The 144,179-nt window shown below is 46.1% G+C and overlaps 3 protein-coding genes across 3 annotated transcripts; all 3 read left to right on the top strand.

The window, feature by feature from the left end:
* Window positions 1-6,936: 6,936 nt before the first annotated feature.
* LOC115385023 (stonustoxin subunit alpha-like) lies at window positions 6,937-10,335 on the top strand. The gene is made up of 2 exons (XM_030087103.1): window positions 6,937-8,759; window positions 10,152-10,335. The coding sequence occupies exons 1-2, from the start codon at window positions 6,937-6,939 to the stop codon at window positions 10,333-10,335; spliced, it is 2,007 nt and encodes a 668-aa protein (XP_029942963.1).
* A 27,030-nt stretch (window positions 10,336-37,365) lies between these two features.
* On the top strand, window positions 37,366-83,079 carry LOC115385022 (uncharacterized). Its single transcript, XM_030087102.1, has 4 exons — window positions 37,366-37,576; window positions 37,998-38,273; window positions 48,129-48,188; window positions 82,961-83,079. The coding sequence occupies exons 1-4, from the start codon at window positions 37,369-37,371 to the stop codon at window positions 83,077-83,079; spliced, it is 663 nt and encodes a 220-aa protein (XP_029942962.1). The 5' UTR covers window positions 37,366-37,368.
* Window positions 83,080-89,085: 6,006 nt separating this feature from the next.
* On the top strand, window positions 89,086-102,167 carry LOC115385021 (uncharacterized). Its single transcript, XM_030087101.1, has 3 exons — window positions 89,086-89,174; window positions 100,661-101,692; window positions 101,984-102,167. Exons 1-3 carry the CDS (start codon window positions 89,086-89,088, stop codon window positions 102,165-102,167), a joined length of 1,305 nt encoding a protein of 434 aa, XP_029942961.1.
* The last annotated feature ends 42,012 nt before the right edge of the window (window positions 102,168-144,179 follow it).

Genomic DNA, 144,179 nt, shown 5'->3' with positions numbered 1-144,179 from the left:
CAGAAGCGCAGGATTTTTTCAGCTTTGGCTTGATCAGCATTTTTCACATAACGTTGGAGATGGTTAAAGGTTGCTTGTTCTGTTTGGGACAGCACCACATTTGTTGTTTCAAACAGCTGCATCACTCTTTTGCCTGTGGCTTTCTTTAATGCATACAGACTCAACACACTTTCCTTATCTGGTAGTTTCAACTTTACAAGCGACATGGGGGTGGAGAAGCAATCAGCTATATACTTTGGCTCTTGGAGAATGGCTTTGTGAGCCATTGTTTCTATGGCAGACTTCATGCTGTTCTTTGGAGGTAGAAAATGGGAACCCATCCGTGTGAAAAGGTCAAGCAAGTCCTCTTGATCACTTTCCTCCATTGTGCCCTGGAGAGCCTTCTCAACAGCTGATCTCTCGGTGGGAAGTAGGTAGTTGAGAAACGATGACATCAAGATGTCTGTATCAACAGAGTCAATTCCATTGATGCATGCTAAAATGAAAGCCGCCGATAGCTTCACTGGCATGACACCATGGTCAACAAATCCTTTCACCCAAATGCGTCCAACTGCTTGCCATTCAGCCTCAGAGAAATCTGGCCTGAGCCTTGGAACTCGTTCTGTTTCCCCTTCACACTCTTCAAGAAATTGCTCCCAGAAGGCTGTGTACACCTCCCTGGACACTCCGGCATCATCGATAGCTTTTTCATTAACAAAGTCCATCTTTAAAGTCATATTCATGATGTCGCTGTCCATAAATACAGCCAAAAGATCATCAACAACCTTAACCCTGCAAATTGAAGCACGTCGTGTGGTCTGTGGATTTCCGTTGCTGGCTAATGTTGATGATGAAAACTGGCTGCTTGAATCTGAGGGCAAATCGAAATTCAGCTCACTGTCCTGCTAGAAGAACAAAAGACACACATAAATCAACAAAGTGGTCAATGAATAAAGCCGAGGCAAAGTATTCTAGCTTTTGGCAAGTTTGTGCCCAGATTAAAATAGTTTGAGTCCTATGTTTCTCGTGAAACAACTCTCAACTCAAGCATCTTTTCATAAGCCCCTGTTACAAACTTCAATCCTCTTCAAAATGCTTTCTATTCAAAATTTGTGATCTCGTACCCCAATACAAGTTAACATATGACAACAGAGTTGCTTGAAGTGGTGTGTCTTACCTGGGCAGTTTGCACTGCCTCCTCATGTATGGACTGCTGCTCATCCAGTGTAGGCAGGCCATCATGTGAAGGCAATAGGAGTTGTATATCCTGGATCGGTGCTGCACTCACCTCAGCGCTCTGAAGAATACAATAAATGACAGCAGACACATTAACCCTAAAATCTATGATGTCATTGCAGACTATTATTTGTAAAAATCTTTCTAAATGGATCCTCTACATCAGTGTAACTTCTAGTCCAAACCAGGCACACTTCAGATATAGCATGTAAAAAAGTCCCCTTAGGTAATGAGAAAAGAAAGAGGCAAATGTCTTAAATTTCAGAGACACAACAGTACAATAAAGTCATAAGTTCAGAGTTACAATTGCTGTACAATCCCAGGAATTAGGTCAAAAGGACTCAACTACAAGTTGTGCATGATACACAACTAAACACTGGAAATGAAAGTTCAAGAAAAATATTTTCATACAGAAATTTTAAATAAAGCATTACCTGTGTGACATCCTCATCCTCCTCAACATAATTCCATTTTATAACCACCACCTCGTCTCCACCACGGTCATCCTCTGGATCCCATAGCAGTGTATCTGCCTCATCAAATGAGTCCAGTAAACTATCCTCACTTGTCTTTGCATCCTGCCTTTGGCCAATGTGACTGTTTTGAATCTCTGTTGGGGTCGACCGAAAGGGATGTGATGGACCTGGACCTTGTTCTGTCTCAGTCTCGGATATTGCCCTTCTCTTTTTTGATCTTGGTTGCATCTGAAAACAAATCAAAGACAGAAGGTTTTAATGTTGTCAGCAGTAACAGCAGAACAATGCTCCACATTTAATATTAAATGCTGTGTAAAAATACATATCAAAACACAAAGTCTATTAAAGGGATGGCTGAACATGCTGGCAAATTGGCATATTGCAAATATGAGTAGGTCTATTCCCTTTATTTATCAGTGCCTGTTGTTTTGAGAGCCATGAAGCAGAGACGCACGCTGCTCAGTGAACACAATGGAGATGAACGAATGCTGCATTCCTCAAAACCAACCCAATACACCATCCAACAACTCCAAAACATTGTTAAGGGACAAGTTGTGACCTGCACATTCACCATACTATGAAATAATAATGAACATTATGGGACAGTTGTTTTAATAACAAATGCATAGCAGGAACTACATTCCAGCCATACTGTTGTGCGGAGTGATTTCAAACAGCGCATGTTCACTGAGCAGCACGCACCTGTCTCACAGCTCTAAAAAAAGAGGCGCTGAATTTAAATGGAATGTACCTACTCATATGACTATAAGAATTACAGTAATAGGTGAATTTGCCAAAATGTTGAACTATCCCTTAAGAATAAAGAACAACTTGGCCATCATTTTTATATTGTCTTGCATCTTGTCTCAGTCTCCATGATGCACTGGTAGCAAACATGTGTACAGGTGATATATTGCGAGAAAGGTGTGTAACACAGTCAAAGTGTTAAAACACACACACACACACACACACACACACACACACACACACACACACACACACACACACACACACACACACACACTCTCTCTCTCTCTCTCTGTCTCTCCAGGGTTGCAGGTATTTGTAGAAAGAAAGTTGTAATAAAGTTATTGACTGAAGAGTAATCTTTGAGCAAATTCTGTAAATCTCTCCTTATAAGTATCATTATTTTATTTGTCACAAATATATTTCCACAAACCTGGGTGCTTCTGTCTCTTTGAGATGAATGTGAACCATCCTGCAGATCTCTGATGGAATCATCTGAGTCAATGTGAGATCCATCTTCAAGCAGCTCATTTTCTTCAGATGAGGAGTGATCTGTCGAAGCTCCTTCTTTTGTGCAAATGTAAAATCTGAGTAGCTTCAGTTTGGTTTGTTCATACATTTGGCCAACAGTGGTATCCAAGGGAATCTTGTTTCTTTTAAAATCGCAGATGTCAAATGTGAAGTCATCAGCTGGCCCTTTTGTGGACTGCCCATCAGGAAAAAATAGGTCCTTCCCTACATCCATGACCTGAGCAACAGTTGTTGTTTTTTCCAATGTAGCATGTCTTGTGCCTCCACCATGGCTGGTCCGAACTTGATTGTATCCTTTACTGCCAAAATGAAGCCATCCAATTTCAACCTTCCTTGAAGTCTTCTCTCCTGCAGTATTTCTTTGTCTGGCCATGGTATTTTGGGGTTCATCTGGGGTACCACTCAGCATTCCTCTTGTCTTTGATTTCATTTTCCGTGCCCCTATTTTAGCTTTTAATCTCTGCAAAAGAATCTCTTTTTTGGTGCTGCACTGTGTCTGTTCACAGAAAGATAGGACAGCTACTCGGTCACCATATGATGTTATATATTTCGTCATTTGCTCATCAGTCATGATGCGCAGCACTGCCTTGTCAACCTGCAAACAGGACACAGAGGGGAGGGGAAGAGAGAGAGAGAGAGAGAGAGAGAGAGAGAGAGAGAGAGAGAGAGAGAGAGAGAGAGAGAGAGAGAGAGAGAGAATAGTGTTAGTGCAGTGTTTCAGTGGTAACCAGCCACTGGACATAGCTGGTCTTATGGTATGTACAAATTGTACATAGAGATGCCAGATAGAAAGCTGGCCTACTTCCCAGAAATTATGTCTATTTCTATGGGAGATGGGTACTGACAGGTTAATGGACATTGTTACTGCCTCCGTGAAGCAGCTGCCCCAGATGCTTAAAATCATCTGGCGGGTCAGACATTATCATTTTGGCCCGCGGGCCGCCAGTTGCCGACCACTGGTTTACAGTATGCGCAACCAGCCATGGCGTCCAAAGTTACCATGGCAACCAGTTTTGTTCTTTATTCATTCATTCATCAGTTTCATTATACCAGGTCATCTCTGTTATTAGGCTATCAACTTTAGCGCATCTCAAAGCGGCCCCTATTCGGGCCGCTGAACCTCGATAGCATATCATTTACGCTAATGTAGCGTGGCACAATACGAAGTTGTACTCCATTACACATTTAATTTTAATTTCTGTTATTTTGATGCTGTAAAGAGCAAAAACATGTGTTTTAACACCACAGTTCACATTCAGTGACATCCGTGGGTGTTCCCGTTCTCGGGGTGTAATCACGCGAGAGTATCCCTATCCATGAACACACTGTGTAGCGAACGCGCCCTCTCCTGGTCAGAGTTAGGTACTGCCCCACAAAACAACAGTTCTCAGTTGACTAATGGTTCGAAATGCCACACTAACTTTGTTAGCTTCAAATGCTCTGTGTTGTGGCAGTAACGTATTTTTTTAATTAATGAATTTTATGCCCACCTTGTCTTTCTTCATCTGCGCAATGTCCTCTTTTGGGACCTCTCTTGAGAGCAAGAACCGCTCCAAATCGTCCTCCATCGTCCGCAACTCAAAAAACTCTCCCACGGGTTATTTGGTGCGCGCCATTGTTGTGTCTGTTTTGTTTGCTTGCTTGCTTCCTTCTTTTTCTTCTTCACCTTCACCTTCACTTTCTACTCCTTCTCCTCCTCCTTCTCCTGTCGTCGCCGTCTCCGTCTTCTTCTTCTGTTGTTTTATGGCAGTTGGCACGCAACTTTTAGGCGCATTACCGCCACCTTCTAGAATGGAGTGTGGGGCAGGATGGCCTGTTTTACTTCCGGTTCATTGACGCTACTTAAAAAAAAAACAATCTTTGCGAGATCTCGCAAAAATAAATGCGAGATCTCGCAATTATTTTGCGAGATCTCGCAATTGTTTTGCGAGATCTCGCAATTGTTTTGCGAGATCTCGCAATTGTTTTGCGAGATCTCGCAATTTTTTTGCGAGATCTCGCAATTGTTTTGCGAGATCTCGCAAAAGTTCATCCTTTTTTTTTTTTTTCACCCACCAAAATTTTTTTCCCTCCATGTCCCTTTAGGGGCTCCGTAGTTTTGCATGAGAGTTTATGATGCTTTTTGTTGTTTTGTATTTTATTTTATTTATTTATGTATTTTATTTATTTGTTGTTTTTTTTGTTTTGTTTTGTTTTTTTTGACGATATCTGCATGATTTTATTAGGTGGGGGCTCTTCATAAGCCTTTGGCTTGCCCGCTCCTCCCTGCACTGTTTCTTTTTTCTGCACTGGTTAATGTGATATATTTCATTGTATGTGCTAAATAAACTAAACTAAACTAAACTAAACTAAACTAAACTAAACTAAACTGTAAAAAACATGTTTCTTAAATCTTCATCCTGACTGATGACTCTTTGGTTGGGGCATCAAGGAGCTTCCACCTCAGGCTAAGATTGTGTACAAATTTGCAGGTTCTGTATTTTGTTTTATGAGTAACTTTCAACTGGATGAAGGTGTGAATACTGCCTCTGACCGGAAAATTGTTATAGAGTAACTCCTCAATTTCTATTGCAACAAACAATTTAAACATTTCATCAACACTGGGTTGCATTAGCTGCAGATACCTAGAACCTTAGTCTGGATAAGGTGTGAATAGGAAATAGCTGAATGAACTGAGAATAGTTTGAAGATCTATTTTCATATATTTTGCAAATTAATTTCAGGCATTTTTCACAGTTTCTAGTATAAGATACAATTTCAGCTTCATCCTCGAACTCCCCCGTTCTGAGATTGCAGCGAAATGTAGTGTGTGACGGGTCAACCAAACAAGCCACCCATGACTCTGAAATATAAATAACTGCTTTTTTTTTAACAACATTATTTTAGAAATCATAGGATTATTACTGCAACAACACATCACCAGCAGGGTAAATCCCAGCTCACGTTCCCTATTAGTGGAGAACAATCCAACGCTTGGTGAATTCTGCTTCACAATGACAGGAAGAGCCGACATCCAAGGATCAAAAAGCGACGTCGCTATGAACGCTTGGCCGCCACGAGCCGGTTCTCCCTGTGGGAACTTTTCTGACACCTCCTGCTTAAAACCCAAACAGTCAGAAGGATCAGGACTGCAGATGGAAATTAGCATTTGCTAAATCTGGTACAAAGCATCTTTTCTATTGAAAGGTTAATGTATTTGTACATGGTCCCTGTCAAATAAATCAATAAACTAAACTAATAATACTTCAGGCTGCACGGTGGCGCAGTGATTAGCTCTCTGCCTCACAGCAAGAAGGTCCTGGGTTGAAATACCGGGTGGGGCTCGGGGCCTTTATGTGTGAAGTTTGCATGTTCTCCCCGTGTGTGCGTGGGTTCCCTCTGGGTCCTCTGGCTTCCTATCACCAAACACATGCATATCAGGTTAATTGATCACTCTAAATTGACCCCAGGTGTGAATGGTTGTATGCCTCTATGTGTGCCCTGCGACAGACTGGCGACCTGTCCAGGGACACCGCAACCTCGCCCACAGCAGCTGGGATCGACTCCAGCCACTTTTTCCTGAAAAGGAAAAGTGGTAGAAAATGGATGGAAGGATAATAATACTTCATTCATAGTATAAGTCACTTCTTTTGTTCCATAAGAAAAATAATATTGTGTGTTGAACAGTGGAATAATGCTCCATTGATGACATAATATCCTTTTGAATTCAATAGATCAGATGCATTTTGGTGTTTACAAGAGTTCAACTGAGCTCAGACTGCAACAACTCCTTCATGCATTGTGCAGCTGATAACCACTGAAATATTTGAAACATTTGCAAACAAGGGAAACATGTCCAAAACATATACTGTACCTGATGCCACTGATGAAACTGGGCAATTAAAAAAGATAACTCATTTAATTACTCACTGTTAGTTACTGAGCATAATGTTAGTCTTTAATGCCATCTGTTCATGTTTTGACAGGAATGACACTATGGGACCATGATGACCTCGAGAAATATATAAGAGAAAGACCAAAACCCAACAGTGACTTTGAGATAGTTGCATCTGAATCAATCGAAGATAAATCATCAGCCCTGAATGTTCAAGCATCCCTAAAAGCAAGTTTCTTGGGTGGACTGATCGAGGTTGAGGGATCGGCCAAATATCTGAATGATCAACGGACATCCAGCAATCAGGCCAGAGTAACACTGAAGTACAAAACAACAACAAAGTTCCAGGAGTTGTCAATGAATCATCTTGGAAGAGGCAATGTGAAGCATCCTCATGTTTTTGAGAAAGGCATAGCAACACATGTAGTCACAGGGATACTCTACGGGGCTCAAGCCTTCTTTGTGTTTGACCGTGAGGTGTCTCAAAAAGAAAATCATCAAGATATTCAGGGAAACTTGAAGGTGGTCATCAAGAAAATCCCCCTCCTTGCCATAGAGGGTGAGGGGTCCCTGAAAATGGAAGACAAGGACAAAGCAAATGTTGACAGATTCTCCTGCAAATTCCACGGAGACTTTTGTCTTCAGAACACTCCGACATCCTTTCAGGATGCGATTGAAGTCTACCGAAGCCTGCCGAAATTACTGGGAGCCAATGGAGAAAATGCTGTTCCAGTGAAGGTCTGGCTCTTGCCCCTGACCAGTTTAGATTCTGCTGCCGCTAAACTTGTGCGTCAGATAAGTATAAGATTGGTTCAGGAAGCACAGAGTCTCCTGGAGGACTTCAGTGAGCTTGAAATGAGATGCAATGATTCAATGAGAAGTGCCACTGCACAGCAGTTCCCTCAGATCCGCAAAAACCTGAAAAGTTTTAAAGAAATGTGCTCTGAGTTCAGACTTGAATTTCAACGAACCTTAGCGAGGAAACTTCCTCGAATCAGAGGAGGAGGAGAAGAGGAGTCTGATCTTGCCGCCATCCTGAAGAAGAGACATTCGTCTCCATTCAACAGCAAAAACCTGACTGAGTGGATGGACTGCAAAGAGAAAGAGATAAGCATCTTGAAATCTTTCACCAATATGATGAAAAACACCAAGGTGATCTCATCTCAGAGTGGTTTTCATGAAGAAGTTTTCAGTGTGGAACATGCGCTATGCTTTGTTTTCACCTCACTGGGAGGTGCCGAGCCGTACCTTTCAGCTTTATCAAACTATCTGACAGGAGCAGCCAAACCTGAGGATATAAATCCACACACTCATGACATCGAGAGGGACCAGTGGTACCTTTCAAACCAAGTGGCTGATCACATGAGGACAAAGGCAAAGCTCTTCAGTGACTTTGCTGATGCCAACAGAGAGAACAAGAAGGTGAAGTTCCTGACAGTGGGCTTAACAAATGACACACACAAAGGTTCCAGCATTTACCTTTATGAAGACGGCTTCACTGTGACTGAAAACTTTGAGCCGCCTTCAAAACCTGAAACTGTGACTGCAGCTGACATAAACCACGACAGTGTGACGCTGAAGATCTCTCCTCCCAGATTTGGAGCAGAAAACATCACGTCCTACTCTGTTGAATACTGCGTCAGTGGAGAGGAAGAATGGCAACAAAAGACTGAGTCAAAAGCTGAAGAAGTCACAGTGAGAGGTCTGAGACCGAACACTGAGTATGTGTTCAGATGCAGAGCGGCCACCTCAGTGGGTGTTGGACCCGCCACCATCGTCAGTGAGTCCATTAAAACCTTACCTTGCAGTCCTCCTGGAGAACCTCAAGTGGAGTCAAACTCATGTGAGATATCTGTCAAGTGGGAGAAACCGGCGGAGCTCGGACAGGATGTTGTGATACTGAGGAACATCGTGGAGTACGCCAAAAAATCCAGAGGTGAAGAAGAGAAAGATCTCCAGTGGAAACAGATGATGGCTACAGGTGAGAAGGCAGTCATTTCAGAGCTTCAATCAGAGACCGAATACGCAGTCAGGGTCAGATGTGACTGTGGTGTTGATGGCAGCAGCAAAGAAAGCATCACTGTTCATGTTTCCACAACCAAACTTAAGTTGGCACAACCTGATGAAAACAAACCTGCTAAAAGATCATGTGAGTTTCTTTTCGGAGAGTCAAGCCCCAAACGTCTTAGTGAAGCTGTCAAAGACAAAAGTAGGCTGCTGAAATCAGGCCCAGGGCCTCTACCTGTTTACATCATTCCTCTGGAGAAGAACAGAATTGATGTAGATGGTTGCAAACATTTCAGTTATGGAAAATCTTCAACCAAACACAACTGTACCATCATGGTCCTCGGAGCCACTGGTGCTGGGAAGTCAACCCTCATCAATGGGATGATCAACTATATCCTCGGTGTTCAGTTTCAGGACTCATATCGATTCAAGTTAGTTGATGAAGACGCGTCCAAATCACAAGCTCACAGCCAGACCTCTGAGGTTACTGTGTACAAACTCAACCACGAGGAGGGTTTTACAGTCCCCTTCTCCCTGACCATTGTGGACACTCCAGGGTTTGGGGACACGAGAGGCATAGACAGAGACAGGGAGATAGTCGAGCAGCTGCGGAACCTCTTCTCTTCTGATTTTGGAGTCACTGAAATCGACGCCGTTTGCTTTGTAGCTCAGGCCTCCTTGGCACGTCTCACAGCCTCTCAGAAATATGTGTTTGATTCAGTGCTGTCAATCTTTGGCAAAGATGTGGCAGAAAACATCAGGATCCTGGTGACATTTGCAGATGGTCAACGTCCACCAGTCCTGGAGGCGATCAATGCTTCAGGTGTCCCATGTCCCAAATCCAAAGACGGGCTGCCGATTCACTTCAAATTCAATAATTCAGCTTTGTTTGCAGACAACAGGTCCTCAACGGCCAACAACACAGGTGGTGGTGAAGATAGTGGTTTTGACAAGATGTTCTGGGACATGGGGGCAACAAGCATGAAGAGATTCTTTAATGCTCTGAGCGTCATAAACACCAAAAGCTTGACACTGACTCAGGAGGTGCTCAGAGAGCGGCAGCAGCTTGAAGTTTCAATTGGAAATCTGCAGACTCAGGTTAAACTGGGGTTAGCAAAGATGGAGGAGATAAATGAAACAAAGAAACAGCTCAAATACCACGAGGCAGAAATCAACAGAAACAAGAACTTTCTGTTCTACGTTAGTGTTCAGGGGATCATTCATGGCCTAAAGGCTGATTACAGCCAGATGCAGACTGAGGTGGTGAAACTGATCTCCCGGTCTGCCAACTGTCTGAACAGGCTGAAAGAGATCGAGCTGAAGCCCAACCCTCTGTCCACTCCAGAGTACATTGACATGCTGATTGAGGGAGAGAAAAGTGAAGGAAAACCTGGCTTTAAAAAACGAATTAACGCTCTGATGGCCATGAAGGAAAAAGCAGAGTTCATGACCAAGGTATCGAAAGGAGAGAAACTCCTGAAGTAACAACAGTCTGTGGACGTGGCGTCTCCACCTGAAGCACAACCATAAACCTAAAGCGCTCAGTGAGATGACGACTGAAAGTGAAGCCACAGCTCTCACTGGCAGATTGCTTGAATATGGAAATGAAAACCAACATGACTGACATGATTTTCACTATTACTGTATATGTCCCCATTTGAAAAATGACCCTGTATATCTGTAACTAACTTGGGAACTGATGGACAAGAGATGTAATGTTGTACCTCCTTCTGTGCTTAAATATTTTTTGTCATTGGTAATTAACTCAAAAACATATGAAGGAAGATGTCATGAAAATAGCTGTGCCTCATTCATGAGATTTTTTTTCTTGTTAACAATAACTGACATTAAAATGTTTTTATGTGTTGTTCCTAACCGCTTTGTTTTCAATACATCTGTATATAAAAGCTATGAATGTGTCTTGATTTGTCGTCTGTTTATTAAATTAAATGCTTCTCCTGATCGATCTGACTAATAAACTAGAATGTGGCGCTCAGAGAGGCAGACCTCCGCCACAGCTCAAATCACTCACCAACAATAAGAACACCTGATATCAGCGATCGCCAAACCGTCCAATCCGGCCTGCGAGAGGATTCCAACACGCACGCACACACACGCACGCATGCACGTACACACGCATTACCCGGGCCCTGGAGTGGACGCACACACCCCAAACTGACGGTTCTCCCCCCCGGTCTGCAGGTGCATGCCTCCGTCGCCCCCCGCCCCACCCCACGGCGCGCGCATGAAAGACTCCCTATCTCTCAATGATAAAGAATCCTTTAAAAAATTCCTGGATCCAGACAGTGATCTGGATCATCACCAAAATTTAATGGATTCAGAGTTAGCCCAAGACCCACCTTTCCACAAAGTTTCATTGCGATCTGTCCATTACTTTTTCCGGAATCTTGCTAACAAACCAACCAATCAACAAACCAACCAACAAACCGACGTGATTCCATAACCTCCTGGCGGAGGTCACCATGACGGCAGTTCAGTCCAAAGTGTTGCTTGACTCTATTCTCTGTGGGACGCTTCAAGCTTTATCCACAAAATAGCACCAAAGTATTGGTTCGAGTGATAGTTTTCATGCACCAGACGTTTATACAACAAATTCTGATGATCAACACTTAACTGTTTCTATGACACCAGCAGACAAAGTTGTAGACACATCAGCTATGTAAAGGAGACAGGTTGAATTTGGAGTCAAGTCATCCTTGTTTTACCTCATAATTGTGAGAGAAGCATGAACTTTAAACACTGTGTACATGCTTCCTGAAGGGGAGTTTAATATTAGAGCTTTGATCAAGTGTATGAGTTTAGTAAAGATTTTGTCTTATTGCCGGTTATGGCGTCTGCCTGAGCAGAAGCAGGTCTCTGAGCTCCGATCCCTTGTGCTATACTTTGCACTTCCATTTTGCCTGTTCGACCTTCGACTAACTGTTTTTACTCAACTACGGCTGCTTGTTAAGTTTGTTAACAGAAAGGCCAAATACAAGAAATCAAAATAGAAACTTCCAACAACGTGACGAAAACGACGACGAAGCCAGCATGAAACTCTCCTCGGCAGATGGCGAGCTGCACTCGGCGGACACCGAAGCGGAGCAACAGGATGGCGCCGGCATTTTAACTGCTATTCATTTAATGAAAGCAGACATCTCTGTGCAACTCAAGGAGCTCGCTTCTTCCAAGCAAGAGATAAAAGATTCAACTAACGTCTTCTCCGAGAGACTGCCTGCAGCGGAGTCCCGCATCGGCGAAGCTGAGGATGACATCACAGCGCTAACAGGCAAAGACCAACAGCTGGAAAAGAAAGTTCAAGAGCTCACGCTAAAACTTGATGACCTCGAGAATAGAAGCCGACGATCGAACCCACGGCTGATTGGCTTGCCCGAGAAAAGTGAAGGAGGAGATGCGGCTGCATTTCTTCAGGCCTGGCTACCCGAGGTCCTCGGACCAGACAAGCTTCCGAGCCCGGTCGTTGTTGAACGTGCCCACTGCCTGCCCGGCCGCCAGGACCCGGGCGGACCCCCGCGCTCTCATCATGAAGTTTCTTAACTATCAAGGTAAAGTGAGAGTAATGAGAGCAGCTCGACAGAAAGGAAAAGTGATGTACCGGGAGCGCCAGATCATGTTCTTTCCAGATCTATCTGTGGAGGTACAGAAACAACGACGGCAGTTCAACGATGTGAAGCGGAAACTCCACGAGTTGAAATTGGACTTTGGACTTGTATCCCAGCGAAGATGAGGATCATGCACACAGGGAGCCGACACCTGTTCCACACACCGGAGGACGTGGAAGCTTTCATTCAGCGGCTTCACCAGGAAAACGATGGGTAAAAAACGGCCAGCGTTACTACTGCAGCATATGTGCTCGATCGCCACAACATATTTAGGTTTAACATATTTATACCACGCAAGTGTGGCGAATGAATATTCCCATAAGATTTAATTGTTGGGCTTATTATAAACGGGTTTCACATTAGCACAGCTGACACGAAGGGAGATGGGTGATAATCACCGTTAGTCACAGGGAGGGAGTGATGGACCGAGTTTCGGTGGATTGTTTTTGGCTAAAAAAAAATTTTTTTTCCTCTTTTTTTCCTCTTTTTTCGTCATTGCTCCTTTTAAAGGATCAATGACGTCAACCAAGTCATCACAAGAGGGGAGGGTTTTCTGTGTAGTCAGAACTGAGGGTGAGGGAAGGATACTTGTTCTGTGTTGTTATGAAGGTTCTGTTATATGTTGCTATATGGGTTTTATTGTTCTTAGTGTACGTGGAGGTGCATGTTCTCACAGACAGGCAAAGTACTTTTATCAGGACCATTCCATAAGTTCTCCGTTTATATATGAGTCAGAATTTAGACCTTCAGATAATCTCCTGGAACGTCAGAGGTTTGCGTAAATTAGTTAAAGTCAAGCAAGTAATGAATAGGATTAAACAGTTTCATCCAAATATTGTCTTCCTACAAGAAACACACTTGCTTTCAAATGAAACTGGTCGTTTAAAGAGTAGATGGCCAGGCCAGGTAATCACCTGCGCTTGCTCATCACATGCCAGGGGTACTGCAGTGCTGATTCACAAGTCAGTTCCTTTACGTATTCAAAAGACTATTCTGGATCCTGCAGGAAGATTTATTATTATACAAGCTTCACTTATGAATCAGGACTTCATTCTTGTGAATTTATATGGCCCAAATGATGACGATCCGAATTTCTACAACAATTTATTTCTATTGACTTCTTCTCTTAGTGGAGCCATAATGATTGGTGGTGATTTTAACTGCACGCCTGATCCAAAACTTGATCGCTCTTCTGGTAAAGATCCGACTCATGCAAGGAGCTGTAAAATTATCCACCAATTTATGCAGGATCTTAATCTCATAGATATTTGGAGAGTAGAAAACCCCACAAAGAAAGAATATTCCTGTTTTTCAGCTACACATAATACTTACAGTGGCATAGATTACTTTATCGTATCCAAATCACTCGCTCAAAATATTAGTAATTTTGCATACAAGAGTATTATCATTTCAGATCATGCACTACTACAGTTCAACTATTCTGTTACGGCTACGGTCAAAAGGAAAACTCTATGGCGCCTAAAACCACATTGGTTACACAATCCCAAATTCCTTGATTATGTTGGACAAAGTATTGATGATTATTTTTTATTGAACACTACAGAAACGACTGCTTCAATAAGATGGGAAGCTTTCAAAGCCTTTATTAGGGGACATATGATGGGATACACACGAAATAAATCTAATAAAAATTATCTGGAGATGCTGCAGCTAGAAAGAGATATAAAGGAACTTGAAATTGAAGTAACTGGTGGTAATAGCAAGGAAGAACAACAGAAAATAACAATCCTGAAAGCAAAGTACAATGACTTATCCAGCAATAAAGCCCTGGCAGGTTTGACAAGATTAAAACAGACCTATTATGATCAAGGAGAGAAGGCAGGGAAGCTACTTTCATGGCGATTAAAAACACAACAAAATGACAGAACTATCACTGAGATGGACACTTCTGAGGGGGGCAAAACATTTGATCCTCAAATTAGTAATACACTTTTTGAAACTTAATATGCACAGTTATATTCAGCAGAGGGCTCAGCTACTGATAATTCTTTTTCAAATTTTTTTAATCAGTTAGCTCTCCCATCTCAAAGTGAGGAGGCTAAAGCTGATTTAGATTCCCCCATAACAGCAGCTGAAATATCTGAAGCAACTGACAAATTAAAAGGGGGTAAGGCCTCTGGTCCAGACGGGCTGCCAACTGACGTCTATAAAATGTTTAAGAACAAGTTGTTAACACCTCTATTAGATATGTTTGTAGAAAGCTTTGACTCTGGTAAACTTCCACCCTCTTTGTGTAATGCACTCGTTATTTTGATACTAAAACCTGGAAAACCAGCGACGAAATGTGAATCTTATCGACCAATTTCTTTAATTAATTCTGACGCTAAAATTCTCGCTAAAATACTCGCACGAAGGCTGGAGAAATACTTGCCTTTTCTCTCTGATCCAGACCAAAATGGGTTTGTTAAGGGGCGTCAAGCCTTTCACTGTGTTCGCAGGGTCCTTAATATTATATACGCCAAGACAGAACATCCAGACACAGCAATATTGTCATTAGACGGAGAAAAAGCATTTGATCGAGTTGAACATCCATATCTCCATGAGGTACTCACGCGATTTGGCTTTAATCATAATTTTTGCAACTGGATCAAAGTTTTATACAACAATTCTGTTGCATCTGTGTTAACAAATGATATCATATCCAAACCTTTCAATCTTTCAAGAGGTACACGCCAAGGCTGTCCCCTCTCACCCCTTCTGTTTGTGTTAGCAGTCGAGCCCTTGGCTATTGCCATTAGGAGCAACCGCAATATTTCCGGAATTACAATAAATGAAATTGAGAACAAAATAGGCATGTTCGCGGATGACATTGTTATTTTTATATTCCACCTACAAAAATCATTTCATTACTTGCTTGACACTTTTGGCTCTTTTGGTAAAATCTCTGGTTACAAAATTAATGAATCAAAATCTACTAAGAATAAATCCCCCAATTCAAACAACATTCAAAATAGTTAGGGACAATTTTACCTATCTCAGTATAAAAATCACTCCTAAAATCAACGATTTAGTGGAGTCAAATTATCATCCAGTCATAAAATCAGTTTCAGAATCCATTAACAGATGGTCGACATTACCTAGTTCCATGATAGGGCGGATCAATATACTTAAAGGTCCCATATTATGCTAAGTTTCAGCAAGTTCCAGTGGGTCTCAGAGGTCCAACACCAGTCTATTTGATGTTTTTTGCCTAAAAATCCATTTTTTTCCTGGACTTCAGCCAGCCTGAAGTCCCCTCTCCTGGGCTCTGCTGAGAACAGGCCGTTTCTGGTCTGCAGCTTTACATTCTAATGAGCTGCTCTGACCACGCCTCCTCCACACCATATATGGGAGAGGGCGTGGCTCTGCTCTGGTATCACGCTGTAATGTTGACACACGCAGAGCCGGCATGTCTGCTATGAACTCTGTGGTTCAGCCAGACCAATTTGATCCAGAGTCTGACCCAGAAGGAGAGGCCCCTGAAGGCCCCTGAGGACGTTTCTGAACGGTAAGTTCTCGATATTATGTGTCCCTGATATTTTTCTTTTTACTTTTTTTGTGTGTGTTGTTGCACAGTAACTTATGCAGCTAGGTCACGTTAGCTCCTGCTAACGGTTACATCTCCGCTGTCGTCTCGTTACTTGGAGCTCTTTTGTTTAATGAGCACGATTGTGAAAAGCTGATAGTTATCTCTCATGACTGTATTCTTGCAGATTACAGAGAAAAGGTGTCGTCAGAGGACTGTTACAAGCCTCCGCTGTCTGATGACAAAGAAGGCCAGAAAAAAATCTTGTTTTGTGATGTTTTGAGCAGAGTCGTTTGTCATAACAGCTCCCTGCCGTTTCTTTTTCACATCATTATGTACTAATTTAGCGTAAATATGACTGTATCAATAATCTTTTAGTCAGTTTTCATAATTGGAGTCGGTGCACAGTGTTCTGGAAGCTACACTCTTCTCCATGTCCACATTAGTCACATGCTATAAATTAGATATTTCTTGCACCTGAAGTGGCTTTAGGCTAAGGTTATTTCTGATCCACCTCTGTTTGTTCACTCATTTTTTGTTGAAATTTTCACTTTTCTCATTGGACAGGTGCAGCTGTGGAAACTGAGCTACCATGCCCACAGAAGCTGAGAATATCTGCTGTTTGGAGATACCACAGGTAGCTTCATCTATACCCAAACTGAAAATAATGTGTCTTGATTAGGCTCCATGTTACATTTACAGTATAAAATACAGTACATACATTTACCTTCTGTAACTCCCTGTAGGTCACCAGACGGCTGCAGGAGGTGGAGGAGCAGCCGTCCTGTATGGTGGACCATCCTGGGTTGGAGCCTGTTTGCCTCAGTGTGTACTCTCTGCAGAAAGCCTGCCAAATGTATGGTGCTGACTGTGGTCCTTCACGGCTGAGAGGAATACACCAGTATGTTATGCTTTGTATCTAAATCAAAGATGTAGTCTTACTTTGCTTCAGTGAGCATAATCTTACAATTGTAACAAAACGTGATGAATGTGAATTGATTTTGCTTTTTTTAAAACTGCATATTTCTTCCAAAAGCCGTTGATCTGTGCATCATTCATGTAATCACAGAGTCACTTCTGCAGACAAGCTTTTATTGACATCACACACTTTACATATAACCATAAGACGGGGCCAGCCACTGGCGGTGACCTCCTCTGTCAGGCCGCTGAACTGTGCAGTCAGGTCCTCTGGAACGGGGATGGCCAGGACTGCCTCTGTGTATGGAGCCGGATCCTTGAAGATTTCTTCAAAAATGAGGTCCATCATCTCAGCAACATACCCTGTTTCAGAAAAGACAAGCACAAAGAAACTGTTGTTTTTGTTTTGGTTTTTTAATTTTACAATGACAGAGTTCTTTCCTAAATACGTCCTGGTGTTTGACACAGTAGCCTGGACACAGTGCTGGGAACGTCTGGTGGAACCCTCTGTCAACATGGCTTTCAACTCCCACCTCCGGGAGAGCTTCTCTCATGTCCCGAGGGAGGCTGGGGACATTGAGTCCGAGTGGACCATGTTCTCCACCTCCATTGTCGAAGCAGCTGCTCGGAGCTGTGGTCGTAAGGTCTCCGGTGCCTGTCGTGGCGGCAACCCCCGAACCCATATCTACATTGCCCCTATACTTAAGTCAGGCTGTGGCTTTCTTTTTCTTTTGATATTCTAAATTCTCTCTGTATTTCAGATTGATCGCAGCCTTCTTTTTCTCTTTCAACATTATATTGAGTGCATATTTAATTTTGTTTAGTCTCTTTACTTTAAATCTATAATTTACATTTTCTTTGTATTTCTTTCGAAGTCTTTCAAGCACCATCTCTTTACATGTGTCATATTTGGTTGTAATATATTTTTGTTTTTTCTTCTGAATGTACTTTGACAACCTACATGGCACATTTTTGCTTTTTAGTTTCAGACGATCAACTGAGGCATCTATCTGTCTAGATCTAATGTTGTAACCCACAAGCTCACTAACTTGGCAGCATCCATAACAGTTGTGGGTCACAGGGTTTTTTACACAAGTAGCTACTTCATAATGAATGTTGTTAATATTTTCCAGATAAATGCCATTTGTGGACAAAGGCCTGGTAGTACAACCAAATTTAAGCCAACGCCCACTCAAAAATGTATAAATGTCAACGCCTAATGGTGCGTTCACACCGGACGCGTCGCGACGCCTCGAAGCTGACGCTTGTGACGCTTCAAACACGACGCTTGACACCGGGTGGTCACAAAGCTCGCAACGCTCTTGATGCACGTCAGTTAATTGGCGCGCTGGAGGCTGATTTCTGTTTCCAGCTATGGCGGATCGCATCAGGAGAGCGGCTCGGCTTTATTTGTTAAATAAAGCTAGACCGCGTCGTCGTCGGAAAAGTGGCTATTGGCTGGTCTGCTCCTCTCTGCTCTGCCTGCAGCAGGGGGCGCTGCTGAGACTGACCGCTTGTGAGCGCTTTGGGACGGGGGAGGGGCTCACGCAGCACCCGCTGCTCATTGACGACAGCAACGAGACGTCCTGTCACGTCTCCAGAGCACCGGAGAAGGTCGCTAGATTTGTCGCTAGTTGCTTTTGATAAAAAAACGTCGCCAAGAGGCTTTGGAAAGTCGCCAGATTTAGCGAGAAAGTCGTCAAGTTAGCAACACTGGCTGGCCCGCATCGGTGCTCGGATCACTCGTAGTGACGTAGCAGCGGAGGGATCGTCTCTGATTGGTTGACGCCCGGCGGCAGCACGTCGAAAGTTCAGTTTTCCCAACTCTCAAAAAGTGACGCTCACGACGCTCCTGACTCCGGGGACGAGCGTCGTGGGCGTCGACGCTCGAAACGCTGGAAAAGCGACGCTCATGACGCTCCTGATGCGCCGCCCCGCCGCCCGCCGCTCCACGACGCTCGTCCACCATAGACTTTGCATAGAAAAGCGACGCTCACGACGCTTGCGACGCGTCCGGTGTGAACGCACCATAAAAGATCTGCTGCTGCTTGGATCTCGACTTCAGCGGCCCACATGTTTACTTTACGCATATTTGTGCTGTTAATATATTCGACCACTGATGAGTGGCCATCACGCAAAATACTTTGGTATTGTAAAAAAATATTTTCCAGATGTTTAACGACCGCAAGTCTAATTTTCCTATGAGATTTTTGTGTTCCGCTAATGGCCTGTGAAATCGATTGAAAGAAACAATTACCGTCGGGAACAATTTTATCTTTTGTACATGGCACACCTAATGGTCCCATAGAACCAGTTTTTGGTTCTGCTACATGTCTCTCATAGTCAGTATTTAGATTTCTACACAATGTCCTACAGACACTTTCCCAAAGTGGGCTGAAATTATGGGTTTCAGTGACGGCACTGGAAAACACCACATCAAAATCAACATCAGATTCATGGTCATGCTTTGCTTTTTTGAGTGTGTGTGCGCTTCCGGAAACAGATGTCAATTCACTCAGAGCTGACCTTTTACATCCTGTCTTTTGGACAGAAGCAGGATGAGTCTGAGGTGACAGGACGTCTCGTTCTGCAGCTGCTGTCGTCCATGAGCAGCGGGTGCTGCGTGAGCCCCTCCCCCGTCCCAAAGCGCTCACAGCGGTCAGTCTCAGCAGCGCCCCCTGCTGCAGGCAGAGCAGAGAGGAGCAGAGCAGCCAATAGCGGCTTTTCCGACGACAACGTGGTCTAGCTTTATTTAACATATAAAGCCGAGCCGCTCTCCTGATGCGATCCGCCATAGCTGGAAACAGAAATCAGCCTCCAGCGCGCCAATTAACTGACGTGCATCAAGAGCGTCGCGAGCTTTGTGACCAGCCGGTGTCAAGCGTCGTGTTTAAAGCGTCACAAGCTTCAGCTTCGAGGCGTCCCGAGCGTCGACGACGCCCGCGACGCGTCCGGTGTGAATGCACCATAAGAGAAAGTTATCCAGCAAGTTCTTTTCAAGCTGGTTGTTCATGAATGAGACACGTTACTGTCTCTGAAAAGTTATATCCAGCAAGTTCTTTGCAGGCTGTTCATGTACTGCACTCATGTATAAAAGTAAATCAATTGACGTTTAAAGTAGTGGTTTTTGAAGTTTGATTCAGGGAATCCTTCAGAGATTCAGATGATGACATGTGTATTGGGTTTAATTCTAAACAAAAAGGGATCTGTGGTCTAATTAGTGAAAGTGGACGATCTCTGAAAAAGTTGAAAAACCACTCATTTTAAAGTGTGTTTTAAAATTGTTGAAACGCATATATTCTAACTTATGTGTCTATTTTCAGCTTTTGCTGAGAGACTGCTGTCCTGTGCAGCTAGAAAGCTACAAGTGTTCCTGCACAGCAGGTGCTGCTGCGAGTGATGCCATGTGCAATCATGTGGCCGCCCGACTGTACCAGACTGCACATTACTGCCAACAGAACATGACTGCTGTTCCTCCGACACACAGCTGCACAGAAACCGAACAGAAATGGCACAAACCAATAACCATGGTAATTATTTGCTGTGCCACTATCTTTTGATTTCATTCGTGTACAGTAGTAGACAGTTCAACTGTTTTTCCCCTCTCCTTTTTTTTCCTTTTTCTTATTTTGCAGGGTGTCAAACCTGGTCCGGTCAATGACATGGTGATTCGCTCAGCCAGACCCCAGGAAAGGAGAGTGGGAGAGGGCATCAGGTTACTATTGTTATTTTGTAATCATGCTATCAAGGGGTTTTCTACTAACAATATTAATACTACTGCTGTGTACCATTAATAATCTTTTTTTTTTTTTGCTGTTGTTAGTTGTTGTTCATTCAAATGTTTCTTCTTCATAGGAGCAACTTGTACAGGGGCGTCACCTCACCTCTCCCTGAGATTTCCACACTCCGGGTCGATGAGGTTTGCCATGATCTTCCCAGTGATACGGCTCCATTGATAACAACTATGGCAATATCTACTGATGTACCTCTGGTTGACTCTCTGTTTGGGAAAGTGCAAGAAGGAAGTGTGTTGTCCTATCACATGCCAGCAACCATCTCAAGCAGAGGCCTCTTTTGTCTTCACTGAGCATCAGAAATTGCACATGAGCACTTTGCAAACATCCCTCCATCAAGCACACACCATCGAGAATTCTACAAAACAGCAGAGTTCCTGCCATGAGTGGCATGAACTCAGGCGACCTCGTGTCACTTCCACCAAATTCAGAGAGATCTGTCATTACAGAGGAGAGACATCTGCCAAAAATCTAGCCAAAAGGCTCCTGGGACCTTCTCATCAGACTGAAGATATGAAGCGGGGGCTGGACAAGGAACCTGTGGCAGTGGAGGAGTACTGCAGACTTATGGAAGTTAACCACTATCCATGTGGTTTCCTCATCCATCCCGATGCACCGTGGGTGGGCTGTTCACCTGATGGGATTGTGTTTGACCCACAGGGGGAGCCAATGTTTGGACTTGTTGAGGTTAAATGCCCAAATGTAGCAAGCTATGTGGATTGCCCATACATAAAGATCAGTGAGGGCACTGAAGCTCTAAGAAAATCCCACCCCTACTACTGGCAGATCCAGGGCCAGATGTTGATTTCTGGACTTGACTGGTGTGATTTTGTGGTCTATGCACAGGAAGACATGTTCATTAAGAGGATTCCCAGAGATGAGGAGGTCACAGAAACAATTAAAGAGAAGGTTGACAGTTTCTTTTTCAACTTTTACCTCCCTGCTTTCCTGGAAGAACAGAGCAAATAAATTCAGCTCTGAGGTTTAATTCTGCCCTGCCCACCAACTCCAATGTCTTTCATTTTTAATGTATATTATATCCAAGACACAACACTGTAAATAATCTGTTCTGCCAAACCTTAAGGAGAACTGATGCTTTTTCCATATGTGTTAGTACGTTGTCAAGCTCAGTTTTGCATGTTTTTAAGAGTGGTTTGAATCTTAAAATTTACTTTGATATATGGAATAAAGCAAAGCACTGTATAATATCTATATATGTACAAAAATGTGTGTGTATAGGCCTATTAAAGTGTGCAGGGTATAAAAATCCTTTTTTCCCATGTGTTTGTTTATCTCAGTTAAATGTCAGAGTCAAAATAGTACAGATAAATAATTAACATGTGAGTGTCATGTTTGGTTAACTCAGATAATTGTTACAGATAGGTGAGGGGAACCAAAAACATGCTACAAGTCGGGCTGGTCAAAGGAAATGTATTTTAATGATGCAATATTGAATAAGATGGAATTTTGAGAGTACAGATCATTGTAATTAATCAGAATCAGCCTTATTGGCTATTCTCTGTCAGTTACCTCTCCAGCAACTTTAAATACAAGGAGTTTAAGAGCTCGAAGTAATAAAGAGAACAAAGACACTCAGCACACGAGTTGTACTGCTGAGAGAATACAGCCAATACAGGTAAGTGCAATATGAACAAAATATACAAAAAATGTACAATGAGTTGGAAAGTGCAGCTGATAGAGTGCAAGATCCATGTTTGTAAGACACAAGTTAACACTACAGTATGTACAAAATCAGATCATTTTCTAGTCTCATTGCTCACTAACAGCTAACAAACATTGTGACAGGTATTAATGAATTCATCCAGCAATTACTGGAATAAAGAGAAAACTTCCAAATGTCAACAATGTAATTCGTTAACAACTAATAATACATAAAGATTTTAGTGCTTTCCTGTCATCTAACATCAGCGATGGGTAGTAACTACTCTGACGATGGCCTCTTTGCCCAAGCCTTTACAAGAGGCCCATTTTCATACTTGGTCAGGAGACAAGCAACAGTGTGGAGCTGATTGATGTTGCCAAACAGCTGAAGAGAAATCTCAGTGTCAAAAAGCTTGTGTTCCTTCAACCTGCGGACAAAGCGTTCCACATGCACCCTGAGGTGTGCAATTTCTTGTGTTTCCCGGACCTCAGCAGCAGACATCTGAGATCTGCCAAAGAGAAAGGGTGGCCTGGAGATCTTACACGGCACAAATTCATCAACAAGAAAACCTCTGTCAACCATGATGGCCATTCCGGGTTTCAACAGGGGGATGATTCCAGACTCTCGCATGATCTGCTTGTCACCGATTGATCCTGCATACAGTGGAGAGATGAATGTGGTCGGCCCATGCGGAGCAATACTGATCAGCCCTTTGAGAGTGCAGTGTGACCTGTATGCAGAGAACCCTTCACTCTGGAGGAAATGTTGGACACTGGCACCTCAGCTCTGTGCAGTCCAGGATAGCAATAGTGTCTGCATAGTCTGGCTTAAACTCTGCTGGCATGTGCTCCTTTATTTTCTCTGAAGGAATCCATATCCTGATTGCTCCTAGGACAGTGTAGAGGAAGTAGCTCCAGGTTGTGATGATCCGGCTCACGGTGGACTGGTGAACTCCATAACGGTCAGCTAGGTCACGCTGTTTGGAACCCAGGGCCAGGAAGTTGAGAAAGAGGAAGAGCTCATCTACAGGTTGCAGTGATTGTGCCTGTGTAAGAGAAATTCAATGTTACATTAAGTTTCTCTCAATTATTGGAATCAGAATCGTCTGTATTGACCAAACATGAGGACTCATACAAGGAATGTTTCTCTGGCAGTTGTCAGTTCAAAAGTTTGTGCGCAGGGTGCCAGGAGGAGTTTACAAATTCTAATTTCTATAATTAACCTTGTAAGTAGTACTTACTGCTGCTGGATTGTGCTCTGGGAAGGTTCCTTGGTGTGCATGTCTCACATGGACCAGGGACGGCAATGCAGGCTCGAGCAAGGCCCAGAACCACATGAGACAGGAACAGGGTGCAAAACTTAGGACACATTTTGTAATGTTAGTGAAAATGTGGTTCCCCTTAAGGACTATTCTTACTTCTCACTCCCTTTTGCCAACCACACACACACACACACACACACACACACACACACACACATGAATTTACTGACTTTTATGTATATAAATTTTCCAGTGTTAGATTAACTCTGAAAGTGTTAAAGGGTGGACTATATATATATATATATATATATATATATATATATATATATATATATATATATATATATATATATACCCTTTTGTGGTGTTAAAAAAATCAACACCAGCCAGTGTTAATTTTCTAATGCTGACACTCTGTAGAGTTCTGTTAACACTCCTCTCTGTTCACCAGTGTTCATATTTAACTCTATACAGTGTTAATTCTTAGAATGGACACTTTAAAGTTTATATTTTAACACTTACATTTAACACTACAAAAAGTGTTTATTTGAGTCCACTCTTTAACACTTTCAGAGTTAATTCAACACTGGAAAATTTACTTTATATATATGTATATACATATATATATATATACGTTCATAATAATGACATTCCAAGTAACGTTACACGGATCATCACTACTATAATGTTGTAGCAACTGCAGGTTTAACATACGTATTGAGACTAGCTGGAGGACACATTATTTACCTTGTGAAAAACCGGATGTCTCTGTCTGAGTGGGCAAAACGATGGATGCCAAACTGCTGCCTCAATGTCATCCTCTCCATCTCTTCCCTCAAATGCTTGATCTCCTCTCTGAGTGATCTATTTCCCTCCAGAGCAAGATCAACCACTGCAGGATCTGGGGGAGAGGCGTCGTCATGGTGACCGGCAGAGTTTACGCTCGCTGCTGCTGCTTCCTCCGGTGCTTCCTCGGGCTCCGAGTCCACTGCCGCGACCGCCGGTCGCTCTGTTCTCTGCCAAAGCCCCGGTCTTTGTGGGGGTAACGAAAAAGAGTTCCATTCAAACAGCGAGGGCACGACTCCTTTCTTCAAGAGCCGCCGCCCTGCTGTGTCACGGAAATCATCCGGAGTGAAATGCCGGCTGCAAACCCGGGTACGGTCGGTGATTGTAAAGTTGTCTCAGCGAATAGCAACTTTCCACTTTCTTCTCGTCTCGGCATCAGCAGGCACAGAGTGAAAACTAAGAACAGAACTATATCGACTGGATGCCTAGCACAGCGGAACAGAACAATGCTCCGCAGTGGTACTATTCTCCGCTCGCTGCAGATTGATTTTTTCGCGCTTCGCCATTTTAAACGAGTGACCGGAAGTGGTTACGCTGGCTGAGAATCCAGAGGAAGTATGTCAGTCTAGCCCGGGCATATAGCCCATTCGAGCACCACACACTGTTGACGTGCAGCAGCAGGGAGGAAACCCTGCCACGCCCCTGAGTATTACACTGGTCTGGTGTGGTGCTCACTACATGGCCTGGAGCTTGGAGTCGCTTGCTCCCTGCTTTGTGCTGGCCCGGTTTGTGTACGTGGCAGGCGCCGTCCGGACGTCCCCCTGGTGGTCGGAGCAACAGGAGAAGGAGGAACTACACCCCACACCGGACGGCGTTGGGATTGCCTTGGGAATCCAGCCTCCATCCACGCGGTGTGGAGAAGCCCTGCCCCCGGAGCGGCACCCAGGAACTGATGTTGGGAGTGCGTGGACCTCCCACGCAGTATTTTAAAGACACTTTCAGAACGGTTTCAACCATTGTATTGTTGTAACCCTTTATTCTTCTTTTAACACGATTTATAGTTTTAGCTGAATTTATGTTTTAGACCAAAAAAACTGCACCCTGTATTCCGCTACTTGGTTGGCTCTTTGTTTGGTCACACCTTGCTCTCACTCAATTTCTCCAATTTCACAACTTCACTGGCCACTAACATCTATTGACACCCCAGCAATCCCCCCTGTTAAACAAAGGCTGTCCAAAAGCTGTGGAAAAAAACACCCAGTTATCTAAACCCACTGCTATGAAACAGAAAGCACCAACATGAGCAGCAAAACATGAACGTACAAGACACATCTAATGTCCTCACTCTGTACTGTTCCATCAGAAAACTGAAACAACCAACTCAAAACACAAAAGGGCTAAAGACCAGACATTAGCTACTAATTGAAAGCACTACTGCATTCTCAGAAGATGAATCTCAACATGTCTGCAGCAAAAGTAGCTGAACTGGGCTTTAACACAGCACAGAGAATTAATATGACACTGTAATTAATGGTATGTTAACATTTCCTCATGCAACATCTCTTAAACTATATTATACCCATCATGATGTCATAACTGACTGATAGAACTGATTGTGAGATAGTGGAACAAAGCACTGGCAATTAATTTTAACACCAAAATTGATAGAAAATGTAGTCAATGTTACATTTAGCCACACTACTTTTTAAGCAAACATTACAAGGTACAAGATATATTTCATCTGTCAGAGCACTAAAATTAAAATGAAACACATCCAGGCACAAAAGAGATGCCATCACAGCATCATCTTACAAGACTAGGACACTTCCAGCATAGTGAAAATCTTAAAAGAAAAAAACCTCAAACACTGTCACTGGTCTGAAACCAGGCTGTAAAACGGTTATCACCAATATGAGCAGATAAACATGTATACACAACACATTGAATGTCCTCACAATTAAGTTTTTTAATCAGAGAAAAAAATTCTACTGTCAGTGCTGACTCAGAAACTGAAACAACTATTTTAAAACAACAATGGTAAGATCAGACAATGGATACTGAATGAAAGCACTAAAACATTTAATCATGCAGCATGCTTTATATAAACCATATTGTACTGATCATGATGTCCTAAATGACTGATAAAACTGATTCTAACATGATGGAACAAACCAGTTCATTAATTTAAACATCAAAAAATCCTGTCAAAGTGCACACAGCACCATTTTAAAACACTAAAACACTGATAGCAAAGCTCCTGTTGAACCACACTATTTTACAGAAAACACAGTGAGGTAGAAGAGATATCACAGCACCATTTTACTACCACCTGTCACCTGGATCCACTTCCCACATCCCTGATCAAATCCCATGTTTCCACACTGAGCCCCCTAATCACAACTATCATCAGCCCCTGCAACACGGTCACCTGCCACAGTCATTGAAAACTGCAATAATTAAACCACTTCTCAAAAAACCCTCCCTTGACCCTGAAAAAACATCTAATTACTGGCCCATTTCCAATCTTCCCTTCCTGTCAAAAATCATTGAAAAGGTAGCCTCTTCTCAAATTCACACACACCTCCAGTCCTCCCATCTGTACAACAAATTCCAATCCGGCTTCCGTTCAGCTCACAGCACTGAGACAGCTCTGGTCAGGGTCACCAACGATTTGCTGGTGGCCTATGACCAGGGCTCTCCATCACTCCTGTTACTCCTGGACCTCTCAGCCGCCTTCGACACTGTTGACCACTCCATCCTCCTCCACAGACTCCAGCATTTCATTGGTCTTTCAGATACAGTGCTCCAGTGGTTCCGGTCCTAGCTGACTGGTAGGGCTGAGTATGTGGCCCTTGGGGAAGCCAGGTCGAGGTCCCACGCTGTCACCTGTGGGGTTCCCCAGGGGTCAGTGCTGGGGCCCAGCCTGTTCTCCATCTACATGCTCCCTTTGGGCCACATCATCAGCAGGCATGGAGTCTCCTACCATTGCTATGCTGATGATACTCAGCTCTATGTCAGGCTGGACCGGACCTCCTCCCTCTCTATCCAATCACTCACCGCCTGCCTGGAGGAGACTAAAACATGGATGAATGACTATTTTCTCCAGCTCAACAGCTCCAAAACTGAATTTCTATTAATTGGAACTCCACATCAACTCAAGTCCTCCCCTTTCACAGTCCTATCATCTGCCGGCCACAAAATCAACCCAACAACTGCCGTTACCAACCTGGGTGTCCGCTTTGACCCCACCTCTCCTTTGACCTCCATATCCAACACATCTGTAAGACCTCATTTTTTCACCTCTGGAACATCTCCAAACTACGCCCCTTCCTCTCCCTCCCCGTTGCTGAGAAGCTGGTCCATGCTTTTGTCTCCTCCAGGCTGGACTACTGCAATGCACTCCTCATGGGGATCTCTGGAAGAAGCCTTCAACGGCTTCAGTCGATCCAGAACTGTGCTGCCAGGATCCTGATGAGGGTGCCAAAAAGACACCATATCACTCCCATTCTCCATAACCTTCACTGGCTCCCGGTTAGGTTCAGGCTGGAATACAAACTCTGCCTCCTGACCCATCAGTGTGTCTATGGTAGTGCACCAGTGTACCTAAAAGAACTTCTCTCCCCACACGACCCGACCAGACGCCTCCGCTCCGCCAACATCAATCTGCTGAAGGTCCCCAAAACCAAACTGTGTTCCATGGGGGACAGGGCTTTTCAGGCTGCAGCACCCCGACTGTGGAATGCCCTACCTGTCCACCTGAGGGCGCCACAGTCGGTGGACTCATTTAAATCTCACCTGAAAACGTTTTTGTTTGTGAAAGCTTATGAATGATTTTACTGTTGTATTTTATGATGTGCCAAAGTATGATGTGCCAAAGTATGAGTTTTTTTTTTTTATTTAGCCTGTATCTGTTACTTTTAATCGTCACTGTTGTTTTTTTTTAAATTACACTGTAGCACTTTGAGATTTGTTTTACAAATGTAAAGTGCATGATAAATAAAATTCATTATTATTATTATTATTACTAAGACAACTGTTCTACATAGATGCAAATTAAAACATCCCAAAGCGCTTACAGCAGCTTTAACTTGACCAAAGCAAATACAAAGAGGTGCAAAGTTATTCTACGTCTGGTTTAAAAATGGTTTCCTCACATCAGCATCAAGTATATGTTTTCTGCTGGTACCTTCAGCATTCCCATTCATTCAGAGCACAAACCGAACAGCACAGCACAAACTACAGTCAGCTAAAGCCAGCAGAGTTTATTGACACTACCTCTGGGAAAAGCTCCAGTTTAACCACACTATGAGGCAAAACAGCTATTTTATCTGTCACAGCAACATTTCAGCATTCAGTATCCAATAAACAATAACAGCGGTACTTAAAAAATAAAGCAACATGATAGTTAAATAGTTGCAAACCACTAAATAGCATCAATTGTCTAATAGCTAGCTATCTCGCTAACGGCTAGCTAGCCTTTGAAAAGCGACCTCATTTTTCCACTTCAGCCTTCATGATGCATTTCTCCTGGTACCCTGAGCATTGAGATTCAGCTGGAGCATAATATTTAATAGGATAGTGCAGAATCACCCTATGCTAAGCTAGCAGGAGGACAAGACGGCCACAAGCTTACCTCTGTAATCCTCTGTACCGAGGGCGTTGGCGAGGGTGTGGTCCGCGGTTTTATACTGAGGAGGAGCCAATCAATGAGCAGCGGGTCCTCTGTGCTGTCACTGATTGGAGTTGCTGGGCTGTTGCTGGGCTGTTGCTGGGCTGTTGCTGGGCGTTCGTCAGGAGAGGCGTTTCTTCCAGAAGCTTCTGTCTGCAGGGTGTGTGTGTCAGTAGTGATGTCGAGATGAAGCTCCGTGAAGCATTGAGGGTTTCCAATTGGTTCATTCATGGGTCAAAGCTTCATGGTGCTTAATTTGCTCCACTGCGCCATCAAGTGGACAAATAAAAGTAAAACAGGCAGAGTGCCTATAATGACACACTGGCTTTGCTACGTGAAGCTTTGAATTGTGTTTAAATGATAATGCCAATAAACATGTAATATACTTAATATGGTGTCTGTTTCTCCTGCAGCAGAGATAGAGAGGGAAGTGGAAACAAATGGGGAGAGATCTGAGATCTGTAGTTTGACTGCTTGATTGAGGTCAGGTTCTGGTTTTCTGTAATGTGTTTAAATACTTTTAATTGTAATAAAGGCGACTAAATAAAATGTGTTTGTGCTTGTTTTTGTTTTGTGACTGTGCTTCTGGTAACATTGCAAAACTGAAGCAGGGACAGTATTTTATTTGATATTATTCAAAAATATGATTTTTTTCCCACAGAGCTGGGATTTAGGTGGTTTCTTTCTTTGGGACAATATTTCTCCAGCTCCTTGGAACACCTCACCTTTCATAAAATCATACATATTAGGACTGATGTCAGTATTTAGCTGGTACCCAATATATTACGAGTTTTCACAAACCTTATCATGATTTGTCAACTCAAAATACTCCCACATGAGTGAGGACTTCCTCTTTCTTCCTTGCTTCATCTGTGAGAGTATTTATGAAACACACACACACACACACACACACACACACACACACACACACACACACACACACACACATATACATATATATGTAAATATATGCACCAACACATGAATTAGCTAATCATTACCCAACATCGGTGTATAGTTTACAGCTCATTTTATTAATAATAAATTAAACTTTTCTACATATTTCACGTACACATGTTGCCTTTCAGAATAGGTAACAGAAACTAACACATGCTTTGCAGGCCCTGCTGTAGAACTGTGGCTCCCAATGGCTTCTTTACATACACATGTCAAAGTAGTGTCTAGTTCACATGTGACTGATGAAGGTGGCAGAAGGTGCAGACACCAAATACAGGAGTGAGATTTACAAATGGTAAAACTGACACACACAAACATCCATCATTTTACACGACCCCTAAATAAAGGGGTGAAGGGTCACTGCTCATCTGTTGGAAGGTGCAGGACTTGGTAGTGACTTCTAGTACAAAAGAAAAAAATCCGCACACTTGAGGTCTGTGCAAAAAAGGCTTTACTGAAGCTTGGAGCTTTTGGTCGTTGAGACCTTTATCAGGCACAGAGCCTGATGAAGAACAATATATATAATGTCTCATATCAAAGCACTGCAGTTGAGAAATAATTTAAACTGCTGCTTTTCCTACACTTCTCCTACTCCTCCAGCTACTGCTGTTTCACACCGAATAATACTAACTAATACTACTTACTGGATAGTACTAACTGCAGCTTGCACAACTCGCACAACTCGCTCTCACTCCTCTCTCCACAAACACCAACAACACCCATAGTGTGGCTCGAGATTCAAAACGTTTTCATGGGACAGTGATACATTGAACGAAACAATCACGTGATCTGCACAAACCGAGGCCTCGGTTGTCATCGGTCACGTGACTTTTTCGGAAGCGACCCAAGCCTCGAAGCGACGCTTCATCTGACACGCCCACTTTTACTCGAGACACGCCTCAATGCCTCAGTTCATTTGTCCCATCACTATGTGTCAGTACCTGATCAGTCCCAGAACCTGGTTTGTACTGCGCATGTGCAGAAAGTACCTCACTTCTGCTACGAGCCCACAGCAATTCACACAAAGAGGTTATACAGCAGGGGTGGGGAGTCCTGGTCCTGGAGGGCCGCAGCCCTGCATGTTGTCCACGTGTCCCTGCTTCAACACAGCTGATTGCAATGAGGCTGGTTATCTGGCTTTCTGCTGGACTTGGCTATGAATCATCATGAGATTCAGCTGTGTTGAAGCAGGGAGACATGGAAAGCATGCAGGGCTGCGGCCCTCCAGGACCAGGGTTCCCCACCCCTGGTATACAGGGTGTTAACTTAGAATGATCATAGAAAATAACACAAAATGGTGACAACAACTTATTCATATCACAGTGTAAACACAAAGAGTCATAGAAAAAGAGTATTCCAACCACATGTGAACAGAAGAGTATGAAATCAACTCGTAACAAGGACACATTTGTATGTGGTCTCTGTGGCGCAAGTGGTTAGTGTGTTTGGCTGCCAACTGAAAGGTTGGTGGTTAGAATCCACCCAGGGATGATGATTTTTGCTTTTTCTAATCTGATTTGTAACTTGTCATGTTTTGGGGGGTTTTTCTTACCTTTCATGCTGCTGGAACTGTGAAGTTCTCGTTGGAGATTAATGAAGTATCTATCTATCTCTATCTATTAATAATATGAATAATATCTTCAAAATGAATTGGTTATATGGCCTCATGAGAGACAATGTGAAAATGTGGAATTCATTTTTTACTTAATTGTAATTATAAAATTGACAAACATACATTATCAAACTTCCATAAACAGGCGTTGCTCTCCTCGGGGCTGATCTACAAATGCGGCTTCTCGCCAACCAGCTGCTACATATAGAACCACCAACATATACAGCACAGAAACAAAACAATATTTTACAAATCTTGGTTTGATCAAGGAGCAATATGCGTCAATCAGTGAATCGATGAACAAGGACAAATCTTACCATACAACCAATTTATGAACAAATATCATCTCACAATCTCACAAACGGAATATATTACAATTTCCAACGCAATACCAATAGAAATGCTGCAGCTCCTGAAAGGTTCCCAATTCCACCTCTTACTCAGAAAAATGATGTCAAATTATTCATCCATAACATAGACAGAACAACCAAAGTCTACTCAAATAAATTTATCAGGAATGTAATTCAACCCTCAAATCAACTGGCAGCCAACTTTTACTGGAGTTCACTGTACGGGGAGAGAAACTGGAGAGGAGCGTGGCTGTTTGGCGAGAAGCTGCTCATTCACAAAAAGGTCCACTCAAAAGTCTGACTGGGCGTTCTAAACCTACACAAAGTCTGACTGGACGTTCTAAACCTACACAAAGTCTGACTGGACGTTCTAAACCAAATTCCAAATGGCAATATTTGTAAATATTTGGATGAAATTTTGACGTACGCTCACCAGAATAAAACGGGGCGGGTCAGGTAAGCCAACCCAGTCTCACGGCAATTCATGCTATGAGTCACGTTAATTAATCCATTGCATCGTGTCCGGGAGCACGATTTGCACTTTTTTTTCGTGTCCCACGTTACTCTTTTTAAACTAATACATTTCAATGAGAGTCGCCTGGCCACGCCCCCCTCGCGATTAAACGAGGCATAAACTATTGTTTCTTTTATCCAGACACTCAAATAATATCCAGCATTACTGTTATTGTCCTGTCCACGCTGAAGGTAACTTTAAAGATGTGTGCACCCACATAGCTGAACAGGAACATGCTGGAAACATCGCGACAGTATCCATTTAAATATAAAAGGGGAGAAAAAAATGATCCACTCTCTGTATGGTGGAAATACATATTGGCGATCTACGTGGTTACATTCTCAGTTCAAATGTGTTCAATAGTGAGCAAAGCGACATAACAAAGCGACTTTGACCGGGGAGGAACGGACATGCAGCGCAGGAGGCTCCTACGACTGGTTACCGGCTGCCGACAGCTCAGCCGCGGGCAGCCGGTTCAGCTGCTCCCCTGCTCCACTCGTCGCGGGCGGCGGGCGGCTGGGCTGTGCAGCCGCGCACCGGGCTCCCCGGTTGGGAGACTGGAGGACAAATTGTGTGATGATGGTGACTGACAGGTTAGAAGAGGACAATGTGCCCGGAGCTTTATGTCGCCGTTCTGTGTGCACAGGCTAGCTTAGCTACAAGCACGCAAGCTCTGTTTGCTCACGTGACCGAACCGCAATGCATCATGGGAATCGTAGTGAAAAACAAGACGGGGGTCCGATATGCACAATAACCCGCCGCGTGCCTCTCATATGCACGTCTGTTCGGCAGGTTTATGCACCAGATCATCCGTGCTTCCACATCTTCCCGGGACGCTGCGCCAAAATCATCTTATAGACCGTCAGTGGATAAAAACCATTCATCCAGAGAGCGGGACAGTCGGTATCGCGAGAACACAAGATCTCGCGGGAATAGCAACATTAGCAGTCACACAGTTGCTGGCAAATAACAGAAATAAATCCAGATCGATATGTATGCAAGTCTATTTGATGACGTCACATATTTTGTAGTTCCGTATGGGGTTTGAACGTAGGGTTACGTTTATGAGCTTATGAACACCAATAAACCGTATGAGCAGCTGAACATGTGCTACTGGTAAAGTGTAATGCGTGTCTTATGAATTGAGAGTGAAGAAACACATCGATCTGGATTTATTTCTGTGATTTGCCAGCAACCGTGACTGCTAATGTTGCTATTCCCGCGAGATCTTGTGTTCTCGCGATACCGACTGTCCCGCTCTCTGGATCATTAGCTGTGTTCACGATGGCAAAGCCAGAGGTAGACGGAGCTAGAAGAAGTAGACGGCGCAGCCGTGGGGCGGAGTTATCGGTCTGCCTCCAACTCGGACAACCCTGTGTTCTCCATGTTGGTGTTTCTCATGACTCCCACCGTGGGGGGTGTTTACAGGCCCGGCGTCCGGGGTGGCAATGCCCCCCCGCCTGTGCCTCCTTGCCCCCCCTGGCTGTCAGAGGGGTAATTTTGTTTTTCTTATTAAAAACAAAAGAATTCATAATTTCTTTTGTGTGTCACATTGTGTTAATTCATATTCAGTTAACTGAAATGAATACAATTTAAAAAAACAAAATAATTTTAAGTTACGTTTTGGCTTCTGTCATGTGAAGCGTGCTGCTGCTGCGGACCAGGCGTCAAGGGGGGGGCAGACTGCCTCGCCCCCTCAGTCCCAAAAATTAATAAATAAAGTTTTCAGTCTATTATATGCTTTAAAAAACAACAGCAAACTCCACTGGCTTGGTCAAATCAATATGAAGTGTTGTGCTTTTCAAAATTGAAAAAAAAAAGGAAAAAAGTGGAGACTCCAGCTCTACTAAAGGTGAGGGCTGGTTATTTTATCATTTGTTTTTCTACTATTTGTGCTTTTTAGCAGTGTGATTAATGATCATACGTTGTTGGACACAGTAGAACAGGCCTCTGATCTGTGGATGCTGTTTTTGTCTTGCTCCGTTAATTTTTCGCCACCTTTGCGCCCCCCCCATTTGTAGCCGCCGCCGCCGCCGCCCCCCCCCCCCCCCCCCCCCCCCCCCCCCCCCCCCTCCCCCCTCTATACTGGACTGGAGCCGACTGGGTGTTTATTTATGCAAATAAAGCGTGTTGTCATCAAACTGATGAGGAGTGGGCTGGGGTCCAATCCCCTGCCTGTATGAACCAGAGAGGTAGGCCAGGTAGCTGCGGTGAGTTGCTCTCCAGCAGCTCACGCGGCTACCTCTGTGACCGATCTCGTTTGGGTCTCGCGAGTTTTCGATGCCCTACGTAGGTCCTACGTATCAGTGACGCCGGGCCAAACCTGGGCGGGGCGGCTCAAAAGTCTTAAAGGTCTGCCTCTGGCTTTCTCATGTCGAACGCACCTGATGGTTTTTGTCCACTGACGGTCTATAAGATGATTTTGGCGCAGCGTCCCGGGCAGATGTGGAAGCACGGATGATCTGGTGCATAAACCTGCCGAACAGATGTGCATGAGAGGGGCACGCGGCGGGTTATTGTGCATATCGGACCCCCGTCTTGTTTTTCACTACGATTCCCATGATGCATTGCGGTTCGGTCACGTGAGCAAACAGAGCTTGCGTGCTTGTAGCTAAGCTAGCCGGTGCACACAGAACGGCGACATAAAGCTCCGGGCACATTGTCCTCTTCTAACCTGTCAGTCACCAGAATCACACAATTTGTCCTCCAGTCTCCCAACCGGGGAGCCCGGTGCGCGGCTGCACAGCCCAGTCGCCCGCCGCCCGCGACGAGTGGAGCAGGGGAGCAGCTGAACCGGCTGCCCGCGGCTGAGCTGTCGGCAGCCGGTAACCAGTCGTAGGAGCCTCCTGCGCTGCATGTCCGTTCTTCCCCGGTCAAAGTCGCTTTGTTATGTCGCTTTGCTCACTATTGAACACATTTGAACTGAGAATGGAACCACGTAGATCGCCAATATGTATTTCCACCATACAGAGAGTGGATCATTTTTTTCTCCCCTTTTATATTTGAATGGATACTGTCGCGATGTTTCCAGCATGTTCCTGTTCAGCTATGTGGGTGCACACATCTTTAAAGTTACCTTCAGCGTGGACAGGGCAATAACAGTAATGCTGGATATTATTTGAGTGTCCGGATAAAAGAAACAATAGTTTATGCCTCGTTTAATCGCGAGGGGGGCGTGGCCAGGCGACTCTCATTGAAATGTATTAGTTTAAAAAGAGTAACGTGGGACACGAAAAAACTGTGCAAGTCGTGCTCCCGGACACGATGCAATAGATTAATTTACGTGACTCATAGCATGAATTGCCGTGAGACTGGGTTGGGTAAGCAGCCGGCAAGGGCCTTTTGACGCCGCTTGCGGCTTTAATTCTTCTTCTCCTTCTTCTTCTTCTTTTTCTTCTTCTTCTTCATCTTCTTCTTTTCTTCTTCTTTCTTCTTCTTTTTTCTTCTTCTTCTTCTTTATTCTTCTTCTTTCTTCTTATTCTTCTTCTTTTTCGTCATCTTCTTTTTCTTCTTCTTCTTCTTCTTTTCTTCTTCTTCTTCTTCTTTATTCTTCTTCTTTTTTCTTCTTCTTCTTCTTCTTCTTCTTCTCCTTCTTCTTCTTTTTCTTCATCTTCTTTTTTCTTCTTCTTCTTTTTCTTCTTCTTCTTCTTCTTTATTCTTCTTCTTCTTCTTCTTCTTCTTCTTTTCTTCTTCTTCTTCTTCTTCTTCTTCTTTATTCTTCTTCTTCTTCTTCTTTTTCTTCTTCTTCTTCTTCATCTTCTTCTTTTCTTCTTCTTCTTTTCTTCTTCTTCTTTCTTCTTCTTCTTCTTCTTCTTCTTCTTCTTCTTCTTCTTCTTCTTCTTCTTCTCTTCTTCACCATAGATATATATAGAAACACTAGATGGCTCATGCGCGCTGTAACCCAATGGGGACTAACGTCGTCACATGGCGGCCATCTTGGTACAGGGCCGCTCACTCACTCATCACATTAATGTCAATTGAGCGTCAACTTTGAAATAGCTATAGATTGCTCAATTTTCAATTGATTTTCAAACGACTTGGTTTGTTATAAACGTCAGACATGTAGGCATTTAACTGCATGCAAAAAGAAAAGTTGTGATATTAAAATTTAGTCTGCATCATAGCAACGTAACGTTAGTAATGAATCAAACTGTCTGTAAATCCATGATGAATTCAGTGAGTTGAGTATTTTAATTAGTGTAAATCACTCACCTTCCCTTAGATTACTCAGAGCGCCCCAGAGTGGTCCACTGTACAAAGATGGCCACCAGTGAACGACGTGGCTGACTCCGCCTTAAGGCATCTAGTTTTTATATGATATCTATGTTCTTCGCCTCCTCCTTCTCTTCTTCTCTCCTCCTCCTTTCCGGCAGGCTGCACACATACACAGTGTAATGCTGCCCTCTGCTGGTCAGAGAATTACTCGCAGCTCAGTCGCTGGAGCTCTTCAGGTTCGTCATATTTATCTCTTTTTTAACAACATATGCTTGGAATAATTTTAAGAATCATCACTACTTGATTACAGACTTTGAAACTGATGAAGAATGTAAAGCTTACCCCCCTCTGCTGAAAAAGAAAGAACAAAACTGAATGATTTTGAAAGTTTTATGTGTTTCTGATATGAAATTCCAGTCTTTGTCTGTCATTTTAATTACTTGATGGAGTCTGACAGATTATATCATTAAATCGACAGTTGTTAAAAAAATCAAAAAGAGAAAAAGAAGGACTTGTTGAGTTTAGAAGAGCTGCAGCGACTGAGCTGCAGTTCCCCCTGTGTCCAGCAGGAGTCAGGCTGGAGCTGACCGCTGTGTGTGAGCCTCCAGGTCAGTGAGAGAAGAAGAAGCGATGGCGGCGGTGCTGCAGCGTCTCTCAGAGGACAGAATGAGTCCAGTTCAGGCTCTGAGAGAGTTTATCCAGCAGCGACTCACTGCTGCTGCTGCAGAGATATTCACCGCCTTTCTACAAACTACCGTCCAGTTCCAGCAGGAGATTGACCGACAGAGAAAACTGCTGCAAATCCACTGGAAACATCCAGTCCAGCTCCTCACAGCAGGTAATGAACCGTGAGGATGAAGACATGAATGTGTGTGGTGGAGGATGGCTGATGGATTTAAAGCTGGCAGACAGAAACGAGGCTGCAGCTGCAGTTCGTTCAGAACGTTTAGAATCCAGACTTTTCAGTGAAGCCTTCAGAGTCATGATGCGTTCAAGTGTTGCTGGGAGGAAAAGTGTGAAGCGTGTCATGTTGGAAAGTTCCCTCAGAGGTTTGAGAGCTGAGAGAAAGTCCTGCAGCGTCCAGACAGTTTTCCAGTGGTCCTTTAAAGCCCACAGGTCCTGTCAGTGTGACTGAGCAGAGCAGCTTCAGTTGTGACTGAATGATTGTGTTTCAGTGTGTGCTGTCCTGTTTCATCCAGCCATCACTGTCAAACCTTGACATCCATCACATCAGGGCCTTTTGTCTGCTCTCCCTCCAGAGAGGCCACAGCAGCACATGGGGAAGCAGAAGAGCAGCTCCAGCGTGGAGCAGGAGGAACATGAAGCTCCACACATTAAAGAGCAGCCTGTTCCTGATGGAGGAGACCATTCCCACCACTCTGTGAGAGACTGGAGCAGCCAGAGACTGACTGCTGCTGCTGAGGACATATTCACCCTGTTTCAACAAGCTGTGCTTCAGTACGAGGAGGAGATGGCTGCTCAGCGCAGAATGCTGCAGATCAACTGGAATCCTCACATCCAGCTCCACAGAGCAGGTATGGAGACGCTGTGAGCAGACAGAAACATGGTCCCAGACAGGAGCTCCACAGCACCACCAAGAAGCTGGACAACAGGAAGTGAGCCTGACAGAGCAGTGGAGCTTGGTACAGAGTCCATAACAGGGGAAGACACCGTAGAAAGTGTCTCCTCAGACGCTCAGCTTTCAGACGCTCATAATGAAGGACTGCTGGTGCAGCCTGAGGACTCTTGATGTCAGTGAGTCCATTAGCGTCCACTGACACCACCTTGAAGGGTCCGGTCCAGTTTGGGCAGAGTGTTAGTCTCTGAGTAGTGGGCTCATCTCACCAAACCAGATCACCACCTCCATGAGGCTGAACTCAGTCCGTCTGTTGAATTCATGCTCAGGCTTCAGTCTCTGTCTCCCCATGAAGCCTGACTGTCTCCAAAGCAGAGTCCAGGCGGGAGACCAGCTCTGAGAAACAGTTGTGTGGGTGATCCTGACCTGCAGGTAGGGCTGGGCCGTACGGGGAAGAGTTGATCTCCATTTCTTTCTCACATCAGTCCATATCCATATATATCACCATATAAAACAAGTCACTGTTTTTGTCCGTGTTAAATGTTCCCCGTTACTCTGAAATGAGATTTAAAGAGATCAGAAGGTTCATTTTTATTTTCCCTCAAAGTTGAACATGACATGTAATGTAACATAATAAAACTGTTTCAAACAGGAACAAACAGCTCCAGTTACATTAGAAACATCTTGACTTGAAACATAAAGTCTTAAAGCTTTCAAGTTTTCTAGGAGAACAGAAACAACACTGACATTCTTTTGTCCCTGTCAGAGAACAATAAATAAGATGTGAATTAAAATATGAATAAATTCTCAAGACCTCACCTTCATATATAGTTTTAAATGTTTTTAGAACCAAATAATTCAACAATAAACCAGTTACTGTGCTGAGTGGAATGTGAAGTTTCAGAGAGAGAATACGATGATCTGAACCTGAGATGCTGTCAGCTTAAAGAGGACCGTGTCAACCTGCGACGGCAGTGTGACATGCTGCGAGCAGAAAATGAAAAGCTGAAAGAGGAGCTGAAAAATTCTACATTCTCCTACGCCACTGTGAAGTGCAACATTGGACCACTGATTTTTCTTCCAGGCTGACCTCTGTGGTCTTTGAGTGGCTGCTTACAAAAATGATGGGCAGCGAAGAAATTATTCCCAACAAACTTACAGGAGCAGACCACCTACTGATTATACTGATGAAATTCAGGTTGGGCCTGTGCAATAATGACTTGGCTTATAGATTTCAGGTATCAAAAACCTCCATATCTGATATTTTGTGGAGCTGCGTTCCTGCGATGGCCTTGGTCCTCAAGCCACTCATTAAATGGCCAAGTAAGGGTGCAGTTCTAAAGAATATGCCAAAAATATTCAAGCGCCGGTGTATAATAGATTGCACAGAAATGTTCATCACTAGACCCAGTAATCTGACTTCCAGGGCCCAGACATGGCCAAACTGTAAGCATAACAACACCATTAACTGTTTGATGGGCATCTCTCCAGCTGGTGCAGTTTCATTTCTGTCTCCTGGCTGGGCGGACGGGTTTCAGACAAGCAGATCACTACAGAGTCGGGTTTCCTCAAACTCTTGGAGCCTGGGGATGAAGTTTTGGCAGACAGAGGATTTCTCATCAGAGATGAGCTTGGGCCTGTGGTGCAACCCTTCGTATCCCTCATTTCACGAAAGGAAAGAAGCAGCTTTCTGCACAGGAAGTGGACGCATGGAGACGGCTTTCTCGTGTGACGATCCATGTGGAACCAGTTATTGGTCGGTGGAAAAACTAAAAGATTTTGCAAACGGTTCTTCCAGTGTCACAGGTTAACATACTAGACGATGTTGTTATTGTATGTGGCGCCCTCACAAACCTCTGGAGAGTGGGCGGGTCTGGTTTACGAGGCCGCTACTGGCCCCCCGGGCCGGACTGGCCCGGATGATTCTGATGTTCACTGGCCCTCACACGCACGCTCAGCGTGCATCCTCTATACAGGCAACTATATATTTTTATTAGAAAATTAGCTAATATGGTTCTAGTTATCTATCATTATGATTTACAGAACTATATTTTACCATGTATCCATTGTGTTTTTAATAGCTGGTGTGAACATTACCGCCCACTTGACATAAAACAATTATGAACAATACTTTTTATAGTTAGTGCTCAGTGTGAACGGCACTATGAAAATGTAAATAAAATCCATCTATGCCATTCTAATATCATAGGTGATCTTGATCCATTCTGCTGCAGCTTACACAGAGGACAGGACAGGCCGATAGAGACAACTGTTATGCTCAGATGCTGGAAGTGAAGATTTAAAAGATCACTGCATCAGAAACGCCACGCGTTGTGTTCATGCAAATCTGCACCATCGTATGACAGACTCCTTTTCCCCCATAGTACCCGAACAGTGTGTTGTCATTAGGGCTGGGTGCCGTTAGATATTTTTTGGGGACATGTACTCTCTGCATGTTGTTAGAAAAAGAGTGTGAGCCGACAAGACGTGATAACATGTTCAATGATGCGATGCACCGTTTTTTTCAGTAAAAGAGAAGAACTGAACCATCGTTTCCGCGCATGTTTGTTGACCGCGCAGCCACTTTAAGAACCGAAACTGATACCCGTACTCACGTCTCTTGCAGGGTTCCTACGCAGTATGGAAAGTATGGAAAAGTATGGAATTTGATTTTATAATTTTCCAGATCTGGAAAAGTATGGAAAATTGAAACTATTGTATGGAAAAATATTCATGTTTCCAAGACTTCTATCATTGTTATATTTTCTAAAAAGCGATAAACAAAAACAAACTGATCTCCTGAGTATTCCTTTAAAAGGGGCATTTACAGTAGGAGGGAGTGCAGTGTGTCAGTGGGGCACAAATTTATATAAGGCAACCAATTTTACTGTGACGGTTCCATCAGCCCTGACCCGGAAGAGAGAGCGAGCAGTTGCACGCATGGCCGCCGTTCATCTACTGGTGGTAATAAAAAAACTCCGCTTAAATAATATTTTGGTTGCTCTATTTGCAGTCATTGTAAAAGTAACGATCGTAGTGTTTCATTTGTAACGCTGGTTTAACTACCAATTTAGAGGGAGTAGTGCCGTTACACTACTCGTTCCCATCAAAAGTAATTTAACTACTTGTAACACTCGTTACTTGTCGTTACATACCCAACTCTGGCCGTGTTAGCACTGTTAGCAGACAGGGCTATGCGTAGAGCCGCTCCTAAAATGGCTTTAATCGTCCAAAAGCTCATTAGTTTCACCAATATTTCATCACGGTCCGCTCAGCCTCTCCTCCTCCACAGCCCGGTGTCACCAGATATGTCAGATATGCAGATATATGTTCGGTAAGTGCACGTGTCTAGATATCTATGTCTATAGATCTATGTCTAGGTAAAAGCCGGAGCTACGGAAGCCGCATTGTTGTTGTGACTGCCTAGCGGCTTGGTGGTGAAACTGCAGAGGAGGGTGTTCCCTTGACGCAGAAGCAAGATATGTTCAGTAGCGGCGAAGGGTTGCCGGCGTAGGAACGACGTCGCTGTGACGGGGAAGCATACTGAGGCCTTAAGGCATCTAGTTCTTATATGATATCTATGGATGCCAACCACCAAGCAAAACCAACAGAAGAAGGAATAGGGCAGGTGAACCAGCTACTGCTCGTGAGCGAGCTAAAATGGGAAGATGTAAATTTTCAGAGGAGTTGGGCTGGGTACCGTTTAACGGTACCTCAGTGGTACTGACCGAAAAACTCCAGTATATACCGGTACTGAACAAGAGACGTGCGTACAGGTATCAGTTTCGGTTCTTAAAGTGGCTGTGCGGTCAATAAACATGCGCGGAAATAATGGTTCAGTTCTTCTCTTTTACTGAAAAAAACGGTGCATCCATCATTGAACATGTGACCACGTCTTACCGGCTCACACTCTTTCTAACAACATGCAGAGAGCCTGCAGCCCTTCTTCCTCTGTGGTGTCTGTGTAAAATAAGGTTGAACATGCAAACAGCACACCTAGTGGCATGAAGTGCAAATGCAGTCATGGTGTTGTCTGTGCGCCGTAAAGGCAGGTACCGAAAAAAGTACCGTTCAGGAACTGGTACCATACGTGAGGTATCGAAAAAGTATCCCGAAAAATATCTAACGTTCCCAGCCCTACAGAGGAGTGGCTAAAAAATCCCAAATACAAAGGCTGGTTGGCAAAGGATTCCTGGCAGACAAGAAAAGCAAAATGCAGACTTTGCATGAAGTCCTTCAACATCTCCAACATGGGGGAGGCGGCGGTGCTGAGCCACATGATGGGGAAGAAACAGCTCAGGATGGAAACCAAGGAGTTCCTTGTCACAGCTGTGACAAAGTTGCTGGATAAATGCTCCCTTAAAGGAATACTCCAAAGATTTTGGACCCACACCCTTTCCCTATCATTGACAAAGTTAGACAAGCTCATAAATACCTTTTTTGTGGCTGGTTCCCAGCTGTTAGCATCGTAGTTAGCTTAGCTCAATTGCTGGAAGTCAATAGGAATCAGAGACGGACTGAGAAAGTGGACAAAATCCTCCTTCCAGTGGTCCAGGGGACGGCGTATTAGCACACGAAGAAAATCCGAATGGTTATAAAACATTTTAAAAGACGTGTTTTCTTTTCAATCCATTAAAATAACGTTTTGATCCACACAGATCTGTGTATGGCAGCGCTCTGGAAGGATATACCGGAGCACAGCAGTAGCAGCCATAGACTCAGCCGCTGTGCGCCGGTATATCCTTCCGTGGAGCACTATGCTTACTAAAATGTCACAAATTATTTGATGTTTTTGGCGAGAAGTCTGGAAATTTGGGTATGGAAAAAGTATGGAATTTTGAAATGGCAAATATGTAGGAACCCTGCTCTTGTTCGGTACCGGTATATACCCAAGTTTTTCGGTCGGTACCACTGAGGTACCGTTGAACGATACCCAGCTCTAGTTATCATGCACTTCTAATCATGCACGTTACCCTTTCTGTAATTTACTTGTCGGCTACATTGGGCAGTGATCGACAGAGTTCACAAAAGACTTTATTTGTGGTGTCGTCGAACCCGGGCCAGTTCCACCGGTCTCGCCATTGAGGCTGAAACCTTTCTCCTCATACTCCCTGTGGTATACTGCGTTATAGTAGTTGTTTTAAATATTGAATATATGCTCAGTTGTAAGTTGCTTGTGTCTGAAGTTGAATATACTCATTATTCAGAGTTGTCATGTTATTTAGGAGTTTGCCCATCAGGGGGCGCACAAGTTTGCGTGTTGTATGATAAAAGAGATGATGTAGAATGATCAGAAGAAGCTGTTGAGAACAATGTTTGTAACAGACTGTGCAACTGAAGTAAAGTGGTCAGTAAACTTGGAGATGTTGTATGGAGTTCTTTCAGCCACGATGCAACACTCCCTCTCTTTCTCTCCCTCCTCCTCCTCCTCCTCCTCCTCCTCCTCCTCCTCCTCCTCCTCCTCCTCCTCTGACTTTCTTTTTTTTTTCTTTGGCTTTTTTACCAGGCGCTTGGCCGGGACCTGGGGCTTTAAGAAACCTTTTTTTATCGTTATAAGGTGGAACTTGTGTCGTTGTCTTCTGCTCTTCTTCTCCTCCTGCGATAGGCTGGCGAACGCCGCCTGAATCACAAGTGAGATTCCGGCTGGAACCACTTGTTCATTTTCTTGTAGGGGAGGAGCACTTTAAAATGTTCCGCAGCTGTTGACTGGGCGCTGTGCAAGTCTGTCAGTCTGGGGCTGCTGGAACCCAGAGCCAATCGTGTCGGTCCGATTTTTTTTTTTCCCTTGTCCTGTTGGGCAGCTGGGGCGTGCAATATCGTATGATTGTAGCCGTTTACTATCCAAACAGATTTTTATGTTAGCAGATTGATGTTAACAGATTTTAATGGTGTCAGTTCTGGCCGCTGACGTAACTGCAGAGCAACAGCAAAACCAGGAAAAAGAAGAAGCATTGCTGTGTTTACTTCTTTCGCCATGGCGCCGGACGATTATTGCCGTTTGTGTAAAGTAAACATGAAGGAGAGTGGACCCCGCGTTTATGCACACTCCACAGATATGTTTGTGACCAAAGCAACGCCGAACATATCGGAGAGGTTAGAGGTTAGCGATGGTGGAGCTGATCGTCGCCCGGAGCCGGAGCAGTCGCACGGACGCTGCCAGCGCTGCGGCTCCACGCTCGGTCGGCAGTCGCTCACTGCGCGTCATCGTCTAACTGTCCCTCCTCGTCCCTGAGTGAGGGACAAATTCTCCTCTTGGTCGCCAGACTGCCCAGCAGATCGAAATGAAATGAGGGCGCAGGCAGGATGGGAATTCCCAGGCTGCTCCTGCGATGCACCGCTGACTGTGAACGCGAGGCGAGCGAGTGGCGGCGTTCACGTACCACGGGAGCGAGCCGGCTCTGCTGTGGGACAGCTGCTTTCCAGGGGACAGCGCTGCGCACAGAAGGAATAATACCTGGACTTTGATTGGAATCACATAACGCTATGTTTATGTCACAGTATCGTTGGGAATTAATTTGAAATGATTTATTTATTTATTTTCAAGGCATTATTTTTCACTGGCCGACTGACCCGGATGGTTTTAAAGGGGCTGTATCATGCAAAATTCACTTTTTGTATGTTTGAACCTTGTTATATAGTTATGTTCTCACCAAAAACTCCCCAAAGCGTTTTTTTTTCCTTCGTGCCTGTGTGTTTGAGCTTTCCTCCTGTTTCAGCTGCTCAGAGAGGCAGCCCCTCCCACACCCGTGAAAACGCTCTGTTTCCCACGTTCACGTCACACTGTGAAGATGCCCCCCCCCCCCCCCCAGGCCCTCGGCAATCAGCGTTGCTGCTTTTTTCTAACTCTGATTACGGAGATAAACTTTAACCATCGTCTGAAAGCAACAGTCAAGCAAGAGCAAGAGTCTGAAGGGTCTGGAGGGTCTGGAGGGTCTGGAGGGTCTGGAGGGTCTGAAGGGTCTGTAGGGTCTGTAGGGTCTGAAGGGTCTGTAGGGTCTGTAGGGTCTGAAGGGTCTGGAGGGTCTGAAGGGTCTGAAGGGTCTGAAGGGTCTGGAGGGTCTGGAGGGTCTGAAGGGTCTGTAGGGTCTGTAGGGTCTGGAGGGTCTGAAGGGTCTGTAGGGTCTGTAGGGTCTGTAGGGTCTGTAGGGTCTGGAGGGTCTGGAGGGTCTGAAGGGTCTGAAGGGTCTGAAAAGTCTGTAGGGTCTGTAGGGTCTGAAGGGTCTGGAGGGTCTGAAGGGTCTGGAGGGTCTGTAGGGTCTGGAGGGTCTGAAGGGTCTGAAGGGTCTGGAGGGTCTGGAGGGTCTGAAGGGTCTGGAGGGTCTGAAGGGTCTGAAGGGTCTGGAGGGTCTGGAGGGTCTGAAGGGTCTGGAGGGTCTGAAGAGTCTGGAGGGTCTGAAGGGTCTGAAGGGTCTGGAGGGTCTGGAGGGTCTGGAGGGTCTGAAGGGTCTGGAGGGTCTGCGCTTGGTGAGTTTCTCACCGGAAAAGATGTTTTGGCGTGTATTTCCGTGTAGAGAAGCTAGAGCTAAAGAGCTAAAGCTAACCCTTAGAGACACTAACGAAGCGCTGATTGGTTGAAGTAGCTGTCAGTCAAAGTCCACAGGGGAAGAGGCGGGATTTTCAGTGAAACAGAGCGTTTTCTCTTCCAGGTTTCAGAATTAGCCCCAGAAAATCTTTAATTTCACGCAAAATTACTTTTCCTTAGCGCCAAAAATAAACTATTACCATGTTAATGCCATTTCTAGGGTTTGGACTAGCTAAAAAAGCAGGATACAGCCCCTTTAAAAGTGCTCCTGGGCCACCGGGCCATTTATAATGTGGAGCCCTGCACATGGGGGGTGAGGAGGTCCTGGTTCCGACGGCACATACGAGGGCACCGCTGTGGATGCATTTCAGTTTTCAGCCCAACTAAGGGAGAGCCCAGTGACATGGAGGAAGCCATGTGTTAATTTTTCCATAAAACAGTGCCGGCCAAAAGCGCTAACATGCTAATGCTAATAATATAATACTACAGTGATCAACTGGTGGTCTGTGGGCCGAATCTGGCCCGACAAACTTTCCAGGCAGGCCCGCGATTAGATTCCAACACAAGCACACACAACAACAACACATGCACACACACGCACCCCACGACCGCAACCCCCCCATCCACGAGTGGACGAGCGCACCCCTCTCAATATATTCGTCGATCGCAATTTTTTTTGCTAACAATTAATCGTCTCCAAAAATTCTTGATCGTGACAGCCCAAGTCTCCAGATGTGCAGGGACTGTCTTGGTTGACACGTCTCTGTAACATCACGTGGCGGTCGGGGGCGGTGCCTCTGGAGTGGTGGTCCCTCTTTTTAAAAAGGGGGACCAGAATGTGTTCTCCAACTATCGGGGGATCACACTCCTCAGCCTCCCTGGGAAAGTCTATGCCAGGGTACTGGAGAGGAGGAATCGACCGATAGTCGAACCTCGGATTCAGGAGGAACAATGCAGTTTTCGTCCTGGTCCTGGACCAGCTCTATACCCTCCATAGGGTGTTCGAGGATTTGTGGGAGTTCGTCTGACCAGTTCTCATGTGTTTTGTGGACTTGGAGAAGGCGTTAAACCGCATTGCTCCTGGTTTCTTGTGGGGGGGGTGGGGGGGGGTTGGTGCTTCAGGAATACGGAGTCCGGGGTCCCTTGTTAAGGGCCGTTCGTTCTCTGTATGACCGGAGTAGGAGTCTGGTCCGCATTGCCGGCAGTAAGTCGGACCTGTTCCCGGTGCATGTTGGACTCCAGCAGGGCTGCCCTTTGTCACCGGTTCTGTTCATCATTTTTATGAACAGAATTTCTAGGTGCAGCCAGGGGCCAGAGGGGGTCCGGGTTGGGGACCACAGGATTTCGTCTCTGCTTTTTTCAGATGATGTTGTCCTGTTGGCTTCATCGAACCCGGACCATCATGCACTGCGGCGGTTCGCAGCTGAGTGTGAAGCGACAGGGATGAGGGTCATCCTCTCCAAATCCGAGGCCATGGTCCTGGACCAGAAGAAGGTGGCTTGCCCCCTCCAGGTCGGTGGAGAGACTCTGGCCCAAGTGGAGGAGTTTAAGTATCTTGGGGTCTTGTTCACGAGTGAGGGAGGGATGGAGGTGAGATTGACAAACAGATCGGTGCAGCGGCTGCAGTGATGCGTTCATTGTATCGGTCCGTCGTGGTGACAAAGAAGCTGAGCCGAAAGTCGAAGCTCTCGACTTATTGGTCAGTCTGTGTTCCCACCCTCACCTATGGTCATGAGCTTTGGGTCATGACTGAAAGGACAAGATCCCGGATACAAGCGGCTGAAATGAGCTTCCTCCGTAGGGGGGCTGGGCGCTCCCTTAGAGATAGGGTGAGGAGCTCAGTCACCAGGGAGGAGCTCGGAGTAGAGCCGCTACTCCTCCACATCCAGAGGAACCAGCTGAGGCTCAGCTCCTCTTTAGGATGTCTCCTGGACGCCTCCCTGGGGAGGAGTTCTGGGCATGTCCCACCAGGAGGAGACCCCGGGGAAGACCCAGGACACTCTGGAGAGACTCTGTCTCTCAGCTGGCCTGGGAACGCCTTGGGATCCTCCAGGAAGAGCTGGAGCAACAGTCTGGGGACAGGAAGTCTGGGCATCTCTGCTTAGACTGCTGCCCTTGTGACCTGGTATTGGATAAGCGGTAGAAAATGGATGGATGGATGGATGCTAGAGTCACACTTTTTTACGGTGGACTGTAGAGTTAATGTTGCTAATCACAAGAATGAGGCTTCTCACCTGTGTGAGAAGATACTAATAAGATCATCTTTTACCTCCTGCTTTTGTTTCCTTGCAGAGCTCCAACAGGACCATGACTGCAGAGAGGAGCAGCTCTTTGAACAGGAAACACACTGCTGTCTAGAACAGGACCACCCAGAACCTCCACACATCAGAGAAGAAGAACCACAACCTCCACACATCAGAGAAGAAGAACCAGAACCTCCACACATCAAAGAAGAAGAACCAGAACCTCCACACATCAAAGAAGAACCAGAACCTCTACACATCAAAGAAGAACCAGAACCTCCACACATCAAAGAAGAAGAACCAGAACCTCCACACATCAAAGAAGAAGAACCAGAACCTCCACAGATGAGAGAAGAAGAAGAACCAGGACTCCATCAGTTTGAGGAGGAACAGGAGGAACCAAAACCCTCTCAGATTGAGGAACACCAGGAACTCAGCAGCAGCCAGAAGGGAGAACAATTCATTGTGAAGTTTGAAAGTGAAACCTTGAAGGTTCCTTCTGTTGAGGATCACAGTGACCTGAGTGACCCAGAAGTACCAGAGACTGAGTGGTTCCTCTCTCAGGACTCTGAAGTCCACCATGAGAAAAGACACATGGACTCAGAACCAGCTCCACATTTGAAGCTGAAAAAACTCAAGGTGTTTGATAGAAACAGTGAGAACATCTGCCATGTTTCAGAGAAGCAGGCTGAATGTGAAGAAAGGTGTGAGGAAACTGACCATAACAAACATCAGTTAAAGGTCCCTGCTGAGGAGATCCTTCATGAAACATGTGGCCAAAGTTTCAGGCAACCGGGCCGCAAGAGAACTCACACAGGTGAGAAGCCTCATTTCTGTGAAAGATGTGGCAAAAGGTTCAGGCATCGGAGTCATTTGTCGCGCCACATGAGAACTCACACAGGTGAGAAGCCATATTCTTGTGAAACATGTGGCAAAAGGTTCATGCAACAGGGTGATTTGTTGCGCCACATGAGAACTCACACAGGTGAGAATCTGTATTCTTGTGAAACATGTGGCAAAAGTTTCAGTCGACAGAGTGTTTTGAAGGACCACTTGAGAACTCACACAGGTGAGAAGCCTCATTCTTGTGAAACATGTGGCAAAAGTTTCACGCATCGGAGTCATTTGTCGCGCCACATGAGAACTCACACAGGTGAGAAGCCATATTCTTGTGAAACATGTGGTAAAAGGTTCATGCAACAGGGTGATTTGTTGTGCCACTTGAGAACTCACACAGGTGAGAAACCATATTCTTGTGAAACATGTGGGAAAAGTTTCAGTCGACAGAATGGTTTGAAGGACCACTTGAGAACTCACACAGGTGAGAAGCCTCATTCTTGTGAATCATGTGGCAAAAGGTTCAGGCATCGGAGTCATTTGTTGCGCCACAAGAGAACTCAGACAGGTGAGAAGCCATATTCTTGTGAAACATGTGGCAAAAGTTTCTGTCTGCAGAGTCATTTGTTGCGCCACTTGAGAACTCACACAGGTGAGAAGCCATATTCTTGTGAAACATGTGGGAAAATGTTCCGTCTACGCGGTCATTTGAAGGACCACATGAGAACTCACACAGGTGAGAAACCATATTCTTGTGAAACATGTGGCAAAAGTTTTTGCCGAAAGAGTTATTTGAAGTTCCACAAGAGAACTCACACAGATGAGAAGCCTCATTCTTGTGAAACGTGGCAAAAGTTTGAGTCGACAGTGATTTGAAGGACCACATGAGAACTCACACAGGTGAGAAGCCATATCCTTGTGAAACGTGGGAAAAGATTTTTTTATTGTCATTGATTGTTGTACCAGCGCAATTCTCACAAATGGATGAAATCATGAAAGACTGAGAGAGTTTATTCAGGAAGTGCAGCTTGAAGCCAGAATCACCAGAGATCATCCAGTTTGATTGAAACTTTCCTGAGTCTGACACTGGGGTCTCAAACTCCAGTCCTCTCGGGCCGCAAACCTGCATGTTTTCCATGTCTCCCTGCTTCAACACAGCTAGTTGCAACGAGGCTCGTTATCAGGCTTTCTGCTGGACTTGGTGACGAGATTCAGGTGTGTTGAAGCAGGGAGACATGGAAAACATGCAGGTTTGCGGCCCGAGAGGACTGGAGTTTGAGACCCCTGGTTGAGACTGAGCTTCAGGAACAGTTCAGTCTGTGGTCTGTCACAGTAAATGTCATCGTACAAGAAATGGAAATAAAATGTTGATGTGAATCCAGTGGATTTTATTCTTTCCTGTTTCTTTTCTCGTCGACATAACTGAGTTGGAATTTAACGTTTCACTTAGGGCTGTCATGATATCAAATTTTCTCTTGACGATTATAATGGGCAAAAAATATCCCAATAACGATATTATCACGATATCGGCAAAAATTTAACTAATAATGGTACAAACATTCAGATTCATCTTTAATTTTATTTTTGCTGCAGGAGGGAGATGAAGCAGGGCTGAAGAACAGCAGCGGATTTTGGAAAATACACTTCAACACGTTTCAAGTGGCACTAGATCCTCTATGCTATGCAATATTATTATGTAGCATTTTGAACACGATATTGAAATTTCATTTTTTAATACCACAATTATCGTCAATACCGGTTTACCGCGACAGCCCTAGTTTCAATCCTTTAAACTAAAATGACAACAGAATGAGTGAAAAGCAGTGTTGGCCAAGCTACTTGGAAAGTGTAGTGAGCTGAGCTACGAGTTCCTCTGACACTAATGGAGTGTTTCCACCTCCCCTACTGTATTTGACTTGACTCGACTTGACTCGGTCTGGTTGTGTCTCCACCGGCCTTGTTTGTCTCCATGGATACCGTTCTCAGTGGGCGGGGAAATCAGACGGTAAACAGTCCGCTGCTCAGCGGATGTAAACAAGCTAAATGAAGGACGCAGGTCGTCATGTTTCTTTTTGCTGTTTTGTCGCTTTTGCCGTTAGAAGAGAGTCATGAAATGTTACAAACGGCGAGAAATAAAGTGAAAGAAAAGTAGGGAAGAATCTGGGAGGCCCTGCAGCGGAACCAAGCCGAAGACGAGTCGCTAAGAGCTGTGAGGAGTCACCTCGTTGGCGGGGAAGGAGTCTGAGCTTGTGAGGGAGGTTGAGAGGTACCGGCTAGATATAGTCGGGCTTACCTCCACACACAGCCTGGGCTCTGGAACCCAACCTCTCGAGAAGGGCTGGACTCTCCACTTCTCTGGAGTTGCCCGCGGTGAGAGGCGGTGGCTGGTGTGGGTTTGCTTATAGCCCCACAGCTCAGCCGTCATGTGTTGGAGTTCACCCCAGTGAACCAGAGGGTTGTATTCCTGCGCCTTCGGGTCGGGGACAGGTGCCTTACTGTTGTCTTGGCTTATTGGCCGAACAGCAGTGCAGAGTATCCAGCCTTCTTGGAGTCCCTGGGAGGGGGGCTGGACAGTGCTCCGACTGGGGACTCCATTGTTCTACTGGGGGACTTCAACACCCACGTGGGCAGCAACAGTGAGACCTGGAAGGGGGTGATTGGATCGCATGGCCTCTCTGATCTGAACCCGAGTGGTGTTCTGTTACTGGACTTCTGTGCTAGTCACAGTTTGTCCATAACAAACACCATGTTCGAGCACAGGGGGGTCCATAAGTGCACTTGGCACCAGGACACCCTAGGTCGGAGGTCGATGATTAACTTTGTTGTCATGTCATCTGACCTCTGACCTCGTGTCTTGGACACTCGGGTGAAGAGAGGAGCAGAGCTGTGGATTGATCACCACCTGGTGGTGAGTTGGATTCGCTGGTGGAGGAGGAACCCGGACAGACTTGGCAGACCCAAACGTGTTGTGAGGGTCTGAACGTCTGGTAGATCCCTCTGTCAGCAGGGTTTTCAACTCCCACCTCCGGGAGAGCTTCTCTCATGTCCCGAGGGAGGCTTGGGAAATTGAGTCCCAGTGGACGATGTTCTCCACCTCCATTGTCGAAGCAGCTGCCTTGAGCTGTGGCCGTAAGGTCTCCGGTGCCTGTTGTGGCGCCAACCCCAGAACCCGGTGGTGGACACCGGAAGTAAGGGCTGCTGTCCAGCTGAAGAAGGAGTCCTATCGAGCCATGTTGGCTCACGGGACTCCAGAACCAGCTGAGAGGTACCGGCAGGCCAAGAGAACTGCAGCCCGAGCGGTTGTGGAGGCAAAAACTCGGGTCTGGGAGGAGTTCGGGGAGGCCATGGAGGAGGACTACCGGTCGGCCTCGAAGAAATTCTGGCAAACCGTCCGGCACCTCAAGAGGGGAAAGCAGGTCTCCACCAACACTGTTTACAGTGGAGGTGGGGAGCTGCTGACCTCAACTGGGGAAATTGTTGGACGGTGGAAGGAATAATTCGAGGACCTCCTCAATCCCGTCGCCACGTCTTCCGTGGAGGAAGCAGAGGCTGAGGTCTTATACGTGGACTTGTCCATCACCCAAGCCGAAATCACCGAGGTGGTTGGTAAGCTTCTCGGTGGCAAGGCACTGGGGGTGAACGAGATTCGCCCTGAGAATCTCAAGTTTCTGGATGTGCAGGGACTGTCTTGGTTGACACGTCTCTGCAACATCGTGTGGCGGTCGGGGACGGTGCCTCTGGATTGGCAGACCGGGGTGGTGGTCCCCCTGTTTAAAAAGGGTTACCGGTGTGCTCCAACTACAGGTGGATCACACTCCCCCGTCTCCCTGGGAAAGTCTATGCCAGGGTACTGGAGAGGAGGATCCGACTGATAGTCGAACCTTGGATTCAGGAGGAACAATGCGGTTTTTGTCCTGGTCGCAGAACGGTGGACCAGCTCTATACACTCCAAAGGGTGCTAGAGGGTTCGTGGGAGTTCGCCCAACCAGTCCACATGTGTTTTGTGGACTTGGAGAAGGCGTTCGACCGCGTCCCTCGTGGTTCCTTGTGGGTGGTGCTCCAGGAATACGGAGTCCGGGGCCTCTTGTTAAGGGCCGTCCAGTCTCTGTATGACCGGAGTAGGAGTCTGGTCCGCATTGCCGGCAGTAAGTCGGACCTGTTCCCGGTGCATGTTGGACTCCGGCAGGGCTGCCCTTTGTCACCGGTTCTGTTCATAATCTTTATGGACAGAATTTCTAGGTGCAGCCAGGGGCCGGAGGGGGTCCGGTTTGGGGACCACAGGATTTCATCTCTGCTTTTTGTAGATGATGTTGTCCTGTTGGCTCCGTCGAACCTGGACATACAGCATACACTGGGGCAGTTCGCGGCCGAGTGTGAAGCGACAGGGATGAAGATCAGCACCTCCAAATCCAAGGCCGTGGTCCTCGACTGGAACAAGGTGGCTTGCCCCCTCCAGGTTGGTGGAGAGACTCTGGCCCAAGTGGAGGAGTTTAAGTATCTTGGGGTCTTGTTCACGAGTCGAGGACGGATGGAGCGTGACATCGACAGATGGATCAGTGCAGCGGCTGCAGTGATGCGGTCGTTGTATGGGTCCGTTGTGGTGAAGAAGGAGCTGAGCTGAAAGTCGAAGCTCTCGATTTACTGGTCAATCTACGTTCCCACCCTCACCTATGGTCATGAGCTTTGGGGCATGACCGAAAGGACAAGATCCCGTATACAAGCGGCTGAAATGAGCTTCCTTCGTAGGGGGGCTGGGCGCTCCCTTAGAGACAGGGGGAGGAGCTCAGTCACCAGGGAGGAGCTCGGAGTAGAGCCGCTACTCCTCCACATCCAGAGGAACCAGCTGAGGAGGCTCGGGCACCTTTTAAAGGTTGTATAGAAGATATTTATTACTAACAAAAATGAATTAAAGCTAAAAAAATGGCGTTACTAAGCTGCAGCAGCCTTGTTTTTATCATGATCAAAAAAAATAAAACAAAAATTAATCAACTCTGGAGGTTGTAAAATCACCATTACTTTAGCCAATCAATAACGAGGTAGCCTCGTTATCTATTGGTTTTCTAACGTGTCAATCAACCTCTCTACATTTTTAGCGTAACTGTCATGCTCCTACGCACTTTACGTACCCCCCCTCCTGTTGTCGGCACAACACTCCCCAATGCGCTCCACCCCACTCCCCCCATGCCAGGCTCTGCTGCCGCAATCAACACCTTTTCACCTGTAGACTTGAGACAATTTTTCTTAATCATAGCTACAACGTGCTGCCATTTGGCGAAAATGTATGTTTAATCTTAAAACAAGACTTGTATGAAAAAGTCCGGAGAGTGAGAGGAGGAGGGGGGGTTTGTTCACGTCTGCAGGCTGCAGCCACACAGATCAGCTGTGAGCTCCGAGTCTGCTCCAGTCCTGCAGCTCCACACAAACCTCCCCGTCCTCCTCTGATCCACCGAGAGCAGGGACAGCTCAGGGACAGGGTTTGGCACAAGTACAGGATTTTACTCATATTCGCTGTGTTGTTCAAAAGGACACGTTGGTAGCTATGTGTTAGCGCTATGATGCTAAGTTGCTACATGCTACTTGCTACTTTCTGCGTAAGGAGGAGGCGGTCCTCCGGAGAGAGCAGGGGAGGAGGGGGTGTAGGTCACGCATGCGCATGTTAGGGATATACTTTAATTAACACTACTACTATGGAATAATTGTATTAACTGTATATTAGGCCTTTCCTGAGAGAAGTACACCAAGGTTATAAGATGTTCTGCTAAGGTGTAAACATACCCACACGTTCCAGAGAAACCAACACACACTCACTAGTGTTCCAAACATACTGGATAAGGATGTCAGCTCTTGGTTGGCAGCTGACATCAACACCAAATTGTCCAATTGCGAACAAAGTCCAGCCTCTCTGTCGGGGCCCAGCCCAGAAGAACATGGAATAAAAACTCTGTTTCATCAACAATCAGGATCCTTTCGGGGCGAAATACTTTGTATCTTTCCCTGTAAGGTCCAGCGCTGAGCATTACATCTGGCTATACTTAAATAAATGGTAATAATCTGAAGTCAGTCGTTCTGGCGTTCTTTATACCAAGCATAGAATAAGAGAACCGGGTGGAGTCAGCGGGACGGAAGTCCTGGCTCCAACAATTGGTGCCGTGACCCGGATCCTTAGGTCATTCGGAACCAGGATCTTTCCAGACGGGCCTGTCTTCACCACCCAACGACAAAGGAGCTCCAACAAAAGAGGTAAGCAGAAAGCCTTTTCTGAAGTTTCTGCCGGACTTCGGTTTGTTTGTCGTTTGGGCAGAGATCAGAGGTCCGGAAGAAAGATCCTAATATTTGTAAGTGATGACTCTTTAGTCCTTTCTCTCTATATAGCCACATGTAATGTATAAATCACATAGAACACACATAGGGAAAGTTAATATCGTATTGGCCCGAATATAAGACGATGTTTTTTTCCAGAAATTGCGTCCTCAAAAGTGGGGTGGTGTTATAATCGCGGACTTACGGTAGATGGTCATTACGCATCCGCGCCACTAGATGGAGCCAACGTATCACTGAGCAGAGAGCGAGTGGAGCGATGAAATGAGATCAAATGATCTGATGAAAAATGGCGGATCATCTGGAACAAAGGGGCTGAACGCTGGACAACTGAGCAACAACAGAGGAGAAGTTATGATACCAACTTTAAACTGATGGTGATCAACGCAGCAGAGTCATCAAACTACTGCCAAGCCGCCAGGAGATCTGGTGGAGCAGAGCCTCGTTCTGACTGGAGAGCACAGAAAAAACGCCTACAGATGCTAACGCTATGAGAAAAGCTTTCCTGGTCCTGAGAGACGCTTCAGAGAGACTGATAGAAGGGAGAGAGAATACGTCTCTGAAAGACGGACAGATGGAATGTCCACCACCAGAGCCTGATTCAGCTGAAGGAACTGGGAAGTTATTTACGTCATTTATGCAGTTTTGACCCCTTGAGGTTCTTATTTGTTGCTTATTGTTTCTTATTTTGAGAGAGAGAATATATTTTTTATTCAATACTGTAGTAATATTTTTTCATTTTGTATCTCGTGAAATGTTATCTCAGGTGTGAGTTTTTGAGTTTATAATAACTGTATAGTAAAAAGTTGTTTTATGAGTGACCTTACTGTCTTAAGCATTTTTTTTCTTTTTTTTTCACAAATTGATCTTTGAAAAATAGGGGTCGTGTTATAATCGGAGTCGTCTTATATTCGGGCCAATACGGTAAGTGTCCGACCAAAATTCTAATTGGAAAACATAAGGACTCAAATGATTCTGGGAATCGGCCCTCTGTAAAAACGACGGGTGTCCGGAAATTCTTGAAAAATCCTAGTCTGGGACTAGGTAGACCTGGGACTTTACACGCCTGTAAATTTTAGAAAAGCCCTAGTCTGGGACTAGGTTGGTCTGAGACCGCCGGTGCGTATCACTGAAGACGTCTGGCCTGGGACGTGGGGTCGGGGACCCAAGGGAGTCAGGGACTCGCCTATAGAGAAGAAGAATAAAGAAGAATAAAGAGGAAGAATAAAGAAGAAGTTAAGAGAATAAGTGAAGAGGAAATAAGGACACAGGGACAGATCTTCATCTTTATTGTTTTTCACATCAGCTGTGGGGGGTTCCTGTGCTCTGAAGTGAATTAAACCCTCGGGGCTCAGGCCCATTGCACGGGGGTCTCCAGGCACAGTTCTGTGGGGACATTGTGGTTGGTGATGGTGCAAAACAATAAAAACGGGCATAATTTGAATTGGCTCCCAGAGGACACTGACTCTGAGTCTGTAGTAAAAGGGAGACCAGAGGGGTTGAGAGAAGGTTAGCAAGACTTCCCAGTTCTACGGGACTAAAAGTGGAAATACTCTCAAACCGGCGACTCGGGCCTGGGCCACCCCCAGGTAGAAACAGAGCCCTCTGCCTCCCCGGCGCGGTGGACAGCGGGACCCCATGTCCCCCACTGTAGACCACATCAGACATCACGAGCAGTGTGTGTGGAACCCTTTATCGGCGTGGTGTGTGTTTTCACTGAATCTGTGGCAGTAGGCCCAGGGGACACTGGTAGAGCAGATCCTCCTATCTTGACACTCACTCGGTTGCTGTATGGCGCTTGACCTCTTGGCCTGAGTCTATGGCCTCCCCAGACGTGGGGACATCGGTAGAGCAGAACCTCACTCCTTGACACTCATTGATCGCAGTACCGTTTGTCCTCTAGTAGCGAGTCTATCACCTCCCTAGACAAAGAGGACACTGGGAGAACTGATCCTCATACCTTGACATTCACTCGGCTGCAGAAAGGCGTGTGACCTCTTGGCTTTTGAGTCTCTCACCTCCTCTGAATCAAAAACCACTGCTGGAAGCAGTTCAGTGTGTGTGTGGCAGTCCTTGCCTAAATATATTTTTGTGTAGAACTTAGGTTTAAAGGTTATTGACGGAGTGCAAACTAACTGAAGAACCTGTAGATATATGTGGCTCTAGAGCACAGGGTGCTCAGATAAAAGAGAAGTTAATGATAAAGTGTAAAATTCTGGTTAAAATAATCATAATCAAACAAATTAAAACAGTGTTTTGAGCCAAGCGACTATTAAAATTAGGTCAAAAGAATTCGTAAATTGTGTAACTTGGTCATTTACTTCACCTCGACAGGTGTAGAAGAGCGACAGAATGAAAGACAAAACTCTTAAATGTCAGCAGGAGCAGCAGCCAGACAGCCTGGGAGGCCTGATGTTCAAAATTAATCTTAAACGAAACACCAGACTGACCAAGAAAGATCAGGGACCGGCGTTAGAACGTTTGACTGGACAGAACAGCCTCAGACAGAGGGGGAGCTGGGAACATGAGAGGGCCGCGTCCAGAACCGCTGAGGATACAAAACCTGATGAACAGCAAGAAGGAAAAAAAGAGAGAAGGGACTTTTCTTTTCAGAGGAGAGAGAGAGAGAGAGAGAGAGAGAGAGAGAGAGAGAGAGAGAGAGAGAGAGCAGACAGGCGGCTGGCAGTAAACATGCTCGAGCCGACCTTGAGAGAGCGAACACACACACACACACACACACACACACACACACACACACACACACACACAAATGCAGCCTTTCAGGTGTCAATCTCAGAGCGTCCGCTGTCCATGGTGCTGAAAGCTCAGATAAAAAGTCACGGGCTAAATCTGTACCATCTTTGATACAGCCTAAATATAAAATGAACACAGCTGGTCTAAAATTACACAATCTATTCAGATCTATCTATATCTTATGGAATTCATGTTCAATAATAAAAAAATAGACTCGGTGGTCTCTTATAGTTGAGAGCAACACAAGGCACAGTCAGATAGGCAGGTGTTCAAGGCCACAGCATGCTGATAAAGATAACATTTCTGAAGGTTTCTCTGACTCTCCAGTGGCTCTCTCTGTGCTGGAGCCCACAGTTCAACTGATTCCTCCTTAATCCTTGAACATCCTCAAACAAAACAATCCAGAACAATTCAGAACTTTCTACATGCTAAAGTTTTGCCCTCCTCTCCTTCATGGCAGCAAACCTGCCGACCACTTTCTCCTTGTCAATGTTAAATTTGTTTTCTTTATTGCTTTGGTTGGTGCATGCAGCTTTGAAGGAAGCGTATTTATTGTAGGACCCTGTGCAACGTGCACAAGTTATCTGTGAAATTTTTTAATTAGGGGTCGAGCACGGAGGGCAAGGTCTCTATTGTTCTTCGTTCGTTTTTTCATCACAGTTATTATTATTCCAGCGCGCAAACAAACCCTAATTGGACCCCCTAAACATGCACGAAAACTCACCAAATTCAGCACGCATATCATGACCGGCGAAACATTTGATAAAATGGAAAAATTAACCCCATCTGCTCTCTAGCTCCACCTAGGAACAGTAAAATTGTCGCCACGGCCCGTAGGACTGTCTGAGTGCAGTACATGAACAGTCTGCAAAGAACTTGCTGGATATATTTTACTTACAGAACTTTTCAGAGACAGGAACGTGTCTCATTCATGAACAACCAGCCTGCATGGAACGTGCAGGATAACTTTCTCTTACACTTAAACTGTGGGGCTTCTTGCTCTTCCTCATAGATCTGAAGCATTCAGCCTGAACACACATTTCTCCTGTTTCAGGATCTTTATTTGACGCTGACAGTGGAAATAACAGTTGAAATTGTACAACAGTGACATGCACCTGATCATCTTCAAAATACATCCAATGTACATATTACATATACTATAAAAGCTTACAATGTAAATCATTTGAACTGAAACGTATCTCCGAAGTTTGCTAGCTAATGCTAATAACAGCACAGTTTCGGATCTTACTTTCGTAATTGTGAATGTAGCTCTTAAGGTAAAGTTGGAATCCCTTGCTTTTTTTACTCGAAGCGGCTCTTGTCGATGCTTGAATAAAACGACTTACGTCGTTAATCGTTATTCCAGGCAGATCCTGGAGCGAGTGAAGACCGCCACAGTGACTCTGCAGCTACAGGAGTGACCGGAAGGAGTTAGCAGAAGTACGTCAGTCTAGCCCGGGCATAAATGGCCACTTCTGTGCATGTGCGGGGAGTGGGCGCATGCGCAGAAGCGTCTGGTTCAGCATGACGTCATCACAAGCCTCCTTCTGACGTCATCATATCGCGTCTCTATAAATACCGTAGTCTCCTCTGCTGTATTTGAACATTAGAACTACGTTTGAGGTAAGTAAAGCGGCAAAACAGGGGAGGAAAACAGAAACAGGGCCCGTCATTAAAGCACAAGTTCGGTTTAAACAGTTTTCACGTTGTTGTGGAATGAAGTACAACAATATACTCAACAATATACTACACTGAAACGGCTTTAATCGTCCAAAGACTCATTAGTTTCACCAATTCCGCTCACGCCTCTCCTCCGTGACAGCCCGGTGTCGCGAGACGTCATATATGCAGATATATGTTCGATTTGAATGTCCTACTTGGAGTCCACGCATATCTAGACACCTATACCTAGATACCTATGTCTCTATGTCTAGGCGGTGGCATGACGAGAGCTACGGAAGCCGCAGTGTTGTGTGTTTTTTCTTCTGATGATCCTAAATGCTAATGCTAAATGCTGCTTTTGCTAAAGAGAAAATCATTCAAAGTTCTCGTCCACAACATCTTCATCCGACAGATATTCGTCCATTTTACACTTCACTGGAAAAAAAGCACGGTGTGTAGCCTCAGGTTGACCCGGAAACAATGAGCCGTACTGCGCATGGCGCGGCGCCGTAAACAAAGCTTTCAGTTCAGAGGTCAACAAAACAACCTAAACATTTATCTCTGTAATCTGCCTGAAAGAAGTCCAGAGGCGTTTGGCAGCGTGAGGACGTTTATTCCAAGAGCAGGGATCAGAAACATGCGTCAGGATCGGTAGTCGAAAAAACACACACACAACAACACTGCGGCTTCCGTAGCTCTCGGCGGCGCTATACATGTCAAATCTGCTGACAGTACAGGGATGTGCACTGGATCTAACTTTCTCCCGCAGCACCGATCGGATCAGAAAAGCCTTCTGGGTGAGGACATTGTTGTACTTCATTCCATAAACAACGTGAAAACTGTTTAAACGGAACTTATCCTTTAATGGGGGTGTCGTGCCAAAACTTGATTTTTGCCAGAAGGTGATTTCCGGTCCGTGGTCCGGTCCACAGCTGAGCAGCGCGGCTTCTGGGGCTCTGTGGCAGTCGTCACTGGACACAAACAACAAGTATTTTTATGATCATCGAACGATGTTTATTTGTGTTTTGCGTTTGATAGCCTCCTGTACGTCCAGCTGCCTTATTTTGCCGTTGAATAAGCGAGTTGGTGATTTTAAACTGCACGTATTTACGCTAATAAAGCATAATATGTGCATATACGTGACGCTAATATGCTTTATTAGCGCAGATTAGTGCAGATTAAAATCACCAACTAGCTTCAACGGCAAAATAAGGCAACTGGACATTCAGAAGAGAGGCTCGCTGCCGACTCCCCCTATAGGCTGAAATTCGTACCAGTTCTACAACAATTTCACCACTGGAACATTTGTCATGTGTTTGTGAGATTTTGGCATCTTAACTCCACATATTACTGTAGCAAAACTATTTGTCAGTGTTTTTACAGCTTCTGCATCTGAATGTTTCAGTGTGTTATAGAATTTATAGAAGACATCTGGACTGAAAGAAGATCTCAGAGCACATCATGGAGCATCTCACAGGCCTGGATAAAAACATGAACGACCAAACTCAGCAGGAGCAGAGCAAACTTGAGCAACTGAAGGAGAAGGAAGTCCTTCTCATGAAGCAAGAAAGCGTATTGAAGCAGGAGAAGGAAGAGGAGAAAAATCTTCTGGAGAACCAGAAACAACTGGAATTTTCTCAGGGACAAGTCCGAGAGACTGGAGCAGCAGATGAAGCTTCTGGGGAGCACAAAACCCAGAAGGAGACGAAGATGATTCAAGAGCAGAGGAAAGAGCGTGAGCTTCTGGAGAAGGAAGCCGTCTCCCGGCAGAGCAACAAAGAGGACAGAGAGCTTCTGATCCAGCAGAAGAGAGTTCATCGTCAGCACCACAGAGAAGTGTCAACAGCAAAGAGAAATGGCCAAACCTCAGCTGGACAAGAGGACGCAAGAGCAGGAGCAGAGACAGGCCACGATCTGCCAGGAAGAGAAGAAGCTTCTGCAGCAACTCAAGGAGGCACGACAGCAGCAAGAGTGGCAGGAGAAGAGGGACAGCCGTCTGTTACAACGGGATGAAGCGAGACTTGTGAAGGACAAGTTGAAGCAAATGGAAGAGGAGAAAAAAGACAAAGTCTCGCAGATGGCACAGGAATACAGGAAGTTTTGGCAGCAGCACAAGGAGAAACAACATCAGCAGGAATGGCAGAAGATGAAGAAGCAACATGAACAGGATTAATGTTTGTGGGAAAAACACAAAATTAGAGAAAAGCAAGAAGGATGCCAACCTCCAGCAAAAAAACAAAGAGGAAAAGGAACGTGTGAAGCAGCAGGTGGAAGCCACCCGCAGGCAGGAGGCGGAGGAGACGCTCGAGAACTTCCTGTTCCGAACAGACAATGTTAGACTCCTGCGAGAGAAGGAAGACTGTCTCATGAAGCAGAAGAGGGAGCTGCACAAAGAGCAGGAGATTCAGGAAAGGCTTGTTGAGAAACAACTGAACATCTGTGAGCTCAGGGAGGAGTCCAGAAGACTGAAGGAGCAGATGAAGCTTCTGCTGCAGAACATGATGAAAAATAGAGTCAAAAGGTTGAACTTCAGCTGGACAAGAAGTCTGAACACCTGCAAAAAGACAAAAGAAGGAGCAGAAAGGTGCTTCTGAAGCAGTAGAAGGAAGTCCAACTCCTGCAAGAGGGAACAAGAAATGCCAAAACCTCAAGATGAAAGAGCTTCGTAGATCAACCTCACTGCAGGAGACAGTCAAAATGAGATAGTATGAAAGAGGTGAGGTAATGTATGGGGGTGCAATTAAGACAGCAGTGACAGGGAAACACATCCCACCAACCATTTAATTCAAGAAGACAAGGACAGCAACAACGAAAGGATACAGATAGAACGAATCAGCCAGAAAAAGAAACAGAAAATATATAAAGAGAACGACACAGTGGATTAGTGGGTAGAATAACCCCCCCCCCCAGATCCAAAAATAATTTGTACCAGTATTCAGAGCAAAAAAAGTCAAATAAGAAATGACAGCATCAACGCAGCGGGACAGGATTTAAGAAGAGAAAGTCAAAAAGGAGACAAAGACAGCAACAAAAACTAAAGGAGACAGGGATGGATCAGCCAGAAACAGGACAGGATTTAAGAAGATAAATTAAAAAAAATGTTTAAAATAAATAAAAATCAAATCAGTGCTTCCTGGTGTGGTGTATGACTGTGACGTAGAATGATTTCTAATCAACTAGAAACAAATTGCCTGGCTTTGCCTTACCGCTCAGAGTTTTGTTTGATGGAATCTTCAATATATGATGTTTAAATGATCATTTGTCTGTGTGAAAATAGGACAGATGTATCTTTCTACACACACACACACACACACACACACACACACACACACACACACACACACTGGGTGCTTGGTGTATGGTTTGCATCGTTCCTTTTTGTTTTTTCCCAGACTTACTGAGAAAAAACAAAACAACACCTCTTTTAAACAAATATTGTTTTTTCTAATGAAGTAAAGCTACATAATAACTCAGCCCAGCCACTTTTATTTAGCTTGTGTGAAGACTGTAGACATTTTTTTCCATGTTTTTTCACAACTTTCCTGAGATGATGGATGGATTTTATGATTATTTTTTCTTTGTGTTTTATTTTTATTTTTGTTTGTTACTGATTTATTTTTTCTTAACAGATCTAACAGTGATTACAGTTTCAGGAAGGGTCCCTGATCGATGTTAATCTCTGTTCAGGATCAATTCATCATTCATCGCACTCGGGTGCGTGGAGGTTTGTTTCTAAGTGAGCCGTGCTAGCAGCGCCGAGCTAGCTCGCGCTCCTCTTCATGGGCTTCTGATGAGTCTGCCAGGCTGTGCTACAGGCAGCGAGGCCAACTCATCAATGCCATCAGCCAGGGCGGGTGCGTTCTGATCGTCTCCGACTGCTGGAGCTTTATTAACAGCAGTTTTAACGAGCATCGTGTTATTATCTTGTAATAGAAAGCAAGTGATCGCGTTGTGCTTTTAGTTGAGCTCGCTAGCTCGCTTGCTAACAGGAGTATTCCCACTGCCGGCTGAGCTGACTTGTTGGACTGCCAGCAGTTCTCCTGTGACCATTTGTCCCCCAACATGTGTCTCACACGCAGAACTCGGGTCATGCGATGATGTACCCAGCCTCCCCAGCAGCGACGAACTCCGTGAAGAAGCCGAAGATGGAGCAGCTTCAGGCCGACCGTGAGCTGAGGGAGACTGCTGCGCTCGTTACTTCATGCTCAAACCTTTCTGTTTACAAACCGCTCCACACTTCCAGTGAGCACACTGCCGAAATACTTCTGCTTCTTATTTTGCCACCAATGTCTGATTTCTGGTCTTTCGCCTGTGATTATTAAATGCCTGTTACTTCTCCGATAATATTGAAAACAGCCAGGACAATAGGATTTATAATTGTTTTAATCACTCTGTAGCTGTTTTGTCCATCATACCACTGCACTGTCAAAATGCCTTATTGGTACATGTGTAAAGTATTTGAATTGCAGACCCAGATCTACATGTAACCAGATTCACAACAACATGCTGGAGGAATAAGAGTAAAACTGCAGCTATTTGTTTCATGACAGACCTAAAGTAACCCACTTAGAAAAACCTTGTATGCTGCAAATCTGACAAAAAAGACGTTTGCTGCAGTTATTTCACAACTAAGAGAACAAGTTTACATTTTCAGTGTATTCCTAAAGTATACTGACATAACAACACTGTAACTCTGCTGATCAGCAAACTGTCACCATGTCTGTACCCAAAGCTTCATCGCCAGTGAGATGGCATCATCTGTGGGATGGGTTTGAAGCCAAGAAAGCGAGAGAGAGAAAAAAAGCCTTTCTATTGGTTTAGATCAAGTTTTTAGATGCAGCTTAGTTTTCTTCATAAAAAAAAAACAAGTAGAAGTTTTCTTTGAAATGAAACTAAAGTTGTCATGTTGACGTTTCGCTGGTCTGACACCACTGTGAACCCACTGAGCTGTATGGAGTACCTTCAATTGAACAGCCCTGAGGTGAACAGATTCTATTTCACTGAGACTCACACTGAAGATTTTAACTAGGTTCTCACTGGTGAAAGTTTTTGAGATTAAAAAAAGGCTGTTTATGAACTAGTACTACATCATAGTTACGTTTTAAGCACCGTGTTCGTATTCGGCACGTCTCCATCTCTGCGAGGTCTGACAAACAGCATGGCCGCAGAAATCAGTCAAACCAGGGAAAAATCCTGTCATTACCGACGGACAAGTAGTTTCAGGTTAAGAGTTTTATTAGCTGAAGACGCTTCTTTTGCAGAAAGTTCATTACAAATAATAATAGACTGAAGATGTTGCAGTGATATGCTCATGCGTGTCATGCAATTTCAGTCCATTTATATAATTTCACCCAGCACTCAACGTTTTTCTTAAAGTAAATTCCGGTATTTCACTGAGAAGATATTTACATGTATTGTGTGATCATGTCCAAGTTTTCACTCTGTTTTGTGTCCAGAACCAACTGAGATTACAGATTTCTGTGCACAAGGAACTCGATTGCAGTAGGTGAAAGACTTTCAGTGTCTTGTCATTGAAGATTAGTGACTAATATGTTTTCTCTTCTGTTTTAGCCAGTATTTTTGCGCAGGTCGCTCACTGTCATGTCTCACAGAAATGCTAGAACAAACACCAAAAGGCATGCAGTTTGACTGACACTGTTTCAGAAACGGATTCGTACCATGAAACCATTTTCACCTCTGACCTTCAACCCTCGTTTCCAGAAAAGCCTTCACAGTGGACGAAATGTTGCAGACGGTGGACAAAGTGAAAGGAGAGCAGGATTCTCCGAGGTACCACAGCCGAAAAAAGACTGGCCACCTTTGCCTGTATTCATAACGGTGTACCTTATTTTTAATACATCTTTGTTTTCTCTAATGTGGAGAAAGAATCCTTCAAAGTTCTCTTCATTTTCTTGCTGTGGCTGAGTTTAATAGAGGTTTATAAGAATTCTGAAATGCTGCATTAATCTCTGTCCATATAATGTAAGTTTATCCTGATATTCTGTATTTTGATGGTATAGTTTGTCTTTTCCATATCTTTCTTCAACAGTCATGTTGCAGCTTTAGGTCTTGCCTGACAAATGTTTTGAAACCTCAACCTTTATTTTATCCACTTTTCTTTTCTTGATACGTGTCCACATTTTCATTTCTAGCTTCTTTCATTCTCATCATTACTTGGGAATCTTGTTTCTTACTGTGTTATTTTTCCAGGCCTTTTGGATCATTTTTAAGTTCTTTAAGTTGCTTTATTTATTTAGGGATCCGTTTACCTCTGATAACTTCTTTTACTGCGTCGCAGAGTGTATGTGGTGAACTTCTCTTCAGACGTTCATCCAGAGAAAGCTTGTTGCTGTTTTAAAGTAGCCTCTGATTCAGTCTCCAAACAGTTTTCTTTGCTCTGCTGTCTAAATGCAGAACCAGGTAAGCTGGTGAATGATCAGAGAAGTCTCTGCTTTCTGAATTCCATCTTATAATCCCGCGTCCTTCATGCTGATAGAATAGAATCAATCTCCTTCAGTCTGCTCTGTGGGGAGCAGAGTGTGAAGGTTACTCGTCGTCTAAAGGATCCAGGTTGTTCTCTGAGTGTTTTTGTTGGTTGTTCAGCGGAGAGCAGCGACGGTGTCCATCATCAGTGACGTCAGATCAGGTCTGAACTGCTTCTGTGCTCAGAGTCGTGTGTGTTGATATTCTTGCTGTGACTGCTTGGCGGTCATGTGGTTCACCCTGTTTTATCCCCGACGCCATGTTGTTGTTATCTGCCTCGAAGTGAATGTGCGTCTGGTGAAGAACGCTCTGTAGCGTTCTCGACCTCAGCGGAGAGCGTGAAAGTCTTTGGCTTGTAATAAAACTTGAGACTGTATGGTTCAAGTTTCATGTCCCGTCGTTATGTGACTTGTTTCTGGATGGAGTTAGCATTGGCATCGCCCCCCTTACGCAGCTCGGCTGTCCTGCTTCAACAGAGTCTAACTCTGTTCTGTGGAACATCAACGCTCTCCGCCCTGTGCTCCCTTCTGGTGGAGGACTGCTCTGACCAATCCTCCGCTTTCCTTCACGTCCAGGTGGAAGGGTTTGCTGAGATCCGGACTGGAGAGATCAGTGGCCGGGAGACGTTTTTGTTTGATTTTGATGAAGGTCTGTTTGATGTTCTCATGATTTTTTGAAAAAAAGTCCCAAAATCAGCACAAATGTGATTCATCAAATGGGAATTAATTTACTTGCAGTGTTTCAGTTTACATTTCAGTTACAGTTTGATGTTTATAATGTTTACCATGAATGTTATGGATATATTCAGCCATGGAAAAAAGTGCATGGCCCTCGCACTCTTTTACAGTCGTTTCATAAAGACAGCTGCAGTTTGTTTTGAATGTTCACACTCTTGTCAGGAGGATGTATTGAGCCATGTTAAAGAAACAGTACAAGGTACTCTGTAATCCAGCTTTAATATTATGGTCAATACTTGTTTGGCAGTTTAAATACATGCACGACGCCTCAGGTATAAAATTGCGATGCACCACATACTGTATTTGAATTTTAGGCATTCTTATACAAAGTGGATGTTTTGTTTGTCGCCAATGCTGACACTGTCATTAAAGTGGAATTCCAGACCAAAACACGAATGGCCTGAATCTGTTCCAGAACACCCGACACAGATGAATTGTTGCAGATTCAAGCCATGTGTGTTTCAGTCAGGAATCCCCCTTTAATTTCATTTTTGTGTAAGTCTGTTATTTTGCTATAAAAGAAGGTTTAAAATGGTCTTGAATTGTTTGAATAAATGTTATTAGAAACAGCTGCGACTGTGTAATTCTATATTTCAGTTTCATGTATCTGAAGTATGAACAGGAGCTTTACTGTTTATACTTTTTAAGTTCAGATAATTGATATATAGTAGATGACTTATTTAAGTACAAAAAACTCATTTTTTTAAAGTTCAGATTATTGATTTATAGTACACGTTAGAGAACTTTTTTAAGTTCAGGTAATTGATACATCGTACCTGTACCAGACATATTTAAGTAAAAAAAAATCTATTTTTTAAATTTCAGATTATTGCTACGTAGTATAAATAACAGCCATTTTTAAGTACAAAAAACTCATTTTTGTAAAGTTCAGATCATTGATTTATAGTACATGTTAGAGAAATATTTACAGTTTTTCACAATTGCTAAAACACATTTCTTGAACCCTCCATCCATTTTCTCAACACCTTCAACACAAATCCAGAAATCCACACTACATTCACAAAACCTCAGACATTTCTGTCAAAATCAAACTCTCACCTCAAAACCAGTTCTCCTGTGATCAGAACCACACACTGTGTGTTCAGATCTCACACACAGCAGGTAGAAACTTGTTCACCTCAGATCGTTCATCAGACTCTACATGAAGTCACTGAGGACACAGCAGCAGTCCACACTTTTAAACCTGCTGGTTATTTTCCCAACACATTCTCTGGGCAGCCCTGGATTTTGTGCAGATTGGGTCACTTTTACCCAAAATGAGGTGAATTGTGTCGACCCAGCAGTGAGTTGATGATTTTGTGGCTGAAGGGAAGAGAAGAATCACCGTTTTGAACATTCCTGCAGCTCCTTCTCTTTCTTGCATCTGGAGGCTTCTGGAACAAACGCAGCAGAAAACTGGAGTCCTGTGTTCTCACTGAGGATTACTGAAATGGCTCAGAAGGAAAAGATGTATGACATCCCTCTGCCTATGGTCATGTGTGGCTGTGGCTCAGTTGGTAGAGTGGTTGTCTAGCAGTTGTGAGGTTGTTAGTTCAGATCTTTTCCTCTCCATGTCAATGAACTGTCCTGAACCCCAGCTGGCTTCCAGTGGAGGGTTTGACAGCCTTGCAGGGCAGAGGGCACGTGTTTCTGAATTCTAAGGGATTACATTTTTAAAGTAACCTTCCCAGACCTGCTGATAAATCTTGACCCAGCATCAGGGTCAACTCTTCAGCCCAAACGGCTGCTGGGTAAAAAGAAACACATTGGGTCAGCAGTGTCACCCAATGTAGGCCTGCACAATATATCGTTTGAACATCGCCATCGCAATGTGCGCATGTGCAATAGTCACATCGCAGGATGTGCAATATTTTATTTTTTTTAATTATTATTTTTAACTTTTGTTTTGCTTCGTAAAAGCAGCAAGCTGCTCCATGCTCCGCACCCCCACTCCCTCCCTCCTGCTCGGTACTCACCACCCGCCTCCCTCCTCCACAGCGGAGGGGGGGGGGGGTTTCGGGCTACACTCTGAACACAGGCAAAATGCAGGAGGAAGCGACAGAGGATTTAGTCCCCAAAAAAAGGCCAACATGTGAAATTTGGATTTATTTCGGCTATAAAAAAGAGACAAGCTCCTGTATTTCCAGTGCAAAACCAAAGACCCCAGGTGAAACTTCATCTTCTCAAAAAACAATTACAGAAGCCTTTGCCGGCATAACACCGTATGATAGGAACTCCAAACAGCATCGACAAATCACGGATGCAATAACTTTTTACCTAGCAAAAGACGTGGTGCCATTGAACACCGTCGATCGTTAAAGAGGGATTTAAAAAAATGATCCGCATGCTCGACAAGCGGTATGAAACGCCACGTATTTCTCTCAAGTGGCCATCTCCCCAAATAGAGCTATTCAGGTCATCTGGTGAAAATTCTTCCATTTTTAATATCGCAATATATATCGCAATATATCGCAAGCCCCCAAAAAATCGCAATGTCAGTTTTTTCCAATATCGTGCAGCCCTAACCCAATGTGGGTTATTTCTACAGTAACCCAGCAGTTTTCAGAGTGTGTAGTGCTCAGAACATGTTTATTTTACGTACTGTAAATGCATTTAGCAAAAAAAAAAAAAAAGCATCTACGTTAAAGTGATATCTAAATTCACTGTCACAACAAAACAAAACAAAAAACAAAACAAAACAAAACAAAACAAAACAAAACAAACAAAACCAAAGCAGACTCCTGCAGGGTCACGGTCCTGGAGGTTCAGTCTCCAGCATCTTGTCTTTGTGCACACTTGGTCTGATCTCATCATTAGAAATATGTGTGTTCAGTGTTGAGCTGTTGTGTGTAACAGATGACAGCTGCGTTGGAGTTGTGTTCACATTTTGCTGCCAGTGAGTACAATTTAGCAAAACTGTTGTGAAATGTGTTTAGTGACTGAGAATGTGTCTGAAGTTTTGCAAAAAAGAGCAGATGGGTTTAGCAAACTGAGCATAGGACCTGAACAGTGTTTAAGTTTTTGCCAAAAGAGTGTTTGATTGGAAAAATGAGTTTAGGCCCCTGAGAGTTTGGTTCAGGCAGTGGAGTTTAGTGTTTTAGCAGTTGCACGGCATGAGGCAAATGGTGGTCACACCAGATACTGACTGGTTCTGAGTCCCCAGACCCCCAATAAAGCAAAAAAAAAAAGAAAAGAAAAAAAAAAAGCACATTTCAGGGTGGCCTTTCATTGTGGACAGTCTCAGGCCCACCTGTGCACTAATCATGGTGTCTGATGAGCCTCTGGATGTGGCACACCGGTGAGGTGGGACGGATTATCTCACTATCACACATTTAGGCAGATTAGTGAACAATGTTTGAAAGAAACGGTAATATTGTTTATCTGGAATTAATTTTAGATCTTTGAGCCCATCTCATGAAAAATGGGAGCAAAAATAAAAGTGTTGCGTTTATATTTTTGTTGAGTGTACACGTAACAGACATACACAAAAAACTCAATTTTTTAAAGTTCAGATTATTGCTACATAGTACAAATAAGTTCAGGTAATTGATACAAGGAACAGACATTTTTAAGTTAAAAAAAAATCTGTTTTTTTAAAGCTCAGATTATTGATACATAGTACATCTGACTTTGAAGTTTTAGGTTCTGAATATGTGTAATAACTTAAAAAATATGAGTTTAATAACTTAAAACTTTTGAGTTGTGGTTACTTACTCGGGTTTACAGTGTGTTGCCCTTGAGACTCTTTCATCTTTAAGTATAGTTTCTAAAATATAGGAATGATCACATTTTTGTCATAAGAGGCTACATCAACATAAAACACACTCACATTTTGTCCTGACCACACTGACTACGTTGACATGCAGCCAATATTCCGGTTTCTCAAACATGGGGAATAACCCGTTTACATGCTTAAACAGACAGAGTTCCTCCTGTTTACATGATCAGCATAATCAATGGGGATCTCCTGGGGGTGGGCGATATGGCAAAAATATCATATCACGATTTTCTTAAATCAATATCATGATCACGATTTTATCACGATTCTTTTTTGTATTGATTTTTCTAGACTAATTTGCAAGTTTGACCATTTCCCCCAATGTTAAACATAAAACGTATAAAATGTATTTAAACATGTGAAACCCTAAAAGAAAATAAAAGACAATTTAATCCAAAGAAACTGGTTCTAATTTAAATAGTACAGTTTTTTTCCTCATCAAAATGTGCAATGAACACAAACATAAAAACCAATGAACAACAATAGAGTGCACTTACACAAAAACTAAACACACCAAATAGCTTATTTAAAAGGGTCAATAAAAATGCAAACTTAGCTGGTTACCTCTTAAAGGGCAACAATTAGAACAAAACCAATTTAACTTTAATGTCTATAACCTGAGTGAATAATATTTGAGAAAATGTTTTTGTTCAGAGGTCAAAGCTTTTATCTTCTTTAAAAATTAAGGTACAAGGTAATAAACAACAATAAAGTACACTTTTGTAACACAAAAAACTAAACACACCAAATAGCTTTTTAGCACAGTTTTAATGGGAACCGTGTCTTTAGCAAGGTAATGAGTGACCGCTTCAGTTACTTCTTTGAGGGGTGTCAACGTTTACAATATTTTCTACAAGTGTAACTGGGACTTCTGACTGACGTGGAACCGATCACACGTGGTGTCATGTGTTTATCTTTTTCTATTGCAGTTGCGCTATACGGCCACTAGAGGGCTCTGTCTCCATTGAAATGCACTACCTCAGAATCCCATTAAATCAAAGACGTTCCACTTGTTACCAGACAAAAAGGACATGCTAGCTTGTGAACCGCTAGCCGTAGGTAGCTAGCTAGCGTTAGCATCGGTGCTAGCTGCACCGTCTCTCCCTCCAGCTTGTTAGGGGGTTTCCATGGTGGCTGATCTCTCATAGATCCCGTACTGCTGTTACAAACCAGCTTTGCCTGACACTACCTACACCCAACAACAGTTCCAGTTTGAAAAGCTGCCACTCAGCGCTCCGCTCGTTGTTAGCTGCCATCGCGTCCCAGAGTCATCTTGAACGCAACACCGACTGTGGCTGCGGGTTCTTTTTTTTTTTTTTTAAATCGTTAACATTGCTCTGCATGTATACATTATGTATGTGGATAACTGCACGAGAGGGAACATTTAGTTAATGTTATGTGAAGTTTCCAGGTAACATCATCACTCCAAAAAATATTATATATAGGTGAAATAGAATGTGCCGGATAGACGATTTAATGATCTTTCAGATTTATGAGATCTTCCCAACGTTATAATCCTTAATGATCTTATATCATCACATCGCACACCCCTTGGATCTCCCCATCAAAACCACGGTGCACAGACGATGTCATTGCAAACTGCATCATTTCTGCACACAAGTTGTTGTATTTTATTTTAGCATTGATTTAAAGTCACTGATATTTGGACAGTTCACCTTTAATAGTTATAAGAAAGAACATTATTATGTTTAATAGGATGTTGTTTACTTCACCTGCATTTGCACTTCATGCCACTAGGTGTGCTGTTTGCATGTTCAACCTTATTTAACACAGACACCACAGAGGAAGAAGTGCGCTGCAGGCTCTCTCTGCATGTTGTTGAAAGAGAGTGTTAGCGGCAAGACGTGGTCATATGTTCAATAGGGTGCAGCGTTTTTTCAGTAAAAGAGAACTGAACCATCGTTTCCGCACATTGTATTTACTCAGGAGCAGTTGAACTGTGTCACAAGTAGTTCCTGGACTCAAAAGACCAGGGGCCTTACCTATAAAGCTTGCGGCGCACAAAACGAGCCCCTAACCTTGCGGTGCCACCCCTCTGCGCCAAAGCAGGTACCTATATACATTTTGCGAAGGGAAAAAATGCGCGTGACTTTGTGGTCCTCACCGCCAACAAAATAGCTGCCGTACGGGACCGCACAATTCAGAAAAACTACGTGGAGACGACTAAGCAGAAGGAAATGGAATTGAAAAGCCTTTATTTGTCCCGCATGGGGAAACTGCAGGGCTGCAGCGGCAAGAAACGTAGAAAGAAAAGTAGAAAAATACAAAGCCCAACCATACAAGGAGAAGTTAAATATAATTTGTATGTAAAATTAGATCTTCCCTTCGCAAAATGTATATAGGTACCTGCTTTGGCGCAGAGGGGCGGCACCGCAAGGTTTGGGGCTCGTTTTGTGCGCCGCAAGCTTTATAGGTAAGGCCCCTGGTCCCTGGCTCTCCGGGCCTGGTCCCTGGCTCTCCAGGCCTGGTCCCTGGCTCTCCAGGCCTGGTCCCTGGCTCTCCAGGCCTGGTCCCTGGCTCTCCGGGCCCGGTACCTGGCTCTCCAGACCTGGTCCCTGGCTCTCCAGACCTGGTCCCTGGCTCTCCGGGCCCGGTACCTGGCTCTCCAGACCTGGTCCCTGGCTCTCCGGGCCTGGTCCCTGGCTCTCCAGACCTGGTCCCTGGCTCTCCAGACCTGGTCCCTGGCTCTCCGGGGCCTGGTCCCTGGCTCTCCAGGCCTGCTCCCTGGCTCTCCAGACCTGGTACCTGGCTCTCCAGACCTGGTACCTGGCTCTCCAGTCCTGGTCCCTGGCTCTCCAGACCTGGTCCCTGGCTCTCCGGGCCTGGTCCCTGGCTCTCCAGGCCTGGTCCCTGGCTTTCCAGACCTGGTCCCTGGCTCTCCGGGGCCTGGTACCTGGCTCTCCAGGCCTGGTCCCTGGCTCTCCAGGCCTGGTCCCTGGCTCCCCAGACCTGGTCCCTGGCTCTCCGGGCCCGGTACCTGGCTCTCCAGACCTGGTCCCTGGCTCTCCAGGCCCGGTACCTGGCTCTCCAGACCTGGTCCCTGGCTCTCCGGGCCTGGTCCCTGGCTCTCCAGACCTGGTCCCTGGCTCTCCAGACCTGGTCCCTGGCTCTCCAGGCCTGCTCCCTGGCTCTCCAGACCTGGTACCTGGCTCTCCAGACCTGGTACCTGGCTCTCCAGTCCTGGTCCCTGGCTCTCCAGACCTGGTCCCTGGCTCTCCAGACCTGGTACCTGGCTCTCCAGTCCTGGTCCCTGGCTCTCCAGACCTGGTCCCTGGCTCTCCGGGCCTGGTCCCTGGCTCTCCAGGCCTGGTCCCTGGCTCTCCAGTCCTGGTCCCTGGCTCTCCAGACCTGGTCCCTGGCTCTCCGGGCCTGGTCCCTGGCTCTCCAGGCCTGGTCCCTGGCTTTCCAGACCTGGTCCCTGGCTCTCCGGGGCCTGGTACCTGGCTCTCCAGGCCTGGTCCCTGGCTCTCCAGGCCTGGTCCCTGGCTCCCCAGACCTGGTCCCTGGCTCTCCGGGCCCGGTACCTGGCTCTCCAGACCTGGTCCCTGGCTCTCCAGACCTGGTCCCTGGCTCTCCAGACCTGGTCCCTGGCTCTCCGGGGCCTGGTCCCTGGCTCTCCAGGCCTGGTCCCTGGCTTTCCAGACCTGGTCCCTGGCTCTCCGGGGCCTGGTACCTGGCTCTCCAGGCCTGGTCCCTGGCTCTCCAGACCTGGTACCTGGCTCTCCAGTCCTGGTCCCTGGCTCTCCAGACCTGGTCCCTGGCTCTCCGGGCCTGGTCCCTGGCTCTCCAGGCCTGGTCCCTGGCTCTCCAGTCCTGGTCCCTGGCTCTCCAGACCTGGTCCCTGGCTCTCCAGACCTGGTCCCTGGCTCTCCGGGGCCTGGTACCTGGCTCTCCAGGCCTGGTCCCTGGCTCTCCAGGCCTGCTCCCTGGCTCTCCAGACCTGGTCCCTGGCTCTCCGGGCCTGGTCCCTGGCTCTCCGGGCCCGGTCCCTGGCTCTCCAGACCTGGTCCCTGGCTCTCCGGGCCTGGTCCCTGGCTCTCCAGACCTGGTCCCTGGCTCTCCAGACCTGGTCCCTGGCTCTCCAGTCCTGGTCCCTGGCTCTCCAGACCTGGTCCCTGGCTCTCCAGGCCTGGTCCCTGGCTCTCCAGTCCTGGTCCCTGGCTCTCCAGACCTGGTCCCTGGCTCTCCGGGCCTGGTCCCTGGCTCTCCAGGCCTGGTCCCTGGCTTTCCAGACCTGGTCCCTGGCTCTCCGGGGCCTGGTACCTGGCTCTCCAGGCCTGGTCCCTGGCTCTCCAGGCCTGGTCCCTGGCTCCCCAGACCTGGTCCCTGGCTCTCCGGGCCCGGTACCTGGCTCTCCAGACCTGGTCCCTGGCTCTCCAGGCCCGGTACCTGGCTCTCCAGACCTGGTCCCTGGCTCTCCGGGCCTGGTCCCTGGCTCTCCAGGCCTGGTCCCTGGCTTTCCAGACCTGGTCCCTGGCTCTCCGGGGCCTGGTACCTGGCTCTCCAGGCCTGGTCCCTGGCTCTCCAGGCCTGCTCCCTGGCTCTCCAGACCTGGTACCTGGCTCTCCAGACCTGGTACCTGGCTCTCCAGTCCTGGTCCCTGGCTCTCCAGACCTGGTCCCTGGCTCTCCGGGCCTGCTCCCTGGCTCTCCAGACCTGGTACCTGGCTCTCCAGGCCTGGTCCCTGGCTTTCCAGACCTGGTCCCTGGCTCTCCGGGCCTGGTCCCTGGCTCTCCAGGCCTGGTCCCTGGCTTTCCAGACCTGGTCCCTGGCTCTCCGGGCCTGGTCCCTGGCTCTCCAGACCTGGTCCCTGGCTCTCCGGGCCTGGTCCCTGGCTCTCCGGGCCTGCTCCCTGGCTCTCCAGACCTGGTACCTGGCTCTCCAGGCCTGGTCCCTGGCTTTCCAGACCTGGTCCCTGGCTCTCCGGGCCTGGTCCCTGGCTCTCCAGGCCTGGTCCCTGGCTTTCCAGACCTGGTCCCTGGCTCTCCGGGCCTGGTCCCTGGCTCTCCAGACCTGGTCCCTGGCTCTCCGGGCCTGGTCCCTGGCTCTCCGGGCCTGGTCCCTGGCTCTCCGGGCCTGGTCCCTGGCTCTCCAGGCCTGGTCCCTGGCTCTCCTCACTCTATCAGCCAGATGTGACGTTCCACCAACACAGAGCTTCAGTGATGAACATCTGACACACAGCAGTTCATCACCACACTGTTACAGAGCAGAGAACAGTCTTTTCACTGCAGTTATTTTAATGACATCTGTATGGAAGTAAATCTGTGCCATCTGATTTTGAATTTGAATTTTTAGACCTGAATTATTTTTGCATCGAAATCTGACTTTGAATTTTAAAAGCGTTTGAATTTCCAGCACTAATTTCTTTTAACTGTGTAAAAAAATTCATTGCAAAAAAATTCAATGTCTAAAAAAATTCAGTGCAAAAAAATTCAATGTCTAAAAAAATTCAGTGCAAAAAAAATTCAATGTCTAAAAAAATTCAGTGCAAAAAAATTCAATGTCTAAAAAAATTCAGTGCAAAAAAATTCAATGTCTAAAAAAATTCAGTGCAAAAAAAATTCAATGTCTAAAAAAATTCAGTGCAAAAAAATTCAATGTCTAAAAAAATTCAGTTCAAAAAAATTCGACGTCTCGAAAAATTCGGTGTAAAAAAATTCGACGTCTCAAATTCAGTGTCCAAAATTCGGAGTCAGAAATTCGCAGGCAACATCCGGGTAACTACGTCCCTACGGAAGCCCTAAAAGGACAAGATTGATCTTTTTTTTTTTCGGCGAACCGGAAATCACGGGCTTTCGCCAGACAGCGACGCTCCGCTGCCCCGGACCGCAGACAGATGTGAGTTTGTGCTGTTAATGAGTTATTTTGTGCTGTTGCCCTTTCCTGAATAACTTATATGATGCACGCAAATCAAAACTATCTGTCCAGAATCTGCACAGTGCAGTAGCCATATTTCGCCTCCTAATACACGGACCTGTGTGTTCTCTTGCTGCTGTCTGTGTTTTAGAGCAGGACGAGCTGCAGCCTTCCAAAGAACGGCAACAACCTCACCAAATTCACCAGGCAGCTTTATGTAAATACTACTGTTTCCATGCTGTTTGATACATGCAGACAGACGTGGGACATGCGAGAAAAATAGTTGAGCAGTGATTTAAAAGCTGATGGTGACTATATCAAGGACAGCAAGCAAACTACTGGAGAAACTTGTTCCAGGAGTTCTAATCAGTGTTAAACTTCAGTGGAGACATGGTTGACAAAGGTTCCCTTCAGTTCTGCTTTCTTTTGTTTTTTTCCCCCGATACTTTTGATTTTCATGTTTCATAATGAAAGGTTAGAAAAAAAAAAATAAACGATGGCATAAGAACATAGCTCAAAACACAAACACACCCATTCACACCTGGTAGACCTGCATCAAAAGACACATATATGCACACACATGTACACACAACATGCACAGAACACTGATAATGATAAGAAAGAAAATAGTAATAGTTTGAATGTCATGTCCAGTTCTGCTTTGTTAATGTCATAAAGGTGTCATCTAATTGCATTAACTCACTCACTCACATGCTCACTAACTCACTTTCATTTACTCACACATTCATGTTTATTGACCGATGTCTTGTGTCTTTTTTATTTTACAGAAGGAGCTGGATGTCGTGATGAGAATGTGGAACACCCAGGGGATCCAGCAGGCACTGAAGGACACGATGTGTTCCATGGAAAACCTTTCCTCTGTATCATGAACCAGAACTTCACCAAGCACAGGACGACCTCCAGCCAGTGGACAGAGGGAACATTGTCTTGGAGGACATCTGTCTTTGGAAACCTGACTTTGTCTGTGATCCAGGTCTTCACCAGCTCTGCCTTGTGGTCATGAACAGAGTGAATCTTGAGGCAGGTCATGATGCTGCTGGTAACCAGACTGTACAGACAGCTGAGGTCTTAATGAGAGCACGGCTGTCAGAGTCAGATTAACCCCCACCTACCAACACTGTTCTCACAACAGCTATTGTTAAAACATGTAGCCTACTGTGTTGAGCACACTTCCATTTCCAGTGTTTTATACACACCTGTTTTCTGATTGTCTCTTTTTACGGTGTTTGTATGAATTATTCCATGGATGCCTTGGAACAAATAAATGTGTTTAATTTTAATGTGGGATGTTTGCATGTCCTCTAAGTCCAACTATGCTTCACAAATATCCACAGTTTCTAAAAGAAAAAATCCATTATTCCATTGTATATGCTTAACTTGCACTGCTGTGCTCAGCTGTGGCGTTCTTTAATACTGAAGTAACATTCAAGATCCATGTGTGCACAGCTTTTTTGGAAAGGTCAAACCATCATCAGGTAATGTTAATTTAATGTTAACAGTGACTTGTATATCGTTTTTGTAATGAGCATAAGGCTATGGCTATACAAAATTCAAAGTCAGATTTCGATGCAAAAATAATTCAGGTCTAAAAATTCAAATTCAAAATCAGATGACACAGATTTACTTCCTTAACTATGACTCAAGCCTGAAGACGTGTCCTGCTGCTGCTTGTCCTACAAAAGGTGTGTCTTCCAGATCAACAGATAACATTTATGCCTCCTCCCTATGGATATAGTCATAAAAATGCTCTTTTGATCTCTTTATTATCCCAGCAACCCATTTCCAAGAAGTCACCTGCTTTCTTGTCTGGACAGCCTCCTTCCATTGAATAAGAGGGCAGAGAGGGCTGGTCCTTTCACAGAGTCTGAAACTGCTGCTCCTGTAAGTACAGAATTTGTTCAAGATGTTATGTGTGTGAGACCCGCAGCGTCTGCTCATTTAGCCATTTAACAACCAAAAATAATAACAGCAAATAAATTATAAGGCTTTCAGGAGGAAGTGAGCGTCCGGGATTTATCCTTTGGGTGTAAGCAGACAGTAAATTCAGAAGCATTAATTTAAAACTTAAAGAGTTAGTTCTAACAGTGAATCAGGTTCCACATGCTGCTCAGTGTTAACGTGACACTCAGCATAGTGTTGAGATTTCAGAGTTAATTCAACTCTTTTAAAGTTAATATTTTACACCCACTGTGCCACTGTAGCACTGGAAAAAGTTCTTGATTCAATTTTTACACTTGATCGGGGGGGGGGGGGGGGGGGATGCGAAGAACGTTTCCGACAGTGAGCTTTCACAGGAGACCAGTAGGGAGAGCGCTAAAGCAAAAGTTGCACAGTACTGCCTTAAAGTTACTGTTGTTGAACGAACTCTAATAGAGCCGACATACTTTTACAATGGAGCATTTACTGTGCATGATCTTCCTGCAGGCGATCAAAGAGACAAAGGTAGCAACAATGTCCTGAGTGATAGAGGTGGTAAGGTTACCAGGTGACAAGCCAAACACAGCTATATGAGGGGATGAATTAATCTTTAAACCTAAACCGAAGCTATCAGAAAGAGACTTCCAGACTGCCAGAAATTAACTCATTTAGAGCAGGGCCAGGGTGCAAGGGTTCTGGGAGCATCGAACACAGTTTTCATCAGTTGTGTCTGTTAATATTCTGGAGAGGTTCTGTTTGTGATAATGAAGTCTGTGGGGTGCTGTAATGTTTAGAGTTTTGTTTTTTACGAGCCATGCTGCTGTCATTGAACGCAACACTCCTAGAAGTGAGCATGCGCAGAGAGCAATATAGGAAGTAATGCCTGTATGATTAACAGAGCACTGTCTGCCTGTATCGTGCCGTGATAATGGATGTAAATACACACAAATACACACACATCACAGGTGCTTCAAACTGGATGAGAGACAGGCTGGCGCAGGTGGAAGAATGAACAGCAAGTGATGGTTTGGGTCCAAACGCCAAAGCTGATGATGAGGGTGAAGCAAAAAACTCTAAACATCTATGAGCATCCACAGTGTGTGGTTTATTACATGCTTCCAGATCAACTCACCAACGCTGTGAGACCTGGCTGCTTCCTGGACACACGTTTAGGACAGAGATCTGAGGTGTCTGGATCATCACTAAGAGACGAAAAGTAAAATAAAAGCTCGGCACCAGTCGTCCATTTCTTTACAAAAAGTACTGCACAAGCGACCAAAAAAACTGTGCAGCATGATGTGGCCATGTGCGTCTTAAAGGGGCGGTGCACTGTTTAGAATGCTACAAGCAGCAAGTGCTTTGGTCCAGAAATGGTCACTGAGGGTGATTCGTCTTTCCATTTTCCTGTCAGCCTTGATCTGAATGACTGTGAACTCATCAGTTGTAGACAGAGGGTCATAAAAGAAGGAAACCTGACCGTTGACCAACACTCCTGCCTCAAGTGATAAATCTATGCCAAACTCCTCCTTAATGTTCTGTGAACTTATTACTGAACATTCATTAATCCCTCTGACAGTATTTTGCTGAATCGAGCATAACTGCATTAAAAATGGCCATTTACAGCAGGTTTGTTGATCTGAATCACTACAGATGAGACAAAAACACCTCACAAAGTGAACATGTATGAATGAGAACAACTCTACCTCAACACAACTCAACTGATGGGGCTCATCACATATTCAGACTTTAGAGCTGATAACACTATTTGTACAATGTCCTTGCCCAACAAATAAAAGCTCGACAACGCTTTACTTGAAGCACCCCTGGATAACACATTCTGAGTATATTATAGCACTGTGTAACTACAGCTATAAACACTCTGAAATGATCACAATGCTTTTTAACATCAGGACCTAAGTCTAATCCCAACCCAAACCCTAACCTTAATCCTATGCTGTATAGTGAAGCATTATGATCATTTATGTTTATAACTACTTATAATGTGTTATACCTGGTGCTTCAAGTAAAGTGTTACCAAAAGCTCTTCATTCTGAAATCAGCTACAGCTCATGAGTTCATAACATTCTACAAAGATGTCCGATGTCTCATCACTCAGACATCTAAAGTGTATTGACAGACATGAACTAACATTGTTTGTATTTCAGAGCTTGAGAGATGGACCCTGAAGCCGGCAGAACCATGGAGCTGGCGGCCCTCGGCCGACCGTTTGGCCTCGGCATGCTGTACGACTGTCGCCAAGACTCACTGGTCCCTGGTAAGAGCTTCACAGGGGCGCACTGAGCTCCAGCTTTCAAATAAACTGCAGCTTTCACACTGAATTAATGATTTTATTGGTGGACAACATGTCTTCATTTATTCCTGTGTTCCTGTCACATTCTGTATTATTAATTTGTCCACAGGATCATACATGACCTTCATTAAAGGTCCCATATTATGCTTTTTTCACTGTGTGAAGGGTTTCTTATAGTAGTGTGTGTTGCAGTAGCCTCATGATGAAGTTCACATTTGAAAACTGTCAGTGTCCTCCCTGTCTTGCTGCTCCACATGTTATGAAAATGCCTGTTCAAATGGTTGACTTTGAGTTGGGTCTGCTTGTCCTGAAATAAGCGGATTTAACTCCTCCTCCAGACCTCGAGGGGAGGGGGGGGGGGGGGTTGGGGGGGGCAGACACATTCCTGTGCATACCGGGAAGCAGGCTCAGAATCAGTAGGGCTCGTCAGAGCGACTTCTAAGACCGCTGAAACTCCAAACAAAGGATGAATTTGGGGTGAACACACTTAGGCTGTGTTCACACCAAAGCATTTGGCTCACCCTAAATGACGTGGTGGAGCCGGGAGCCACAGTGTGAACACGTTTTTCATGATGGGTCGACCTACTTTTGGGCCGCTTCGAGGACGAGGTCCGAGGTCGACCCCGCCTCCATCTAGATGCGGTGAGAACACGGTCGCTCCCTGGTTCCAGCCAGCTTTCCTCGTTTGCCGCACTTTTGTCCGTGTGAGGCTTCTGTAACGCACGACACGAACTGTTACTCTGAGCGCAGATCCAGCACAGCGGAGAGGAGAGTCTGTCTTCCTTCTGAAAGTCAGCGATTTGTACGACCTGCAGAAAAATCATGTACAACAGAACAACCGTTCTTCTGGCTGCGTTCCGTCTGCAGAACGGAGTCACCGCAGCACCGTCTGGGTGTGTCTGCAGTCCGCTGGAGGAGGTTGCCAGATCTGTCGATCTCCCACCATAAACCCGTTTAATTCAATAGAAAGCAGCCAAACCGCCATCTCGGTTGAAAATGCACATTAAAACCATATTTGTATAATTAAAAAAACACTTCATAAACACATAATCATTTCATCAACCCGTCAGACGTGTTCAGAAAAGAAGCTTGATTTGGCAGAAACCTGCCCAATCTGGCAACACAGAGCCGCTCCGGTCAGAGAGCTGTTTTGTGCAATTTTGGAGTTCTTCGACTGTCCTGCAGAGATGAGGTACAAAACCGTTCATTCTTCTAAAGCGTATAATGACTACATCACGTTGTTTGTTCTGTATTCTACCAGAAGAAGTAGAAAAATAGAATATTAAGGCAAAAACACGACACAGTTTTTATTTTGAAATCACTTATTTTGGAACAAGTATCACGTTTCCTTCCGGCACCGACTTGCTTCTGTCTAGTTTGACGCCCCTTTGGTTCGACGGTGAGAACACGGTTCAGTTATTGATGAGGAGGCTGATTTACAAATTCACACTTCCAAGAAGGGGTCCTGGCTTGAGCCAACATGCAACATGAACATGCCCTTAAATATTATGCTTTTGGGCTTCTGAGACCTACGAGGGGGGACCCAAAAGAAACCGGACTGTGGTTATAACTTTTTATTTTCATATTTAATCAAAGCTGTCACCTTCAAAGTCTCCTTCAGCTTGAATCCAGCGCTGCAGCCGGGATTTCCACTGCTCAAAGCAGTCGGCAAACTCGAGCGTAATGATCTATTTAAGAGCGTCCTTCGATTTTTTTCTGCACCTCTTCCACGTCATCAAATCTCCACCCCTTCAGTTCCTTTTTCATTCTTGGGAAGAGACAGAAGTCGCACGGGGCTAAATGGAGGGAATACGGTGGATGGGGCAGCAGGGCCATGCCGTTTTTCACCAGGAACTGTTTTACCGCAGAGCCCTGTGAGCAGGATGGAGCCACCAGTCCCCCTCCCCCACAGCGCCGCCGCTTCAGCCTGACCGCCTCCCAGAGCGCCGCAGCTCTTCCAGGTTAAAGTCCTGGTTGACGGTTTCCCCCAGCAGCACAAACTCGTCGTGTACCGTCACTTTGACGCCGAAAAAGCAGATCAGCTTGGTCTTAATCGCTGATCTGACCTGACGTGCTTTCTTCAGCCGTGGTGATCCCCGATGGCGCCATTGGGTGGACTGCTGCTTGGTCTCCGGATTGTAACCATAGCACCACGTCTCGTCCCCGGTGATGATCTTCTCAAACAGCCTCCATCGTCCTCCAGCTGCCTTTTCACCTCCTGGCCACGCCAGCCCGTTTCTGCTCCATGGTTAAGGGCCGCGGGACCATTTTGGCAGCGACCCGCCTCAAGCCCAAATCCTCATGAGGGATCCTCTGGCAGGAGCTCCAGGAGATCCCTGTCAAATGCTCGATCTCCTCGATGGTCCTGCGTCGATCTGCCATGACCACAGCTTCGATTTTGCGGACATTTACCTCTGTGCGGGAGGTGGAGGAGTGAGGCAAGTCTTCAATGGACATCTGACCACTCTTGAAGCGCCATACCACTCCAAGGACCTGTGTTCTCCCCAGAGCCTCATCTTTGTACGCGGTCTGGATCATGGTGACTGTTTCTGTTGCTGTTTTTCCCAGTAGAAAACAAAATCTGATGCTAGCGCGCTGGTCTCGCTTATCAGTGGGTTCCGCCATTTTGGAATTTTTCAAAGAAGGGGGCGGGACTGTAATAACATAAACACTGGCTGTGAGCTGCCTGTGTGTCTTTGGGAGGTGAAATTTTTCACAGTTATGCTGAAGGCTATGCTATAGCGACATATAACGGCCAAAAGAAGAGGTCGACAGATTTATCGGCCGGCCGATATATCGGGCCGATATTTGGACATTTTTCTCCATCGGCCGTATTTTCTTTTAAAAAGCCGATTTTTGATCCGTTGTATAAAATGACGCAATTTTTGATCAGGCACATGTGCGGGCAGCTAAAGCTGCCGCTCAAGAAAGGACCCCTGTGGCACGCTGCTGCATTCAGTTACGTCAGAGCGGAGCGTGCCCGGTGGAATCCAGGCTGTGGAAAAAACCTGCATCTGTTGCATCTGCAGTGAAGAATGGATTTGTTGAACATTTCAACGTTTTTGTGGCTCTGTGGCTCCAGTCTGCAGCAGATCAGTGTTTACTGCAGGAAAAAAAGTTTGTCCAGGGAGCGCGTCGTGCCGCGGTGCTAACGCTGCTAATGCTGCCGTGTTCGACCGTCGGAGAGTTATTTTTTCTTCTTTTTCTCCGTTGTCCGGTCGCTGCACGATTTAGCGTGGGCAGGGCGCCCGGACTGAAAAGGTCTGGCAGAAACCCTGCATATTGTTAACTTCAAATGCTACTTTGTGATAAGTTTCAGCAGTAGAGATCAGCTGGTCTGAGCTGACTTTACTTGTGCGTGTTCAACCGTGTTGGTGAAAACACACCACTACTGTAGTTAACAGCAGAACAAAGTAAATAGGAGGAAATGGCGAGAGTAAATAAAAGAGTAAATAATCAATCATGGGGCTTTTTCTGAAGCATGTATTAGCCACCTGCAAATTCCTCCACATAATGCATGACCGGAGTTCTGTTTTTATTTGTAAGTATGGCTTTTTTTTACAGCCTTGTTTCTTAAAGGCGTTCGACCGCGTCCCTCGTGGTGTCTTGTGGGGGGTGCTTCGGAAATACGGAGTCCGGGGCCCCTTGTTAAGGGCCGTCCGGTCTCTGTATGACCAGAGTAGGAGTCTGGTCCACATTGCCGGCAGTAAGTTGGACCTGTTCCCGGTGCATGTTGGACTCCGGCAGGGCTGCCCTTTGTCACCAGTTCTGTTCATAATCTTTATGGACAGAATTTCTAGGTGCAGCCAGGGGCTGGAGGGGGTCCGGTTCAGGGACCAGGGGCCGGAGGGGGTCCGGTTCAGGGACCAGGGGCCGGAGGGGGTCCGGTTCAGGGACCAGGGGCCGGGGGGGGTCCGGTTCGGGGACCAGGGGCCGGGGGGGGGGTCCGGTTCGGGGACCAGGGGCCGGAGGGGGTCCGGTTCGGGGACCAGGGGCCGGAGGGGGTCCGGTTCGGGGACCAGGGGCCGGAGGGGGTCCGGTTTGGAGACCACAGGATTTCATCTCTGCTTTTTGCAGATGATGTTGTCCTGGTGGCTTCATCGAGCCCGGACCAGAATGCACTGGGGCGGTTCGCAGCCGAGTGTGAAGTGACAGGGATGAGGATCAGCACCTCCAAATACGAGGCCATGGTCCTGGACCAGAAGAAGATGGTCTGTCCTCTCCAGGTCGGTGGAGAGACTCTGGCCCAAGTGGAGGAGTTTAAAGCCCCTCTTCCACTGCGCAGCTGGTGACGGTACGGGTCGGGTCTGGTAGGATCGGGTCGGTTAAAGCGTACCAGGCACAAATCACGTGTCTCGTTTCCATTTGCGGGGTTCCTGTTGTAATGTAGGCGGGGTGATGAATGGCCGCAGGAAGTGGTGTCATTATGCGCCGGCAAAACAAGATATCAGACGGAGGAGCATAATCACCATATAAAATATTCAAAACACCACATGCAACCTTTACAAATGAAGTGATTTCATCTCCATTCAGCTCCACTACTGAGAAAGAAATGCAAAAACACTGCTGTGCTTGTGTTGAGCAGGAACCAGAGAATTCAGACACATTTGAGGTGAAAACTGTTTTTATTGGAAAGGACATCAACACCACCAGTTGTTGAGTTACTCCTGTGGGTTCTCGGGGTCTGGACCAGCAGAGAGACCTGCTGCAGGACCGTCTGAAGGCCTGGCTCTGCTGCTGCTGAGAGGACGAATCAGCCTCATTCAGCCTCATTCTGCCCTGCTCCACCTTCAAGGAGCTGCAGGTTCAGACGCTGCTCCTCCTCCTCCTCCTCCTGCTCCTCCTCCTCTTCCTCCTGCTCCTCCTCCTCTTCCTCCTCCTCCTCCTCCTCCTCCTCCTCCTCCTCCTCCTCCTCCTGATGGACATGCCGTTCATCACGCTGTAGCTCCCAGCTCACCTGAAGCCTGGATTTCTCTCAGGGCTCCGTCAGGTCTGGGTGGAGCTCCAGCCTCCTCCTGGTTAAAAAGCAAAGGGGGAAAGAGACCATTAAGCAAGGCACTGCCACCCACACCCTGCCTCCACCCATCAGGCCCTGTGGTGCAGCTGGTGGAGACGTTCCTGGACAAGTAACACTGCTGGATGTTATTCAGGGGGTAATAGCAGAGTGTGGTCTATCAGCTGACTGCTCTGCACTTCTGTAATGGATTCAATATGATCTATTGTTGTTTGTCCAGCAGTTTTTGCTACTTCACCAGTTTGTGTTCACTGTAACACTGGACGAGGAGAGCTGTTCAGCGTAAACATCCACAGTTCACAGAGCAAACTGGAGCTGCTGAAACAGCAGCATAGATTTATTTCAGTGCTCTGCATCACTGGGCCCTGTATCCAGCTGGAGCAGCAGTCGTGAACGGATCTGTGTGATACTTGATAGAATTCTGCTCATATATCCTGACTGGTGCATGCTGATTTTCACTGTCCATCCCTTTAAGTAGTTGTACAAGATACATACTCTCCTGTGTAGTGGACGCCAGTGCAACGTACTCAGCTTCGCAGGTGGATAGTGCCACTGTTGGTTGTTTCCTGCTCTTCCAGGATATAACTGGACCATTTTCACTTAAACTGAAACAATATCCAGTTGTGCTCTTCCTGTCATCTTTATCTGCTGCCCAATCTGCGTCGCTATATCCTTCAAGCTGCAGGTGTTTCTCACTTTTCCTGTAGTGGAGTTTCTGATCCACAGTACCTTTTAAGCACCTCATCACATGTTTGACTGCAGTCCAATGTTGCTGTTTTGGTTCTGCAAGGTGTTGTGAAAGTTTTCTTACAGCCCAGCTCAGATCAGGTCTGGCACATGTCTTAATGTAGATCAAGCTTCCTACCACCTCCCTGCATCCTGTTGGGTTAATCACTTCACCCTCACTGTCAAAGTTTAACTTTTGTTCACAGGGTGTTGATCTTGGTTTGCATTCTGACTTTCCAAACTTTGCCAGCATCCCCTCGATGTGTTTCTTTTGAGTCATTCTGATCTCTCCCTTTCTCTGATCAAAGTTGGTACCAGGAAGTGTTTAAGTGGACCCATATCCTTCATCTTAAACCTTCGCTTCAACATTTCGTTCACATCAATGAGTAATTTGTTGTTACTCGCTGCAATGATTAAGTCATCAACCCAAATTAACAGGATCACTTTTTCATTCTCAGACTTTCCGCTGTAGACACAATGATCATCATCATTTTGTACAAATCCATTCTCTGTGAGATGATCGTGCAGTAACATGTTCCAGTTACGCCCGGATTGTTTTAGGCCATACAGTGACTTGTTGAGTTTGCACACCAAATGTTCACCTGTTTCTGATTTCACCTCAAAACCTTCCGGTTGCTCCATATACACTTCACAGTCCATGGAGCGTGGAGGTAGGCAGTCTTCACATCCATGTGGTGCAGGATGAGATCCTCCTGTACAGCGACCTGCATGAGAGCTCCAACACAAGTCATGTTGGCAGTTGGGGAAAATGTCTCTTTGTAGTCGATCCCTTCCACTTGACCATATCCCTTTGCAACATACCTGGCTTTACAGGGCTCGGATCCTTCTGGGCTTTCTTTCATTGTCTATACCCAGCGGCCTCCCACTGCTTGTTTGCCCTTTGGCAGTGAGGTCAGAGTGAAAGTTTCATTTTCTGTCAGAGAGTTCATCTCCTCTTTCATGGCATCAGCCCACATGTTTGACCTCCCAGAGTCCATTGCTTCCTTGAATGTTTTAGGTGTGCCCTAGGCCACCCGGTACAAATAATCAATATTTCCCCCTTTGACATCATTACACTCAGCTTTACACTGGTACTCTTTTAAATACTCAGGTGCTTTTCTTTGCCTCTCGGGATACCTTCTTTCTCCCTCTTCTTTCTGAGCACTCTCAGTCTGAGCCACACCTGTTTCAACATTTTCCTCAACTCTGGACTCTTTACTCTCTTTAGGCCTTGATTCACAATCCTCTGTGGTGCATCTCCATAACACTCAATGTCACCCCTCATGTCACAACCTGTCTGAGTCTGGCTGTCAGTGCTGCATTTGGTGACGGTTTTTATAAGTCTGTGTTTTGAGACGTTTCCTGTTTCAGGGAAATACACATTATATGCTGCACTGTATTTGTCATAGCCAACAAAAATTCCCTCATCACATCTGGAATCCAGCTTCTTCTTGTCCTGTTTATATGCATAGCATTCAGAGCCAGAAACCTTCATGTTTGATAAGTTCGGTGTTTTTCCTGTGAAAACACAGTAAGGTGTTTGTTGTAACACCTGTTGCGGATTTGAGCTGCGGTTTGCACAGCATGTGTCCACAGATGCTTTGGGAGGTTACTCTCCAGTAACATGCATCGTGACATCTCAAATAAGGTTCTCCAACCCCTTTCTGCAGTTCCGTTTTGATGTGGTGAGTCTCGTGCCTTATCCCTTTACTCCTGAGTAAAGACTGGACTCCTGTCCGGTGAATTCTGTACCATTATCGGACCTGATGCATTTTATCTTTCCATGTGGAGCTACATCTGCAATGAACTTTTCTGTAGCTTTTGTTGTGCCACCTTTTGTTTTGATAAAGTAAGGAAAAATCATCCCACTGTAATCATCAGTAAATGATACAGCATACCTGTATCCGTCTTTATCTGCTGCTTCAATGGGGCCACATAAGTCTGTGTGTACTCGCTCTGGCACTGTTGTAGCTTTAGCATCCGCCTGTCTGTTTCTGCCTTGTGTGAACTTGCCCTGTGTGCAGATTTCACAGTTTTGATTGGTCTTGTCATGTTTCCCTTTTATCTTCATCCCTTCAACCATGTTTTCTAATTTTGCAACATCATCAAAATTGCAGTGACCCAGTATTTTATGTCACGTCTGGATATCATGACAACTAAACACTCCATCAACATGTTCAGCCTCTGCTGTGTTCAGGTAGTACAGCTTACCATACACATCCATTTTGAATTTTGTGCCATCTCTGTGGATCAACCAGTCATTGCCATCTTTGAAGTGGACCTCTGCTCCGTTGGCTGTGGCTGCTTTGACTGAAAAGATGTTTTGTGGAAACGATGGGATGTAGAGCGCTAGCTTCAGCCTCGTTTTCACACGTCGCCCCTCGCTGTCCAGCAAGTAGACCTCGGCGTCTCCTCTCATCTTTGCCATTAGCCTGGGGGTTGAATGCTGTGGTGTGGTGGAGCCTCACCCCGAGCCTCCTCGCTACTGCAGTCCAGAGCTCAGAGGTGAACTGGGGGCCTCTGTCAGATGCGACATGCAGCGGCGTGCCGAAACGGGCCACCCAGGTGGAAATGAAGGCCCGTGCCACCTCTGCCGCCATCGTGGAAGCCATCGGAACCACCTCCGGCCCTCTGGTGCTCCGGTCCACCATAGTCAGGAGGTGAGTAAAACCGTGGGAGGGGGGCAGCGGACCCACCAAGTCCAGGTGGACGTGGTTGAACCTCCTTTCCTGCACAGAGAACGGCTCCAGCCTGGTGTGGTGGTGAACCTTGGACCGCTGACATGCCACGCAGGAAGCTGCCCAGCTTCTGACGTCCTTTCTGAGGCCCGGCCAGACGAGCTTCGCCCCCACCAGCTTCACTGACGCCCTCACTCCAGGATGTGACAGTGCATGGATGGCATAAAACACCTGGCAACGCCAGCCGACAGGCACCGTAGGGCAGGGCAGACTTGTGGAGACATCGCAGAGGAGCGACACGTTTGATCCCTGAAACGCCACATCCTGCAGCTGCAACCCTGCAGCGGCTGTCCTATACGCTTGGACCTCTGCATCAGTCTGCTGGTCGGGGGCCATCGCATCATAATACACCCCCAGCTGCCACGGGCGGAAAACACCAATCAGCAGGGGTGATTAATAGGCAGAAGACAAACTTAAAATTGGTAACAGAAACCCGCATTTACTCTAACACACCGCCCCCCAACAGAAAACAAGCGACCCGCCGCTCGAGCGCTCCTCCTTATAAATTCAACAGATAACGCCGCACAACGTGGAAAGTCCAGAAATAAACAGAAAGGGCTCAAGAAAGTCCTGTCTTTTATAGCCTAAAGATCCCCCAAAGTCCGGGTACCACGTCTTTTCGTGGGGACCGACTGAGCGGCCTGCGGCTGTTAATTACTCACACCCCGGCAAGACGTCAGTCCGCTGGTCTCCACAGCTCCTCCTCTCCAGCCCGGTAGCTCCGTGGAAAGATGACGGTTTAATCCAGTAGATCCCACAAAGAAACACCAAGTTATATATTCCACAGTGGCGCTGGTCCTCCCTGGTAAACGCTCCCCGGCCTCGCTCCTCCGGCAGGTGAGTTGCTCAGGACGGCGTGTGACGTCACTCCCCCCAAAGCAGGTGCGCTGCTTCACCTTAAATAGTCTCCCCGCCCCGGTACCAATGTCCTGATAATTATGATTGTGACACGGTTTCAAAACACAAATCCGTGCCCCAGATTAAGTAGCCACAGTGACCCAAGGTTTACATATTAGAATGACAGCACAGGAACACATTTTATCACCCCTGCTGGGTGAAACATGTAGGGACCTCCGCGGTCGTTACATCTCGGGTGTCCAGTCCACGTCCTGCTTAGCCATTGCACCCCTCAGCGCCTAATACAGGGGGCGCATTAGGTGAGCCGTGTGTACGATAAAGCGGGTTTTAGAAGTTCACCATGCCAAGGAACTCTTGCAGGGACTTGATGGTGTGAGGACGCAGAAAAACAGCGATTGCCTCCAGTTTAGCGGGTAATGGAACCACCCCACGCGAGGAGACATGATGACCCAGGAACTCCACCTCTGAGAGTCCGAACCGGCATTTGGCCGGATTAATGATCAGTCTGTGCTCAGTAAGCCTCCCGAAGAGCTGTCACAAGTGTAACAGGTGCTCCTCGGCCGAGGCGCTGGTCACCAGGATGTCATCCAGGTACACAAACAGGAACGGCAACCCCCGTAACACAGAGTCCATCGGCCGCTGGAAAGTCTGCGCTGCACCCTTAAGTCCAAATGGCATCCGCAGGAACTCAAACAGCCCAAATGGAGTGATTACCACAGTCTTTGGTACATCCTGGGAGTGGACCAGGACCTGGTGGTAGCCTTTCACCAAATCCACCTTGGAAAAGATAACTTTCCCTGCCAGGTGGACCGAGAAATCCTGGATGTGTGGAATAGGGTTGACTTGATGAATACAATGTTGGTGCCTTCCTCAGCTACCGTAGCAGGTAGCTGTGCCTTCAGACCAGGGTCAGAGGTCGTCAGGTGGTGTCCAACCTTCACTGGGTGTTTCGGCCCTCAACCACAACACCGTCCGGTTGGTGGGCCTGCAGTGAGTGGCCAGCTCACTGCCCATCTGCCCCTGGCTTCCAGCTTTCCTCTTCCCTTTTGCTCCAGATCCAGCAAGAGGCGCGTTCTGCCTCCTCCCCATCCGGCGAGCTGCTTGCTTTTGGCTCCGCTCGTCCATCCCCATGGCAGAAAGGAGACTCCATGTGGACTTTGCTGGGAAGCCCCTACACCCTATCTCCACAGGGAAAACCCAGGCCTGCCAGCCCTTGTCACGGCATTCTTGGGCCAGGTGATGGTATTTTGCAGCCTTCCTTTCATGGGCCTTCTCGCAGCCCTCCTCCCATGGCACGGTCAGCTCGGCCAGGATGATCTTCTGGTCCTTTGTTGACCACAGCACTATGTCGGGGCAGAGGGATGTTTGCACCACCTCAGGAAACTGCAACCGCCTCCCAAGATCCACCCTCATCTCCCAGGAGCTTGAGGCATGAAGGATGCAGGGTCTTTCCCTCTGGTGAACTGTACAGGCCTGGCTCCTTCCTGAAGGAAGGTGATCGCTCTCTCTGCGGTTGTGTGGGTCGGTCTCTTCTTGATTCTCTCCCGCACTATGGTGTCAGCCAATGAGAGGAGCACTTTGTCGTGGCGCCATCTATACCTCCCTTGGGTTAAAGATGTTTTACACCATGTGAGTATATGGGCCAGGGTCCCCTTCTGGCTGCACAGCTTGCAAAGTGGATCCTCTCTTAGGCCCCATGTGTGCAGATGTACTGGGGAGGGGAGGGTGTCACAGACCAACCGCAAGAGGAAGGAGATGCGATAAGGCTCCAGGCGCCACGACTCTGTCCACGTGACTTTGCGCCTGGGCAAATCCCATTTTGTCCAGGCCCCCTGGGATCCTTGCTGTACTGCTCTGGCTACTCGCTTCTCTTCCTCCCTGCTCCTCACTTCCGCCTGCACCATGCCTCGCCTGGTCCTTGCATTAGCACCTCCCCAGGTTTCAAACTGTTCAGAGTCAAGACCTTGTCGTTGGACGCATTGGTTGCCAACTATGTCCTGCAGCTTCAGGGAGCTGATGGCCTGCTCCACAGCTGTGTTGGCAGCCCATTTGCGTCCAGACCGGGTTGTGATGCCAGCCGGTTTGATGAGGTTGTCGCTGAGCTTGATTGTATTGTAGGTCTTTGTTTTATATTTTATGTTTTAATTGTATCATTGCCTTGTTCTATCTTATTCAGTTAAACTGTGTGTTTATAATCCTTTTAGTTCTTTTTTTCTTGTGTTCTACTGTTTAATGGTTTTATGCATTGCATTTTATGAGTGTTTATTCAATCTATTCTGTTCACTGTTTGTGTACTTTACTGATGTTCTTATTGCGAAAGTTGTGATTGTTTTATGCAGTTATGGACCCCAGGAAGACTAGTTGTCACCCTGGTGACAGCTAATGGGGATCCAATCTCTAATAAATAAATAAATAAATAAATAAATAAATACAAAACAAAAATCAAAGCTTAAAGTATGACACAGAATATATAAAATAACTAAAAAAAGTTCTTAGCCACATAAATGTCTTTTTGATACATTAATGATGCACCAAAGGCCAATTTCAAGGCCACCAACCATTCACTCTCACAACTTTCATACGAGGCAACGTGGATGAAGTGTCTTGCCCAAGGACACAACGACAGTTTTACGCCTGCGGGAGCGGGGATCGAACCGCCAACCTTCCGGTTATGAGACGACTCCCTCTGCCATCTGAGCATCTGAGCTACTGTCGCCCCATGTTGATAGCTTATTTGTTTAGATCTTAATTCTGTTTGCATTTCATTTATCTCAACACTCAATTCAGTCCATGATGTAAGAGAAAACAGAATAAGAGGCGGAGTTTCTCTGTTTATTCATTCTGATTATGATTTCAAAATAAGACATGATCTTTCTCTGAGAACAGACATGTCCGACGTTGAGTCTATTTTTGTTGAACTTCCTGTCACTGGTGTAAAAGTATTATTGTTGGAGCAATATACCGCCCTCCAGATTCTGTCATCAAAGACTTTAATGAAGGTTTGTTTTGCTTACTTGACCGTGTGAACCGTGAGAATAAATATTGTTTTATCTTAGGTGACTTTAACTTAAATCTCCTTAAACACAAGTCAGATACCCTTGTTGAGGACTACCTTCATGTTTTGTATTATAATTATTTTTTCCCTCTTATTCATAAAGCAACACGAGTTAAAGAGACATCAGCAACTCTTATCGACAACATCCTCTCAAACTCTGACTGGTTGTATGAAATCTGGTGTTTTGTATCTGGACTTGTCAGATCATTTAGCTATTTTTCAGTTTTCTGAAATCAAGACTAACAAAGCTAAAAACATTAAAGAAAACATTTCTAAAAGAATAATGAGCGAGAAAAATATTTCCAAGTTTAAAGACAGGCTTGACTCCAAATCCTGGGATAACATATATGAGGAGAACAATGCTGAGTCAGCATATCAAACATTCATGGATGTATTCTGCTCTTGTTTTGAGGAATGTTTTCCTGTAACAAGTCTTGTAAAGAAACACCACTCAGATTTCAAAAAACCATGGTTTTCACCTGATTTGTTGAAGTTGTTGAAGAAAAAGAACAAACTATATAAAAGATATGTCAACATTCCCACTCCTCTCAATCACAGTGTGTATAAATCCCACCGAAATATATATATTCATGAAATTAGATCTGCAAAACCAAAGTATTTCAGTGATGAATTTAGTAGGTGTTCAAACAATATTAAATCCACTTGGAAAGTCATAAATCAGCTGCTTCAAAGAGAGAGGGCTACCACTACACTGCCTTCTGCCTTTCGAAATGGTGAAGAATCTTTAATCAACCCATTTGATATCGCCGAAAAGTTTAACGAATTCTTTGTAAACATTGGTCTGAAACTAGCAGATAACATCCCCTCCTGTGACGGAAACCCACTGGATTCCTTAAAAGGAACTTTTCCTGTTATTTCCAGCTTTGAGCTCCCCGACACCCAGGAAATAAGTGATGTAATTGACCAGCTGAAGTTGTCTGCAGCTGGCCATAACAGTATTTCAGCATTCCTTGTCAAGCGGGTGAAGCAATCAATCTTGCAACCTCTTCATCATATTTTTTCCCTGTCTCTGAAGACGGGAGTTGTACCATATGACTTAAAGATTGCAAAAGTTATTCCCTTGTTTAAAGCGGATGATCCTTGTTGTTTCAATAACTACAGGCCTATTTCTATTTTGCCATGCTTCTCAAAGATTTTAGAAAAAATAGTTTACAAAAGGATTATTTTTCATCTGAATTCTAATGAAATTCTTTTTAAACATCAGTATGGCTTCTGAACAAATCATTCCACATCTATGGCTTTAATTCACCTGGTTGATAAGATTGCATCAGCGCTAGAAAAGGGTGAGTTTGCTTGTAGTGTCTTCCTAGATCTCTCAAAAGCCTTTGATACGATAAATCACAGTATCCTATTGGCCAAGCTTCACAGATACGGCTTCCATAAAGATACTCATCAATGGTTGTCAAATTATGTTTCAAACAGAACTCAGTTTGTTTGTGTAAAGGGCTGCCATTCCAACAGAGCACAGCTTCACTGTGGAGTTCCACAAGGATCCATCCTTGGTCCACTATTATTCCTTGTTTACATAAATGATTTGTGTAACATCTCAAACATCGTTTCTCCAATTATGTTTGCAGATGACACAACACTGGTTCTCTCAAACCCAAACTTCAATTCCTTAATAAGGGATGTGAATGATGGTTTAGATGCCTTTGTCACATGGTTCAAAATGAACAAATTATCTTTGAATATAAAAAAATCTAACTTTATTATCTTCAGTGGGAAAAAATCATACAATAAGGATTTATCTAAAATTATAATTGAGTCCATAGAGATGCCCCAAGTATCATCTACAAGATTCTTAGGAATAATTATTGATGAGAGTTTGAGTTGGAGAGAACAGATTTACTGTGTGAGTAAGAAAATATACAAATCTCTTGGTATAATAAGGAAAGTTAGCCAACCTGTTATTAAACAGTGTCTTCTTACTCTTTATTACAGTCTCATCTATCCGCATCTTTCATACTGTAATATTGTTTGGGGGAGTACATTTACAACCACTCTTAAAAAAATCTTAATTCTTCAGAATCGTTTTGTTAGACTTGCATCTCGATCTGTCTGGGACGCTGCTGCTGCTCCCTTATTTAAAAATCTCCAGATTCTCACTATTTATGATATTAACAGTTATCAAATATGCATTTTTACGTACAAGATATTTTCTTCAGAAGACAAGGTCCCTGAGCATTTTAGGACGTACTTTGCAGCAAATTCTCATTTTCATTCTTACTCAACATGACAGCCCTCAGCTCTACATCCGCCCAAATATCTTAAATCTTACAAGCCAGTTTTTGTTTAGGTATAGAGGCGTCAAAGTTTGGAACAGTTGGTACCACATTGCCAACAATTGTAGATTTTTATCTATCTTCAAAAGTCGCGCAAGAGAGCATCTAATTCAAAAGTGTAGCCAAGAGAGCTCTGTACTTTAGCTTTTCCGTAGACTGCTAACTTCTTTTTAGTTTATTTTCAGTGTTGCCTATAATCATCAACAAAAATGTCCATTTTTATGAGCATGTCCACATAAGGTCAACAGCATTTGTCTTTTTTTCTTCTTTCTTTCTTTTATGTTTTGCATGAGAGTTTATGATGCTTTTTGTTGTTTTGTATTTTATTTTATTTATTTATGTATTTTATTTATTTGTTGTTTTTTTGTTTTGTTTTGTTTTTTTTGACGATATCTGCATGATTTTATTAGGTGGGGGCTCTTCATAAGCCTTTGGCTTGCCCGCTCCTCCCTGCACTGTTTCTTTTTTCTGCACTGGTTAATGTGATATATTTCATTGTATGTGCTAAATAAACTAAACTAAACTAAACTAAACTAAACTGTAAAAAACATGTTTCTTAAATCTTCATCCTGATTGATGACTCTTTGGTTGGGGCATCAAGGAGCTTCCACCTCAGGCTAAGGGCGAATCCCAATTCTCTGCTTCATCCTCAATCTTACTCCTCATTCCTCAAAATGCGCGCTCCCGTGAAGTTAAGTGCTGTCCCATTCCTAAACAAGTTGAGGAAAGGAGCGAGACTAAGGAGCGTTATCTCCCTTAATTTTGAGATTCTACCAGACCTACCTTGGAGTTAAGGAGAATCCAGAATGCTTGTTAATAGTTCGTTTTGCTGTTATTTTATTAATAACAAATGGTGTATATTACTTTGGGAGTAGTTGTATTAACTTTCTATCACAGATAATATTTACAAAGGCTATTAGAAAGAAATCAAGAAAATTCATTTGAATGCATTTATTAACAAGGTCACACAGCAACATGTTAAACATTTCTAATGCAGGGCGCATTACTTACAGTTATAAAGGGCGTTGTTATGGATCATTGACCAAAATTATCACTGCTGCCAGCCCCCCCGCCCCCACCACCACCACCACCACCACCACCACCACCACCACCACCACCGCTACCGCACTAAATTGTGCAGCGCCTTGACAACGGAGAGGGGAAAAAAAACAGCGGTCCACGCGTGTGCGCTCTCTCTCTCCTTCGGACGGTCCAAAGAAGCGTCGCGCGAGCCCCTAGCACCCTCCCGACGGTCCAAAAACTCCCCGCTGCGCGCTCCCCCCTGGCTAAACTTTTTTCCTGCAGGAAACGCTGCACTTCTTTCGGCTTTCTCCTGCCCTCTTGCGCAGTGCTGCCCCCTGTGATCCAAGGACGTAACTGTCTTTAAGGGTTGTCCCATTTCCAAGTGACATTACATTCCTTAACACTTGTTTTTAGGAGGCACTTAATTTGAGATTGAGGATCAAGGTTGAGGAGTGAGGATTAAGCAGAGAATTGGGATTGGGCCTAAGAGTGTGTACAAATTTGCAGGTTCTGTATTTTGTTTTATGAGTAACTTTCAACTGGATGAAGGTGTGAATACTGCCTCTGACCGGAAAATTGTTATAGAGTAACTCCTCAATTTCTATTGCAACAAACAATTTAAACATTTCATCAACACTGGGTTGCATTAGCTGCAGATACCTAGAACCTTAGTCTGGATAAGGTGCGAATAGGAAATAGCTGAATGAACTGAGAATAGTTTGAAGATCTATTTTCATATATTTTGCAAATTAATTTCAGGCATTTTTCACAGTTTCTAGTATAAGATACAATTTCAGCTTCATCCTCGAACTCCCCCGTTCTGAGATTGCAGCGAAATGTAGTGTATGACGGGTCAACCAAACAAGCCACCCATGACTCTGAAATAAAAATAACTGCATTTTTTTAACAACATTATTTTAGAAATCATAGGATTACTACTGCATCAACACATCACCAGCAGGGTAAAACCCAGCTCACGTTCCCTATTAGTGGGTGAACAATCCAACGCTTGGTGAATTCTGCTTCACAATGACAGGAAGAGCCGACATCCAAGGATCAAAAAGCGACGTCGCTATGAACGCTTGGCCGCCACGAGCCGGTTCTCCCTGTGGGAACTTTTCTGACACCTCCTGCTTAAAACCCAAACAGTCAGAAGGATCAGGACTGCAGATGGAAATTAGCATTTGCTAAATCTGGTACAAAGCATCTTTTCTATTTAAAGGTTAATGTATTTGTACATGGTCCCTGTCAAATAAATCAATAAACTAAACTAATAATACTTCAGGCTGCACGGTGGCGCAGTGATTAGCTCTCTTGCCTCACAGTAAGAAGGTCCTGGGTTGAAATACCGGGTGGGGCTCGGGGCCTTTATGTGTGAAGTTTGCATGTTCTCCCCATGTGTGCGTGGGTTCCCTCTGGGTCCTCTGGCTTCCTATCACCAAACACATGCATATCAGGTTAATTGATCACTCTAAATTGACCCCAGGTGTGAATGGTTGTATGCCTCAATGTGTGCCCTGCGACAGACTGGCGATCTGTCCAGGGACACCGCGACCTCGCCCACAGCAGCTGGGATCGACTCCAGCCACTTTTTCCTGAAAAGGAAAAGTGGTAGAAAATGGATGGAAGGATAATAATACTTCATTCATAGTATAAGTCACTTCTTTTGTTCCATAAGAAAAATAATATTGTGTGTTAAACAGTGGAATAATGCTCCATTGATGACATAATATCCTTTTGAATTCAATAGTTCAGATGCATTTTGGTGTTTACAAGAGTTCAACTGAGCTCAGACTGCAACAACTCCTTCATGCATTGTGCAGCTGATAACCACTGAAATATTTGAAACATTTACAAACAAGGGAAACATGTTCAAAACATATACTGTACCTGATGCCACTGATGAAACTGGGCAATTAAAAAAGATAACTCATTTAATTACTCACTGTTAGTTACTGAGCATAATGTTAGTCTTTAATGCCATCTGTTCATGTTTTGACAGGAATGACACTATGGGACCATGATGACCTCGAGAAATATATAAGAGAAAGACCAAAACCCAACAGTGACTTTGAGATAGTTGCATCTGAATCAATCGAAGATAAATCATCAGCCCTGAATGTTGAAGCATCTCTAAAGGCGAGTTTCTTGGGTGGACTGGTTCAGGTTGAGGGATCGGCCAAATATCTAAATGATCAACGGACATCCAGCAATCAGGCCAGAGTAACACTGAAGTATGGAACAACAACAAAGTTCCAGGAGTTGTCAATGAATCATCTTGGAATAAGCAAGGTGAAGCATCCTCATGTTTTTGAGAAAGGCATAGCAACACATGTAGTCACAGGGATACTCTACGGGGCTCAAGCCTTCTTTGTGTTTGACCGTGAGGTGTCTCAAACAGAAAATCATCAAGATGTTGAGGGAAACTTGAAGGTGGTCATCAAGAAAATCCCCCTCCTTGCCATAGAGGGTGAGGGGTCCCTGAAAATGGAAGACAAGGACAAAGCAAATGTTGACAGATTCTCCTGCAAATTCCACGGAGACTTTTGTCTTCAGAACACTCCGACATCCTTTCAGGATGCGATTGAAGTCTACCGAAGCCTGCCAAAGTTACTGGGAGCCAATGGAGAAAATGCTGTTCCACTGAAGGTCTGGCTCTTGCCCCTGACCAGTTTAGATTCTGCTGCCGCTAAACTTGTGCGTCAGATAAGTATAAGATTGGTTCAGGAAGCACAGAGTGTCCTGGAGGACTTCAGTGAGCTTGAAATGAGATGCAATGATTCAATGAGAAGTGCCACTGCACAGCAGTTCCCTCAGATCAGCAAAAACCTGAAAAGTTTTAAAGAAATGTGCTCTGAGTTCAGACTTGAATTTCAACGAACCTTAGCGAGGAAACTTCCTCGAATCAGAGGAGGAGGAGAAGAGGAGTCTGATCTTGCTGCCATCCTGAAGAAGAGACATTCGTCTCCATTCAGCAGCAAAAACCTGACTGAGTGGATGGACTGCAAAGAGAAAGAGATAATCTTCTTGAAAACTTTCACCAATAATATGAAAAACACCAAGGTGATCTCATCTGACACTGGTTTGTTTGAAGAAGTTTTCAGTGTGGAACATGCGCTATGCTTTGTTTTCACCTCACTGGGAGGTGCCGAGCCGTACCTTTCAGCTTTATCAAACTATCTGACAGGAGCAGCCAAACCTGAGGATCTAAATCCACACACTCATGACATCGAGAGGGACCAGTGGTACCTTTCAAACCAAGTGGCTGATCACATGAGGACAAAGGCAAAGCTCTTCAGTGACTTTGCTGATGCCAACAGAGAGAACCAGAAGGTGAAGTTCCTGACAGTGGGCTTAACAAATGACACACACAAAGGTTCCAGCATTTACCTTTATGAAGACGGTTTCACTGTGACTGAAAACTTTGAGCCGCCTTCAAAACCTAAAACAGTGGCAGCAGCTGACATAAACCACAACAGTGTGACGCTGAAGATCTCTCCTCCCAGATTTGGAGCAGAAAACATCACGTCCTACTCTGTTGAATACTGCGTCAGTGGAGAGGAAGAATGGCAACAAAAGACTGAGTCAAAAGCTGAAGAAGTCACAGTGAGAGGTCTGAGACCGAACACTGAGTATGTGTTCAGATGCAGAGCGGCCACCTCAGTGGGTGTTGGACCCGCCACCATCGTCAGTGAGTCCATTAAAACCTTACCTTGCAGTCCTCCTGGAGAACCTCAAGTGGAGTCAAACTCATGTGAGATATCTGTCAAGTGGGAGAAACCGGCGGAGCTCGGACAGGATGTTGTGATACTGAGGTACATCGTGGAGTACACCAAAAAATCCAGAGGTGAAGAAGAGAAAGATCTCCAGTGGAAACAGATGATGGCTACAGGTGAGAAGGCAGTCATTTCAGAGCTTCAATCAGAGACCGAATACGCAGTCAGGGTCAGATGTGACTGTGGTGTTGATGGCAGCAGCAAAGAAAGCATCACTGTTCATGTTTCTACAACCAAACTTAAGTTGGCACAACCTGATGAAAACAAACCTGCTAAAAGATCATGTGAGTCAAGCCCCAAACGTCTTTGTGATGCTGTCAAAGACAAAAGTAGGCTGCTTAAATCAGGCCCAGGGCCTCTACCTGTTTACGTCATTCCTCTGGAGAAGAACAGAATTGATGTAGATGGTTGCAAACGTTTCAGTTATGGAAAATCTTCAACCAAACACAACTGTACCATCATGGTCCTCGGAGCGACTGGTGCTGGGAAGTCAACCCTCATCAATGGGATGATCAACTATATCCTCGGTGTTCAGTTTGAGGACTCATATCGATTCAAGTTAGTTGATGAAGACGCGTCCAAATCACAAGCTCACAGCCAGACCTCTGAGGTTACTGTGTACAAACTCAACCACGAGGAGGGTTTTACAGTCCCCTTCTCCCTGACCATTGTGGACACTCCAGGGTTTGGGGACACGAGAGGCATAAGCAGAGACAGGGAGATAGTCGAGCAGCTGCGGAATCTCTTCTCTTCTGATTCTGGAGTCACTGAAATCGACGCCGTTTGCTTTGTAGCTCAGGCCTCCTTGGCACGTCTCACAGCCTCTCAGAAATATGTGTTTGATTCAGTGCTGCCAATCTTTGCCAAAGATGTGGCAGAAAACATCAGGATCCTGGTGACATTTGCAGATGGTCAACGTCCACCAGTCCTGGAGGCGATCAATGCTTCAGGTGTCCCATGTCCCAAATCCACAGACGGGCTGCCGATTCACTTCAAATTCAATAATTCAGCTTTGTTTGCAGACAACAAGTCCTCAGCGGCCAACAACACAGATGGTGGTGAAGATGGTGGTTTTGACAAGATGTTCTGGGACATGGGGGCAACAAGCATGAAGAGATTCTTTAATGCTCTGAGCGTCATAACCACCAAAAGCTTGAAACTGACCCAGGAGGTGCTCAGAGAGCGGCAGCAGCTTGAAGTTTCAATCGAAAGTCTGCAGACTCGGGTTAAACTGGGGTTAGCAAAGATGGAGGAGATAAATGAAACAGAGAAACAGCTCAAAGACTACGAGGCAGAAATCAACAGAAACAAGGACTTTGAGTTCTATGTTACTGTCAAGAAGCCCCAACAGGAGGATATCTCTGGAACTGGGAACTACCTCACCAACTGTCAGCAGTGCCATGTCACCTGCTGTTACCCGTGTGGGTGGGGTGATGACAAAGATAAACATCGCTGCAGTGCAATGGGATCAGATGGACACTGCACTCAGTGTCCAGGCAAGTGCCACTGGAATGTGCACTTCAACCAAAAGTACAAATGGTCATACGTGGAGGTTCAAGAAAAACTAATCATTGGTGAGCTGAAACAGAAGTACCAGAAAGCTGAAGGAGAGAAAATATCAGTTGAGGGGATCATTCGTGGCCTAAAGGCTGATTACAAGCAGATGCAGACTGAGGTGGTGAAACTGATCTCCTGGTCTGCCAAATGTCTGAACAGGCTGAAAGAGATCGCGCTGAAGCCCAACCCTCTGTCCACTCCAGAGTACATTGACATGCTGATTGAGGAAGAGAAAAGTGAAGGAAAACCTGGCTTTAAAGAACGAGTTAAGGCTCTGATGGCCATGAAGGAGAAAGCAGATGTCATGACCAAATTATCAAAAGGAGAGAAACTCCTGAAGTAACAACAGTCTGTGGACGTGGCGTCTCCACCTGAAGCACAACCACAAACCTAAAGCGCTCAGTGAGATGACGACTGAAGGTGAAGCCACAGCTCTCACTGGCAGATTGCTTGAATATGGAAATGAAAACCAACATGACTGATATGATTTTCACTATTACTGTATATGTCCCCATTTGAAAAATGACCCTGCATATCTGTAACTAACTTGGGAACTGATGGACACGAGATGTAATGTTGTACCTCCTTCTGTGCTTAAATATTTTTTGTCATTGGTAATTAACTCAAAAACATATGAAGAAGGATGTCATGAAAATAGCTGTGCCTCATTCATTAGATTTTTTTTCTTGTTAACAATAACTGACATTAAAATGTTTTTATGTGTTGTTCTTAACCACTTTGTTTTCAATACATCTGTATATAAAAGCTTTTGATACGGCCCTTGTAGTCTTGAAAAAAGACGTCAAAAGAGTTGTCTCGTCTTCATGGAGGAGGTTTGTGACTCACTTAAACAAAAAGCACTCGCGGAGATCTATATGTCAAAAGAGATTATATTTATTTCCAACCAAAATCATATCGGCTCTCCGTGGTTGACTTTCCAAAGAAAATATATAAATAATGTGTTTAGAGTGGTTGAAAAAACTGTTACTCCTCACTCCTTCCACACAAAGGGCATTACCTCTCCCAAACAGCTGATCCCTCTCTCTTAATTACTGGAGAGGGCCGTCAGCCCGGAGGAGGAGGCAGGTGAGTGGTTTTTAGCAACCAATCAGAACAAAGAATAGCGCCATGACTTCAGATTCAGACTCATCATCATCGTCATTTAAATAATAATAATTTGATCAACAGGCTCCAACAGCTTTGAATATGTCTTGATATGTCGTCTGTTTATTAAATTAAATGCTTCTCCTGATCGATCTGACTAATAAACTAGAATGTGGCCCTCAGAGAGGCAGACCTCCGCCACAGCTCAAATCACTCACCAACAATAAGAACACCTGATATCAGGGATCGCCAAACCGTCCAATCTGGCCTGCGAGAGGATTCCAACACGCACGCACATGATCGCGTGCACACACGCACGCACGCATTACCCGGGCTTAATGGATTCTAAGTTAGCCCAAGACCCACCTTTCCACTAAGTTTCATTGCGATCTGTCCATTACTTTTTCCGGAATCTAGCTAACAAACCAACCAACCAACAAGCCGACGTGATTCCATCACCTCCTGGCGGAGGTCACCATGACGGCAGTTCAGTCCAAAGTGTTGCTTGACTCTATTCTCTGTGGGACGCTTCAAGCTTTATTCACAAAATAGCACCAAAGTATTGGTTCGAGTGATAGTTTTCATGCACCAGACGTTTATACAACAAATTCTGATGATCAACACTTAACTGTTTCTATGACACCAGCAGACAAAGTTGTAGACACATCAGCTATGTAAAGGAGACAGGTTGAATTTGGAGTCAAGTCATCCTTGTTTTACCTCATAATTGTGAGTGAAGCATGAACTTTAAACACTGTGTACATGCTTCCTGAAGGGGAGTTTAATATTAGAGCTTTGATCAAGTGTATGAGTTTAGTAAAGATTTGTCTTATTGCCGGTTATGGCGTCTGCCTGAGCAGAAGCAGGTCTCTGAGCTCCGATCCCTTGTGCTATACTTTGCACTTCCATTTTGCCTGTTCGACCTTCGACTAACTGCTTAATTCCACTGCGTGCGTCTCTGCTCCGCTGCGCTCCGGACTGCTCCGTTTGTTCAAAACCCACAGCGTGCGCTTTGCTCCGCTGCGTCTCTATTCCGCCCGGCCGGAGAAGCAGAGCAGCGCATGCGCTATTTCGCATCAACCTCCAGAAGCTGAGCAGTCTGGGCCACACTGGCATCTTTCTCTGTACATCCTGTAAAAAGGATGATGGGGTCATATAAAATTTTATGATTCTCCACTTCCAAAATCAGCGTCTCTTCATCCTGGTTGTTGTGCTTCCACACGCTGAATTTCATGCAACAGGATGTTGACATTCGGGCCATTCAGAATAAAATGCATGCATGGTCCTGAATAGGCTATGTATTTTGTAGAAAACACGAAATTTATGGACAATAGCCTGCAAATGGGCCATATATGCAGCTGTGTAAACATTCAGAAACGTTCGACTATAGTTTGATTACAGGCAAAACAGAAGTTTGTCAAATAAAATTTGATAGTGTGTTTTAATTTTTGTTTGCCCGCTTTTTAAAGTGTATATTTTAATCAGTATGGTATGTCTATTCGTGATATATCCGACAATTAATGTGACGGAAAAAAAAAGTCTTTTAACAGTTTAAAGTTTTTAATAAAGACAAAATGATTTTATTTTGTATAAAACCGGAGGTTGTTGGAGTTCTCTTTCCTGTTTAGTGCATCTGAACTGTGGAAATTTATGCGTACGGAGACCTGACGGACCGGACCGGAGAGAAAAATAGACCTCGGCTCTATTTTGGACTGACGGAGCGGAGCGGGGCGCAGCGGACCGGAGCAGAACGGAGGCTATGAAATCAGCTACAGTCATTAACATAGCAACGTATTTGCTGCGGCGGTCGGACCGGAGCTGAGCTGAGCGCAGACGGAGCGGACCGGAGGATGTGGAATTTAGGGGTAACTGTTTTTACTCAACTACGGCTGCTTGTTAAGTTTGTTAACAGAAAGGCCAAATACAAGAAATCAAAATAGAAACTTCCAACAACGTGACGAAAACGACGACGAAGCCAGCATGAAACTCTCCTCGGCAGATGGCGAGCTGCACTCGGCGGACACCGAAGCGGAGCAACAGGATGGCGCCGGCATTTTAACTGCTATTCATTTAATGAAAGCAGACATCTCTGTGCAACTCAAGGAGCTCGCTTCTTCCAAGCAAGAGATAAAAGATTCAACTAACGTCTTCTCCGAGAGACTGCCTGCAGCGGAGGCCCGCATCGGTGAAGCTGAGGATGACATCACAGCGCTAACAGGCAAAGACAAACAGCTGGAAAAGAAAGTTCAAGAGCTCACGCTAAAACTTGATGACCTCGAGAAGCCGACGATCGAACCCACGGCTGATTGGCTTGCCCGAGAAAAGTGAAGGAGGAGATGCGGCTGCATTTCTTCAGGCCTGGCTACCCGAGGTCCTCGGACCAGACAAGCTTCCGAGCCCGGTCGTTGTTGAACGTGCCCACCGCCTGCCAGGCCGCCAGGACCCGAGCGGACCCCCGCGCTCTCATCATGAAGTTTCTTAACTATCAAGGTAAAGTGAGAGTAATGAGAGCAGCTCGACAGAAAGGAAAAGTGATGTACCGGGAGCGCCAGATCATGTTCTTTCCAGATCTATCCGTGGAGGTACAGAAACAACGACGGCAGTTCAACGATGTGAAGCGGAAACTCCACGAGTTGAAATTGGACTTTGGACTTGTATCCCAGCGAAGATGAGGATCATGCACAAAGGGAGCCGACACCTGTTCCACACACCGGAGGACGTGGAAGCTTTCATTCAGCGGCTTCACCAGGAAAACGATGGGTAAAAAACGGCCAGCGTTACTACTGCAGCATATGTGCTCGATCGCCACAACATATTTATGTTTAACATATTTATACCACGCAAGTGTGGTGAATGAATATTCCCATAAGATTTAATTGTTGGGCTTATTATAAACGGGTTTCACATTAGCACAGCTGACACGAAGGGAGATGGGTGATAATCACCGTTAGTCACAGGGAGGGAGTGATGGACCGAGTTCAGGTGGATTGTTTTTGGCAAAAAAAATTTTTTTTTCCTCTTTTTTCTTCATTGCTCCTTTTAAAGGAACAATGACGTTAACCAAGTCGTCACAAGAGGGGAGGGTTTTCTGTGTAGTCAGAACTGAGGGTGAGGGAAGGATACTTGTTCTGTGTTGTTATGAAGGTTCTGTTATATGTTGCTATATGGGTTTTATTGTTCTTAGTGTACGTGGAGGTGCATGTTCTCACAGACAGGCAAAGTACTTTTATCAGGACCATTCCATAAGTTCTCCGTTTATATATGAGTCAGAATTTAGACCTTCAGATAATCTCCTGGAACGTCAGAGGTTTGCGTAAATTAGTTAAAGTCAAACAAGTAATGAATAGGATTAAACAGTTTTTCACAATTGCTAAGACACATTTCTTGAAACCTCCATCTATTTTCTCAAAACCTTAAACACAAATCCAAAAATCCACACTACATTCACAAAAACCTCAGACATTTCTGTCAAAATCGAATTATCGCCTCAATACCAGTTCTCTTGTGATCAAAACCACACTCTGGCTTCAGATCTCACACACAGCAAGTAAAAACATGTTCACCTCAGATCATTCATTAGACACTACATGAAATCACTGAGGACACAGCAGCAGTCCTCACTTTTAAACCTGCTGGGTTATTTTCCCAACACATTTCCTGGGTAGTCCTAGATTTTGTGCAGATTGAGTCACTTTTACCCCAAATTAGATGAATTGTGTCGACCCAGCAGAGTGAGTTGATGATTTGAACAAAATCACCATTTTGAACACTCCTGCAACTCCTTCTCCTTCTCGCATCTGGAGACTTCTGGCAACAAACGCAACAGAAAACTGGAGTCCTGTGTTCTCACAGAGGATTATTGAAATGGCTAAGAAGGAAAAGACATACGACATCCCTCTCCTTATACTCATGTGTGGCTGTGGCTCAGTTGGTAGTGTGGTTGTCCAGCAGTTGTGACGTTGCTAGTTCAAATCTTTTCCTCTACATGTCAATGAACTGCCCTGAACCCCAGCTGGCTTCCAGTGGAGGGTTTGACAGTCTTGCATGGCAGAGGGCACATGTTTCTGAATTCTAAGGGTTTACATTTTTACAGTAAAGTAACCTTCCCAGACCTGCTGATAAATCTTGACCCAGCATCAGGGTCAAAGCTTCAACCCAAACAGCTGGGTAGAAATCACCCAACATTGGCTCGGTCCCTTTTGGGCCCAGCACTGGGTTAACAATTCCACCCAATGTGGGTTATTTTTACAATAACCCAGCAGTTTTCAGAGTGTGTAGTGCACAGAAATTTTTTATTTTACACATAGGAAATGCGTTTAGAAAAAAAAGCATCTAAGTCAAAGTGATATCTAAATTCACTGTCATAACAAAAAATAAATACGAACCAAACAAAACAAAAGCAGACTCCTGCATGGTCACGGTCCTGGAGATTCAGTCTCCAGCATCTTGTCTTTGTGCACACTTGGTCTGATCTCATCATTAGAAATATGTGTGTTCAGTTTTGAGCTGTTGTGTGTAAAAGATGACAGTTGTGTTGGAGTTGTGTTCACATTTTGCTGCCAGTGAGTACAATTTTGCAAAAATGTTGTGAAATGTGTTTAGTGACTGAGAATGTGTCTCAGGTTTTGCAAAAAAGAGCAGATCGGTTTTGAAAATTGAGCATAGGACCTGAACAGTGTTTAAGTTTTTGCCAAAAGAGTGTTTGATTCGAAAAATGAGTTTAGGCCACTGAGAGTTTGGTTCAGGCAGTGGAGTTTAGTGTTTTAGCAATTGTGAAAAACTGTAAACAGTTTCATCCAAAAATTGTCTTCCTACAAGAAACACACTTGCTTTCAAATGAAAATGGTCGTTTAAAGAGTAGATGGCGGGGCCAGGCCAGGTAATCACCTGCGCTTTCTCATCACATGCCAGGGGTACTGCAGTGCTGATTCACAAGTCAGTTCCTTCACGTATTCAAAAGACCATTCTGGATCCTGCAGGAAGATTTATTATTATACAAGCTTCACTTATGAATCAGGACTTGATTCTTGTGAATTTATATGGCCCAAATGATGACGATCCGAATTTCTACAACAATTTATTTCTATTGACTTCTTCTCTTAGTGGAGCCATAATGATTGGTGGTGATTTTAACTGCACGCCTGATCCAAAACTTGATCGCTCTTCCGGTAAAGATCCGACTCATGCAAGGAGCCGTAAAATTATCCACCAATTTATGCAGGATCTTAATCTTATTGATATTTGGAGAGTAGAAAACCCCACAAAGAAAGAATATTCCTGTTTTTCAGCTACACATAATACTTACAGTCGCATAGATTACTTTATCGTATCCAAATCACTCGCTCAAAATATTAGTAATTTTGCATACAAGAGTATTATCATTTCAGATCATGCACTACTACAGTTCAACTATTCTGTTACGGCTACGGTCAAAAGGAAAACTCTATGGCGCCTAAAACCACATTGGTTACACAATCCCAAATTCCTTGATTATGTTGGACAAAATATTGATGATTATTTTTTATTGAACACTACAGAAACGACTGCTTCAATAAGATGGGAAGCTTTCAAAGCCTTTATTAGGGGACATATGATGGGATACACACGAAATAAATCTAATAAAAATTATCTTGAGATGCAGCTAGAAAGAGATATACAGGAACTTGAAATTGAAGTAACTGGTGGTAATAGCAAGGAAAAACAACAGAAACTAGCAATGCTGAAAGCAAAGTACAATGACTTATCCAGCAATAAAGCCCTGGCAGGTTTGACAAGATTAAAACAGACCTATTATGATCAAGGAGAGAAGGCAGGGAAGCTACTTTCATGGCGATTAAAAACACTACAAAATGACAGAACTATCACTGAGATGGATACTTCTGAGGGGGGCAAAACATTTGATCCTCAAATTAGTAATACACTTTTTGAAACTTAATATGCACAGTTATATTCAGCAGAGGGCTCAGCTACTGATAATTCTTTTTCGAATTTTTTTAATCAGTTAGCTCTCCCATCTCAAAGTGAGGAGGCTAAAGCTGATTTAGATTCCCCCATAACAGCAGCTGAAATATCTGAAGCAATTGACAAATTAAAAGGGGGTAAGGCCTCTGGTCCAGACGGGCTGCCAACTGACGTCTATAAAATGTTTAAGAACAAGTTGTTAACACCTCTATTAGATATGTTTGTAGAAAGCTTTGACTCTGGTAAACTTCCACCCTCTTTGTGTAATGCACTCGTTATTTTGATACTAAAACCTGGAAAACCAGCGACGAAATGTGAATCTTATCGACCAATTTCTTTAATTAATTCTGACGCTAAAATTCTCGCTAAAATACTCGCACGAAGGCTGGAGAAATACTTGCCTTTTCTCTGTGATCCAGACCAAAATGGGTTTGTTAAGGGGCGTCAAGCCTTTCACTGTGTTCGCAGGGTCCTTAATATTATATACGCCAAGACAGAACATCCAGACACAGCAATAATGTCATTAGACGGAGAAAAAGCATTTCATCAAGTTGAACATCCATATCTCCATGAGGTACTCACGCGATTTGGCTTTAATCATAATTTTTGCAACTGGATCAAAGTTTTATACAACAATTCTGTTGCATCTGTGTTAACAAATGATATCATATCCAAACCTTTCAATCTTTCAAGAGGTACACGCCAAGGCTGTCCCCTCTCACCCCTTCTGTTTGTGTTAGCAGTCGAGCCCTTGGCTATTGCCATTAGGAGCAACCGCAATATTTCCGGAATTACAATAAATGAAATTGAGAACAAAATAGGCATGTTCGCGGATGACATTGTTATTTTTATATCCCACCTACAAAAATCATTTCATTACTTGCTTGACACTTTTGGCTCTTTTGGTAAAATCTCTGGTTACAAAATTAATGAATCAAAATCTACTATCCTCTTTCTTAGGGATTCTGAAAGAATAAATCCCCCAATTCAAACAACATTCAAAATAGTTAGGGACAATTTTACCTATCTCAGTATAAAAACCACTCCTAAAATCAACGATTTAGTGGAGTCAAATTATCATCCAGTCATAAAATCAGTTTCAGAATCCATTAACAGATGGTCGACATTACCGAGTTCCATGATAGGGCGGATCAATATACTTAAAGGTCCCATATTATGCTAAGTTTCAGCAAGTTCCAGTGGGTCTCAGAGGTCCAACACCAGTCTATTTGATGTTTTTTGCCTAAAAATCCATTTTTTTCCTGGACTTCAGCCAGCCTGAAGTCCCCTCTCCTGAGCTCTGCTGAGAACAGGCTGTTTCTGGTCTGTAGCTTTACATTCTAATGAGCTGCTCTGACCACGCCTCCTCCACACCATATATGGGAGAGGGCGTGGCTCTGCTCTGGTATCACGCTGTAATGTTGACACACGCAGAGCCGGCATGTCTGCTATGAACTCTGTGGTTCAGCCGTACCGATCTGATCCAGAGTCTGACCCAGAAGGAGAGGCCCCTGAAGGCCCCTGAGGACGTTTCTGAATGATAAGTTCTCGATATTATGTGTCCCTGATATTTTTCTTTTTACTTTTTTTGTGTGTGTTGTTGCACAGTAACTTATGCAGCTAGGTTACGTTAGCTCCTGCTAACGGTTACATCTCCGCTGTCGTCTCGTTACTTGGAGCTCTTTTGTTTAATGAGCACGATTGTGAAAAGCTGATAGTTATCTGTCATGACTGTATTCTTGCAGCCTACGGAGAAAAGGTGTCGTCAGAGGACTGTTACTAGCCTCCGCTGTCTGCTGACAAAGAAGGCCAGAAAAAGTCTTGTTTTGTGATGTTTAGAGCAGAGTCGTTTGTCATAACAGCTCCCTGCCGTTTCTTTTTCACATCATTATGTACTAATTTAGCGTAAATATGACTGTATCAATAATCTTTTAGTCAGTTTTCATAATTGGAGTCAGTGCACAGTGTTGTGTAAACTACACTGTTCTCCATGTCCACATTAGTCACATGCTATAAATTAGATATTTCTTGCACCTGAAGTGGTTAGATTAAGGTTACTTCTGATCCACCTCTGCTTGTCCACTCATTTTTTGTTGAAATGTTCACTTTTCTCATTGGACAGGTGCAGCTGTGGAAACTGAGCTACCATGCCCACAGAAGCTGAGAACATCTGCTGTTTGGAGATACCACAGGTAGCTTCATCCATACCCAAACTGAAAATAATGTGTCTTGATTAGGCTCCATGTTACATTTACAGTATAAAATACAGTACATACATTTACCTTCTGTAACTCCCTGTAGGTCAACAGACGGCTGCGGGAGGTGGAGCAGCAGCCGTCCTGTATGGTGGACCATCCTGGGTTGGAGCCTGTTTGCCTCAGTGTGTACTCTCTGCAGAAAGCCTGCCAGATGTATGGTGCTGACTGTGGTCCTTCACAGCTGAGAGGAATACACCAGTATGTTATGCTTTGTATCTAAATCAAAGATGTAGTCTTACTTTGCTTCAGTGAGCATAATCTTACAGTTGTAACAAAACGTGATGAATGTGAATTGATTTTGCTTTTTTTAAAACTGCATATTTCTTCCAAAAGCCGTTGATCTGTGCATCATTCATGTAATCACAGAGTCACTTCTGCAGACAAGCTTTTATTGACATCACACACTTTACATATAACCATAAGACGGGGCCAGCCACTGGCGGTGACCTCCTCTGTCCGGCCGCTGAACTGTGCAGTGAGGTCCTCTGGAACGGGGATGGCCAGGACTGCCTCTGTGTGTGGAGCCGGATCCTTGAAGATTTCTTCAAAAATGAGGTCCATCATCTCAGCAACATACCCTGTTTCAGAAAAGACATGCACAAAGAAACTTGTTTTTGTTTTGGTTTTTTAATTTTACAATGACAGAGTTCTTTCCTAAATACATCCTGGTGTTTGACACAGTAGCCTGGACACCTGTGAAAAATACAATTTTTACTAAAGGAAGTCTTTCCATGACACACAGACAGTAATACATTACATTATAGGTGAATAGTATTATAACAGGTGAATGGTTACTAACTTCATCAACAGTAAATGAACTACACTTGGCTACAGACCTTTACTTCTGACATGAGACTGTAGAGTCCTCCAGGACAGCTGTGTGCCTCCAGAACGGGTCTCCACTGGGTCAGTCTGGCAGGCAGCATCCCTCCATGCAGGAACATCTGTGGCTGCAGTTGATGTGCTGGCCTGCATACAGGAAACCGAGGTTACACCTGCATCCTCTCAAATACATAGTTACTACAGCAACAAATACTGCAAAAAGTACATGTGCACAGCTCCATTACTTCCTGGAGTTCTGACAGCACCTTTGTTTACTGTCTTTCATGATAGGATGAACTGATTCATCCAGGTGTGTCTGACCAGTTCATCCTGTCATGAAAGACTGGAAATAAAGGTTCTGTCAGAACTTCAGGGAGTAGTGGAGCTGTGCATCTCGACCACTGTATCCCCCCTTTCACTTATTCCCTGTAATTCAACTACTACTACTATCAGGGAACAAAAACTATCGTTAGCATCTTGGTGCTAAGTAAATGTGATGAGGTGTACATTATCACCGTCCGCATCGTCCACACATTATCCCTTACGTATATAATGCTGGTTTTACATGAAATATATGTTCATATGGCAGTGTTTCCTGCAAGCAAAGAAGTTTGGCTGGGGGGGGGGGGGGGGCATGTGGTGTCGCCGCTAACGATGCTAACTGCTAATGCTGCCAACACTGCCGTGTTCGACTGTCGGAGAGTTTTTTTTTTTCTCTCTCTGGTGGAAACCCTGATACGTCTTCTCTTCATCGTCCCCTGATATTATTTACCGTTGTGTGTTAAAGTAATGTGAAGAGAGGACTCTATGTTAGCAACAGTAACTTACGTTAGCTGCCATGCTAAAACCACTTTCAACAGGCTATAACACTCGGAAGGATGATATCGTAAAGCAACATAACATGGTAAAACTTACAGCTTCCACGTTTGTAGCTTGGTCACGGACAGCTGGAACCGATCCAGGCTTTAGCTTCAGCTTCTTGGCGAATCCTGATGTGAACTGGCCCTCGTTGTGAAAGCAGTCCGGAGTGAAGTGGTGAGCACACATGTACAACTTCTTAGGCGTTCTTGCGGGTGCATTGCCCTCGAAAATGAAATGAATCCACTGGGCCCTCAAACCCTCAGACAAAGGAGGCAAAACAGACTGCGGTGCTGGCTAGTGCAGCCGACAACAGAGCAGCTGCCGGGCTTCGCATGTTCCTTCGCCATGTTCACTGAACCAGCAGCGTTTTCCGGGGTGCTGAATAAACATTAGTGTGAGTAGTGTTACCAACCCGAGGAGGAGCGCTTTGGGTTTATGACGTCACAAACCAGGGAATTTCAAAACGGAGTGTTTGAGCACACATTTTCAGAAAGGTGGAGCAAGCAAGAGAAGGAGAGACTGGATTTTTCTCATTTTGGGGGGGTTTGTGCACAGCCTCAGGACGCATATTACTGTTACAAAACCATTGTAAAGTGGATTTTGCAAATATGGGACCTTTAAAATGAATGTTCTTACGAAATTTCTTTACCTCTTCCAGTCTATTCCCCTTAGTCCTCCTGCTTATTTTTTTTCAAAGACGAGAGTCATGTTTAGTAATTTTGTTTGGAACAACAGACGGGCTAGACTTCGTTTATCTTTGCTGTATCTTCCTTATGACAGAGGAGGGCTGAAAATCCCAACCTCCTGTGGTACTATTGGGCAGCCCAACTCACTACCGCCTCATGCTGGTTCTCACAAGAATTCTGGCTGGGGACGTCCTGAAAGGCTTCCTGCAGGGTTAACAACACTCTGCAGCTTCAGTGTGTCTCTGAATCGCCCTTCTTTTTTTGCGTCCTCTCTGTGCATGGAGCTTGAAGAGCTCGCTGTCTTCGTGGTTTTTTGGAGGATGGCAGGTGTTGGAAGATGGATGGTATGTAGTATGCAGGACAGACAGGATCGCTGCTGACAGGTCCTGAAATAATTTAGAAACGGGGAAATAAGAAAATCAACATTAAACAGTGCATATGCCACTCAGATACCGTTATGATCACTGCTGAGGCTGATGTACCGAGTCCAGATTACTAAATGAATTAATATGGATCACGATTGGTTCGTGATTCATATGAATTAATTTGGATCAAGTAAAAGCTGAGCGGCTTGCAGCTTTGAGACTAACATGAGGACATTAAACGTGCGGTCCACATTAGTCTGGGTGCAGAGGAGACCCGAGGGGAGGGGAGAGAAGCGAGCAAGAGCCTCGAGGAAGAGAGGAAAATGACAGGTTAAGGCTCCGATCAGCACGGACTAACAGGACGGACAATTCGGAAGGCGTTCAACATATTTTTTAAAGAGACAAAGTAGTGTTCAAGCCTGCATAGTGTTTGCGGATCTATTTTTGGTCTCAGTGCAGCCATGGCTGGTTCTGCCGCCGGTGAGAGGTTTACAGGACAGCACTGGAGGAAGAGACGCCTGATCCTATCAATCATCGGTTTAACATAGGAAGAGGGCAAATATATAATAGCACACACACCTCCAACAAAACGTTCCACTGGTTCTTACTGGTCGCCACTGCTCCGTTGTGCGTTCCTCACCAGCAGGCTGAAGTGCAGCGATCCACTTCTCTCTCCGTTCTACATCGACCAGAAACCTGTGAAGCGGCGATCCTGCCTTCTTCTCTCTGTAGTCGCTAAACCAGCTGCTACACGGCTAAGAACCATTTTTTCGCTACTTTGATGCAGATTTCTCTGCTGAACACACCAGAAACACTGTGGCGCTCCGGGTTTGTTTTCCTTCCAACATGGCGGCGACATCCCAGCATGCATTGCGGGGCCAGGTGTGTAACGTCAGCTACTCTATAGTACCAATAAAATTTGGAAGTGCCAAGCCACCATCAGTCTTGTTCTTTTGAAGATGGGCTTTGTTGAGTCGGGGGCGTTTACCACTCCCGATGTAGGAGGATATAATACCCCTTTTTGACCAAACTGGTTCCAGGGCCAAATCGGGGCTAGTCCCAACTTCGAACCGGTTCCTTGTGTTCGCACCAACCACGGCCCTGGCTCTGGCTCCCAAAAACTGGGGCTTTTCTGGCACCACTCCGGAGCTGGGCCAGCTCAGGCTCCGGTCTGGCCCCGGCCACGGATTGGCTGTCAGGCCCTGGGGGGCGGGGTTACGTCTCCTCCGGCAAAACACGCAGTCGCCATTTTTTTTTTTATCAGAAAGCTACGGCGGTGCAGCATTTAATTTAGTTTAATTTAGCCAAGAAATGGATTTTGAGAATAAGCGGTGGTCTGACGAGGAGACCGGAGCTTCCTGGTGCTGTGGTCTGCAGCAGAGGTTCAGGAGAAACTTGGCGGAGCGGCACAGACCCGGTTTGGGTCCAACGGGAGGAAGCAGCTCCTGATGACTCCGTATGCTGGTGAGTTTCATTCATAAAGCACCGAGCTGTGAGCCTGCTGAGAATATGAAGCTAGAAATGATCCAAACTCTGAAACCCAACAGTTTGTGTTGATTCTGTTTTATAGTTGTTGGGTCGCAGTTCACCGGAGCAGCCTCGTTAAGCTCACCGGTTCTGTTTAGCAGTTCGCCGGAGCGTCACCCTCGTTAAGCTCACCTTCCCGTCCTGCAGCTGACCGGTACCATTCAGCAGTTCACCGGAGCGTCGCTGCAGCTGACCGGTACCATTCAGCAGTTTGCCGGTACCGTCCTGCGGCTGCCCGGTACCATTCAGCAGTTCGCCGGTACCGTCCTGCGGCTGCCCGGTACCATTCAGCAGTTCGCCGGTACCGTCCTGCGGCTGCCCGGTACCATTCAGCAGTTCGCCGGTACCGTCCTGCGGCTGCCCGGTACCGTGCTGCAGGACGTCTGGATCAGCGTCCTCCCAGACCAGACCCAGTAAGATTTGTTTACAGTATCAACTCATGTCCCAATAGTACAGCATTTATTAGTTTTCTTATAAATGTAGAGAATATTTATTAAAAGTTGTTCTTGGTTCTATGCTTTTATTCAGCAAAACGAAGCGCGGTTCTGACAGCGGTCCGGTGGAGCATCTGGACCTGCAGCAGCTGGAGCGGCCAGCAGGGGGAGCAAGACAACATGAGCAGACTGGACTGCTTTCTCTTTGTATAAATATTATTGATCTTTGGTGTTTTTCCGGTGTGGCGTGAATAAAAGCAGCTGGAATAGATAAATATTTTGTGTCATATTTGTGTTACCATGGCACCATGCAGGTAAAAACCAGCTACACCTGCACAGTAATGTGATTACATGATCTGTCTAAATGCGCTACTTACTGAAAATCAATTCAGTTATTGAGAGAAGTTTATGAGAAATGTGAAAATTTAATCACATCATGACAGCAGGGCGTTAAAACAAACACACCGTGGTGATTTCCTCACTTCACGGCCTGGTCACAATCAACATTGACTCCAGGTGGACAGCAGACTAAAAAATTCAGCCTCAACAAACTGTGCCAATTTTTATTTTCACTATACTACAGTTTTCGAGGAATCAGATGCAAAAAAATTCATCCAGTAATCTTATTTGGTAGTAAAATGGTGATCAGTTAAAGATGTCGAGGTAAAATGGGGTATGGACTCTACATTAGCATGACTTGGACAGCATAACAAGACTTAAAACAGATGAAGAGCATCACTACAACTTAATAAACTCAGTTGTTTGTTTAATTTAGTAAAATATATGAAATATATGAAAATATATGAATCTGCTTCACTGCCCATCAAATGACCACAAAAGACTCTATAACGTGCAAATGTGATGAAATATGTGGAAAATAAATGATCTTTTCTGCAAACTTAATATAAATGTCTGTACATACAATTTGCACATTGCTGGATTGCTGTAATTTATGTTTCTTAACTGATTTGTATCAAATGAACAACAACAACTGCATTATTTCTGAAATCTTGACACTCAGAAGTTTGTAAAACGTCCTATCGGGCCGATGAATCGGCCAATCCGATGAATCGGTCGACCTCTAACTGGTAGTGCAGTGAAATAACATAAAGTCACTGAAATTGTTGTTTAAATTATCTGGCAATTACCATTACCAAATTTACCAAATGAGAATTTTCCCGTAGCATTATGTGAGTTATTCAAAAAGAGGAATTTTGGAATTCAGAGTCCTTGCTTCGATTCTCTGCGTTAGTTTTCTGTGGGTAAAAGATGTACTTTTAGGCAAATGTGTTGTCTTGAGAGTTGTAGATAAATACACCCCTTTTCAACATGCTCACATGTTCCAATAATATCAAGAATTTCAACTTCTAAGTGGAATAACAAAATGCGAGGGTATGGACACTACACGGGGTACGGACACTACAACTGCAAACAACAGATCCCATTTGCAGCTGTTGTAATATTAATTGTGTGCACTATATCCACAACATATCATCATTCAAATAGTGCTACCCAGGTATATAAAATAGAACCTTCAGCTCAAGCCAAATACATAGTAGGAATGAGGAACTGGATAGGGGTACGGACACTACCGGAAATTCTGGACATGGAGATACTACATTAGTTCAGCCTTTGTAACTTCATAGATAGTATATTGCTGATGCTATTTTTGGTCAGAAACTGATCCAATACCATAATAGATATATTTTAGACATGGCCTTGGCTTATATTGTGCTTATTTAAAAAAATAAGTCTCCATTAAGTCAAAAATCAGCTGAAATAGAGAAATATATAACGAGTTGAGCTTCCAGCTTCGCGGAACACAGCTCGGCCCCCACAGCTCGAATTTGCACGAAACAACCTGCAAAATAAAAGTAATCACATCCATTATCAAAAAACATCACAGTATTTCAATATATTTCTGATTTCCTTTGAAAATGAAGCTCCTAAAATTCAAACAATCTTGTTTTGACCAGATATAACGCCCTTTTTCCTACAAAAAACCTTACATCAAATCGTCTTGGCGAAGATGATCAATGAAACATGCAGAAATAAATGCATGTTGTTGTTTCAGTAAGCCATTGACTGTCCAAACACACTCTCAAATGCATTCAAACACTAGCCTACACCACATTACAAGACAATAACAACACACACAATACATTCCACAGGAAGATTGTGACCAGGCCGAGTAGTTTTTTTGTTTCAACGCACAATCTGTCTATTTTGCCTGCTGAGCTGCCGTCAGATTGGTTGTTAGGCTGTTGCTAAGGACTCTGACCCCCGAACCGGAAGGAAGTTGATGTGCGTCACAGACTGCATTTTTTTTTTTTAACGGAGCGAGTTTTTGCTCTTAAACTAATGATTGCCCACAAATACGCCTCTTTGCATTAAACTTCAACAAATTGTGTGATTGTGGTGACTGACAGGTTAGAGGTGGATAATGTGCCTGCTTGCTGTTCTGTTTGAACTGGTTTGAACCGACGATCAACCAGGCCGCAAGGTATTATGGGAATCGTAGTCAAAGCAACACCGATGGTCCCACGCATAATAATCCACCGCGTGCGTCTCATATGCACATCTGTTCTGCAGGTGTGTGTGCCAAATCATCCGTGCTTCCACATCTGCCTGGGACGCTGCGCCAAAATCCTCTTTTAGACTGTCACTGGACAAAAACACACTGATTCTGAGAGCGGGATGTCGGTATCGCGAGAACACAAGATCTCGCGGGAATTGCAGCATCTATCAGTCACACAATCGCTGGCAAATCAAAGAAATAAATCCAGAGCGATGAACTTCTTCATACTCAATTCATCAGACACCATTACACTTCACCAGCAGTACATGTTGAGGTGTTCATGTGGTTTATTGGTGTTCATAAACTCATAAACGTAACCCTACGTTCAAACCCCAGGAAGAACTACAAAATCTATGACGTCATCCATGCATTTGCATCACTACGCCTTTGGGAGTTATAGTTCTGTATTCAAAATACCCGTTTTCCCTAAATAGAAGAGTAAAATATAAAAAAATCAGTACATTTAGGGGTTTAGAGTGATGAGGAGCATGCTCCTTTGGATTATTTTTTCAAATGAAACTGATATACATAGGTGAAATTTAGTTTTTACCACATATCGTGATGCCCCCTGCTGGTGATATATCAAGTCAAAGCTGACAGGATAGTGGAGTTCAAGAGCTTTGTATAACAGCTGGTCCCATGATTCTAGCATTTTTCATTGTCAAAATAGAAGGTTTAAAAGAAGCAGCAAAGTCAAAGTTCAAGGGTCAATATCTCTGAGCAGGAGCAAATTCAAACTTCCACTCTGGTGTAATCTTACTCCTCTGATCAAGCCCTTTACAATGATGTATCATACTTAGTCCTGTGACACATTTTTAATGTTCCCTCCTCTTGACACAGGCCTGTTTGACATGTAGGTTTCAGGGAGAAATGTGAGGCTCAACAGGATGAAATGTGATTAAATTGAATTTATCTTCAATATAGTGGCCAAATTATTCATTGAGAACTTTGTTTGAACTTACTGGAACCCTTAACCCAAAATCTTCATCAGCTGATCCTCCAGACTGCTCACAAAGGCTCTGAGAGTGTAAAGGTCACAGACTATGACCCCCAGTGTCACCAGCTGATGAAGTTGCTTCCATTCAAGTTAAGAAGCTGATTTTATTTAAGATCTTGTCTTCTCTCAGAATCACATCTGTGGTAGTTTGACTCCACTCAGTCCTCTCTGCTGCCCGTACAGGGCGCCGCAGTGTCCAGTTAAAAGAATCAATTCAGCACCATCATTTGGTCAGATTTGCTCCAAATAAGGTGAGATTTGTGGGATGTGTTCACACCACTGCCAGAAAGTCATATGCAGAATTTCAAAGCCTCGCCTCCTTCCTGAAGCTACTTCCTGTTTGTCCAACAGGTCATGATTTTATAAAACCCAACAGGTCATGATTCTATAAAACCCAACAGGTCATGGTTTTATAGCTCCCAGAGGCCTCACAGTTCAGGTTTCAGGTCTGTTTCTGCTGTAGAGGTCGAATAAGAGCAATAGAGCAACAGAGGTCAAAGGTCATAACAGGCTTCATGTCTCAGAGAAGGCCTCAGAAGGTTTACTGACTTTATGGGGCCCCTCTAAAGGACTGTCTGACAATAATCCAGCTCTCACAGCATGAAGGAAATAAACAGGCCTTGCAGTGTGTATCTTTTATACATGGACCCACACTGACCTGGAGAGAAGCCTCTGCTGCTCCGTCTGGTGGATCTTCTGTTGAGACTGAATTTAAAATGAAATAAGGATGTTTGAAACCTCTAAGTCTCAGCAATGCACATCTATGTTCAGAGGTTCTCCTTCATGTTGGAGTACGCCACCATGCTGCGCACACGTATTTGGATTTTCATGGTTGGTGCCACACAGACCAGCATAAACCGGTCGGAAGACAGTGGTGTGAAGGGAGCCGGAGATTAAACTAATTATTCTTACAGAATACTCAAATATGCCTGAATGAAGAGAAACATCAACCAAAAAGAAGTTTTTGTGAGCTAATCACACACTGACCATGTTAACAGCTCAGAAAAGTCCATTTTTCAGAGCTACTTTTCCTCTGCACACACACACGGTGCTGGTGGTGTTGTGCTGCTTTTAGATCAACATCTTCCTCAGGTACACACCAAAGGGATCAATTAAGTTCTATCTAAAAGAAATGAGTTGATTTATCACCCTTTTCTCCTTTGTTGTCGTAACGTCAATACTTCATAATCTACTGGAATACTATTAAAACTATTGAAAATGTATGATCTTAATGTACATGTAATGTAATGTAATGTAATGTAATGTAATACATAAATGCAGACAGAAAGAGTGATCGATTTATTGATTGATTGATTGATTTATAACAAGCTTGTTTCAGCAAATGTGTGTATGAAGATAAATACCCACATCTGATTCAAAATAAATATTATTTTTAAAATTCATTAGAACTTGTTATATAATGCACAGAGGCGTATTTGTAGACAAATATAATTAGTTTAAGAGCAAAAACTCGCTCCGTTAAAAAAAAAAAGCAGTCTGTGACACACATCAACTTCCTTCCGGTTCGGGGGTCAGAGTCCTTAGCAACAGCCTAACAACCAACCTGACGGCAGCTCAGCAGGCAAAATAGACAGATTGTGCGTTGAAACAAAAAAACTACTGATCACATCCAGAAACTGAGTGGAACATTTATTAAAACGAACTACTTCTCAGAGCAACGCCCTCTGTAAAAAAAAAAAAAGAGCGAAAAGAAAAACACTCCTTCAGTCCGTGATGCTCCGTGATAATAATATTTGCATGACCAATAGGAGACACTTGATTTTAAAATGTAGCTCTTGATCATTTGGATCATGAATTAATATTTGTATATGAATTAATGAGCTATGGGTCCTTTTGAAGGACTTTTCGCGATGTGGAAGTAATGAGGAGCATGCAGCCCACTGCCAGGGTAAGGGTGGAGGGAAACAATCGGAGCAACAAACTCTCAAACTCTCAACACGACAAATTATCATTTAATTCCACAAACATCATATGTGTAATTCAGAACATATAATGACCGGACCGGGAAATAAATGTTTCGCTCTCTTTCTGTCACCACCCCATGCGGATACGCCGACAGCGTTACCTAGGCAACGGGAAACGCCAGTGTTTTTCAGATTTAGAAAAAAAAATTCACTCATTGAATTAGAAAGTGAAAAATCAATGTTGAAAACAAAAAGGACCAAGGGAATAAGATAAAAGCTCAATTTTATTTTTGCAGACTGGACCAATCAGACATGTCGCTGTTAAACATGAGGATTGTGGGTATTGCAGTCCTTCTCCGTGATGTTACATTGACAATAAAACGTGTTTTCTTAAAATAGAGTTGATATTTCACGGGTCTTTTTGACTCAGCAGAAGCTCATACCACTGCTACACAGTCTGCCTCGGATGGCTGCACTGCTTTGGATAATAATCACATCTTTCTTCAGAATATCGATCAGTCTACATTTGCACTTCCGGGACCCTCTGGTTCTAACAATGCCTGCTCATTTCATGCATTTCTGTGAGATCGGGTTGGTTTTTTCTGTGCTCTCCAATAAGAACGAGGCTCTGCTCCACCAGACCTCCTGGCGGCTTGGCAGTAGTTTGATGACTCTGCTGCGTTGATCACCATCAGTTTAAAGTTGGTATCATAACTTCTCCTCTGTTGTTGCTCAGTTGTCCAGCGTTCAGCCCCTTTGTTCCAGATGATCCGCCATTTTTCATCAGATCATTTGATCTCATTTCATCGCTCCACTCGCTCTCTGCTCAGTGATACTTTGGCTCCATCTAGCGGCGCGGATGCGTATTGACCATCTACCGTAAAGGCCTCAGTATACTCCCCCGTCGCCGCCACGGCGTTCCTACGCCGGCAACCCTACGCCGCTACTGAACATATCTTGCTCCTGCGTCAAGGGACGTATTCATTAAATACAGCAGTTACAGGCTCAACTTGTAGCTTTAGCATAGCTCCCATAGTAATTCAATTGTTCTAAAAATACTGTCAATCACAAATATTTTGTCATTATCGTCAGACAAACTGTCATTATCACTTTACAAACAACCATGCACTACATTACAAAATTCTTATACACATTTTTATGCACCATTCACATATATCCCACCTTACAATATACGCAATGCACATTACACCACCAGACAAGACACATTATATAAATGGTTCACTGGTGGCCTGAATGATTTTATTTTTTCAAAGTATAAAATGTAAAATGACTTATGACACATTGTTTGTCCTCAGATGCATCAACCAGTGATGTGGTTGGACGTCCTGTGCCGCCTCTTGATGTGGACCTACCAGCTGAACCTCCTGCCTCCGGCCTGCCTCTGATCAGGACTCTACTGAAAGCCCCATCCTGGATCAGCCCCTCCAGGGTCATAAAGCCCCGTCCTGGATCAGCCCCTCCAGGGTCATAAAGCCCCGTCCTGGATCAGCCCCTCCAGGGTCATAAAGCCCCGTCCTGGATCAGCCCCTCCAGGGTCATAAAGCCCCGTCCTGGATCAGCCCCTCCAGGGTCATAAAGCCCCGTCCTGGATCAGCCCCTCCAGGGTCATAAAGCCCCGTCCTGGATCAGCCCCTCCAGGGTCATAAAGCCCCATCCTGGATCAGCCCCTCCAGGGTCATAAAGCCCCATCCTGGATCAGCCCCTCCAGGGTCATAAAGCCCCGTCCTGTATCAGCCCCTCCAGGGTCATAAAGCCCCGTCCTGGATCAGCCCCTCCAGGGTCATAAAGCCCCGTCCTGGATCAGCTCCTCCAGGGTCATAAAGCCCCGTCCTGGATCAGCCCCTCCAGGGTCATAAAGCCCCGTCCTGGATCAGCCCCTCCAGGGTCATAAAGCCCCGTCCTGGATCAGCCCCTCCAGCGTCATAAAGCCCCGTCCTGGATCAGCCCCTCCAGGGTCATAAAGCCCCGTCCTGGATCAGCCCCTCCAGGGTCATAAAGCCCCGTCCTGGATCAGCCCCTCCAGGGTCATAAAGCCCCGTCCTGGATCAGCCCCTCCAGGGTCATAAAGCCCCGTCCTGGACCAGCCCCTCCAGGGTCATAAAGCCCCGTCCTGGATCAGCCCCTCCAGGGTCACAAAGCCCCGTCCTGGATCAGCCCCGTCCTGGATCAGCCCCTCCAGGGTCATAAAGCCCCGTCCTGGATCAGCCCCTCCAGTGTTCAGGACCATCAGCGCTGCACATCACTCTCCTACGCTCCGACCGTCTCAGCCTCCTGTACCCTGGTCTCCACTGGCATCTTCATGTTTTGGCTGATCAGCTGTTAATAACTGTCATTAACACCTTTAAGCTTGATGTCCGAGATCAGGTCCCGATGACCCTCATGAAGCTCCGGCTGAACCTGCTGCAGGAAGACCTGCTGAGAGGTTCAGAGTGTCCCGGTCTGGAGTCAGCAGGACCGTCTCTACATGGTTGGACATCATGGAGGACATCAGGTCTTATGTCCCGTGGCTGCCCAGAGAGACCGTTCTCGCTACGATGCCTCAGTGTTTTAAAGAGCGTCACCCGATGACAACCTGTGTGATTGACTGTTCTGAGACCCCCTACAGAAACCTCACAACCTGGACTCTGGGGGATCCTACAGTCACTGTTATGGTCAGAAGAACCAGATGTAACCAGAAATCACCAGATGAATGTTTTTTGAAGTGTTGCATATGAAGTGAAGCATTGCATTGCATTTTAAAATTTAAAATAAATTAAATTATAATTTTGAAATGTACAGGTACATTCATTCATAGGACCAAAACATTTGACTTTAGTTTCTCAACATGAGTTTGATTTCAACATGAAGCGTCTGGTGGAGCTCAAGAACGACTCCAATGGGGCTCGTTTGTTTACAGCTCCTATAACTTCTGAGTTTAGTACTTTCATCAATTCTATGCCTGGTGGAACTTCAAGGGTCTATTTTTAAGTGCTACTTTTCATATAAAGTTCTGGAATCACTGCCTGTAATACTGTAATTAAAATGCTGTCTAACCTGTGATAAATTATCTTTTATATTTGAAGTGTGACACCTAGTGGACTGCAAAGGAATAAAACATTTTCTGACAGAGTATTTTGTGATGTGTTTTGTCTCACTCTCTAATCTAGTTCCCACAGTGCCAGGTCAAAATAGCAGAGGAGAATGTCAGTCAAAAAAAATCAACATGACACGTCATCATTTGTTTCATTAAATTCCAGAAGAAAGGAACAACAACAACAAAAAGATCACCTGAAGCATTCAAAGTTCATTAGCAAATTAAGCACAAACTTACACATCCAAGTGCTTCATATTTGTAATGAGGGCTGACAACAATAAAAGTACATAAGTACAATTAAAGTTAACTGATTCAGTTACTTATAAAGCAAAAGTATCCACTTTTAAAATTATTTTATGAGTAAGAGGTAAATGTTATTTCACAAATGACAAGACTAAAACCAGGACTAAATGAAGACTAGACAGGTCTACATTGGGACTTAATTAAATCCACGTAAGCAGACTTGGATAGGTCACTCAACCATCACGACAATTCCGGCTAAAGGTGGTCATAACAAAGTAACTTTACTTTTACTGTACTTTTTTTAGCTAGATTTTACTTCAGTAGATTTTCAGGACCGTCCCAACCCCGCGATACAAGAGCATCCTGGTCTCCACGGCTCTCTGTCACTGTCAGCTGTCACCAACATCCTGCTGAATGTGAAGAGGTTCTGGCCTGACTGGGTTTAAAAAACCTATAGCCCTGTTGCTGATTAAAAAAAAACCCCCCAAAAAAAACAGCCGACTCTCCCACTGTGAAGATATTTGGAAGCTTCTGTGCTCTTGTAGTTCTTCAAGACTGAACCATCCACATCCAGCGATGCACAAAGTCATTAAAAACATCACCATACATGACTGGAGACCACTTCCGCATGTCCTCCTCCCGCTCTGCTAAAAGCCTCGGATGAGGCAGAGTTGTTCCATTACAGCTTTGAAGACAGATTTTAGTTTCTCCCCACTCTATCTTCTCGTCTGTTTACACCGCAGTTGTCGCTAACCGGAAGTGCAAACACAAAGCAGAAGTCCGCCACCAGACGGCGAAAATAAACGAGTCAAGCTCAACGTGCGCGGAGCTAAACGTTTAACTCCGCCCACGTTGAGGCACGCCCCGATCTGCGGGCTGCAGTCAGGGGCTTCTCCACTGCTCGGCGGACAGCAGCGGCGCCATGGCAAACCGGCGCTGACTTCCGGTAGGGGCAAGAAGCAGTGGGGCGCTGTGGAATCCTGGGTAAATACACTGACTTCAAGGCCTGCTTTTCATCACTGATGGGACAATATATGTTATGTTAGCAGACAGTAAAATCTCTGTCCTCGGCACGTTGTCATAGCGACCACAGCGCTGTTTAGCCTCACAGACAAGAAAAAACAAAGCATGTTTGTAGTTGACAGATACGGAATTTCGGTCTCAATAACTCTTAAACAAAACGTCAGTAACTTACAAAGGGCGCCTGCATCCCATCGCTGTGAGGTGGACGACATTGAAGAAATACGCTCCTCGTTGATGGTTTAGTGTTTTAATCACAACGATGAGGGAGCCCTGTAAACAACATGAACAGATACTAACTATACAAACAGAAAGCAACAAGCTATCACTAGTCATTCCAAGACAAGAATAAGTCACAGAAATAACATACTGGACTAGTTAGGCTTGATAGATTGCAATACTAACAAACTTGAAATACTTACAATAGTAATGTATCAACATGAATATATCCTGGGGAAGTAAGAACGTTCCCAGAGCCGGACTCTCTCAAAACAACAACATTGACTCACTCCCACAGGAAGAACATAGCAGAAGCCCAATACTAGCCCTGCACTGCCACCTAGTGGACGGCGGTAAACTCTGCATCCCCCCCAGACCGTAAAGCTAAAACACAAAAGGTTAACGGTCTCAGTCCCAACTGCCAGTCTCAGGAACGTATCGCCTAGGTGGCTTCCTCGTGCGGCTCGGCCGTGGAGGACAGGGCTGCAGATCAAAGCCCTCAGGCAGGGACGAAGGGGATGGCGGTGGCGGAGCTGGGGGAGGGGAGTCCAAGGGCAGGATACCATCCAGGGGCTCCAGTGCCGGAGCAGACCCGCCCAAAAGTGGCGGGGGGGGAGCCAAGGCCACGTCCCGTGGACCATCTGGCGGAAGCTGACTGGGGCAAGCCAGCAGGGGTGGGCAGGCAGGGGCCATGAGAGGCGGTGACCCACCCAGTAGCCGTGGAGCACAAGAGGCGGACGGTCGCTGTGGGGCACAGGGGTCGTCAGGTGTGTAGCCACGGAGAAAACGCCTGTTACGCAAGGTAAGGCGACCTGAACCATCAACCCTGACCCGATACTGGTCGTGACCCAGGGACTCCACCACCACCCCGGACCTGTCCCATTTGTTGGGGTAAGGGCCCTGCTGGTTCTGAAGGAACACCCTCTCACCCAGCGCCAGCGGGCGGAGAGGTCTCGAATGGGCCTGCAGTGACTCCGTAGTGCGGGACATCCGGGACCGTAAGGCATCCTCCTTTGCTGCCCACGCCTGACGCCAGAGCGGCCGGAAATGCGGGTGTGAGAACTTGTCGAGCTTGTTAGCAAAGGACAGGGAACCACGGAGGGGGCGGCCGAAGATGATCTGAGCCGGTGACAGGTCACAGTCAGGGTCAGGGGTGTTGCGTAGCTGCAACATCGCGCGCAGGAAGCGGTCCTGGTCCAGGCTGCCCGTCGGGCTGGTATTAGACATCAGCAGACGCTTCGCCGTCTTAACTGCGACCTCTGCTCTCCCATTTGACTGCGGGAAGCTGACAGATGAAACCCGATGACTGACACTCCACAGGCGGAGGAAGTCTTGTGTCAGGCCCGCTGTGAACTCCGGGCCGCCATCGCTGGACAATTCCTCCGGCACGCCAAAGGTGCCGAAGAATGTGCGGAGGTGGCGGACCAAGCCCGCTGCGCCTCCCATGACCGTACCCGCTGTAGAGCTCAGGACCTCCACCCAACCAGAGAGACGGTCCCCGATGATCAGGTAGTGGCGGCCCTTGTAGTCGAAAAAGTCAGCGAAGACTGCCTCGAAAGGAGTGGACGGCGGCGGGGACGGTATAGGGGGTGTGGCCGCCTGCGACGGAGCATTGCAATTACAGTCGACACACCCGCCCCTGGTCGCTCTGATGTCCCCCGCCATGCCTGGCCAGTAGACTATGGCACGGGCATACCGGTCCATCGTAGAGACCCCTTGGTGGGCCGCATGAAGGCACCGGAGGACACGTCCACGGAGGGAGGGGGGTACCATGACACGGTCTTGATAGAGCAAGACGCCGTCCTGCACATAGACAGACCCACAGACAGGTCCAAGGCCGGCTAGGGTGGGGTCATTCACATCAATCTCCTCGCCGCGCTCAAGTAGGTTAAGAAGGCGTCCAAAGCATGCATCGGCCGCAGTCTCCTGAGCAAGGAGGGACCAGGGGATGGCTCCAAGCTCCTGCATGTCTGCCCGTATGGAAGCCATGTGCACGTGCTCAGTGTCATCACCAACACTCGGCAGTCCCAAGAAGGGGCCAATTGGCGAGCAGGAGGGAGAGGGGTGCCTGGACGCGGCGTCGGCAGCGTGGTTGCCGACAGGATAAAAAAGCTCTTGATGATGTGATGGTTTAGTTGTCTTCTGCGAAAACAGATCTTGAACTTTTGCGACGGTCCCTAAACCGGTCTTCAGCGGTGGTACCTGGGAAACCTTCTGCTTTATGAGCAGCCCTTCCCAGGCTGGGATCTCCAAACAGTCATTATCTGGGAGTTGAATGTCCGTCGAATATCCAACGTGAAACCGAGTTCACCTCGGTCTGTACAGAGACGGTGACCGAGCGTCCTCTTTTTCCCGGACATGTCCACTTTTATGTCCTGTCTGGGGCGTCCGGCGGGTTTTATAAATTCAGGAAAATGTCCGGTGTTCACTGGTTTTTTTTATAGCACAATTACACGTGAACGTAAATTGACCGCTTTGTACACGATGCTATGATACTAGATTACTTTGTTGCAGGAGGTAATTACACACACAGACGGGGCGGAGCAGACGGCTGTTCACACAGTGCTGCTTCACAGATGAATTGCTGAAAAAAAATCCCACATACCGTCATACTCGTCAGCAGGGAGTCTGAAGGGGCACTTTTACACCCACAATGTCCAATTTTGTCCGACATCGGGCCAAACTATCCCCAGAAAGCTCGTCGTAGTGTGTGTAGGCCATCTATAGCCTGATTTAGATTTAGATTTAGATTTAGATTTAGAACGCAAGACCGTCCACGCACTGAACAAATGTAAAATTACACTAAAATAACACCTAAAACCGCAGCGCACGAGGCACAGTGAACTGCATGAGGCTGTAGTTTTCCCCCCTTGAGGACGGTTGCTATGGGCGGTCACATGACCTATGACGCGACTCCGTCTGCAAGAATGTGTTGGGCTGTGTTCGAAACCGCGTACTTACCTACTACTCATACTAACTTATTGAGTATGCAGTGTGTTTACACTGGCAGTATGCGATTTTGAGTATGCGAGAAGTTCCCGGATGCATACTGCATTCGCCAGAAATGTTGAGTATACATCGTGTGTTCACTACTCATACTGAAATTGCCCAAGATGCAACGCGACGGACATTTGAATAAACTTTATTCAGTTCACAATGACTGTTTCTTCATGATGTACATTTAGCAAGCTGAGTATGGTTCTAGATTTAATCTTCCCTCCATCGTTTGTGCTCGTAGGTATGTTATGTTACGAGATTTCTGATTGGATTGACATTGATTAAAAATAGTAAAAAAAAGTAAAAAAAAAAAAAAAAAGAAAAAAACCCTTACATCTGAGAACTAGTCCATGCTGAAAGCGACCATGATGCACCGAAGACGGCGAGCCGATCTTTGTTGAAGAGCCGAAAAAACTCTCCGTCGGTAAAGCATCATAATTGGCATAATAAGTGGTCCGTTAACGGGACACCGGTCCAAACGGCGACGTTAAGCGAGATATATTGCTGAAAGATTGCCTTCTTGTTTTCAAAGTAAAAGCACAGATTTATCACTGAGGTGTTTTTGCATGAGAAAGGGAAAGGGGTGCTTTATTTTGGTGACAATAACCGGAAGTGCGTTGCTCACTGCGGCTGGCTTGAATTTCGCCAAATTCGTCCGAACAAAATCCTAAACGGCTGGTATTCGGACAAATAAACGACACACTCGGCTCTAAACCACCACTTTGTCGCCTAATTTTAAAAAAAATCTGGATGAAGTTATACATTTGACGAGTTTAGAGCTAAAGTGAAATCAGCTTCAGCAGATCGATTTCTGCTCATGGAAGAAGTGCAATGCATTGTGGGTTATTATTAGTATGCTGTAGTGTAAACGCTTCGCATACTGTTTGATGGACTGAGTAAGCAGGATGCAGGATGGATAGTATGAGTATGTAAGGATGTAGTAGGCAGTATGCGGTTTCGAACACAGCCTGAGTGAACTGCAGGAAGTATTATCAGGAAAGAAAGAAAATGATGAGAGGATTAAGACAAGAAGGAATGGAAGGAGGAGGGATGAGGGTAATATTGAAGTGGGGAAGAAGTGGAGGACATTTGAGTACTTTTCTAAGAGAAACGGCACTAATGGAGAGAGTATAATAACAGTATAAGATAGAGAGGAAACGATCAGCAGATGGCGGTAGTGCAACCGTTTGGGATGCAAGCTGCCATAAAACTCCAAGGAAGAAGAGAAGAAGAAGAAGAAGAAGAAGAAGAAGAAGAAGAAGAAGAAGAGCCTCCAGGTCAGTGAGAGAAGAAGAAGCGATGGCGGCGGTGCTGCAGCGTCTCTCAGAGGACAGAATGAGTCCAGTTCAGGCTCTGAGAGAGTTTATCCAGCAGCGACTCACTGCTGCTGCTGCAGAGATATTCACCGCCTTTCTACAAACTACCGTCCAGTTCCAGCAGGAGATTGACCGACAGAGAAAACTGCTGCAAATCCACTGGAAACATCCAGTCCAGCTCCTCACAGCAGGTAATGAACCGTGAGGATGAAGACATGAATGTGTGTGGTGGAGGATGGCTGATGGATTTAAAGCTGGCAGACAGAAACGAGGCTGCAGCTGCAGTTCGTTCAGAACGTTTAGAATCCAGACTTTTCAGTGAAGCCTTCAGAGTCATGATGCGTTCAAGTGTTGCTGGGAGGAAAAGTGTGAAGCGTGTCATGTTGGAAAGTTCCCTCAGAGGTTTGAGAGCTGAGAGAAAGTCCTGCAGCGTCCAGACAGTTTTCCAGTGGTCCTTTAAAGCCCACAGGTCCTGTCAGTGTGACTGAGCAGAGCAGCTTCAGTTGTGACTGAATGATTGTGTTTCAGTGTGTGCTGTCCTGTTTCATCCAGCCATCACTGTCAAACCTTGACATCCATCACATCAGGGCCTTTTGTCTGCTCTCCCTCCAGAGAGGCCACAGCAGCACATGGGGAAGCAGAAGAGCAGCTCCAGCGTGGAGCAGGAGGAACATGAAGCTCCACACATTAAAGAGCAGCCTGTTCCTGATGGAGGAGACCATTCCCACCACTCTGTGAGAGACTGGAGCAGCCAGAGACTGACTGCTGCTGCTGAGGACATATTCACCCTGTTTCAACAAGCTGTGCTTCAGTACGAGGAGGAGATGGCTGCTCAGCGCAGAATGCTGCAGATCAACTGGAATCCTCACATCCAGCTCCACAGAGCAGGTATGGAGACGCTGTGAGCAGACAGAAACATGGTCCCAGACAGGAGCTCCACAGCACCACCAAGAAGCTGGACAACAGGAAGTGAGCCTGACAGAGCAGTGGAGCTTGGTACAGAGTCCATAACAGGGGAAGACACCGTAGAAAGTGTCTCCTCAGACGCTCAGCTTTCAGACGCTCATAATGAAGGACTGCTGGTGCAGCCTGAGGACTCTTGATGTCAGTGAGTCCATTAGCGTCCACTGACACCACCTCGAAGGGTCCGGTCCAGTTTGGGCAGAGTGTTAGTCTCTGAGTAGTGGGCTCATCTCACCAAACCAGATCACCACCTCCATGAGGCTGAACTCAGTCCGTCTGTTGAATTCATGCTCAGGCTTCAGTCTCTGTCTCCCCATGAAGCCTGACTGTCTCCAAAGCAGAGTCCAGGCGGGAGACCAGCTCTGAGAAACAGTTCTGTGGGTGATCCTGACCTGCAGGTAGGGCTGGGCCGTACGGGGAAGAGTTGATCTCCATTTCTTTCTCACATCAGTCCATATCCATATATATCACCGTATAAAACAAGTCACTGTTTTTGTCCGTGTTAAATGTTCCCCGTTACTCTGAAATGAGATGTAAAGAGATCAGAAGGTTCATTTTTATTTTCCCTCAAAGTTGAACATGACATGTAATGTAACATAATAAAACTGTTTCAAACAGGAACAAACAGCTCCAGTTACATTAGAAACATCTTGACTTGAAACATAAAGTCTTAAAGCTTTCAAGTTTTCTAGGAGAACAGAAACAACACTGACATTCTTTTGTCCCTGTCAGAGAACAATAAATAAGATGTGAATTAAAATATGAATAAATTCTCAAGACCTCACCTTCATATATAGTTTTAAATGTTTTTAGAAGCAAATAATTCAACAATAAACCAGTTACTGTGCTGAGTGGAATGTGAAGTTTCAGAGAGAGAATACGATGATCTGAACCTGAGATGCTGTCAACTTAAAGAGGACCGTGTTAACCTGCGACGGGAGTGTGACATGCTGCGAGCAGAAAATGAAAAGCTGAAAGAGGAGCTGAAAAATTCTACATTCTCCTACGCCACTGTGAAGTGCAACATTGGACCACTGATTTTTCTTCCAGGCTGACCTCTGTGGTCTTTGAGTGGCTGCTTACAAAAATGATGGGCAGCGAAGAAATTATTCCCAACAAACTTACAGGAGCAGACCACCGACTGATTATACTGATGAAATTCAGGTTGGGCCTGTGCAATAATGACTTGGCTTATAGATTTCAGGTATCAAAAACCTCCATATCTGATATTTTGTGGAGCTGGGTTCCTGCGATGGCCTTGGTCCTCAAGCCTCTCATTAAATGGCCAAGTAAGGGTGCAGTTCTAAAGAATATGCCAAAAATATTCAAGCGCCGGTGTATAATAGATTGCACAGAAATGTTCATCGCTAGACCCAGTAATCTGACTTCCAGGGCCCAGACATGGCCAAACTGTAAGCATCACAACACCATTAACTGTTTGATGGGCATCTCTCCAGCTGGTGCAGTTTCATTTCTGTCTCCTGGCTGGGCGGACGGGTTTCAGACAAGCAGATCACGACAGAGTCGGGTTTCCTCAAACTCTTGGAGCCTGGGGATGAAGTTTTGGCAGACAGAGGATTTCTCATCAGAGATGAGCTTGGGCCTGTGGTGCAACCCTTCGTATCCCTCATTTCACGAAAGGAAAGAAGCAGCTTTCTGCACAGGAAGTGGACGCATGGAGACGGCTTTCTCGTGTGACGATCCATGTGGAACCAGTTATTGGTCGGTGGAAAAACTAAAAGATTTTGCCAACGGTTCTTCCAGTGTCACAGGTTAACATACTAGACGATGTTGTTATTGTATGTGGCGCCCTCACAAACCTCTGGAGAGTGGGCGGGTCTGGTTTACGAGGCCGCTACTGGCCCCCCGGGCCGGACTGGCCCGGATGATTCTGATGTTCACTGGCCCTCACACGCACGCTCAGCGTGCATCCTCCATACAGGCAACTATATATTTTTATGAGAAAATTAGCTAATATGGTTCTAGTTATCTATCATTATGATTTACAGAACTATATTTTACCATGTATCCATTGTGTTTTTAATAGCTGGTGTGAACATTACCGCCCACTTGACATAAAACAATTATAAACAATACTTTTTATAGTTAGTGCTCAATGTGAATGGCACTATGAAAATGTCAATAAAATCCATCTATGCCATTCTAATATCATAGGTGATCTTGATCCATTGTGCTGCAGCTTACACAGAGGACAGGACAGGCCGATAGAGACAACTGTTATGCTCAGATGCTGGAAGTGAAGATTTAAAAGATCACTGCATCAGAAACGCCACGCGTTGTGTGCATGCAAATCTGCACCGTCGTATGACAGACTCCTTTTCCCCCATAGTACCCGAACAGTGTGTTATCATTAGGGCTGGGTGCCGTTAGATATTTTTTGGGTACATGTACTCTCTGCATGTTGTTAGAAAAAGAGTGTGAGCCGGCAAGACGTGATAATATGTTCAATGATGCGATGCACCGTTTTTTTCAGTAAAAGAGAAGAACTGAACGATCGTGCAGCCACTTTAAGAACCGAAACTGACACCCGTACTCACCTCTCTTGTTCGGTACCGGTATATACCCAAGTTTTTCGGTCGGTACCACTGAGGTACCGTTAAACGATACCCAGCTCTAGTTATCATGCACTTCTAATCATGCACGTTGCCCTTTCTGTAATTTACTTGTCGGCTACATTGGGCAGTGATCGACAGAGTTCACAAAAGACTTTATTTGTGGTGTCGTCGAACCCGGGCCAGTTCCACCGGTCTCGCCATTGAGGCTGAAACCTTTCTCCTCATACTCCCTGTGGTATACTGCGTTATAGTAGTTGTTTTAAATATTGAATATATGCTCAGTTGTAAGTTGCTTGTGTCTGAAGTTGAATATACTCATTATTCAGAGTTGTCATGTTATTTAGGAGTTTGCCCATCAGGGGGCGCACAAGTTTGCGTGTTGTATGATAAAAGAGACGATGTAGAATGATCAGAAGAAGCTGTTGAGAACAGTGTTTGTAACAGACTGTGCAACTGAAGTAAAGTGGTCAGTAAACTTGGAGATGTTGTATGGAGTTCTTTCAGCCACGATGCAACACTCCCTCTCTTTCTCTCCCTCCTCCTCCTCCTCCTCCTCCTCCTCCTCTGACTTTCTGTTTTTTTTCTTTGGCTTTTTTACCAGGCGCTTGGCCGGGACCTGGGGCTTTAAGAAACCTTTTTTTATCGTTATAAGGTGGAACTTGTGTCGTTGTCTTCTGCTCTTCTGCTCCTCCTGCGATAGGCTGGCGAACGCCGCCTGAATCACAAGTGAGATTCCGGCTGGAACCACTTGTTCATTTTCTTGTAGGGGAGGAGCAGTTTAAAATGTTCCGCAGCTGTTGACTGGGCGCTGTGCAAGTCTGTCAGTCTGGGGCTGCTGGAACCCAGAGCCAATCGTGTCGGTCCGATTTTTTTTTTTTCCCTTGTCCTGTTGGGCAGCTGGGGCGTGCAATATCGTATGATTGTAGCCTTTTACTATCCAAACAGATTTTTATGTTAGCAGATTGATGTTAACAGATTTTAATGGTGTCAGTTCTGGCCGCTGACGTAACGGCAGAGCAACAGCAAAACCAGGAAAAAGAAGAAGCATTGCTGTGTTTACTTCTTCCGCCATGGCGCCGGACGATTATTGCCGTTTGTGTAAAGTAAACATGAAGGAGAGTGGACCCCGCGTTTATGCACACTCCACAGATATGTTTGTGACCAAAGCAACGCCGAACATATCGGAGAGGTTAGAGGTTAGCGATGGTGGAGCTGATCGTCGCCCGGAGCCGGAGCAGTCGCTCAGACGCTGCCAGCGCTGCGGCTCCACGCTCGGTCGGCAGTCGCTCACTGCGCGTCATCGTCCAACTGTCCCTCCCCGTCCCTGAGTGAGGGACAAATTCTCCCCTTGGTCACCAGACTGCCCTGCAGATCGAAATGAAATGAGGGCGCAGGCAGGATGGGAATTCCCAGGCTACTCCTGCGATGCACCGCTGACTGTGAACGCGAGGCGAGCGAGTGGCGGCGTTCACGTACCACAGGAGTGAGCCGGCTCTGCTGTGACAGCTGCTTTCCAGGGGACAGCGCTGCGCACAGAAGGAATAATACCTCGACTTTGATTGGAATCACATAACGCTATGTTTATGTCACAGTATCGTTGGGAATTAATGTGAAATGATTTATTTATTTATTTTCAAGGCATTATTTTTCACTGGCCTACTGACCCGGATGGTTTTAAAGGGGCTGTATCATGCAAAATTCACTTTTTGTATGTTTTAACCTTGTTATATAGTTATGTTCTCACCAAAAACACCCCAAAGCGTTTTTTTTTCCTTCATGCCTGCGTGTTTGAGCTTTCCTCCTGTTTCAGCTGCTCAGAGAGGCAGCCCCTCCCACCGTGAAAACACTCTGTTTCCCACGTTCACGTCACACTGTGAAGATCCCCCCCCCCCCCCCCCCGCAGGCCCTCGGCAATCAGCCTTGCTGCTTTTTTCTAACTCTGATTACGGAGATAAACTTTAACCATCGTCTGAAAGCAACAGTCAAGCAAGAGCAAGAGTCTGAAGGGTCTGGAGGGTCTGGAGGGTCTGGAGGGTCTGGAGGGTCTGAAGGGTCTGGAGGGTCTGGAGGGTCTGAAGGGTCTGGAGGGTCTGGAGGGTCTGAAGGGTCTGAAGGGTCTGAAGGGTCTGGAGGGTCTGAAGGGTCTGGAGGGTCTGAAGGGTCTGAAGGGTCTGAAGGGTCTGGAGGGTCTGAAGGGTCTGGAGGGTCTGAAGGGTCTGGAGGGTCTGGAGGGTCTGGAGGGTCTGGAGGGTCTGAAGGGTCTGGAGGGTCTGAAGGGTCTGAAGGGTCTGGAGGGTCTGTCGGGTCTGAAGGGTCTGTCGGGTCTGAAGGGTCTGTAGGGTCTGAAGGGTCTGTAGGGTCTGGAGGGTCTGGAGGGTCTGGAGGGTCTGGAGGGTCTGGAGGGTCTGAAGGGTCTGGAGGGTCTGTCGGGTCTGAAGGGTCTGAAGGGTCTGGAGGGTCTGGAGGGTCTGAAGGGTCTGGAGGGTCTGAAGGGTCTGGAGGGTCTGTCGGGTCTGAAGGGTCTGAAGGGTCTGTAGGGTCTGGAGGGTCTGGAGGGTCTGAAGGGTCTGGAGGGTCTGGAGGGTCTGTAGGGTCTGGAGGGTCTGGAGGGTCTGAAGGGTCTGAAGGGTCTGGAGGGTCTGGAGGGTCTGAAGGGTCTGAAGGGTCTGGAGGGTCTGGAGGGTCTGGAGGGTCTGAAGGGTCTGGAGGGTCTGAAGGGTCTGTTGGGTCTGAAGGGTCTGGAGGGTCTGGAGGGTCTGTAGGGTCTGTAGGGTCTGGAGGGTCTGGAGGGTCTGTCGGGTCTGAAGGGTCTGAAGGGTCTGTAGGGTCTGGAGGGTCTGTAGGGTCTGGAGGGTCTGAAGGGTCTGGAGGGTCTGAAGGGTCTGAAGGGTCTGAAGGGTCTGGAGGGTCTGAAGGGTCTGAAGGGTCTGAAGGGTCTGAAGGGTCTGGAGGGTCTGGAGGGTCTGTCGGGTCTGAAGGGTCTGGAGGGTCTGAAGGGTCTGTAGGGTCTGAAGGGTCTGTAGGGTCTGGAGGGTCTGGAGGGTCTGAAGGGTCTGGAGGGTCTGGAGGGTCTGGAGGGTCTGAAGGGTCTGGAGGGTCTGTCGGGTCTGAAGGGTCTGAAGGGTCTGGAGGGTCTGAAGGGTCTGGAGGGTCTGTCGGGTCTGAAGGGTCTGAAGGGTCTGTAGGGTCTGGAGGGTCTGAAGGGTCTGGAGGGTCTGGAGGGTCTGTAGGGTCTGAAGGGTCTGGAGGGTCTGAAGGGTCTGGAGGGTCTGGAGGGTCTGAAGGGTCTGAAGGGTCTGGAGGGTCTGGAGGGTCTGTAGGGTCTGGAGGGTCTGGAGGCTCTGGAGGGTCTGGAGGGTCTGGAGGGTCTGAAGGGTCTGGAGGGTCTGAAGGGTCTGTTGGGTCTGAAGGGTCTGGAGGGTCTGGAGGGTCTGAAGGGTCTGTAGGGTCTGGAGGGTCTGTAGGGTCTGTAGGGTCTGAAGGGTCTGGAGGGTCTGGAGGGTCTGAAGGGTCTGAAGGGTCTGTAGGGTCTGGAGGGTCTGTAGGGTCTGGAGGGTCTGGAGGGTCTGGAGGGTCTGAAGGGTCTGGAGGGTCTGAAGGGTCTGGAGGGTCTGGAGGGTCTGAAGGGTCTGTAGGGTCTGGAGGGTCTGAAGGGTCTGAAGGGTCTGGAGGGTCTGAAGGGTCTGGAGGGTCTGGAGGGTCTGAAGGGTCTGGAGGGTCTGGAGGGTCTGAAGGGTCTGAAGTGTTTGAAGGGTCTGGAGGGTCTGGAGGGTCTGGAGGGTCTGGAGGGTCTGAAGGGTCTGTAGGGTCTGAAGGGTCTGGAGGGTCTGAAGGGTCTGGAGGGTCTGGAGGGTCTGAAGGGTCTGGAGGGTCTGGAGGGTCTGAAGGGTCTGGAGGCTCTGAAGGGTCTGGAGGGTCTGGAGGGTCTGTCGGGTCTGAAGGGTCTGGAGGGTCTGAAGGGTCTGTAGGGTCTGAAGGGTCTGTAGGGTCTGGAGGGTCTGGAGGGTCTGAAGGGTCTGAAGGGTCTGGAGGGTCTGGAGGGTCTGAAGGGTCTGGAGGGTCTGGAGGGTCTGAAGGGTCTGAAGGGTCTGGAGGGTCTGGAGGGTCTGAAGGGTCTGGAGGGTCTGAAGGGTCTGTAGGGTCTGAAGGGTCTGGAGGGTCTGAAGGGTCTGGAGGGTCTGAAGGGTCTGGAGGGTCTGGAGGGTCTGGAGGGTCTGGAGGGTCTGAAGGGTCTGGAGGGTCTGAAGGGTCTGTAGGGTCTGAAGGGTCTGGAGGGTCTGGAGGGTCTGAAGGGTCTGGAGGGTATGGAGGGTCTGAAGGGTCTGTAGGGTCTGAAGGGTCTGGAGGGTCTGTCGGGTCTGGAGGGTCTGAAGGGTCTGTAGGGTCTGGAGGGTCTGGAGGGTCTGGAGGGTCTGAAGGGTCTGGAGGGTCTGAAGGGTCTGAAGGGTCTGTAGGGTCTGTAGGGTCTGGAGGGTCTGTAGGGTCTGTAGGGTCTGGAGGGTCTGAAGGGTCTGGAGGGTCTGGAGGGTCTGTAGGGTCTGGAGGGTCTGGAGGGTCTGAAGGGTCTGGAGGGTCTGGAGGGTCTGAAGGGTCTGTAGGGTGTGAAGGGTCTGTAGGGTCTGGAGGGTCTGTCGGGTCTGAAGGGTCTGGAGGGTCTGGAGGGTCTGAAGGGTCTGTAGGGTCTGGAGGGTCTGGAGGGTCTAAAGGGTCTGGAGGGTCTGGAGGGTCTGTCGGGTCTGAAGGGTCTGTAGGGTATGGAGGGTCTGGAGGGTCTGGAGGGTCTGTAGGGTCTGAAGGGTCTGGAGGGTCTGAAGGGTCTGTAGGGTCTGGAGGGTCTGGAGGGTCTGAAGGGTCTGAAGGGTCTGGAGGGTCTGGAGGCTCTGAAGGGTCTGGAGGGTCTGGAGGGTCTGAAGGGTCTTGAGGGTCTGTTGGGTCTGAAGGGTCTGGAGGGTCTGAAGGGTCTGAAGGGTCTGGAGGGTCTGGAGGGTCTGTAGGGTCTGTAGGGTCTGGAGGGTCTGGAGGGTCTGGAGGGTCTGGAGGGTCTGGAGGGTCTGGAGGGTCTGTAGGGTCTGAAGGGTCTGGAGGGTCTGGAGGGTCTGAAGGGTCTGGAGGGTCTGGAGGGTCTGAAGGGTCTGTAGGGTCTGAAGGGTCTGGAGGGTCTGAAGGGTCTGTTGGGTCTGAAGGGTCTGGAGGGTCTGAAGGGTCTGGAGGGTCTGGAGGGTCTGGAGGGTCTGTCGGGTCTGGAGGGTCTGGAGGGTCTGGAGGGTCTGAAGGGTCTGTAGGGTCTGAAGGGTCTGTAGGGTCTGGAGGGTCTGGAGGGTCTGAAGGGTCTGGAGGGTCTGTAGGGTCTGGAGGGTCTGGAGGGTCTGTAGGGTCTGAAGGGTCTGGAGGGTCTGGAGGGTCTGAAGGGTCTGTAGGGTCTGAAGGGTCTGTAGGGTCTGGAGGGTCTGTCGGGTCTGAAGGGTCTGGAGGGTCTGGAGGGTCTGGAGGGTCTGGAGGGTCTGAAGGGTCTGGAGGGTCTGGAGGGTCTGAAGGGTCTGGAGGGTCTGGAGGGTCTGGAGGGTCTGAAGGGTCTGGAGGGTCTGAAGGGTCTGGAGGGTCTGGAGGGTCTGAAGGGTCTGTTGGGTCTGAAGGGTCTGGACGGTCTGAAGGGTCTGTAGGGTCTGGAGGGTCTGTCGGGTCTGTCGGGTCTGAAGGGTCTGGAGGGTCTGGAGGGTCTGTAGGGTCTGTAGGGTCTGAAGGGTCTGGAGGGTCTGAAGGGTCTGGAGGGTCTGGAGGGTCTGGAGGGTCTGTAGGGTCTGGAGGGTCTGGAGGGTCTGAAGGGTCTGGAGGGTCTGTAGGGTCTGGAGGGTCTGGAGGGTCTGTCGGGTCTGAAGGGTCTGGAGGGTCTGAAGGGTCTGTAGGGTGTGAAGGGTCTGTAGGGTCTGGAGGGTCTGTCGGGTCTGAAGGGTCTGGAGGGTCTGGAGGGTCTGAAGGGTCTGTAGGGTCTGGAGGGTCTGGAGGGTCTAAAGGGTCTGGAGGGTCTGGAGGGTCTGTCGGGTCTGAAGGGTCTGTAGGGTATGGAGGGTCTGAAGGGTCTGGAGGGTCTGGAGGGTCTGTAGGGTCTGAAGGGTCTGGAGGGTCTGAAGGGTCTGTAGGGTCTGGAGGGTCTGGAGGGTCTGAAGGGTCTGAAGGGTCTGGAGGGTCTGGAGGCTCTGAAGGGTCTGGAGGGTCTGAAGGGTCTGGAGGGTCTGGAGGGTCTGAAGGGTCTGTTGGGTCTGAAGGGTCTGGAGGGTCTGAAGGGTCTGGAGGGTCTGAAGGGTCTGGAGGGTCTGTAGGGTCTGGAGGGTCTGTAGGGTCTGTAGGGTCTGAAGGGTCTGGAGGGTCTGAAGGGTCTGGAGGGTCTGGAGGGTCTGGAGGGTCTGAAGGGTCTGTAGGGTCTGTAGGGTCTGAAGGGTCTGGAGGGTCTGGAGGGTCTGAAGGGTCTGGAGGGTCTGAAGGGTCTGAAGGGTCTGGAGGGTCTGGAGGGTCTGAAGGGTCTGTAGGGTCTGAAGGGTCTGGAGGGTCTGGAGGGTCTGAAGGGTCTGTTGGGTCTGAAGGGTCTGGAGGCTCTGGAGGGTCTGAAGGGTCTGTAGGGTCTGGAGGGTCTGGAGGGTCTGTCGGGTCTGGAGGGTCTGAAGGGTCTGAAGGGTCTGGAGGGTCTGAAGGGTCTGGAGGGTCTGGAGGGTCTGAAGGGTCTGGAGGGTCTGGAGGGTCTGAAGGGTCTGGAGGGTCTGGAGGGTCTGAAGGGTCTGAAGGGTCTGAAGGGTCTGGAGGGTCTGAAGGGTCTGGAGGGTCTGAAGGGTCTGAAGGGTCTGAAGGGTCTGGAGGGTCTGAAGGGTCTGGAGGGTCTGAAGGGTCTGGAGGGTCTGAAGGGTCTGAAGGGTCTGGAGGGTCTGAAGGGTCTGGAGGGTCTGAAGGGTCTGAAGGGTCTGGAGGGTCTGTCGGGTCTGAAGGGTCTGTCGGGTCTGAAGGGTCTGTAGGGTCTGAAGGGTCTGTAGGGTCTGGAGGGTCTGGAGGGTCTGGAGGGTCTGGAGGGTCTGGAGGGTCTGAAGGGTCTGGAGGGTCTGTCGGGTCTGAAGGGTCTGAAGGGTCTGAAGGGTCTGGAGGGTCTGGAGGGTCTGAAGGGTCTGGAGGGTCTGAAGGGTCTGGAGGGTCTGTCGGGTCTGAAGGGTCTGAAGGGTCTGTAGGGTCTGGAGGGTCTGGAGGGTCTGAAGGGTCTGGAGGGTCTGGAGGGTCTGTAGGGTCTGGAGGGTCTGGAGGGTCTGAAGGGTCTGAAGGGTCTGGAGGGTCTGGAGGGTCTGAAGGGTCTGAAGGGTCTGGAGGGTCTGGAGGGTCTGGAGGGTCTGAAGGGTCTGGAGGGTCTGAAGGGTCTGTTGGGTCTGAAGGGTCTGGAGGGTCTGGAGGGTCTGTAGGGTCTGTAGGGTCTGGAGGGTCTGGAGGGTCTGTCGGGTCTGAAGGGTCTGAAGGGTCTGTAGGGTCTGGAGGGTCTGTAGGGTCTGGAGGGTCTGAAGGGTCTGGAGGGTCTGAAGGGTCTGAAGGGTCTGAAGGGTCTGGAGGGTCTGAAGGGTCTGAAGGGTCTGAAGGGTCTGAAGGGTCTGGAGGGTCTGGAGGGTCTGTCGGGTCTGAAGGGTCTGGAGGGTCTGAAGGGTCTGTAGGGTCTGAAGGGTCTGTAGGGTCTGGAGGGTCTGGAGGGTCTGAAGGGTCTGGAGGGTCTGGAGGGTCTGGAGGGTCTGAAGGGTCTGGAGGGTCTGTCGGGTCTGAAGGGTCTGAAGGGTCTGGAGGGTCTGAAGGGTCTGGAGGGTCTGTCGGGTCTGAAGGGTCTGAAGGGTCTGTAGGGTCTGGAGGGTCTGAAGGGTCTGGAGGGTCTGGAGGGTCTGTAGGGTCTGAAGGGTCTGGAGGGTCTGAAGGGTCTGGAGGGTCTGGAGGGTCTGAAGGGTCTGAAGGGTCTGGAGGGTCTGGAGGGTCTGTAGGGTCTGGAGGGTCTGGAGGCTCTGGAGGGTCTGGAGGGTCTGGAGGGTCTGAAGGGTCTGGAGGGTCTGAAGGGTCTGTTGGGTCTGAAGGGTCTGGAGGGTCTGGAGGGTCTGAAGGGTCTGTAGGGTCTGGAGGGTCTGTAGGGTCTGTAGGGTCTGAAGGGTCTGGAGGGTCTGGAGGGTCTGAAGGGTCTGAAGGGTCTGTAGGGTCTGGAGGGTCTGTAGGGTCTGGAGGGTCTGGAGGGTCTGGAGGGTCTGAAGGGTCTGGAGGGTCTGAAGGGTCTGGAGGGTCTGGAGGGTCTGAAGGGTCTGTAGGGTCTGGAGGGTCTGGAGGGTCTGAAGGGTCTGGAGGGTCTGAAGGGTCTGGAGGGTCTGGAGGGTCTGAAGGGTCTGGAGGGTCTGGAGGGTCTGAAGGGTCTGAAGTGTTTGAAGGGTCTGGAGGGTCTGGAGGGTCTGGAGGGTCTGGAGGGTCTGAAGGGTCTGTAGGGTCTGAAGGGTCTGGAGGGTCTGAAGGGTCTGGAGGGTCTGGAGGGTCTGAAGGGTCTGGAGGGTCTGGAGGGTCTGAAGGGTCTGGAGGGTCTGAAGGGTCTGGAGGGTCTGGAGGGTCTGTCGGGTCTGAAGGGTCTGGAGGGTCTGAAGGGTCTGTAGGGTCTGAAGGGTCTGTAGGGTCTGGAGGGTCTGGAGGGTCTGAAGGGTCTGAAGGGTCTGGAGGGTCTGGAGGGTCTGAAGGGTCTGGAGGGTCTGGAGGGTCTGAAGGGTCTGAAGGGTCTGGAGGGTCTGGAGGGTCTGAAGGGTCTGGAGGGTCTGAAGGGTCTGTAGGGTCTGAAGGGTCTGGAGGGTCTGAAGGGTCTGGAGGGTCTGAAGGGTCTGGAGGGTCTGGAGGGTCTGGAGGGTCTGGAGGGTCTGAAGGGTCTGGAGGGTCTGAAGGGTCTGTAGGGTCTGAAGGGTCTGGAGGGTCTGGAGGGTCTGAAGGGTCTGGAGGGTATGGAGGGTCTGAAGGGTCTGTAGGGTCTGAAGGGTCTGGAGGGTCTGTCGGGTCTGGAGGGTCTGAAGGGTCTGTAGGGTCTGGAGGGTCTGGAGGGTCTGGAGGGTCTGAAGGGTCTGGAGGGTCTGAAGGGTCTGAAGGGTCTGTAGGGTCTGTAGGGTCTGGAGGGTCTGTAGGGTCTGTAGGGTCTGGAGGGTCTGAAGGGTCTGGAGGGTCTGGAGGGTCTGTAGGGTCTGGAGGGTCTGGAGGGTCTGAAGGGTCTGGAGGGTCTGGAGGGTCTGAAGGGTCTGTAGGGTGTGAAGGGTCTGTAGGGTCTGGAGGGTCTGTCGGGTCTGAAGGGTCTGGAGGGTCTGGAGGGTCTGAAGGGTCTGTAGGGTCTGGAGGGTCTGGAGGGTCTAAAGGGTCTGGAGGGTCTGGAGGGTCTGTCGGGTCTGAAGGGTCTGTAGGGTATGGAGGGTCTGGAGGGTCTGGAGGGTCTGTAGGGTCTGAAGGGTCTGGAGGGTCTGAAGGGTCTGTAGGGTCTGGAGGGTCTGGAGGGTCTGAAGGGTCTGAAGGGTCTGGAGGGTCTGGAGGCTCTGAAGGGTCTGGAGGGTCTGGAGGGTCTGAAGGGTCTTGAGGGTCTGTTGGGTCTGAAGGGTCTGGAGGGTCTGAAGGGTCTGAAGGGTCTGGAGGGTCTGGAGGGTCTGTAGGGTCTGGAGGGTCTGGAGGGTCTGAAGGGTCTGGAGGGTCTGGAGGGTCTGGAGGGTCTGGAGGGTCTGTAGGGTCTGAAGGGTCTGGAGGGTCTGGAGGGTCTGAAGGGTCTGGAGGGTCTGGAGGGTCTGAAGGGTCTGTAGGGTCTGAAGGGTCTGGAGGGTCTGAAGGGTCTGTTGGGTCTGAAGGGTCTGGAGGGTCTGAAGGGTCTGGAGGGTCTGGAGGGTCTGGAGGGTCTGGAGGGTCTGGAGGGTCTGGAGGGTCTGAAGGGTCTGTAGGGTCTGAAGGGTCTGTAGGGTCTGGAGGGTCTGGAGGGTCTGAAGGGTCTGGAGGGTCTGTAGGGTCTGGAGGGTCTGGAGGGTCTGTAGGGTCTGAAGGGTCTGGAGGGTCTGGAGGGTCTGAAGGGTCTGTAGGGTCTGAAGGGTCTGTAGGGTCTGGAGGGTCTGTCGGGTCTGAAGGGTCTGGAGGGTCTGGAGGGTCTGGAGGGTCTGGAGGGTCTGGAGGGTCTGGAGGGTCTGGAGGGTCTGAAGGGTCTGGAGGGTCTGGAGGGTCTGGAGGCTCTGAAGGGTCTGGAGGGTCTGAAGGGTCTGGAGGGTCTGGAGGGTCTGAAGGGTCTGTTGGGTCTGAAGGGTCTGGACGGTCTGAAGGGTCTGTAGGGTCTGGAGGGTCTGTCGGGTCTGTCGGGTCTGAAGGGTCTGGAGGGTCTGGAGGGTCTGTAGGGTCTGTAGGGTCTGAAGGGTCTG

This window comes from Salarias fasciatus, unplaced genomic scaffold (assembly GCF_902148845.1).
Source record: "Salarias fasciatus unplaced genomic scaffold, fSalaFa1.1, whole genome shotgun sequence".
In the NCBI taxonomy this organism is placed as follows: Eukaryota; Metazoa; Chordata; class Actinopteri; order Blenniiformes; family Blenniidae; genus Salarias; species Salarias fasciatus.
The sequence above is the reverse complement of the archived record's forward strand: the minus strand, read 5'-3'. Positions and strand labels throughout refer to the sequence as shown.

What these genes read in the sequence shown, in the direction of transcription:
- LOC115385023 (XM_030087103.1), top strand. Translation starts at nt 6,937, where the DNA reads ATGACACTATGGGACCATGATGACCTCGAGAAATATATAAGAGAAAGA. An exon ending in ATACTGAGGAACATCGTGGA is followed by an intron (nt 8,760 to 10,151) that starts GTACGCCAAAAA and finishes CTGTCTGAACAG; the next exon opens with GCTGAAAGAGATCGAGCTGA.
- LOC115385022 (XM_030087102.1), top strand. Translation starts at nt 37,369, where the DNA reads ATGGCGGCGGTGCTGCAGCGTCTCTCAGAGGACAGAATGAGTCCAGTT. An exon ending in AGTCCAGCTCCTCACAGCAG is followed by an intron (nt 37,577 to 37,997) that starts GTAATGAACCGT and finishes CTCTCCCTCCAG; the next exon opens with AGAGGCCACAGCAGCACATG. An exon ending in CATCCAGCTCCACAGAGCAG is followed by an intron (nt 38,274 to 48,128) that starts GTATGGAGACGC and finishes GTTTCCTTGCAG; the next exon opens with AGCTCCAACAGGACCATGAC.
- LOC115385021 (XM_030087101.1), top strand. Translation starts at nt 89,086, where the DNA reads ATGAAGGCCCGTGCCACCTCTGCCGCCATCGTGGAAGCCATCGGAACC. An exon ending in CGGTCCACCATAGTCAGGAG is followed by an intron (nt 89,175 to 100,660) that starts GTGAGTAAAACC and finishes GGAGAAGAACAG; the next exon opens with AATTGATGTAGATGGTTGCA. An exon ending in ACCTGCTGTTACCCGTGTGG is followed by an intron (nt 101,693 to 101,983) that starts GTGGGGTGATGA and finishes ATGTCTGAACAG; the next exon opens with GCTGAAAGAGATCGCGCTGA.